This window comes from Eulemur rufifrons, chromosome 7, assembly GCF_041146395.1.
Source record: "Eulemur rufifrons isolate Redbay chromosome 7, OSU_ERuf_1, whole genome shotgun sequence".
NCBI classification, from domain to species: domain Eukaryota; kingdom Metazoa; phylum Chordata; class Mammalia; order Primates; family Lemuridae; genus Eulemur; species Eulemur rufifrons.
In genome coordinates, this window is record NC_090989.1 from 228,979,892 (window position 1) to 229,124,070 (window position 144,179).

Genomic DNA, 144,179 nt, shown 5'->3' on the forward strand with positions numbered 1-144,179 from the left:
CAGGTTCAAGTACTGATTCTACTACTCACTAGCTGGGTAACCTTGGGCATAGTACCTAACTTCTCAAGAATACTATGAAAATCAAATGATATAAGTTAAAGAAAAATGTGTAAACTGTAAAGCCTTGTACAAATGCTAGCTATTATTAATTCAAATTTCCTAGCCTTAATTCATTCTTTTATAAAAGACTGTCTTCATTTATATCATGTATTCTTTCAATGGAACAGGAAAACACTTTAAAAATAGTATTCAAACAAAGAAATAAAGCAACTCAGTTTATTACATGCAGATTCTTCTGCATTGTTGCTAACAGTTCACTGGTCCAAAATTACTAAAATACTTAAAAAACTATACATTATGTAAACAAAACATAAATAAGACAGCATAGTTCTTTGTACATATATTTAGTACAGGTTGTTAGGGATTTTAGGAATATGTACAATTTTACACCATGGACTGCATTTTCACAATGCATAAATATATATATATATATTTTTACACAAATAAAAATAAAATTTCACTAATGACACAGAATACCATATCATAGATATGCTGCAATAGTCCAAATTCAAGAAGAAACATGTCAATTTAAGTGTGCAAAAGGCTAGCTTACTCTACACTAGTCAAACTTGACTTTTTTCAATTTATGTTATACAGACAGGTAAATCCTGACCATGTACTTTAAACAAAGAACCTTTGAAAACATCCTAATACCAATTAGGAGTTAAATGGAACATATTTTTCCCTCCCCAAGAAAACAAAGCCTTGTTGCAAGCTAATGAGAAGATACATTAAAACACATACACACACACACACACACATACACACACAACTATGTATATTTTCAACAGTATAATAAACAGTTAAAATTTTTATGGGAGTCCAAACAATGCCCCATTATTCAAAAACTGGCTCTTTTAGTCTAAATTCAAGATGCAGCTGTGTCAGGCTTCTCTAAACCAGATGACTGAAAAGCAGGGAAGACAGAGGCAGGATTCCGACTGGCAGATACGACAATTTGCGAGAGAGATGAAGAGAGTGAAGACACCTTAGATGCTGGAGTATTTATGGTATTCAAAATGGCTCCTTCTGGGCTAACCAATAATTTTTTGACAGATGTGTCCAAATGAAATACTGAAGTGTTACTTGGCAGTGGAGTATTACTGGAGCAAATGGCAGAAACCAAAGAAGTTTTAGCCAAAAGAGTAGCTGGAGGAGACTTAATTACTGAAGTCAATGATACTGTTGGTGCAGGAGGTGGAACAGAAACTTTTGCAGTTGTGTTTACAATTTGTGGTGCTGTATGTACTGTGGGTAGAGAACTTGCATTCCCAAAAGAGTTTACAATTTTCGTAGAGCTTTTCATAGAATGTTTTATAGGTTGCCCACTTAAAGAATTATTTGATGCTAGTGTGATCTTCTGGGCAGGGTTATCTACTGCTGTAGGCTGAATGCCTTGGCTGTTGTTAAGAACTAAGGGAGGTCCATATTTCGGGTTAGTAGATATAAGGAGAACATGGCTGCCAGCTCCAAGACCTTGTGGTGGAACAATAAACCGGGTTCCATTGATCATGATCTGAGTACCAGGTGCCAAAGGTGTACTGGTGTTGATGACTATTTTTTGTTGAATACAAGGTTCACTGAACTGACTCCCTACTAGACTAGTTACATTTGATGGTGTTGTAGCAGTGTGAATGGCAGAGCCGCCTGGAGCAGAACTGTAACTAGGGGTTGATTTTACTAAAGCAGGGGGCATTTGCTGGTTTGGCAGAGAAGCTAAATTGGAAATATTAATTATTTTACCTGGACTTGGTGAAAGGGATGACAATTCAGTTTGAGGTTTATTTGCGTTTACATTTGTTGGCACTGTAGTTGAAATCCCTGGTGACTGAAACTGGAGAGAAGTCCGAGATTGTCTTTTAGAAAGAGAACATGTGGCTCCTGGTACTGTTGCTGAATGTTGAACTGTGTTGACTACTTTAGGGGATGTAGTCACAGGTGTAGGTAAGGCAACAGTAACAGGGATCTGCAGAGCTGATGTTAAACATTTAGGAGACACTGTTGGTTGTGTAGTTGAAATCAGAACAGATGATGCAAGATGTCCTGTTTTCACAGTTGATATAGCCACAGTGTTTCCGAGATTTGACGTGCAAAGTCTATTTGACAAAATAGGCATAATTCTTGAAGAGGTATCATTTCCACTGACTAAAACAGGAGGTCGTGTCCCAACTGAAGCAGAGGTTGAGGTCACTGAAAGGGAACCCAAAGATACGTTTGCTCCTGTTACCGAAAACATGTTTACTGCTCTTGTGGCAGAAACCACTGATTCATTAACAGGAGTAATATTTTGACTCACGAAATTTGAGCTTACTGGAATTGAATTACCACTTGTTGACAATGGCAAAATATAGCCCTTGCTACTCTTGTCTTCTTTTGGGATTACATTTTGCAATATGTTAATTGGTGGTATAGCTGGTACACTGCCTGAAGTATTTACAATTGCTTGACCTATGTTTAGCCCAATTTTCACATCTTTTATCTGAGACACAGTTGGTGATGAATTTATTTTTATTGGTGCTCCCACTGTAGATGGAATCAGTACTATTTGGGGTTGCTCTGGAGTCTTAACGTACGTTTTATTCAACGAGGGAGGAAGAGTTTGTTTTAATGATTCTGCAACAATAGGTGAGGCTGAAGTGCCACTGGGAACTGGAGCATTAATAAAAACTAGTTTCTGGGCAGAAACACCAGTAGATGTTGGTGCAGGTGTCACATTAACTGCAGTTCCATTGCCAGAAGAAAGCACAGATGGAGCTGATACCAGCATAAGTTTCTGAACTGGAGTCCCAGTGGTCACATCTCCATTTGTTGCTACTGTTGCTTCCGATCTTGTAACAGGGTAACTTTTTGTGATATAATCTACTTGTTGCTGTTTAGTTGGAGTATGAATAACATTTGCATTGTTTTGTCCAAAATTTCCCGTTGATATGCTAATTACACTTACTGAACTACTTGTTGTTGACGGTAGTAGAGTGCTAGAAGAAACAGAGGACTTCAAGGGAGAAGGAGGCATGTGTGAAGTTTTATCTATCACGTGGCCCAAATTGCCACTGCTAGCGGGGTGACCTAACGTAAGTTTGAGATTTTTCCCTATGGATGGATTAAAACTAGCTGGAATGGAAACAGAAGTCGGTGTTTGGCCAAAAGGTGGGAGATTTGATGTAGTAGTCGTTCCAGCTACTGGTGAAAATGCAGAGGATGATGAAGTTGTTGATTTTGGCATCAGAAATGCCTGAAGCTGAGGAGCAAAAGTGAAAACTGAACTTGAAGATAAAGTGTTGGGTGAATTTTGATCTGGATTGGTCTGTACTTTTACAACTCCAGTGTTCCCACCTCGTGTCCTAACAAGAATTGACTGTGAATCTCTTATACACACAGTTTTTAGTTCTTGCTTTGTTTCAGAAGAATCAGCAGGTTGTTGTGTAAAACAGTTGAGGGAACTACCAGGATTTGTAGATCCATTTAGTGTTGTTGCTGATAACAGAGGCTGACTTGTTAAGGAAACGGTAGATGAAGCATTGGGCAGGGGGAATGTGGCTGCTGAAACTGCATTCTTGATTTTTCCTGCTTCACTCTGGCTAGTCTTAACTGATGGTGTTAATAAATTACTAACAGAGGTTACAGATGACAAAGGCTGTGGTCTAGCACTACTCACATTTGATAAAGGTGTAATCGTCTTGTTGAAAGCTGTACTAGGTAGTTGAGTAGAAACAGTTCCTGTAGGGTTGACAAGAACTGATGCTAAAGAAGAGTTTACACTTGTTGTCTGTGGGAAAGATGAACAATGTTGTTCTGTACCTTTTTGCTGAAGTGGCGGTGTTTCTTTTGCAACTGCTTTTCCTTCTTTATGCTGAATCACAAAATTCTTAGGCAGAATGAGAACCTGTTGCATGATTTTTTCTCCTGTTTTAGGATCCACCACAGGTTGCATCTGAATCTTTACAGAGCTATTGTGAAGATCTATTGGCAACCACTGGCCACAGGGCATTTTGTATACCATCTGTAAAGGACCTTTTGTACTGGTGTGGCAGGTCAATGCTGGCTTTATGGAGTTTGCTTCTGGAGAAGATATAACTGGCTTTTCCACAGCAGGAGCACTTCTACCTGTGGAAGGGGGCAGTTGATTTGTTAAGGTCACTTTGTTCCCAATATTCTTTGCAAGCAAGGCCTGAATAGGTTTGGTCCCTTTTTGGAGAGTAGACACTGGTACTGAATCCAATGAGGCAAATGACTCTGGAAATGATGGCTCTGTATGCTTTGATTCATTCAAACAGTCAATTTGCATATCACTTTCTAAATTCTCAGCTGTTGTCTCATTTGTGCTTAACTTTGGTTTCTTCCTTGGGGAAAGCTCTTTTGTGCTATCATCCAGATAATTAGTTTGTTTGGACTGTCGTTTAAATGTTTTAAGCAGTGTTTTCGGTACATCTTTAGAAGACAATTCTTTTTTCATCAGCTTGCTTCTGGCCATAGGAAAATCTATTTCTGACAATTTCATATCATCTGAAAATCATAAAAACAAGCATTTTGACTATATAAAACAGCAACTGAATAGCAATAACACCAATCATAAAAAAGAAAGTCAATCTTTGAGCTGGCAATTTATTAAGAAATCTGCAGGATGATTCAAAGCCTCAGTACCACTGACGGAGATAAAGGTAAGATGACCTTTGACATGGCAATCTTGATATCATAACCATGACCAAGAATAACCTATTATTGAGAAAATTATTTTTGGTCAAATCCTACTAATTCTGCTGCCAATGTAAGTGCAAAACTTTTTTTCTTTTCTTTTCTTTGTTTTTTAAGGGATCAGGCTTCACTATGTTGCCCAGGCTGGACTTGAACTCCTGGGCTCAAGTGATCCTCCTGCCTCAGCTGGGACATGCACCACCATGGCTAGCTTAATTATTATCTTTTAAAGAGATATTCAAGCCAAAAATTAGGGCTCAGAAGTTAATTGGGGAAGGAATCTAGTCTAGTTCTCTTCCTCTAGATAGGGAAACCCTGACACCAAAGAGAGATAGTTCTCCAGTCTATTCTATTTTTAGAGACTCTAAAAAAAAATTTCCAGTTCTTTCTGATGTTTATCTTTACAGTAAAAAAAAATTATGTTCATACCTGGTCAAACTGGGTTAATAAGAAGTATTCTTACAATTCAGCGAAGATATGGAAAACAACATTTCTAAACCACAAACTTTCATACTAATCTCTTATATAATGAAAGTCATTAAACTAGATTTATAGACTATAATCTGTTGAGTTGAAATGAATTACAGGTCATCTAATCCAGACTCCTATCCTTATTAGAATGATGTGTTTATTCTGGTCTCATTAGGCCATCAAGCTTGGTCATTCTTCATAAAAATAATCTTCAGAATATTAGGGACTTCTCAAATTCTATTTAAAACAAACTTCAGAAATAGTAATAATAAAAAGAAGAGAATGAACCAATTCAAAGGGATTACAGATCAAAGATGCACAGCCTGTAATGAGCAATGACATGCCTACAGTTTGGAGTCAGGCATTGGGTCCAGAAACTCCTAGAAATATAATAATGACTCCCAAGAAACTTATAAGTATATAGACAGAACTTCTTTAAAACATACCAGATTTTCCCAATTAATATATTTCATTGACCAGATTATCTTTTGCCTTCATAGCAAACAAAAACTTCTCTTTGTGTATTTAGGGTTGATTTTAAAAAAGTTTAATGCCTACCTGAATCAAAGTGATCTTTCTCCAGGATATCTGGAGGTTCTGTTGAGTCTATAGACTTAATGATTTCTCCTTTAGGAGAGTCTTTTTCCAGATCTCCTTCACCTTCCTCAGTAGTCCATAGTTCTCTAGTAAATTTATCATGATCAGGTTGTCTTCTAAAGTCATCATAGTCTCTCTTTAGACGGCTCCTGAAATAACGAATAATACATACGTATTAAATTCTTGAAATCTAAACTAACTTTTAACATTTGAAACTACATATTGAAATATTTTCAATTAAGTCACTATAAATTGTGTTTTAATCTTACATGTATCTAAAATGCTTAGTTTAGTCTTGCCAATGATTCATTGCTCAAGAAGACAAAACCTAGGGTGTAGTCACAAATTTAAAAAAATCATACTGCAAATTTTAGAATAAAGTGTTTAGACATACCACCTGTTTGTCTTTCTAAAGGCTGCTCTTAGACCGATTAAATGAGAGAAAGGTAATTTTTTTTCTAGCTGCACTGACAGAAAGATTTAAGATAATATCAAATTCACTGATTATAATAATATTTAAAAGGTCATTTTGGCCAGGCGCGGTGGCTCACGCCTGTAATCCTAGCACTCTGGGAGGCCGAGGTGGGCGGATCGTTTGAGCTCAGGAGTTCGAGACCAGCCTGAGCAAGAGCGAGACCCCATCTCTACTAAAAATAGAAAGAAATTATATGGACAGCTAAAAATATATATAGAAAAAATTAGCCGGGCATGGTGGCGCATGCCTGTAGTCCCAGCTACTCGGGAGGCTGAGACAGGAGGATCGCTTGAGCTCAGGAGTTTGAGGTTGCTGTGAGCTAGGCTGACGCCACGGCACTCACTCTAGCCTGGGCAACAGGGTGAGACTCTGTCTCAAAAAAAAAAAAAAAAAAAAAAAATAAATAAAAGGTCATTTTAAAAAAGTTAATCAAGAAATTCTAAACAACAGTATCTATTATTGTGACTATTATACAGAAAGGAACAAACAAACAAACCCATTATTTAATCCTAGAAGTAATCATATCTAAACCTTTGGTCTTACTAGACATATTTTTTTTATTAACAAAGCCAAAAAGTAAACTGACCTTCACAGATATCTTTTATATAAAAACATAATAGCTGTATTTCTGAGAAACTACGGAGAGATAGAAACACGGTATTTTACAGATCCTTTATAATTTCTTGCTTTCAACTAAGTTCTCTACTTTACCCTCAAACTTTACCCTTAGTTTCTTTTTTTTTAAAAAAATACATCTGAATATATGCTCTCCAAATTAGTTTTGTTACAAATTGTTATTTGTGTGTATTGGATTTTATGTTCTACCTATGTCACTTACTAGTCGTAAGACTTTGGGAAAATTCCTTACCTTGCTAAGTATCAGTTTACTTACTTGTACAATGAGAATAATAATAGTACTTACTTCATAGTATGTATGGCACATAAATATTCTACAAATATTAGTTAATAAATACTTTTCATTTATTTATGTTTTAAATTATTGTTTAAGAGTTTTATGGAGCAGTGAGGGCTGTCAGATACTAGAATGGGTTACCAAATGATAATTATAAAATGAATTTCCCGTTCAATTTGTAAGATTGGAATGAACAAATATCTATATGGGGGTAGTATCAAGTTCTCCTCCCTTCTCACTCTCAGTCTTCTTAGCCTCAGCTAATGACTTTGCTTCTTATTTAATGAAAAACGAAAGCAATCAGAAGAGAACTTTCACATGCTTACACCTCGTCTGCAACTTACCTTAATTTGTACTCATATTCTCCTTCTCTCTACCTAAGATAATACCTCTACTTAAATGCATCCTCTCTTGCCTAATGAAGGACAACACTCTACCAAATGTCTCTTCCTTTGCCTAAATCCATTTTTTTTGTCTTTTAGATTATTTCCATCAGTATACAAAACATGTTATTTCTCCCATTAATAAAAACTAACAACAACAAATACCAAAACACTCTCTCTTAACCCCAGTTTATCCTTCCAGGTACTGCCCCATTGCTCTATTCCTCTTTACAGCAAAACTCCATGAAAGATGACTCTTTAATTCCTCTTTCTTAATTCTCTTGAACAGACTCCTAAGACTTTAACTCATGTTTCTACCAACACAGCTTGCCAAAGTCATTAATGATCTTCATGTTGCCAAATTAAATAATGAATTCTTCGTCATCATCTTCCTCAACCTATCATGAGCAGCCCTCCTTTTTGAAATGTTTTCTTTACCTGGTTTCTAAGCCATCATTTTTCCTTTCTCAGCCTCCTAGCTTACTAAACACTCTTTCAAAGTCCCTTCTACTAAGTCCAACACATTTTGACCACCTCCATGTGTTGGAAGATCCAGTGTTCAGTTCTCTTTTATTCTCTATGTTCACATACTAGGTGATTTCTACCAGTCTCATGGTTTTAAAATCAATCAATATGCTGACAACTCCCAAATTTGCACTTCCAGTCTGGTTGATTCCCTTGAACTCAGCCTCATATATTGAACTGCCTACTAATGACACCAGTTAGATGTCTAAAATACATATCAAACTTAATGTTGAAATCTAAACTCTCCAATTCTCCACTGCTTCCCAAATCAGCTACTCCTTCAGTTTCCCCTGTTCTCAGTTAATGGCAATTCCATGATTCCAGTTGTTTAGACCAAAAATACTGGGTATCACCTTTTTTACTCTTTACTTCCTCTCATATCCCATATTCAATCCTTAAATTCTGCCAATCCTACTTCAAGATATATCCAGAATTCAAGCACTCCTTGGCATCTGCACTGCTACTATCCTGGTTCAAGCCACTACCATTTTTCTCCTGTATCACTGCTATTGTGTAGTTTCCCTCCTTTTGTCTTTGTCCCATTACACTAATCTCAACATAGTAGCTACAGTGACTGCTTTAAAACATAAGTCAGATCATGTCCCTTCTCTGCTTAAAACCGTCCAAGGGCTTCTCATCTCACTCAGTGTAAAAACTTGTCATTAAAGACCTACAGGATCTGGCTACCTTCCCCATTACTTTTCTTACTCTTGTCTCTTACCATGTTCTTCACCCTCATTCTGCTCTGGTTACACTTGCCTCTTTGCATTTGAAACCTCTAAATGCCAAACATACTTCCAACCTTAGGGCTTTTGTATCTTTCATTCCCTCTGCTTTTCCCTCAGATATCCACATGGCTCTCTCCTTCATCTCCTTCAGGTCTCTGTTCAAACATCAACTCGTCAGGGAAACTTACCCTGACACCTTGGTGAGAATAACCTTCATCCTGTCCAAACCAGCTTTTTCTTATCCCTCTCACCCTGCATTATTTTTCTTCATAGCTTTTTTTGCCATCTGATACTTGAGTTTGTCTGTTTCTTCCACTAGAATGTATGTCACAGAGTAGGGGGTTTTGTTTAAACATTATTTTCTCAGGGCTTAGGAAGTGCCTTGCATACTTGTTGGCACTCAAAAATACTTGAATTACAAATGAACGGAAAACCACTAAATGGTTCCAGGACATCTTCCTCAAATCATAAATTAAGGACCATAAAATAAGTAAAATAGATTATAAAGCTTGAATTACCTGTTTCTTTGGAAAGCCTTCATTAACTTTGGTTCCCATGGCAGCAATTCATTTAAAAGACGTATCAATGTACTATGCAATTCTTTTACAGCTTGCCTCCGATGATACCATTTGCCCTAAAAACACAATTTTTAAAGTAAATCCCTTAGATTTAATCTAAATGTCAATGTCAAGCCTTATTTTCTGATTAAAAAACAAAATCAAGATGCCAATAACCCATCAAAAACATATTTCTTCTTCAGAAGCTTGCAGAAAGGGGGAAAATATCCTGTAATAAATCTTATTCAATATATTTAACAGTTTTAAATTCTACCAGAGAAATCTGAAACCCCTTTCATCCAACTGGGAGACAAAAATTCAAAAAAATTTTTTAATTACATCAATTATGTTTTAATAAACCATTTGCTAAATATGGATCATGATATAATCATTTATATAAATTCATTAAATAAGTAAATAATATGGGTCATTTCAGTAAAGTTTTTGTAATTTTCCCAAAAAGGGAGGAAAGGGGGAGAAAAGCTAGGTTTGTTATGCCTAAAAGCAATCTTCTTAACAAACCTCCTTAGGATATTTTATTTTTATTTTAAAATGTTTCTAGCACAGAAAAGCAACCAAAGCAGTCACTGTTTTCAACACTATAATGCTACACTAAGAGTTAATAATTACTGATGTTCCCTCAATTTGTTAAGTATTACCCTAGGTATTTAACACACACACCTACACACTTACCCACCCACCCATCCCCCTATGTATCTGTATCTAGAAAGAGCTCTAGCATTTATGAAAACCCTTCTGGGGTGTTTGCATTGTTATGTTCACTTTACAAAGGATGAAACTACAGCTCAGAGAGACTAAAGAGTTGGTTAAGGTCCTGTGACCTAAACCCGTATCTGCTTGATTGTGAAGTCCAAGACCTTACAACTACATCACTACCTCTTAAGAACTGCATCATGTAAATTCAATCTGACACAGGCTATAAACACCTCTACCAAACATATACCTTACCAGTATACATAAAATTATTTGAATAATATAGGAATAAATTTATAGCACTTAAGCCAATCCCTACTCTTTGACAATGTTAGTGTACACCTATCATTATCATCTACTGTTACATAACCATGTTGTATTTTTTGGTAATAGCTTTGAGATATAATTCATATACCATACAATACACGTGTTTTATTTCTAACAGAGACACACAACTACATATGTTATGGATCACATTTAACAGGCATAAAATTAGACTTTATCCTATAGCAACTGTTAAGTCAGACAATTTGCATATATGTACAACATTAAGGCAGAAAATTTACCACTGTCTAGAACAAAATTATAAACATGTGCATAAATTTTCCAAATATATATTATATATATATACACACCTTCAACATTTAAGTCATGGAAATTTTAGTCACATATAAATCTAAATGATTAATAGTACAGTTTTACCAAAAAAAAAAATTTGTGCCTTAAACAGAATGTGTATGCACATAAAAATAGACAGTTATATTTCTACCTCTGAGGTTTTTATATTTTAGAAGGGGAAAGTAGAAAGATGTGGTATTATATGTGTATGCACACATAATGAATATGGAACCTCAACCACTAATTTTTGTCTTTTTAGTGGCATGACAAATCATAGTATTAAGAAAAAAAATCCCAAGAAAAGTAATTTTTATTTCATACATAAGCCTCTTTCGTATTAAATGTGTTCTAAAAGTACACACAGGACCCAAGTTAACAATGAGTTAGACCTTAAAAGTTTATTTTTCTCAAAGAAATGTTATAAGATAGTATAAAGTTCTTATTCTAACCCATGAAAACAAAACTTTATTAAATGGATAACAATAAAACTGAACAAGAAATGACTTTCATCTAGGGAAAGTGAACTTAAATGGAGGAAGATGAAAAGGCAGATGACAGCTACCTTAAATTCTTTGCGGAATGAGGCGGGGTTGTTTCAATAAAAAAGAGAAAATAGGTAGATTTTTCCCTTTAATAAGGCATGGAAATAACATTCTTTTTCTACTTCCCAACTACTATTTGGCTCATAAATGAAATGGTAACAGTGGAAGTAAATTTTTCCTAAGCTAAAGAGAGAAGAAAGAAGGTATTAAGAATGAAGGTAGGGAGAAAATGCTTTGTGGTAGAATTAATTGGAAAAGTGTTCAAAGACTAGGGAGCTCCCAGCATGCTGAATTCCTCACTGGTGGTTACAAGGAGACTTTGACAGCTGCAAAGTTAACCTGGGCAGTATGGTTGTTGTCTGGATTAACATGTAGTGATGGGGTAGGGGATGCAGAAGGATTACTAGTAGTAGTATAGGACAGAAGACTTTAGTCTAGGTCTAGGTAGATGAGGCACAGGATGGGGAGACTGTGTAGCGAGATGCTGTTATTTTGAGACACTTGTTAGTTGTATTTGTGTCTCTGCTAAATTAAAATGTTAATTTTTGTAGATGAGAGTTTAAAAAGGATTATAGAGTTTTTATCTTTTTATTTTATTTTGATTACTAATTTTTCATTAGTCCAACATGGAGAAATATATTACTGAACTAGCAGACTATATACAAGGAAACAAACTTAAATATTAATCGGAGAATAAATTTCTAACTTTCACATAACTCTATTTTACCAACAAATCTGTTTTAAAATGTCTATGGCCTTTTAACTTTATGTATGTTTTGTGGGCTTTTTCCCTTTCCTTATATGATGTAATTTCAACTTGGGGTAGTGGTGGTATGGTATTTCATTTATAATTCAAAAATGCATATTTAATTATTCTGTATTTAGAAAAGACTAAAAAGTTTATTTTCATACACAAATTATAGGAAAGTAATGAGTGATAAAATGTTTTTGCCTAGAAGATATACATAAAGAATATAATGACCTCAACAAAGGGCACCCCTATGCCCTGCCATGGGGTATGTGAGTCTAGTTTTTATGTGGTTTAAAGGGGGCATAGGTTTAAAAAACTTGAGAATCGCTGCTCTAAGATTGGTATTTGTAAGGTGCTTTAGCCACAGAAAGTAAAAGGGAAACTGATAGTGCTTGTTTCATATATCATCTTCTTTGATCAAAACATGCTTACAACCTAAATGGAATTAAAATAATGACATTGTTCCTTTCTCCTTAGTGGTGGTCTCAGAGTTTAACAGTACACAATGGAACTAATGCAAAGAGAAGACAAGTTATAAATTTTTAAAAAGAAATTAGAGATGGTAACAATCTGCCTTATCTTGGGTCTAATATGAAATCTATTTAAAATCAAAACAAATTGTTTATTAAAGTTTAAATTAGATCATAACTAAAAGCTAATAACTTTTCTGCCTGGTCAACTTTATTTATATACACAGAGAAGGGAAATACCAAGAACAATTATCAAGTTTCTTCTAGGATGAAATTATTAAAAAAAATTGTCTAAAGTTACACAGGGACATACAGGTGGTCCTCGGCATCCGTGGGTTCTGTATTCAACCAATCATGGATTGAAAATATTTGGGGGAAAAAAATGGATGGTTGCATCTATACTGAATACATAGAGTTTTTTTTCCTTAACATTATTCACTAGACAATACAGTATAATAATTATTTATATCACATTTACATTGTATTAGGTATTATAAGTAACCTAGAGATGATTTAAGGTATACAGGAGGATGTGTGCAGGTTCTATGCAAATACTACACCATTTTATATAAGGCACTTGAACATCTGTGGATTTTGGTATTCATGGGGTGAGGGTGTAAGGGTCCTGGAACCAATCCCCTACAGATACTGAGAGACAACTGTACTTTTAAATAGAAGTAGACGTTAGAATTCTGTATCTCCCGAATGGTAAAATCTACTCTCCTTTCACTACACAGTGTTGTCTCTCTTGGTCCTCAAATAGATAATTCCTAAAGAAAGATTATATTGTGTAAGTACCTATATTTACATTTAGGTATCTCTGTAATGCAAGAATTAAAATCTAAAATTTACTTTGTTAATTTTAAAAGTTACGATAATTAAAATTATAGTGACCTAAAGTTTAAAAGTAAATCAAAACAAAAGTAAAACAGTGAATTCCTCTATCTTCAAACACAGAGAATCCAGATGTAATAAAAATCAGAAAGGCTCTTATAATCTTCATCCACAATGATTAATACAGAATCAAAGATGACAGCAGGTAGCTGCTTTCATAAAAGATCATCTGTGGAGCAGTTCTATAACTTTCTCTAATAAAAATATATTTAATAAGCTTTATGTATATAATTTTAGACCTCACTTTATAAACAGGTATGTGAATACGGGGATAAATTAACTGCTTCCAATGTTAGAATTCTCACTATTTTCACGGATAAAAAATATTTTCTAAGAGAATCCTAACGTATTTATGTGAACTTAATTCAAATATTTATGGAAGGTCACTTTAAAAAAGAGGAGAGTAACATTTTTCTTTTATGAATCTACTATAAAGTTTAACATAAAGTATAAAATTCAAGCATGCACCATGGAACCAAAGGCATATAGTATAGTCTAAATTTGAAGCTTACCTTTCATTGCTTTCTCATCCAATGTCCACTGCAGCTGCAGATTGCCAGCTCCCTTTCCATGAGATGCCCCAACTACCAAACAGCGGAGGTTTTATAACTCCATAGGGATTACTACAAAAAGGAGCTGGTCTATGGTCACAAGATAAGTCCTTTATTATATTATGCAGTTTTATAAGTTTTTGAGTGCAATACATTAATAACTTAAGGAATTATAAACAAAATGAAACTTTAGAAAAACTTACAAAACTACACAATATTGAAAAAAAAAAAGGCTGTGTCTCTGTGTGTGAAATGAGTAGGGGAGGGAAACTTACCTTACAACTAAAGAACAACTCCATTCTGCTGCAGTAATCTGGGGTGGGTATGACAGCACCAGCATAATGCTGGCTGGGGTGTTGCAAGGAGAGGGAGTTGGCAATCTACTGATGCTGGGGACATTGGACACCTAAAAGGAAAAAAAAGAGGAAAATAAATAAATTGTAGATTTAGTAAATGTCTCATCACCATGGATATATTTTGCACATTTTAATAAATTTAGATGCTCTGTATGTTAAAACTTGGGTAAAAGTCACTTGTTTACACAAGCCATTTGGTTACTTACATAGATTTTCCTGTAATGTTTTATCTAAACAAAACAAGTATCAGCAGTCATATGAAGAAAAATTAAAATCGTATAAAAATATACTAATGCTTTTTTAAATTGAGAAGGCACTGTGGAGATGACAAAACCATTTTTATTAAAAAGAATAGTACAAAAACATGATGTATGTAATCAAAGTATGATATTGCTTTTCTGTATGCTTTTATTTACAAATAGGTTGTTAGATCACAGAAACATGGATCACAAAACATTTTTTGTTACAGGCTTGATTCTTGTCACAGACATAAATTCTATGTTTGAAAAGGAATTCAATATTCATATATTATGCTTTTCAAATAAAATGCAAATACCTTTTAGAAAAGCCAAGTGGATCCCTACACAAAGATGTCTTATTGAAGAGTCTCATGTTCTACTGACTGAGCCAGGCAGGTGCTAAAGATGTCTCATTTAAAATCACTAGCAATATCCAAAGGTAGTTTTCATATAATCTAAACCCATATGTATAAAAACATAGCACAAATAAAATTAATTGCAATTAAGTATTTTAATAAACTAATTATTCGGCATTCTCCTTAGTCTAAATACTACTAAATGAAAAGGTAATACTATATTCAATAAGTATTCACTTTTCTTTCTTATTGCTTGCCTAGACAAACTACTACCATAGTCACATATTTCTGCATATTCACAGTTCTGGGAGTAAAACATTGCATTCATCTTGTTGGCATACAGTCCCTTAAAAAAGTGCTAGTTTGACAGTATAGTAAAATGTCTTGAAAAAAGTTAAAAAGTATTTTAATAACGCCAGGGGTTCTAACACGAACTATTAAATATCCTATGCTATTATTTTCTCTTAAGATACTTTCACTAATTTTCACTTGACTAATTTAATAGGAAAGGAAAGCATTTGTGCTTTATTTTAAAGGCATCCCACACTGAATACATTGAATATTATATACAACATTTACATCATATTTCTAAGTTAGCATTTAAATAGAAAACATGGAAGCAAACACTACAATAATGATGATAACACTTTAAGTTGCTGTGTCTTCTAACTTTGTAGAGAAGGAAAAACTGGGCAACAGATCACATTCCTAGTAAGGTAGTTCACTATCACTGGGGAAGAAAAATCTAATGATGTACATTTAACAGATGATATGCTACCATTTTCATTTACAAAGAAGAATGAATTCTGGATGGGAAATTAACCACTGGCTGAGCATCTGAATTTGATTGTTTTCAGTGAAATGGTGGTAGCAAACAAGTTGATAAAATTTTATCACATCTATACATGCTATCAGAAAGGTGGATTCTCAAGCAATTCACAGGACAATCTAAATGACTAAGTAACACTGTTTATTTGGCATCACAGGGGCATAAAAAGTTCCACCTAAGTGAAATTAAGGTTGGAAATACCTTGAAAGCAGGTCCTACTTATTTTTGCTTTTTCATACTCTATCACAATGCCTAACACAAAAAAGGCCCACAATAGGTATTCAACTATTAACACACTGACTGGCACACTAGAAAAAAATTTTTTTTCCTTGGGGCCCTGGTGTTTTATTATGAAAACAGGATAAAACTTTGAAAACAAAACAATCCTTTCTAATTTAATGAAAAATTTGTTATTTTTTGTTGTTTTCTGTGATGAGTTATATGCAACTTGAAAAACAGTCCTCATGGCTCCCAAGGTGAAGAGACACAAGTTATACATGCTTAACGAGGCCCCGGGCTCAAAACTAGCATGAGTTAAATACAACTCACATGGCAGTTAATATGTTAATATATAAGTAAATTTCTCAGATAACTGACGTTTCCTCCTCAGATGCAAAAGCTTTCCTATTCAGATTAAAAAAAATTGAGAAATGTTCTTAAAATATAAGTCTTTCAGATTTTCTGACAACACAATGAATATCAGTTTAACTCCTGAGACCTGGGTCATCATTATGAACAAGTTATTGTGTTATGTTTTTATACAGTGAGTATCAGGCACCTCTGAGGTTTCTAGGTCTATTACCTATATTCTTATATTAAACAGTTATTGATTATGATACTTTTAGACTCCTAAGATGTGCTTTTTTAAGTTTTCAATTGTCTTTTTAAAATTTATTAGTGTTTCATGCTGTCAATAAATGTGCCTTAACTGTCTCCTGTTCTAATTAACAGCAGCTGCTACTACTTGTTACATTAAAAGAAACTGGTCCCGATAAAGCCTTTTTCCATTTTAAAGTACTAGAGCATCCACATGTGGACTCTGTGCCCTCTAAACTTAGGCTCCTTTTTGCTTTCTGCTGGATTCTGAGTTACTTTTCCTTCAATATATAATGTATCATTTTCTTCCCTTCTTCTACAGAGTCTGGTAAAACGGTGGGGAAATTTTATTAATGTTCAGTCCTCTCAAGTTTTTAATGATATTATTTCCCAATTCACAAAAGGCATTGAACTAAGGTCTTTCCAAAGATTTTGATATCTTTTGTAATATAAAAATCCAGAATGATGTAAAGCTCATATTTTGGCCTTAACCCCTCCCCCCAATAGATTTAAATTCAATTTTCCAGAACAGTGGAAGATAGTAACTGTTAAACAGAAGATTATACAAATTTATTGGGACTTTGAAAAATATTTGACATTTAAATTGTTACTTATATTTGAATAATATGTGTGGTATTTCAAAAAGGTTTGAAGCAAATTATAAAAGCCACACTATGAAGCTCTGACTATGGAAAGATCTGCCACCTAATTCAAGTCTTCTTGAAGTATACTCCATGCTGGGAATATACAGCATTAACTCTCTGCCTGATGTAAAAACACCATATAATCTCTTTGCCTTTTCACTGGTGTTTTCATGAAAGTTTCCCTGATGGGATTCAAACTATGCCACAGTGCAGTAAATAGAAACAGTGAGCACTATTAACAAGGGCTGAAATCTGGTTCTTAGTGGAGCAGAGTAGGATATGAATGAGGACAATAATAATATATTCTCAGATAAATTCAGTGACTATAGTTGATTGAAGCTTTGTTTGCCTTACCAGTCATATATGTTCTGGTTGACATTTCCTGTCATCTAGCTTTCCTTTCTATGATTTTGAACATGTCAGTTAACATTTGATTCTTCATAAAATCCATGTTATTTGCCCTTCCACTCTACTCCCAAACAACATATAGACACGTAACTAAGGGATGTGAGCAAGGATCTAATGTGTCTGGTGACTTCTGAATAAACATAGCTTGAAAATAAAACATTAAATTTTTTATGAAAGGACAATAGCCCAATCAACCCTGATTAAAATTAAAAATTTATGCCTGGGGTTGAGGATAAAATCTTAAGCTCTTTAAGTGAATTCCTTGAATACAGGAACTTGGTTTTAATCTTTGGATCCCTACCAAGTCCCTAGTACTATACATAGCATTATAGAAGACATTTAGGAAAATTTACCTGATGAGTAAGACTAGTATTCATAACTAAGGTAAGTAAGAAAACTTATTTTATCTGTTTTGCAGCGTTTCCAATAAGTCATGTTAATTTTTAAAAGCTTTAAATATAACTAAAGATAAATTAATTTTCCTCCCACAGCTGAAACAGTTTTCAGTTTTGTTAACTATTAACTTGTTTACCAGTAGATCTAGAATTAAAAAGCACATTATACAGAATGATGTAATTGTTAAAGCCTTAACTAAAACTAATTTTAAGAATAATGTGAGATTACGGCAACCATATCTACAACCAAAGCCATTAAATAAAGTTAATTAGCGCTTAAGGACTCAGAATGTACTTAACGTTCCTTACACTGTAGTAAAGTAGATTTTGTACTATAAACATCTGACTATAAATAATATTGATTTAATGCCTCACTATAAGAAAATAGGATATGAAATGAAGAGGGAAAAATCCCATCATCCTTCATTGTAACAGAGTAAAATTTCTTTTTGGCAGGTGATAGAAAATAAGATTAATGCATCATAATTTCTTTGCCTTCTATCAGGCTTTTATTATAGGCAATTATGTTTTTGGTCCTTATAAATACATGTAATAAGTGAAGTTTTAGAAATGATTTGACAATATTTTTCCATTTATGTATCATTCCTTACTATGCTTCACTTTATATCACATTTTATTTCTAAAAATGAATAAAGAAGTACATATACAACCATGTTATTTGTAGTTTCTTCATTTCCCATACTAAAGAAGGTAAAAGATAAACGGTAAACATTCTTAGAAGAGGCCACAAATCATAATGGATTGAAGATAGCTAAAGACAAATCTGAAACTAATGTCAAGAATCCTTCTTCACTATCTCATGGAATCACGAAGGGTAAAGGTTAACAGTGACATTCACAAATTCCATCAAATAAAAGTCTGAATTAGAGGGATATGATGTAATAGAATACTCTCAATTATGGGATCTTGTATTACAATTTTTACCTAACTTTCAAAACACCAACTTGTTTTCTCCCCAAAAGTTGGCAGCAGTAGACAGAATGAAAGAATAGGACACTTAGCAAATATAGGCTTATATCAAGTTTTCACAACCTCAGCACAATTGACATTTGGGGCCAGATAATTTTTTGCTGTGGGGGAATGTCCTGTACATTGTAGGATCAGTACAATGTAGGATGTTCAGCAGTATTATTGGCCTCCATCCATTAAACGTCAGTACCATCTCTTCAATTGTGACAACAAAAAATGTCTGCAGACATTGTCAAAAGTCGCCTTCGGGAAGGGGAGCAAAATCAAGCCCTAATAACCACTGGCTTATACAGAACTCTGTGACCAAAAAATGGGGTTTTACTATCTCTGATCTAAGTTTTTGACTTCTCCAATGTTTGGTCTAGCTAATGTACATCCTTTGGTTAAGTAAGAAAAGCACTATTATTGTATTAGGAATTTAATTATTTTAAGAACTTAATAAAGATTAATTTTATCCACTACTTGAAATTCCTTTTTAACATGCTTCTATACATACTATAATCATTATACACATATTATTTTGTATGTTCTTAAAATTTACGATTTCACAAATATTTCCATGTTGTAACAATGATTTACCAGTATTTCATTTTACTAGCTATATACCAGTGTGTCAATATTATTTAGTCAGTCATCTCCCTACTTTGGACATATGGGCTATTTCCAAATTTCTACTATTTCTACTATTAGAGTAGTCTGACAAATATACCACTGTGTAAATTATTTTTAAGGGATGGGGGGAAGAAATGGGGAAAATAAAAGTTAAATTCCAAATAGCACCACAGGATAAAAGAGTATAAGCAGTTTTATAGTTTTTCTTACATACCGAACATAAAATTTAGAAATAATTGAAATCTGTCTTAAATACAGCTCAGTGCTGAAGTACTTATCTGCTAAAAGATGTATTATAAAATATATAGTCTTATATTTAAAATTTTAATTTATCAATATTAAGACTTTTATTTATCATTATAAGCTCCAGATGATATTTCTTTGCTTATATATACAGCATCTTTTTATTGCCGAATTTTCACTTTTCCTTTTACCCAATCTTTACACAGATCTTTCCTCATTGAAGACCGAAATATTTTTGAAAATCTAAACTATGATATAAAGCATAAGGAAATTAAACAGATATGAGGGAAAAAGGGATCCTATGAAAACCTTAAACATAATAAGTTTGGCAAAATCTTTCAATTTTTATTATTTAGGAAGCAACAATGTCTAGCAAATTTCAAATACAGTAAGATCAGATAAATTTATCAATATCTTAGCTCTATCTTTCTGGAAAATAAATTTCCTAGACTAAAAAAAGTATACTTTTCAAATAATTAAGCAAAATGCAAATTCTATCTTTTAATTAAAACCACAAAAATAAAAATAAAATGTTGTGATTTCTCCTTTAGATCACTAAAGAATCCTATGATCTAAATAATGATGAGAAAGACAAAATTAAAGGACTTTGTCATTCTATATATTTATTTCAACCAGAGGTCTCAATTTAAACAAATCTCAGGTAGATAATTAAGTATAGCACTGCAGGATCTAAAGGATGTTGAATCTTATTTGACTAGGCCCCTAAATGTAATGGGCCAACCAAACTCAGTTGAGAAATTAAAGCACTTTTCTCTCTTCTCATTATTAACCATAAATGAAATTAGTTGTCTTGTAAGAACTTAGATTTTAAAAGACTGTAAATCTAATACAATGGCAAAACTTCTAGGAGGTTAAAAAAGCTTTTTAATGTAAACATAAAACTGCTCTAAAAAATAAAGTTTATTAATTAAAAAAAAAACAAATAAAAAACTTTTTAAATGGAATATTGACCTAGGTGGGGAAATGGGATCATTCTTCCTTGTTGCTTTGGTAGGAAAAACTACCTGGAAAGGCCCTGCAGATAAGCCTCCTGAAACAACTAGGTGTTTATATGAATCCATGTTAAATCTTCTATCATTTGTCATTTTTATCTTTATTATAATAACATTTATGACAACCAAATGTTTATGTGGAATATATCTTCTTTGTTACTGGAGTCATTATTGTAGATATGAACAAGATAATGAATAATAGAATTGTCTTGACTCTAAATACTATTTTAGCTTTGACAGTGATAGCCCCTTATGAAGATCAATATTAAGATTTCATTTGTCTGAAAATAGTGAAGGAAGCAATAAGACAAGGAATCAGTCAAAATAGCTATCACTATCACCAAGTTCATATACTTCATTATTAAGAAAGTCCCTTGGGTCCTCACCATGAGCACAATTTTCGTAAGTATGGTTACCTGCTTTCTTAATCCACAGTATATCAGCTAGGGCAAGTATATGGAGACACACAAGAAATGACAGGTGACAGACAGCCTGGTAATGAAAAAGAGACAGAACAAAAGCAACAATACAAACAAAATCCTTCAAAATATGCAGCATAAAAGCCTTTTGATGAATGTTTAATTAGAGCTACTGATATCAACAGATTTTCAGAGTAACAATACAATTATTGATATTCATAATGATGACCCTTGAGTCATCCAGAAAGGGTTAAATTATGTTCAGTATAATACAAGGAGGCAGGCAAGTTTTCCATTAAATGATTAATGAAATCATTTTCATTAATGGTTCATCATTTCATTAATGGCTGGGCATGGTAGCTTACACCTGTAATCCCAGTACTTTGGGAGGCCAAGGGGGAAGGATCACTTGAGCCTAGGAGTTCAAGACCATAGCCTGGGCAACATAGAGAAACCCTGTCTCTTTAAAAAAAAAAAAATAAATAATAATAATAATAAATTAGCTGGTGTGGTGGCACCAGCCTACAGTCCCAGATACTTGGGAGGCTGCGGCAAGAGGATCGCTTGAGCCCAGGAGTTTGAGGTTGTAGTGAGCTATTATAGCACTACTGCACTCCAGCCCGGGAAACAGAGTGAGACCCTGTCTCAAAAAATAAACAAATAAATAAATAAATAAAATAAAATAGGAGTTTTAGTGTCAAAGGTTTAAGTTTCAGTTGTCTAGAAAATTCAATTAAGCGGAACACCTTATTCCCAAATGATGCCAAACAAATAAACTGGTATTAATTATTATAAATATTAACATAAACATTCAATAAAGTTAATTTCCATAACTTTTATAGATTTATCACGCTCAATATTAACTTTTATACAAAATAAGGAATGATACTGAGATGCAAACTTTCACTATCTATTTGTTTTATGCTATGTAGCCATTTCATTGAGATAATCTGTTCACATAAGCAATCTTTTAGACAGTTTAACTTAAGAGGATATGGCTCATATGTTGGTAATCTCAGTAAGATTATTCCTGCTAAGTATAATTCCAAGAATTTCTATTTCTTGAAGAGTGAAAAACATATTTTAAAACTATCAATAATATGCAAATATCAGGGGGCATGGATAAGTAAAAAATTTATAGAGACAAATCTAATCAATTAAACCCTTTGCGTGATCTAAAATTTTCTGATATGTATGTCCTTAAGGAATATAATGTCAAGTATTTGTAGTTTGTTTTTCTTTTACTCTTCTACTTGTTCCTGTGAAGGAAGGCAATATGCTTGTATCTCATAACACCAATGGAAGTGAGGTGGATGGCTTTAAAGAAAAATTCTAGGGTGCCTGCAAAAGTATTTTTCTCCTGTCATACATGCCAGAAGTAAGTACTTAAATCAACTATGCTTAAAACTATCCATTAGAAAACAAATAAAAACTCTAATTGATAATATGGGAACAAATTAAAGTAAGTTATATTTAACTGCAGCATAAAAAATCAGCAAATTTATTTAACAGAATTTTGTTTAGAATGAAATATAATGAACACCTCACTAAAAACAAACAGCTTCTGCAAAAAACTATAAATAAAATCCTGATTTTCAAAAGACTATTCTTTCCTACTAGAGAACAGAATCATTCCTTTCTGAGCATAAAACATCAAATAAACAAAAAAGACTTTTTGCTGCAGAGAACATACTATAATATTAATATAAGTGTTTATTTGAAGAATATATCACAGCAGTAAATTCTAATACTTGATCTACATCAAGAGACTGTCCATATATCTAAAATATACATATGAAAACATAAGAGTCTAATAAGGGTCTAAACCATTATTAATGGAATTATTTCTAAAATAAACAATTTTCTACATTCTCAGATTGTATAATGAACATAATGTTTTCTCGCTAATTGATGACTATCATTATGAACATTATTCTATTTCTTAAATTATAGCAATACTCTCAAGTGTATCACACAAAAGACTTCTGAAATGCTTAAGGCTGTTTCACCCTGGCGTTAACTAACCTCAGAAGGTTGTAATTTTATGGTATTTCAATCTCCTCCCTTCAGAGTAGCTACAAATATATCTTTCCTAACAGTATATAAAATGACTACTACAAATCTGCTGATATCAAACTTGTTGCATCACAAACCATATTATATACATATTTATATTAACAGGTTCTGGGCAAAGATCTAAAAATGGCTTCATGACATTCCTAAGGCATAAAACAAAGGTTTTTTTTTTAAATGACTCATTTTATACTGTGTCTAAAGCTTTCCTTCCCCATTTATTTATTGGTATGTAATTGTGTTTCAAATTTGTGCATAACCCAATTATAAATGCCAGTTAAGTGGTGTTATTGATTTAGTAAGTAGCAAAATTGAGTGTTTACCAAGTGTTGGGTGAATAATATAATGCTTTTATACTCTAGTCTCTCAAGAACAAAAAAATTAGAAAATGAAAGTAAAGATTAATAATGAATTTAGAATATATAGTGGAAGTTAAAAAAAACTTTCAGCTGATAAAGGTTCTTTAAAAAGTTATATTGTTAAACACATATACAAATTATCTGGGGCAGGATTAAGAAATTTTCATTGCTTTTATGTTACACTTAATTAAAATTTTATGTTACTAAGCCATAAACTTCCATTAAAAGCATATAATTATTAATTAAGAATATTTGTAAGGTAAGCATTATCCAAAAAACTACCAGTCAGAAAACAACCAGTCAGTATACTGGGAAGTATCTAAAACTATACCTGATATAAACCAGGCAAACAAAATTAATTTAATTGTCCCTGGCACCATTTTTGTCTATTAAAAATGAAAACTAGACCACACAGGAGAAATAAAAGAAACAATGTTTCTAACTTTCATTGCAAATTTTCATGTAATCCAGAACAAAATCAAAAAAAGGCTTTAGAAAAAAGCAGGAATAAATTTTAATGCTGACAATAATATATAGAACTTTTGGATCAACACCTACCGATTTTTTTCTACTGTTTTCCAGATCTTTGAGTTCATTCTCGATTTTTGTGATTAATTCCCTGAGTTCATCAAGATTAGTGCAAATAAGCTAAAATAAAACACAAAAACACAGCTTGATAACACATAATATAAAACACCCAAAATGTGGTAACAGAAGTTGTTTTAACACACACTGAATTCACAATTATTTTTCTCTGTAATAGTAAAAGGCAAGGAAAGTTCGCAGTTTATATTTTAAAAGATATTTACTTGTTATGATGTATGAACTTCAGGATTAGTATAAAAGAAGCTGAAATTTCAACATTCGTGGTTTCATCCCACATCCCCACCTCTCAGTTTGTTTTATAATCCAGGTACTTTCTTAACATTATTAACTTTCAGCCCAGAATGACAAAGATCTGGAAACTCACCCTAGATTTCACAGGTTATTGAATCACCTTTAACAAATGCTTCACAAGACAGCCTCCTATTAGGTGAAGAAATGCACCCCTGGAGAACTGTCGTTATACCTTTGTTTGGTTTGCTAACTACACAATTTAACAAATCTTAGTTATTACTGTTGGGACTGCTAGTAGCAAAGGATTACAAGTACATGTAATATATTAAAGACTTGGATGAAATTAAGTATACACTCTTAATATGAGCTTATTAGTCTTTAATAAGACCATCTCCACAAATGGCATCTATTTCCTTTCATAATTGTATGGTTCTTTTTATTTCACCTTGGTAATATTGGCAAATGGCCAAAATAATTGATTCTTAGTTATTAATAACTGAACTAGCTTGGTTTAATTACTAAATTTTTAAACAATAAAGTGTCAGCAACAATTAAAAAAATTAGTAACTACACATAAGTTCTTGTAAAATTATACTGAACTTCTCCAATTAATTCAATATACTTTTTTCCTAAAATAACTTAAACTATTTTAAAAAATCTAATGTGAAAAAGAAATAGATGATTTCTGAAACAAAACTGCAACCACATAGAGGAAAACTTCAGATTAATAAAAGTCTTGTTGCAATGTTTATACTATGATAATTTAAAAAAATACTGTACTTATAAATTATTAATTCGCCATTAACTTTCATCAGTCCCATGTTTGTCACATTCATTAATTGCTATGTAAGGGCATCATTTTCCTCAAAGGCACATTTTCTTTTATTAGAAAATCAAAACAACAAAAGCAAAAGTGGGTCATAAGATAATTCCTGGTGGCTACTGAGTGAGAAAAATAGAGAGGGAGCCCCTTAAATTTCCTTTATTAGGTTGAAACATATAAAATCACTGATACACTTTCGATCTACAAAAATGGCAATATGGTTCAACCTAGCAGACTAAGAAAAAATTATCACAGATACTGTTATAATTAGTGTTAACAATTATATATTAGAAATATCTATACAAAATTTTAAACTGATAGAACTGATAAAGTAGGGAAAGTATGTACTTTAGTAATCCAAATCAAATAATTTCAGAGCAGAAAACAGTGACATAACGAGAGAGCGCAGCTTGATGTAAGCAACTACACATTTCAATTTGACAAATCTACTTATGAAAGAAATGTTGATGGTCAAGCAGTGGACTGGCCAATCAGGTAAGTGCCTCTAGAGCTAGATAATTTCTTCAACTTCTATTATATTTATTAAACCTTTGAACAATGTTGACCCTACAGCAGATTTTTATTAAGTACTCAGTGAGAATTAAACTTCCCGTAGTATAATATGCTATTATGGTCATGTCAAATTTGCCCCAGAGGCTACAGAAGGATGGCTATACATCTTTTCACTGAACTTGATGTACCAGTTAACATCATAGCATAGATTTCTCATTTGCACATATGGCAAAGCTCAGAGGAATTTTTACTTGCATCTTAGCTGTCTCACTATACAAGGAAGAACGGTACGTTTTACATGCAGTTTGTAGGAAATTACAGGAACAATGAAGACATTACTCCTACAACTAAACATACCCTAAAAAACTTTTAAGATCTTTTAATTATCAATTAATCATGATATCAACAAATATTTATATTATATTTAAAGGAATGGATAATAGTTCTGAGGCCAAATCATGAGTGATTTCCTCTGAAAGAGCTATATAAAATAATACTTTCAAGTGGCTTACCTAGTAAGTTGTACTAAATCAGCACCTCTCGAACTTTAATGTGCGTAAGAATTGCATGGGGATCTTATTAAAACATTTCTGATTTAGTAGGTCTGAGGTGAGACCTTGGATTCTGCATTTCTAACAAGTTTCTAGGTATAATTTGCAGATAATACTTTTGAGTAGTAAGATACTAAAAGATTATGAATTACAAATCAACATGGCTACTGAAACAGTCTGGTACCATGAAGCTAATGAGTATGAAAATTCAAAAAGATCAATTTCCAAGTAGGAGATAGCATATTGAATTAAATGTACAATGATAAAGACAATTGTCTCTTTAAAATAAATATAATTCAAATATAAATTTTGTTGAATTTGAGGCTCAAAACATTTTTAGCAATATTTACTTTGAAGTTATATTTAAATGAGTTAATATCTACATAACAATTTATACTCTTTATACACTAATATATATTTTCTATATATCTCTAAACATATACCTAATATATATACACTCAGTAGACAGAGTCAAGTTAAGCTATTAGAAAATCTTGTACAGGAACATAATTGATTTGATTTATGCCAACTCTATGTCACATACAACTCTATTCCCTGTCTTTTACAAAGTAAGGCATATATGTGGCCTTTAAACTCAACTCAATTTCATACGGTTCTTTTAAAAATAGAATCAATCTACTAAATAAAGCTCACCTTAATAAAGAGAACAGATGCATTTTTTTTGAACAAAGCAAAACACCTTATTAAAACCTCCTTCTCATTATCTGGAACTTGAAAAACATATCTGAGGCACAGAGCCTCCAGGGGCGAAAAGGAAAGCTCCATAGTAGCTCAAATTACCGTCAGGTCACATTGCCAACACTCATGAGAGGAGATTTTCAGTCACACTGCAGAGGTTACAAGAAGAGTTTTATCCCCCAGAAAGAACCCAAGGCTGTCACATTCTCCCTCAATTTTACCTTTCACTTGATATAACCCATAGCAGAGCTACAAAATCATACATCATAGAGCTGAAAGGGAATAAAAACATGTAATTTGGTCCAAGCCTTACCCTAGGCTAAAAAGGCCTATCTCCAATTCATATCCGAGCTAATTAAAACTAACAGGCAAAGTGACCTAAGATGACACACTGGTAGAGGAAACCATAGAACCCAGGACTCCTCCTACCAAACCATATTCTTTAAACACAAAAAAAGAAACAAACAAAAATCTAACAATTGAACATGTATTATAGTTTTAAATAAAGCTTAATTTATATCTAGGCTTTTATTTTTATTAATTGGTAACATTAAAAGGCCCTCTCTTTGACTCAAACAGCAATGTATGTATGTTGTACGTTGAGGAGGACCTGTAGAGATCAAAAGAACTCCATGATCACATTTCAGAAAAATTACATGATTAATCATTTCTTACTTTATCACCACTTCAAACTAGAAATTATGTCCTTTGGGTAGGAAATTCAATAGGTCTGAAAGATATGTATTCTTTCCAAAAATGGACATAAAGTAGCATACAAAAATACAAACAATATGGTAGATCATATGAAAAAGCAAAGCAAAGGGAAAACAACGTAGAAAAGTAAAAATGAATAGGTCCAAACAAAAGCGATCACATTCACTCTCATTCTAATAAAAATATCCTATAATTTATTATAAAAATTATAAGCAAAACATTAAATGTATGGTTTAAATTCAAAATTTATATTGTATTTAAACTAAAATTATTAAAACATCTGCTAAAACTATGTAGATAGGAAAATTCCTTCTTATTTCCTATGATCACCATTGCAGCAATAAAGACTATTTCAAAACCTGCAAAGGTATCATTTGTGACATAAAACTAAAAAAGTCTGATAAACAAGTTAACAAAATATTTTTACTACCATATGATTAAAAACAGATGTTTCTCTCAATGCACTATATTTAAGAAATTGAATTTTAAGGGGGAAGTAAAAATTCCTGCTGTTAAAAGTGGGGGGGGAAAAAGCCAAACTTGAAAATATTTACTTTAAGAAGTAGCAATTCAAAATAATGATATCATTAAAAAGTCCTAATGTGGTGAAGGACTTTTAAAAAAAAAAAAAACCCTCAATTTTGGTCCCAATTTGTTATATTGAATGTAGTATTTTTTCTTTTTCCTTAGTTTCTCCATTGTATAGATGGAGAAATATAGTTTTTTCAGAGCTATGTTAAGGATTAGTGAGTTTATCCTTAGGTATGAAAACAATGTAATGTAAGTCTTAGTAGCTGGATTCTGAATTTCCTCTGCAAATCAGCCTTTAGAATAAATCAAACATATGGAACAGAAGTATACACTGCATGAAAGATTTTTTTTTTGGTTACCAATGAAAAGCAGAGTCATGGTAACTGAGTATGTTAAATTATTTTAAAAATTTGTTGAGACTGGACACTTAAGTTTTAAAAATACTTTCTATGACTTTCTATCATGATTAGGTACAGGACAGAATTCATAAAATATTAGATTTCTCTCTTAAATGTTAAATGAAAAGACTTTTGGGGAAAATTAATTTTATTAGGAAATCTGATATTCACTTTTCGTTCTAACAGTCTTTCTTTTATTACAAAACTCATAAAGACATAAACTAATTTAGTCATTTTAACAAAGTCATAACTGTTAAATTTGATATAAAATTTAAATCATCAATATTCTAAACACTCAAAAATATTCCCAATTTTTTTGTAATTACTACTAACTTAAAAAAAATCCAATAATTCCCCCTACATGCCAAACATATAATCCATCATAACACTAGACTGGGGATGAGCATAAGTTTTCACTCTGGTCAAATATAGTGAAGCAAATAATATTACTTGGTTTTTCACTTTTCAAATTCTTATAGGTTTAATCATATGCCACTTTCATAAGACCAAATCCAAGATTTCAAGGTCTTCAGGAGCTGGGAAAAGTGCTCAGGGTAAATAATAGATGCTCTTAAACCAATGTTTAATCAATTTTCCTACTCATAATGCAGTATTTTTCATCAGAAGCATCTGGCATGCTTATTTGAAAACATAAATAAGAATAGCTAAAACAGTAAGCCATATCATTTAATCCTCACAATCCTACAAGGTAGGTATTATTATTACCCCATTGTACAGATGAGGAATTGAAATCACAGAGAGGTAAGTAATTTACCCCAAGGTTATAGAGTTAGTAAGTGGTAGAGCTGGCATTCAAACCCAAGTAGCCTGGTTCCAGAATTCAAGTGTTTAACTACTATGCAGATTACTGGCACCCACCTAGACCCACTGAATCAAGGTCTTTGGAGGATGAAATCCAGGAATCTTTATTTTTAATAAAGGTATCAGATTATTTTTATACTATCTAAACTTTGAGAACCACTGACATAGTCTTATGAAAAAGTGGCACACATATGGTTAGTCCCTTTATAATATACAGTCGTCCCTCAGTATCCACAGGGGATTGGTTTCAGGAAACCCCTACCTGCGGATACTGAAATCCGCAGATGCTCAAGTCCCTGATATAAAGTGGTGCAGTATTTGCATATAACTTATGTACATCTTCCTCCTCTATACTTTAAATCATCTCTAGATTACTTGTAACATCCAATACAATATAAGTGCAATTAAATAGTTGTTATTTATTGTTTAGGGAATAATGACAAGAAAAAAGTCTGTACATATTCAGTACAGACACAATTTTAGGGAGAAATATTTTCAATCTGAGGTTGGAAATCCTTGGATGCAGAACCCAGAGATACAGAGGGCCGACTGTACACACACAAAAATAAATCCAGTCCACCATTTGAATGTCCATAGTGCATATTCTAAATAGGAGTCGGATGATAAGTTTCTCAATCTGAGGTATAGATATTAGGTGTGCACATAAACATGGATTCTTCCTGAAGCAAACAGGGAGGTAAGTTCAATTTCTAGTTTTAAAAAAGTCAGCAAAAACACTGTCAAACTAAGAAGTAACTGAGGTCAAAAGAGGATTTTAAAAAATTTATTTGGACTTAAGAAAACACAAAACACTTCACAACTTAATCCCTTAACACATTTCTCTCTATCAAAGCATGTTTTCTGTCAATTTAAAGACGACCAGCTCTTTGGCAAACAGGTCAGGTTTTCAAAAAGGATCTAATATCTATTAACCAACAGCTTCATTATTTTCAGCAATAAGATATTCTAGAATGAACAGTATGAAGAAAATCTTCTAGCTTAATATTTCTATAAAGTATTTTTATGTTTAATACTAGAAATGTGATATTTAAAATGACTTGGATAAAATGAATTATTTGCAGAATCTGAGCTGCAAAATATTGTGTTGCTAGACCTTTGGGGAGGGACATTCATTTTATTATATAATAATCAGTCTTACATGTGGAGAACTTTCAAATAAAGTAACAAATGACATAAAATTATTCTAATAATCAAAAATGTAAGTTTTACATTTATAAAAAAAATTTACTAGTGACTAATACTATCCCCTATTTTATTAATGTGCTTATTTGAAACAAATGACCTATTCCCCTCGGACATAGCTGCCAATTTTCTCTATGAGTAATAGCATGGTATTCATATTGTAAACTAGGCATAAGAACCACTATTCTCATGAGACTATTCCCACCTCTAGCCACTGTCTGTTTCTCTTCATCTCCCCCTTTCTCTTTTCCTTCTCTCTCCCCCTCCCCCTCAGGCACCTTAAGAACCAGGAAGAGGACTTTATTTTGAACAGCTCAATCTAGCAAAACATGTACTTTTGACCTTAAGTTTCTGGGAGTGGCAAGCAAATGGTCAATAACCGAAAGTATCACTTAAGACAGTGTTTTTCAAACTTTTTGCCCATGACCCATGGTCAAAAATACATTTTACAATGCATGTCCTATACATAGATACACAACTGAAACCAAAGTTTCATGAAACAATATATGTGACTATACAAATTCACGTTGCTGTATGTGGCACACTTATTATATGTGACATACTTATATGTGATACACTCTGATAATTTCTTTTCTATCTTAATTTTGTTAGCTTAAAAAAGAAATGCTGGTCATGCAACCCAATCCACTAACTTGATTTAATGTCTCACTAATGAATACCACCTGCAATTTAAAAAAAAACACTATCTATGCAGCCTATGCCACTTATTACATTTAAAAGTCCATCCACAAGGATGGGTATGGGGAAAATATTAACAATGGGCCAGATCTGTCCTAAGATCTGTATTCCCAGGACTAATGCTTTGAGGCACTGAGGGAAAAATGAGTGGGAGAAACAGCAAACGCTAGTGTGATATCAGTGGAAACATGATGATATAATATTAAAGCATTAAATAATATGTTACCAACAATGGTAACTAAGTAAATAGTAAAATCACATTTTTAAATTCAATATGCTGGAACCAAGGTTATCTACAAAAGGATTTTGCAGAAATGTTTGTAAATCGTCCTATGAATATCATTAAAATATTCTAAAATACTGAGACAAAACATGTCTATTTTCTTTCAGTCTTGATTTAAAAATATTAAATTTTTACCAGTTAGTAACTTCCACAAAAACACTCCTCAAAATAGGATTTTTATTGAAAATAGATGTGTCTGCATTTTTGGATATATGTAACTATTGAACTCACACCATATATTATCAATATTTTCATAGTGATTGCCCCTTTATTTTCAACTCGACTTGAGACTCACAAATTTATTTTAACATCACTTTTATCATTTGGTAATTAAATATGAGCTTATAAAACTTTTGAAAATGGATTGGACTAATGAAAAGAAATTTTTAAAGAAAATGTCATTTATTGAAGAAAACATAACTTTTATAAAATAGAAAATAAAAAGGCATTATTTAATTAGGTTGAGATCATCTGCTTATTCTTAGTATCAGCTACAAAAAAAACCTCTTCACTTAATCATATGACAATATTTAAAATTACTTTTCTCTTTTTGCAGAAATGTTTAAAGAGCATTTCAATTAACCTTTACTTAATATCCTGTCTGAAGCTCATATATAGCTAAAAGATTTATTTCTTAAGTTAATCTACCATTTCTACAGTGTTCAAATAAATAAAAATGGATTAGCTAGGTAACATTATCATGTTTAAATTATGATTTGTCCTTGGAAGAGTTTCATTTACACATTCGCTTTTATATACATAAAATATATATATACACACATATATAATATATACATATATTCCTATTAAGCTACTTCTATAAAACTTAGTATAGGTTAGCATATCAAAAAACCACAGAGGTTTTTGACTGTCAAGAGACAAAAATAGAGGTACAAAATAGTGAAATATTAGCAGATTAAATGTTGGCTATATCTGCATGTGCAGGGGAAAAAAGTCATTGTCAGAAACATTTCATTAAAAGTATGTATGCTACAGTTTCTTGTAATTCAGCCAATCTCTCTAGGAATGATATGAACACTGAAACAAAAAATTAAAATTAAAAATTTTGAGACAAAGTTGAAACATTTACCTGAAATTCTGGTACAGTAGGTGACTTTGTGACAGTTTTCCTCTTCTTTGTGATTGCTTTTTTAGATATGGATTTTTTTCCTTTCAAGATTAAAAGAGAAAAGCTTCATAAGGCTGTTTATAGCACTTCATTAACAAAAACCCAATCACACAGAGCCTTGAAAGTTAAATTATAACTAACAGATGGCTGCTAGTGAGTCAAATAAAAATGATGAATCAAAACAAGCCCCAGTAAAAGCAAACATTAAACTATAACTACCTGTAACAGACATATTAACAAATGTTGTTTTGTTTATATAAGAACCAAACTATTACGATCCCCAATGTGTTGTACAGTATCTGAATTTACTGCAGTAAGATTAGGCAAAAGAATCACGTTACTGCTGCTCAGTTGAAATTTACATTCACAACTTAACATGAGACTACAAGAAAAAAAAACCTTACCTTTAACAATGACTTCCGCAGTCAGGAACTTGCATAATAGCTATATCTGAAGATTATGGTCTCTAGCCAACCTAATGTGAAAATCCCCTTGGTAGCTTAGGAAACAAGATTTTTCTATTTCTTCAGCTCTGCACTCACCTAATGGGTTGCCCTTGGCAGTATTCAACATCCAAAGTTTTAAAAGAAGGTAAACATCTCCCTTTAAAGTGCACCTAGTTGTTTGTGGAATCCGAAATCACTGAGAAAAATAAATCTCATATTCTTAAAGAAATCCAATTCATAGTATACACTGAAGTATATCTACTTTCTCTATTTAACTTGACAAAAAATACATACATGCATAAAACTTCTATTTTTAGTAAGAAACAGGTTAATGTTTTTTTCCAATTTATACTTAGCAAAAGCAACTCATATATTGATTGTTAATTATTCAACAAATACTAGATACAGGACACTGTATAATTTATGGGGACAACAAGAAATTATAAAATGGACCCTGTCTTCAGGAGTTTACAATCTATGAAAGGGCATAAAAATTAATCAGAAATACTTCTATGTTAATTTTAATTTACAACCATTTGCAGGCCAAAATTAGCTTAAAAGTTACTATATTTTCTTTTTAAAGAAAATTGAGTAAGTACATGAAGTAACTTTGCTGTACAAAATCCTAATGCTACTTTCCAGTTTCCTATATAGATATGATCTTTCATGAAAGATGTAAATTTGATCACATTTTATTCAAGTCAATTGACACAATTCCAGTATATAATTGTGTTATTTTTTGTATTCCTTTTTAATCATATCACAGAACTATAATTTGGATAATTTCCAACTTCTGACTCAATAAAATGCATGTATACTATGAACTGCAAATTTTGAGCTGCTGAGGTTCACATGGGTTTTACTGTCTTGTTTTAATAAGTATCAACCTGCTGTCATTTGACATTTACTTTTAATTATATTAAAATAAAATAACCCAATATATATTTCTTTTCTCATCACTGTTATTTGCTTCTGTGCTTACACGGTACCTTATAACAGAACTAAACTCCTACAAAATAGGTAAGTGGGTGTGCTGCTTAAACAAGCAATATTCAGGGAGAAGTGATTTCTAAACTGAGTGCCATAGGTATTGCTCAAGAGGACTCCAGAATTTGAATACCACAATGCCTTCCCTCTATACACTACCTTTGCCATTTTTTTAAAGTTCACATGAAAAGATTTAATGTCCTGCTGACCTAAGCCTGGGAAAGCTTTATAAAAACAGTAATTTGAAGGAAATGAGATTCTTCCTCAACCCCTCCCCACCAGCACTGCTCTAATTAGCTTAAAAAAAAAAAAACATTTGATCTTGCATTCATTTATAAGCACAACAGAGGTCATCCTGATAGTACCATGAATCTAATATTTTTATAAGCTTGAACTCTGGAACTAAACTACCTGGGTTTAAATAACTGCTATAACCACCTAATAACTGCATGACTTTGAGCAAATTGCCTTATTTCTTTGCATCTGTAAAACAGGTATACTAATACCTACTTCATGACAATTAAATAAGTTATAATATGCAAAAAGCTTAGATTACTACTAGGCACATGGTAAGTGATCAATAAATGTTAGTTATTGTTATCTGCTTTAGCTAAGCTATAGTGAGAAGCGTCTGAACAGAAAATCTTTATATTTTAACCTTCTTCAAATTCTTTTTACTTACTCTAGAACTCTCAGTACTCTAAGCTACCGCTCAATCCACAAATCAATGAATATATTGTAACATTTACCATAGAGTACCGTATCTGTTTATGTTTGTCTTCCTTACTATATGTACATTATTGGTGTCATAAATCACATTATTCACTTTGTATTTATAGCATTTACTGCACGGTAAGTTCTGAGAAATGATCCATAAATATAAGAATCCTATTTTTTTTTATTTTTATTTATTTATTTTTTTTTTGAGACAGAGTCTCACTCTGTTGCCCAGGCTAGAGTGAGTGCCGTGGCGTCAGCCTAGCTCACAGCAACCTCAAACTCCTGAGCTCAAGGGATCCTCCTGTCTCAGCCTCCCGAGTAGCTGGGACTACAGGCATGCACCACCATGCCCGGCTAATTTTTTCTATATATATTTTTAGCTGTCCATATAATTTCTTTCTATTTTTAGTAGAGATGGGGTCTCGCTCTTGCTCAGGCTGGTCTCAAACTCCTGAGCTCAAACGATCCGCCCACCTCGGCCTCCCAGAGTGCTAGGATTACAGGCGTGAGCCACCACGCCCGGCCAGAATCCTATTTTTTAACAGAAATTTGGCCAGTCTGGGAGCGGAAAAGGGGAGGCAGGTACTTATTTACAATTCTGAGAGTCCATTTAAGTCTATTTTACAGTGAGGAAAACATTAATAATGACTTTAAATAATTTACACAATTTACCAAAGAGTTTTTCACAGTATGACTTAGTAGTGGTAGTAAGAAGATTAACATTTATTGAGAATCTACTATGTGTCATATACTTAGTAAAGTGATTGTATAAATGATCTCATTTAATTCTCAAAATAACCCTCCCAGATAAGTAATACCCTACTGTAATGTGGGCTAACAAAGACCAAAAAGATTAATTTAGTGTCACACATTAAGTAGGCACCACAGTCCGGGATTCTAACTCCAAAGTCCAAGGTCTTTGCATTATGTAATTCTACCTCACAAAAATCATAGTTACCATTTATTGATTCCTACCATGTGCCAGGCTCCATGATAGGTGCCATACACTTATTCTAATTAGTCTTCGTAACAACACAGCAAAGCAGGTATTACCTCATTTTTCACAGATAAAGAAATAGGGTATAAAAGGTAAAGAAACTGATGGAGGACCTGTAGCTAATATGCACTGGAGCACATATTTGAAACTAGATCTGTCTCACTTCAAAGCTGTGCTCTTTTTATGGTAAGATACTGTATTCTTTCAAATTTTCTGCAGGTATGTAACCTGCTCCTAATTGACTTCAGAGCATTCCTTTTGATTAGGGTTAGAAGATTTACTTATTCACTGTTATTTAATACCTTCAGTCTGTATCCTCAAAAAAAAAAAAATGAGTAAAAATTTCCCTGTGTTCTTCACTAAACAAAATCAATGCTTACTTCTTATTAAATATTATTTTTTAAATGGAGCATGAGATACTACTGAACCTACACAGCTGTCGTTTGGTCATGTTTTTGTTTCAGGACAAGATACACAGAGGTCAAGTTACATACTGCCCCCCTGTGGGCTTCCATTCCCCTATCACTTAACCTGATCATATCCTGGGCCTTTTATTTCCACTGCCCTGAGTCACTTGGTTGTATAAAATAGAATATAATTCTGAAACTTAAAATTATGCTGAAGTCCGAAGTTAGTTTAAAACATACACAAAATCTCAACATTATTCTTGAGCCTAAAACAAAGACATCAAAAAATCAGCTTGTGTCTAGAAAATGCATGAGGAAATGTTAATAATGAACCTTGATAAACCTTAGTAATTAATGTTACAAAAGTACACCCTAATGAAGCTTTCTAAAACACTATGCTTAGAACTTAAGAAAAGGATGCTCACCCTGAGAGGTAAAATTATAACTAAAGATATATTTTATATTGTAACTGTAGTCTTCTAGAATCTGTCTATATACCTTTTACTAAAGTGAAGGATCATCCTCATTCCAACTCCCTTTTCCTCAGTTTCTTATTTCTCATCCTCACTTCTCCCCTTCATCCAGTTTCCCTGTCTTTGCTTCTTGGCCCGTTGGGCTACTCAGTCTTCCACTTAAACGCTCTCCTAGATTTAGCCTTCCCATGTTTTACAATTATCCCAACACATTCACTACTCCCTCAGGGCTTTCATTTTAATTGGATACTAAGACATTAATCACTATTAAAAGTAAAAAAAAAAAACCAAGGGCATTTGTATTATTAAATACAAGGAAGTACGAATGTAAAGTTATAGCACTGGAGTCTATATTTAACTTTTATTTAAAATGTGTATGTCTTGAGGTAACATTAATAGTTTCTGGAATGTTCCCCCCCCAGTTTTCTGCTCTTTTATTTTTTATTTACATATATTCATGGGGGAACAAGTACAATTTCATTACATTGATATTATACCACATTGTGGTGAATGAAGTCAGGGCCTTCAGCGCAGATTTCACCGGAGCAACACACAACATACCCACCAAGCAACCTCCCATCATCCTCAACCCCTCCCAGTCTCCACTGTACATTGTCCCACACTCTGCTTTCAGTCTACGCATTATTTAGCTCCTACTTGCGAGAACATGTGGTATTTGTCTTTCTGCCTGAGTTGTTTAACTTAAGATGGCCTCCAGTTCCATCCATGTTGCTACAAATGACATTTCATTCTTTTTTTTAATAACTGAATAGTATTCCATGTATGTGTGTGTGTATACATATAACACATTTGCTTTATCCAATCCTCCATTAACGGACACTTAGGTTGACTGTATATCTCTGCTATTGTGAATAGTGCTGTGATAAACATATTAGTGCAGGTATATTTTTTATATATTGATTTCTTTTCCTTGGGTAGATATCTAGAAGTGGAATTGCTGGATCATATGGTAGTTCTATTTTTAGTTCTTTAAGAAATCACCACTGTTTTCCATAGAGACTGTGCTAATTTACATTCCCATCAATAGTGTACAGGAGTTCCAAGTATGCTCCCTTAAGTAACCTGACCTTAACAAAAACAGCTGATTTTCCCTCTATTACCCTTGTCTATGAGCAAATTTCTCATCATACTGGTAATTCTTTAACCCTATCGCATACTTCAGTAACTCCTGAACACCTATTTCTTTTTTCCCTTTAACTTAGAATTTGAATCAGTTGCCAAATTCTACTTATTGCAACATCTCTCTCAAAATGAAATTTCCTTTTACGAATGTGATAGAAAAGTCACATAATCAGTTCTTAACTGGATTTAGAATTTCTTCTTAAAGTTATCTTCTACCCCTTCATCTAATCCCTGCCAGCTTCTTTTCATAGCTCTTTAATGGTATTCTAATTATCTTGCAAGATCCTTTCTCCTAATCTTGCCACCCACTAGCTGTGTAACCTCGGACAAGTAAATAAACCTCTCTGTACCTCAATTTTTAAATTTACAAAATCTACATAATTGGGAATAATACTAGTATCTATTTTTTGGAGTCTTTATGAAGGTAAAATGAAATAATATGTATAAAGTCTTAGAACCATGCTTGGCATATAATAAGCATTATATGAGTACTAATATTTTTAGGGAAAAGGTAGAACGGATTAAAAAAATAAAAGGACATGGCGTACAGTCACTCATTTCACCCTCTTACGTTTTGGAATCTCCAGCTGGTACTCTTAAAAACTTTCTCCATAAAGATACACAAAGTTAGGTTCTATAGTGCTATCAACACAGAACTACATAAGCTTTTCACAAATATGGACCTGAAAACAATCAAACATTGTAGATTATATTACTCTCTCAGTCATTTCCTATAAAGCACCTCATTGCTTTTTACATATCTGATATATCTTATTTCAAGCTCATTTCACTGCATTGGACTCCTGATTCAATTATTTAAAATAGCACCACACGCCTAGAAAGATATTACCCAAAAATGGCATAATCCCATCAAACAGCTTCTAAAGCCTCAATTTTCCATGAAAGTTTTTCTTTAGTTGTGCTGATTTTTTTCAATGACACCTCACTTAATTATACCTCCATGCTTCTGCTCATTTTTCACCTATCCAGTTCCCACAATTCTTCAAAGTTCTTCATTCTCTGTGAAACCTTCCCAGACTACCACAGCACACACTGATTTTCCCTCTGCCTGACCTTTCATTCTGATGTTTTTACCTATACTTAACTATTATTAAGTTGAGGTTATTGATCATTTTTTAACCTCAGTTTCTTCACATATAAGAGAATAAGACCATCTGTCTTATCTACTTTAATCAGTTTAGAGGCATTACTAAAAAATGATTTGGTTGAGAATAATGACTATTTGAGGGGGAAAATCCACCAAACCAAACTGGTTGAAAATGAGTAACTTAAAACACCATAAGCTTTTTGTAACTGTTAATGCATCTTTATTCATTTTTGTGTTTTTTCAGGTTTTATAAAAAGTCTCCTAATTTTTAAAATTTCTAATTCATTTCAGCCAACTCTACTTGCTCTATATAACTCATAACAATCTACTGCTGAAATAATCCAAAATGTCCAATAAGGAGGCTGGTTAAATAAACTACAAAATACTACAGAATCCTATGTAGCCATTTAAAATGATGCTGCAGAGACATATTTATCACACAATGATGTTCACAGTATACTGATATGTGGGAAAAACACAGATTGTAAAATGATATGTATAGTATAATCCTATTCAAAAATATATATGCCTTGAAAAAGATATAAAAGACACATATTAAGGGTTAATCTTAGTTACACATGGGTGAACCATATTATACATGTTCACTTATTTATTCAATAGATTCCCACACAATCCATCAGTCACTGTGCTAAGTGCTAGGAATACAAAACTAGAAAGAATCCTTCTGTCCTCAAGAACATTACAAAATAGAGGTGAGACAATCAAATAAATGTAGCTATAATAAGCATTATGAAGGAGAAGTGCCTGGTGCTACAAGCATGAACAATAGAGAAAATTTTAACTAGAAAGAGAGATAATGGGAGGCTTCCTTAAGGAAGTGATAAAAGAATAGTTTATAAAGAAAATATATTGCTTTTATAATAAGAAAAACAATGAAAGAAAGCCAAAGGATCTGACCTTTTTTTTTACTTTGTTTTTCTTCTTTTAAAAAGTTATTTTTAATCTCTGTTCAGTTCATCTTGCTTGCTCTACTTAAATGACAAAGTTTTCAGGAATTTTTAAATTTTGGAAAAACGTCACTAAGGAAAAATTTCTAATCACCAGGTCATATTTTTCTTATTCTATGCATTAAATAAAACATATAAGGTAGAGCATGAGGTAATGGACATTATAGTGTTTTCAATATTTTCTATTTATTCTATGTTTCCTACAGTAAGGAAAAGGCCTAAATGACTAATAATGAATTCAGAATCTAAAAAGGACAAAGAAAACCCACAATTCTGAAAAATAAAAATGCTTAGAAGTTACAAAACTGCTTCATAGTGCACTAAAATTATCAAATCACTTTCAACCAATTTGTCTTTGTGCTTTCTACTAAAAATCACCTTGCAACACAGAAAGAAGGCTTACTAAATTTGGAGACACTACCAAAAATTAAATCTTGTGGCAATCAAATAAAATGGACCAGATTAACCACATGTAGAATTTAGTTCACCCTAAGTGAAGGTTCATAAATCAGTCATGGGTGACATAGCTTAACCCAAAGTGTACTATACAGAATACATGAGCTATTGGTAACTATTACTTGACAAAAATCTCTGTGTTAAAATAAACTTGAAAAAATACTAGGTTAAACAAAATTCACAAGTCCAAGAGGTTCTGAAAACTAAAATCTTAAAAATCATTTATATGGTAACAAAATCTGACCTGAATCATTATGAGGTTTTTATGGTCTTCATTTTATTTAGTCTGATTATTCATACATTTTCAATGGAAATTACGTTTGATTATGGGGGTGTCCCAAGCCCCACTGGGGATATAACTTAATAAACATTATATATACCATAATATCCTCCTAAAATCTGAAGATTTCCAAATTTCAAAAGAAATCTGATACAAGTTTTGCAAAACGCTTTGTGAACCTATACTAATGCACAATGTGAATCTATAAGAGGAACATTTCCCAAACCTATGACCATGGAACTCACTTTTAAAAGAGAAAGGAAATACTGGATTAGGGTATACCCCAGATTGACTACAAAAGGCCACAATGTCTCGCACCTAATAAAAGAGAACAGGACAAAGCTTCAGAAAGACAAGTGGACTAAAAATGATGTAAAACAAATGTTTAGTTGTTATTTTAACATTTTATGTAACATCATTATATTAGTAGAGAAATTCAGTACCTGATGAGAAAAGGGAATTGACCTATGTTTACCCTGTACTAGTAAGGGAGAAACTGTATCTGTCAAACATTTTTGTCACTAAAGACTCTACTTTCTAGAATTTGCTCTCAGAATAAAACGAGAAAATGTATTATTTTCTTCTACTTCATGTGTGTAAGCATTCTCTCCCCAACTACACAGGCTTAGAGAGGGTACACAAGTACTTGCTTAATCTGTCTTCTGAGTGTTTTCATTCATTTGTCTAAAATTGGACATGAAACTCTCACAAATTTTCTCTGTCATTGCCAAACATCCTGAACTTTGATTTAAAAAATGTAACTATACTTTATTTGCTTATAATATACATTCCTTTTAATCTATTTCGTAGCACTGTTTTTAATGGAGTGGGGAACCTACAGCTTTGGAGCCCCATGTGGCCTTCTGGATCCTTAATTGGGGCCTTTTGACTGAATCCAAATTTTACAGAACAAATCCTTTTAATAAGCTAATCAGTGTCTATTTTATTTTACAGACCACCATAAGTCACAAGTACCTTTGAACATATGAATAGTAGTGTCATAAATACTTAATAAAGGTTTTAGGCTACAATGGTATTAATAAAATATTACATACTTTAGAATTAGAAAATATTTCTAATTTTAAAATATTATTTAATATTTTAGACTAACATTTCAAAGTGAACTTAACAAATTCATAAAACTAAATTTACAGAAACTCAATGGATTTAAAAGACTTATTTCTAAAAGTTACTTTTTAAAAAATTGTAGCATTTCATCATCTGGTCACTGTGGACCACTTTGAAACTTTCAATCTGACAAATTAAGCCTGTTTTTGGTAGTAAATTTTATACTACTTCTTTATCAATGATGCATTATATACATGTTTTAAAACATATTTAATTGTATTTAATGATTTAAATAACTAAAATATAATACCAACTATATTGAACAAAACATTCACTCCTTCATTTGCGAACTCATTATCAAAGTATTGCCAAATCTTGTACCTTTGTTACTGAGGGTAGGAGTAAAAAACTGAAATCCAAACATAATGATGATGAACCACAATTCATTTTAGTAAACAATCCTAACTTTTTTCCCAATCAAGCAACTTTTTATTAAGGGTAATAAAGCTGATCATCTGCTTTTGTCTCACATACTCTCTTGATAAATGAGACATAAAGTGATTAAAAGACAGACAACAAGAAAAGCAAAAATACCTGACTACTTCAGAAACAGAGCAACCAACCAATGAAGACTTTATAGGATTTGTTGTTGTTTAAATAAGCTGGTGACAAATATATAAGGCGTGTAAGTTTGGTGAAAGACAAACATAAATCCTTTTACAGAAATATGCTTCATGTCTCATTAGGTGATGTAATTTTCTTCTTGTATTTCACATTTTTTCTCTATATCAATATATACTGAAAACAGAGTGCTGAAAAATATACCATGTGGGGAAAAATAGACTCAGAAAGATAATCTGATTAGCCTTAGTTTAAGAAGCTGGCTGCCATGAACTTTAGTCCTAGAAATAATATCTCCTGATATTAGTACTATTTCCACTACACTGTCTTGCCCTTAACCTGGAAAAAAACACTTCCGATAAGTGATGGGAAACATTACTTATGGAGAAATTGGTCCAGAGAAATATAAAAACATAATGACCAAATATGTTCAACTGAGAATTCAATTCAAACATACTCACCAGCAATTTTTTTGTTAGCATATAAAACTTCTTCTGCTCTGGGTTTTTTAAATGATGGGATATAAAATAAAACTTGGCCCTTAAACACATACACATGCATATGTGCATTTCATTCTGTCAGAGTCGGCATGAGGCACAACTGAAAGAATAATTTGAATTATGATTAATTGTAATTCTCACCCATTTTTATTGGCTTACCAGATTTGTGCTTCTTGTGTTTTGCTTTCTTTTTGATGATCAATAACTTATTCTGGATCTCAGGTTTGTAAGACTTGAATGCAAGAGAATGAAGACCTTCACGCTTTCTCTGTAAATTTTCATTTAAAACATCTTTCAATTTCTTTTTTTTCTTTTTCTTCTTTTTTGCCCTCATTTTAGTTAGTTTGAGTTTCTTGTGGCTCTGTAATGACTGTTCTAATAGAATATCCCTTATAACTCTGTGGCAGTTAATCTCTGGATGATCACTGTGACTTCCATTTACATGTATTTGGCAAGATTTTAGAGTATTTTCTCTTAATGGATTGGGCTCAGTCTTTATTCTGGAAGCTTCACCATATTTTTCCTTATTTTCTATAAACCTTATTTCACCCGGACTGAGAGGTTCTCCAAAGCCAGTAACTTCCCCTGGACTCCCCGGTTTCTCTAAATTTTCTTTACAACAATCAGTTTTTTTAATTTCACAGGGCCTGCGAATTCTAATTTCACAGTTGGATTTTACTTCCATTTCAACAGACATGTCATGATTATCTAAGTTCATTTTAGCAGGGCAGCAAACTAGATCAAAATTAATTTCCTGTTCTTTCTTGAAGGCAGAGGGCAGGCCTTCTCTACTACACCTATGTTCTCCATTACTTGTACTAACATAGTCACACTTCAATTTCTCCAGTTTAATCCGAGGTACTCTTTGTATTTTAATTGGTGGAATTGGAAATTCTGGGGCCTGAAAGGGTCTCTGTTTATAAATCCGTACATCTGCACCACAAAACTGTGGAAAATGTACATAAGCATTCTCCAAATAATCGTAACCAAGGATAACTTCTCTGCATTCATGGATAGGCTGTCCAAGTACAGCATCTTGAACTTCTTTCTGTGTTTCATACACAAAGTCACAAAGACCCTTAAGTAACCATACTTTTTGGTAGAAAGGTAGTTCGTGAAAAGGTTTTTCTTCCAATGGATTAACGTCTCCAAGAACTTTAAAAAACTGAGGACACAACCCAAGTTTTTCAGCACAGTTATCAGGATTTTCAGTCTGCCCTACAGCAGTATACCACTGCTGCACTTTCTGTCTCAGTGCTGCTTCCCAGGTCCTATAAGGCAAAGTAGGTCTTCGATGTAAGGTAGGTCTGCGATGAGGAGGACTTAACAGAGAAGTCATTATTTTAGATAGAAAAGCATTACACTGAGGCATCAGAAGACAACGTTCCAATTCATAAAAGACTATTTCTGGTAAATTTAGAATTTGTTGGGCTAAACAAAGGAAATGCCCAATAGCTGGAATTTCCCACATGGTCTCCATACAAGTTGGAGCTGCTTGAGCTAGAAGTTTTCTTTCCCATTCTTCTATTTCCTTTTGACTAGCTTCTTCTGCTTCTTTTCTTTCCTGCTCCCGAAGCCTAAAGAAAATGTAACAAATTATACCATTATTATGTAAAGTAGAGAGTATCATGAAACATTAAATTTTAAGTAAGTATGTTATATTTGTCTTCAGTCAACAAGGCAACTGTTTCAGTTTTCAATATCAATACAAAGTGTCCCATAAAAATTCCATTTTTTTCAGATGAAGAAATACACATATCACTTCACCCTGAGTTTTACTGATGGAAGATTATCACTGACATCATTGCCCTCAAGGTAAACTTCTTCAAGTTATAATGCCTATAAACTTTGCTTATTAAACAAAAGCACAGTGGATTAGATTATAATAATTTCTAGAAGTAATATGACTTCATGTAAGAGCTGTAAAGATGTTTAAATCTTTTGATCTATAATTCCATTCCTAGAAATTTACACTAAGAAAATAATTCAATAGAAGCAAAAAGTTATGTACTTGTCAATATTAACTAGAGTTTTATCATACAGGAAAAACAAAACTATAAAGAAATTATATTACAATTGGGAGTAAACTGGCTACATTATGTAGCCTTAAAAATTAAAATTCTATATATCATATGTAAATTAAAAATGTTAGAATATGACAGTATTTATAACAAATAATAGCAATGATGAAAATATGCATGTAGTGAATAAGGAGATGACAGTATTGTAAAAATAACTATGTTAATGGGAGTATGAGTGCTTTTTTCCCCCCTTAAGAGTTTCTTTATTGGCACTACTATAAAACCTCTTAATCAAAAAAAATTAAATTAAAAGATAGGCATAGGCCAGGCGTGGTGGTTCACGCCTGTAATCCTAGCATTCTGGGAGGCCGAGGTGGGCGGATTGTTTGAGCTCAGGAGTTCGAGACCAGCCTGAGCAAGAGCGAGACCCCGTCTCTACTAAAAATAGAAAGAAATTATCTGGACAGCTAAATATATATATATAAAAATTAGCCGGGCATGGTGGTGCATGCCTGTAGTCCCAGCTACTTGGGAGGCTGAGGCAGAAGGATTGCTTGAGCCCAGGAGTTTGAGGTTGCTGTGAGCTAGGGTGATGCCACAGCACTCTACCCCAGGCAACAGAGTGAGATTCTGTCTCAAAAAAAAAAAAAAAAAAGAGAGAGAGATAGGCATAAATCTTTGTGAACTTAGATGAGGCAATAGTTTCTTAAATATGATACCTAAAACATAAGCAACAAAATAAAAAATAAACTGGGACTGATCAAAACTGAAAACTTTCGTGCTTTTAAAAGGCATGATCAAGAAAGTTCAAAGACAACGCACAGAATGGGAGAAAATTTTTGCAAGTCAAATAGCAAATAAGAGACTTGTATATAGAATATACAAGGAGTACTTACAACTCAATAATAAAAGAACAAATAACCCAATTTAAAAATGGACAAAGAAACTTGAATAGATATTTCTCTAAAGATATACAAATAAATAACAAGCACATTAAAAGATGCTCAAACTCATTATCCATTAGAGAAATGTAAATCAAAACCACAATGAGATGCCACTTTACATCCACTAGGATGGCTATTATAAAAGGCATAGTAACAAGTATTGGTGAAAATGTGGAGAAACTGGTAACCTCATAAACTGTAAATGGTACAGCTGCTTTGAAAAATAGTCTGTTTAACCTTAGAGGGTTAAACAAAGAGTTACTTTGTAATCCAGCAATTCTACTCCTAGGTATACACCCAAGAGAATGAAAATATTTGTCCATACAAAAACTTGTACATGAATGTTCATAGTAGCATTATTCATAACAGCCAGCAAGTGGAAAAAAAAATCAGTGTCTGACATTGGCTATTTTTCTGTACAATCATATTGTAATCTGTTAAAACAAATACAGTTATATTGTAATCTGTTAAGACAAATACATAGCAAGAACACTACTTTGGCAAATGTTACAATTTTCTCTTTTATAGAACAAGCCTACTTTTATATTTATTTTTAGCTGAAAGGTAATATTATGACTACCTTGCTATTATAGCTATAACAAGTTATCTGATTTAGCAGTCCTAGTTCATAAAATAAGATTAATGAAGAAGTTATTGATTTAGTATTTATAAATATTCATCATATTTGAATACCCAGACAATATTAAATATTCTTACTACAATTCAACTTTCTTCAAATGTGCTTACAGTTTTGTAGAGTTTTGCCTCCTGAATGGTGGTGATAGTGGGTTGGTAGAATTTGGCTTCCCATATACAGAGCTGAGACTCCACAAGCACATATACTCGACAGGCGGGTGTATTAGAAACAATAGTCCCTTCCTTCCATCCTCAACTTAGGGATTGCAAGGAAAATTTTTTATGTTCACAATGGAAACAGTAGTGGCAAGAAAAAAATCTTTCCTAAGCATTTATAACTGTAAGCTGACTTATATGAATTTATCGCCCAAAGTCGCATTTCTTGTGTGCTCAGGAAAACTTTACACTAAAAAATGAGTTTAATGTCGTCTCAAACCAATACAGTTGTCAAGTATATGAACAGAAAAAAAATCAGATCTCTGAGGGAATGCATCTGATACCTAGACCTTAAGGAACTCCCACTAATAAACAGAGTGAAGAGATGAGTGCACAAAGATTAAAAACAAAAACATAAAAAGTATCAAGGCATTATGGACAGGAAAAAAGAAAAGAATCTGATCCCAAAAGACAATAGATGTAAGAATCATAGAACACAAGAATACAATGTTCAGAGAAAAATTGAAAACATAAGTAAAGAGAAAGAGATTTAAAAAAATGACAAAGCAGTTTTGAAAACAAACTAAAAACAACTTCTAGAAATGAAAAATAATAAAATTAAAAGAAAAAAAACCAGATTTACAGCTAGCTCCTCAACAACAATAATGGAAGCCAGCACACAATGGAATATCTTTAATATACTCAGAAAATAACTGTCAATGTAAATTTCCATTCAGAGCAAAAATATCTTTCAAAAAAGTAGACAAAAATAAAGATATTTTCAGACAAACAAAAACTCAATATTTGTGATTAAAAGACCCTACCTAAAGGAAATTCTACAGGATGTACTTCCAGTGGAAGGACAGTGATCCCTGACTAAAGGTTAGAAAAGAGCAAAAAAGTGGTACTATATAGGTTAATCTATATAGACATGGTACAGAAAAATGGTAAAAATAATTCTGTAGAATTTAAAAAGATAGAATTAAAATAATTAACAATAGCAAATAAGCTAGACAAAATATGATTAAATTTGAAAGTGTTTCAAGGTCCTTGTATTAATTAGAAGGAGGGTAAAAATATTGATTAATTAATGTGAAATTTTCTAGGGTAGCTACTAAAATAACAGACTTTATAAAATATTTAAATTAGTAGAGATGGAACATGGAAAGAAAAAATAATAAAAGAAGGCAAAAAGAGGAGAAAAATGGGATAAATAGGAAATATAAGATAAGGTGGTAAATATTTTAAATAATGAAGATATAATAATCAAAAATAGTGAGATACAGCTACAGCAGTATACTGAGGGAAATTTATACATTAAGAAATCCTATTTAGAAAAGTTGAAAATCAAATATATGTGTTCATTTCAAAAACACTGGGAAAAGGACAACACATTGAAATCCTACAACAAACAAAAAAGAAAGAAAGAAAGACAGAAAGAAAAGCAAGCAAGCAGAAATCAATCAAATAGAAAACAAGTGTATAATAGAAAAATCATCAAATTCCAAAGTTGGTTATTTGAAAACATAAATACAACTGATACACCCCTGGCATGAAGGATCAAGACATACACATACACACATACAACACACATGTCCTATACCAGCTATTTATATTTGTAGGGATATCCTATAGATCTATAGACATGAACAATATAATGACATTATAAACAACTTTATGCCAATAGACAATTGAAAAGAAATGGGCAATTTTTTTGAATAACACAAATTAATGAAACTCACACAAAAAGAATAAAAATCTCAATAATCCTCTATCTATTTTAAAAACCACATAATTAAAAATCTTCCTCACATAGAAAAACTGAGGTCCTGAAGCCTTCACTGAAAGAATTCACCTAAAAAAATAAAATTGTTAGAAAGAAAATATAAAACAGGTATGTTAAAGAAGCAAAAAAGGGAATTAAATAAGAAATTATCAGAATGGTCTACGCAGATTTAAAAAAAACAAAAAGAATTTCTAAAAATAAAAAATACAATCACAAAAATTAAAAACTCACTGGATAGGTTAAATAGCTATCATAGGAAAAGAAAGAAGAGCTGAAGAAGTTTCAGACTTTAGTGCAAAAAGACAAAGATATGGAACATATTATAAGAAAGGTACACAAAGACCAACGAAGGACAGATTAAAATCTAACATACAACAAATTGGAGTTCCAGAAAATAAGAGTAGAGAAGAGAGAGGTGGGAGGAGGGTAGTGATAATGGCAATATTTGAAGATATAATGGCTGAGAATTTTCCAGAACTGACGGATACAAAACCTCAATTCAGGAAGCCTAAGAAAATAAGGAAAGAAAGAAAGTCATATTTGGACATATGATAATAAAACAATAAAACACCAAAGACAAAAAGAAAATCTTACAAGTAGACAGAAAAAAAGGACAGACTACATATATAGGAATGATAGACTGAGAGAATATTTATCAATAGCAACAAAATAAACCCGAAACAATAGAATAAAATCTTCAAAGCGCTGAGTTAATATAATTATCAAACTAGAATTGCATAACCAGCTAAACTATCATTCATCAATGAGAGTAAATTAAAGCCATTTTCAAGGAGACTAAAATAAAAACTTCTCAAGTGTCTTCTGCTTCCACCCAAGATGGAGTACCAAGGATTCAGATTTATCCTTTCACTTGAACCACCTAAAAAAATTCTGATAAAATACATGAAACAATGGTTTTCACGAGCCTAAACATCAAGCAAATGACACTAATCCCTGAGAGAAGAGAGACAGAAGTCAGCCCAACATTGTTCCAGTTTACTGCCTTGAGAATTTCCAGGCCATGAATGTACACAGAGGGCACCCAGGCAAAGGCAAAGCCCAGCATACTCCTTTAACTGAGAAGCAGCCAAGAGTCCACAGTGACCGAGGCAGCTGGAATCTGTAGGACAAAGTACCAAAGAGAGAGATGCATAAAGAGAGAACACCAGAGATGTGCAGAGAGTCCCCTTCAAGTATTCAGAGTACTGATTAGTATACACATATAAGATGACAATCCATGGCTAGGTGGGGGAAAAACAGAAATGATTAGAAAAACACAGTGCTTGTTTCCACCACCCAAACTAGAAAACTAGATTCATAATTCATGGGATATTAGGTAGAATATTCAGGAAAGTCTTGCCTTGGTAGTAGAAAACAGTTAGACCTAGACTAAGTATTGGATCCAAGTAACAAATCATAAAAGATCCCAAATGATAAAACTGTTTCCAACTAACTTAAATGCATTCCAGAAAAAAGGTCAAGAAGATTTATAGGGATACAAAAATATCCAGCACCCACCAAGGTAAAATTTACAATGTTTGGCATCTAAGCTAAGACTACTGGGCATACAACAAAGCAGAAAAATGACCCACGATGGGAAAAATCAATCCAAAACTGATCCAGAAATGACACAGATGTCAGAATTAGCAAACACAGCCATTAAAGTAGTTATTGAAACTGCATTTCATATGGTCAAAAAGTTAAGTAGAGACATGGAAGATATAAAAAAAAGTCCCCAACTAAACTTTCAGAGATGAAAATTACAATGTTTGACATAAAAATACACTGAATAGGATTAATGGCAGATTAGACATAGAGGAAAAAAAGATTAGTGAACTTGAAGATGGCAACAGAAACTATTTCAAATTGAAATATATAGAGAAAATACTTGCATAGTATATACTTGCGGGGGAAAAAAGATCAGAAAAATGTTCTAAGATGCAAGAACTACAAACAAATGAATTTTCAATTATATGGGTAAATACAAATAAACATTATATTACAAAAATCAGTAATAATGTCTAGTTTAGGGGTAGAAAATGACACAGCTAAATATTAATGAACAATAATATGTAAGATGGATGAGGCAGAAGAGATCAAAATTAAGAACAGAAATAGAACATATAACCTCCATATCAGTGGAAATAGTCATAAATGAATTCCACAGATGGATGTCAATAGATAATGCTAACCTGAAAAATCAAGAAATAGCAATGTAAACATTAATTTATAAATGAGGACATAACAGAAAAAATAGCTAAAACTTAAAGGTAGATGACTCTGAGTCATGAGCTTCAAGTTGAGTTGGAATAAGACTTTTCTCCCAGATAGTCTATAAAATAAACAAATTCTTAAAGCAGTTTTTCAAAAGCTCAAGAGTATTAGGTGTTTTAAAGATCCTGTTTATGTTAAACTTACAGATCCTGTGTCTCTTAGCATGAAATTGAGTTTCTCTACACTTTACTGAGAAGTAAGTGTAGAATATTTTTCTTCAATATTCTGCTGTTAACAATAGAAAAGGTTTTCAAGTTATTTTCCATAACATTTAATTCAGAATTTGTTTAAAAGTTTGTTATAGGATATTATATCTGTTAGAATACAAACCATCAAAAAGAGAGTTTATTTATTACTATCCCTTAGTACACAAAGTTGATTTTGGTCAACCTTGTTATAATCAAACCTGACTATGAGCTCACTGTAAAATCACATACTGGTTAGAAAATATCTCAGACTGTAAGTCTAGAAATTCTCTTTTGTTGCTTGTACATACAAATAAAATACAATGGTGTTTACGGTAGATTTTTATTTTCAACATTAAAATGTGACACCTTGTTTTTTTCCAAAGGGAATAAGATCACAGTATTAGGAAGCACCAAATACTAGAACAGATATAAAGAGCACCAACTACGGAAAAGGATACCAAAAAAGAATCTTGGGATCCTAAAGGCAATGAATAAATGACTAATACTAATGAAACACTTTATGTTCTCACAGAGAAGAGTGTTACATGTTTCTACAAAGGTGAAAGAGTAACAACTAGTGCTTTGGGAAGAAAATGAAAGGGGAAGTTGGAGCAGATGAAAAAGCTTTTTATGGACTTGTTTTTGCCTAAAGCAGTGAAAAGCAACCTTTGGACAATATAAATTGGCGATACGGTAATTTCAGACCTATTTATCTTATAGATGGGGACACTAAGGACATATATAGAAGGATGAGATAACTTCTACAGGCTTTCACGGTAGGTCAGTGTAAGAGCCAGAAGTAAACAGTTTGCCCAGTAGGACAGAGTTAGCACCAACTGGCTTACTTTTGGAAGAGGAAGAAAATTAAGCAATGGTATAATACACATATTCTGTTAGCTCAGGTATCTGGAAAGAAGTTGAAGTATGATGGTGCCATCTGCACACACTGTCTGAAGGCAATTTAAGGGCTGCTATTCACGCACACTGCTGTTCCTCATAAACTGTATCTTTCAGGGGAGGATAATGGAATCTAGGGTCAGACTATGGATATTAAAGAGATGTGAGGAAGAAAAGGAAAGTACATGGCTGGTATAGGCTATAGTAGCCTTTAGAAATAGGACTATAGAATCTCTTTCCTGATCCTCTGTAGTGTGGTAAATAAGGAATGGAAGCTTGCCAAAGAGCTCTAGATTAATGCATAAAATCTGCCAATTTCGAAAAACTTTAACACTTAATATATAAATAATTAAAAATACAATATTAAAAATGCTGAGGCAAACCACATTTTGTTGACATGGACAGATAAAAACACCAGCTTTCAAAGTTATTCTCAACTTAAAAATTTGTTCAAAAGTATAGTACTAAAATCAGATTAAGTAGTGCATGTTTCTAAAATATTAGTTCAAAAAAATTAAGCCTTCAGTGTTGGAGAAATACCAAAAGACTGCCTAACAATAGTTTAAAAAAATCACATTTGCTAATTTAAAAAAAGGTAGAGGGGGAATAAACAATACTGAATAAACAAAAAATGTGGTCCAAGTTTTTTTTTTTTTTTCTGCATCAGCTCTCATTTTTGATGTTGCTCTTTACTGGCTTGGAAAGTGTTTACCTGTTACTGTGTGAAATACTAATAGAAGCTGTGCCTAAGGTTATTTTGGTCATGTGTAATTTGGCAGAAACATTGCTAATGAGTTAACAGCCTTACCAAAGAAAATTGGTTTCCAACTATCCTATCTTTACTAGTTTTATAAACTTTTATTGAATGCTTGCCATGTTTGAGGATACAAACAGATGAGAAAACATGGACACGACTTTCAAAGACTTTACAATCTAATAAAAAACATATAAGAGCTTTAATCCAAAATAATTCATTCATTGAGGAAACAATACAATGTATGCAAACAAGTGGCATGAAAAAGGAAAGTAACACAATTTATTTACATGTTCTAAAATGAATAATGCATAATTCTGTACTTCAGGAAAATCAACAATTCATATCAAATGTATTAGTCAAACTTCTTACTTATCTGTGAACAACAGAATCTCCTTTGGCTAGTTAAAACAGAAAAGGAATTTATTTAAAAATTAGTAGGGAGCTTACAGAAGCTCTGTTAAGGGTTCGAGAGCCAAACATAGAAGACATGAGGACAGAAAACAACCACACTTAGGAGCTTCTCCAGAAAAAATCAGACTACCAGCATTACTTGGCACCTCTGATACTAAGAACCTGGAACAACCAGAAGCTTGTACCACCACCTTTGCCAAAAGATAAACTCTCTTGCCCAAGATGGCCACCTGATGTTGCTCCCATACAATTTCAAGCAAGAAGTGTATGCCTGTTCATATGCCTTTACCTTACCTGTGAGTGGGTATGAGAATATAAATTTTCTGGTATCTATCTTGGGAAGTCAAGACTTGTTACATGAGAAATTACCAAAATGTAGAAAAGCTATTTGAAAAGGCAAGGTGGCCACAAATGACAAATATCTATTTCATTAAGTCACTGCTACTTTGTATTATAGAGAATCTGAAAATAAATCACTAAAGTCACAGTTTTTATTTTACAAAAGTACAGAAAACATTTATTGTTTTAACTCCAGTGATTTCCAAAGCAATAAAATACCAGTGAGTTTATATAAGTATGTAAAATAAAAAATATTAAAAAAATACACATTATTTCTGGTAATCCAAACAGTTTTACACAAAGGAATAGTGAAAAGATTTGGGATTTTTAATATAACTGAAGTAGACTTAAGTTACCAAAACTGCTACCTAATAATGTCATATTCTAGATTAACAAAAATTTACTTGAGGAGAGCCAACTTCTATTTTTAGTCAATTTTACTTTTTTAAAAAGTATCTAAAATATACTATTTTCCTGCTTAATAAAAAAGGTATACAAAACATAACTGAATCTTTCCTTAATGGCTCCAAGTTACCATTATAAACAGAATGTAGTGGCTGTGATTAGCTTAAAGACTATTTCAGCAACTATCAATTAACCAGCTCTTTCACTGAATTTTCCTAGACTTTCACTTGTAATGTTTGCTACCTCCAATATCAACAGGGCCTCTCTACAGCAGTACCCCCAAGACTGTCTGCTGTCCTATCAGCATTATCCTGAAGATGGCCAGACTACCAAACCTTACCATTCCTCTCTGTTCAGCAGGCCATTACCTGCCATCTCCTTTATGTTGGTTTCTAATGCTGTCCAAACAAATAAAGGTAGCAATAGAGGAATGTCAGGGTTTTGAATTCTGGCAAGCTGATTTAAACAACCATTATTTTTATGGCATATACTGTATAAAAAAGGAAACTGCCTATTGTATAAAAATTAAAATATAGAGTGGGGAGCTCCCTTCCTCTAACTGGAATAGATCACAAATTAGAGACTAAGCTGTCAAAGATTTTAAAAAATAATTTGCTTTTGGATTTGTGTTTGCCCAGATGATCAGCTATGAATTATCAGATATCCATCAGATAATTAAAGTGCTAACATATTAAAATCTGTGCTAGAACTTCTCAGCTTGCTGCTATCTTGATCCCAAATTTCTGACATAAAAGGTATTTTAACCTACTTAACACGATGGAGACTTTTCCCCCCACTACTTATGCAAAAGGTTTTAATTAAAAAAAAATAAAAGCCTATGCCTAGGACTAAAGTATAACTACAATAATCATATGATCTTTTGCACCCTCACCTGTCTTCCAACATGACCTTTCCAATGATTTCAAAGTACCTTCCAGATCTAAATTTATAATATTTATACTCTCAGCTAGTATCCAACTTTTGACAGGATATTGAATTGATAGAATTGACAAACTGACAGAAATTCAGGTATCATGACAGAAGATAGGATAATTGCATATAGGATAGGAGGCTTTATTTGGCATTCTCATGTATCATAATGTATACTGTTACCTAAATGTCACATTTTCCTTCTGAGAACACTAAAAAAAATATTGAGATAGGTTCAGAAGACTTAAAATCTGCCTGTCCCACTAGCTATGTAGCACTTTATAAATTTTAATGTTTATTATGTCTTCAATCATAAAAGTATGTTTATTTTAGAAAATTTAGAAAACACAGGTTAAAAGAAAAGTTTCACCATTTTTGACACATGTGTTTTTATGTGAACTCTAAATTTAGATGCATATAAACTCTATAATACTCTCTTGGCTTTGAAGAGAGGGAAAGAAGGCTACGGCAAAAATCAAGGAGAAAATGATAGAAAGGCAAGGTCACAGAGGTAGAGAGAGGCCAAAAGGTGAAAAAATGGTCTTATAAATTATATTAAACCATTAAAGTTTTTGTGAATTCTTGCTTTGTTTTGGGTAGGTAGTTGTTAATGGGAGAGGTGAGTGGCATGATCAGATTTGCATTTGGAAAAGTCCACTCTAGCTTTAATGTGAAAAATAGACTGGAATAAGGTAAGTATGGACACTGTTAAGCCAATTAAGAGAAGATTACATTAGGCTGAGTGAGAGATGAAGAAACTGGTTGGAGGCAGAGAAGAGAGAGAAAAGTGGGCAGATTTAAGAGAGATTTAGGAAATAAAATTGTTAGGACTTGGGGATGGATTCAATATGTATGTGAGGGAGAGGAAGGTATCAAGGATGAATTCCAGGTTTTTAATTTGTACAATCCAATGGACAGTAGTGCCATTCACCAAGCTAGGGAGCACTACAGTAAGACTGAGTTTGAGAAAGATTATGCATTCATAGTTAATTTTAGATGTGATCAATTTGAGGGAGATATATGTATCAAATATCTTTTGTTTGCTTCCAGATCCACTCTCCATCCTTTACTAAAAGGTTTATCTCTATCAACGGACAATCTCATCCTCTGGCTTCTCTTGGGTTCAGTCAATGGAGAGCCCTGGCAGGTGAGCAGAGAGATACAGGAAAATGAGGTGAAGTATTTATTCCTTTGGCTCTCTTTCTGTGAGGTTGCCTTGGGCAGTGTCCTTCAACAGAAGGTGTCCTCTCAGAATAGTTTCATCTCTGTAACTGTCTCCTGGGCACCAGAAACTACTCCCTCTGCTTGCCCTAGTCTCTTAAGGTTCTGCTAGATTCCAACCCCTTTGAAATAAACCCTCCTTGAAATATCCTAATTTGAATGTGCCACATTTCCTGACAGATGAGAGACACTGATACTGACACTGATAGAGTCCATATCCAGAGAAGATATTAAGTAGGCAATTAGATCTGAAATGTAAAGATTTGGACAAAAGACATATGTATCTTCTGCATATAGGTGATAAAAGGGCATGGATAAGATCACTTATAAATAAAGTATAACATGAGGTTGGGTGCAGTGGTTCACACCTGTAATCCTAGCATTTTGGGAGGCCAAGGCAGGAGGATCATTTGAAGCCAAGAGTTCAAGACCAGCCTGAGCAACATAGCAATACCCCATATCTCTACAAAAAACAGAAAAAATTAGCTGGGCATAGTGGTACATGCCTGTAGTCCCAGCTACTTGGGAACCTGAGGCAGGAAGATTGCTTGAACCCAAGAGTTTGAGGTTGCAGTGAGCTATGATGATACCACTGCACTCTAGCCTGGGCAAAAGAGTAAAAAAAAAACATAACATGAGAAAATGAGAGGCTCTAGGACAAAAACTTAAGATGTAGCAACATCTAGGCATTTAAGAATGAGATGAAGTTAAAATATTAGATAACTTTGACACTTAAGACTGCAAAAGAGTGACTGCAATTAAAAAGTTCAAAAATTCATGTGTTGCCAGAAAGGAGATTAGATACATTAAGTTTACTCTTTAAGTTAAGGATACACAATAAAATATTTTGTTGCTATAATTTATTGAACACTTTATATAGAACACATGTGATAGTAATTACTTTATCAATACAACCTCACAACTACTCTAAGAGGATTACATTACTGTGGCAACATGCCATAAGACATTAAAGTACTTGACAATATGGTTAAAATCAAAATGAATACACACACATATAAACACACACACATTATCTATCTCTATCTCCATCCTCAAAGGAGGAAGAGTAACATATAAGAATGTTTACTGCAGCATTCTATAATAACAAAACACTAGAAATAATCCAAAATGTCCATATCTGGTAATTGGATACACTGTAATATAGTCACATGATACTACATAATAACTCTTGCAATAAACTAGAATGAAATAGCACTTGAAATAAACTAGAATGAAATAGTTTGACATAGATAAAACTTAGATGCAAGAAGTCTTTCATCAGATACACCCTCTTGTCCTTGGAGTTCTCAGTCTTCATGACTGGAAGAAATAAATTTCTTTTCTTTATAAATTACCCAGTTTCAGGCATTACATTGCAAGCAACATTAAACGGGCTAAGATACCCAGCTTTCTGACTGAAGGCACTTTTTAGACTATGAGCACAAAAACGGGGAACAAAGAGTCTAATGGAATTAAGTTCAGAGAATGAGGACTGGCATTCAGGGAGGATGAAGCACCTAGAAGTTGTGAGACAACTCCAAAAAGAAGGAAGCTGTGCAAAAAAAGAGCTTCAGAAATCTACACAAGGGTCCCCTTAAGATATTGCTGAGTACAATAGTCTCTTGATATCCACAGGGGATTGGTTCCAGGACATCCCCCCCCACATGGCTACCAAAATTCTCACATGTGCATATAAAATGGCATATTTTTTGCATATAACCTACCTACATCCTCCCATATACTTTAAATAATTTCTAGATTACTTACAATACCTAATACAGTGTAAATGCTACATAGTGATATTATATTTTTAAATTTGTATTATTTTTATTGTTGTATTTGTTTAAAAATTTTTTCAAAATATTTTTGATTCGAGGTTGGTTGAATCAGTCAGTGGATGTGGAACTTGCAAATACCACGAGCTGATTGTCTTAGCCTGTGACTTCACAGAGTAAAACTCCACAAAGTTGAGTTTGACTAAGAAATTGTAAGCTAACAACTCAGAGAGTCACACAAAATGGGAAGATAACTGAGTGCTGACCAGCTGAAGTGGAAAGTCCTCATTCCTCACTTTGGGGCATTTAGTGGAGACCCTAGGCTAGAGGGATCATGCTATAGTAGGGCTGAACTGGAGTGAAAGCTATTCTATACCTACCCTAGAACAGCCTAAAATCTGGATTTGAAAGGATCATTAAACTATTCCACAAGAAACTTAACTGTTGCCAGCATAAAGCCCAATCCTCTTTGAAGGAAGTAAATAAAAATCCAGATACTGAGGCAAGGTATTAATAACATTCACAATGTCTAATTTTCAACAAAAATTACTGGACATGCCAAGAAACACAAAAATATAACTTATAACCAGGAGAAAAACCAGTCAATACAAAGACCTAAAAATGACAAAGATGATGGAGGGAGTTAGCATATAAGGATATGAAAACATAAACATAATAATGAAAGAAATGAAGACATGTATATGTATATATAATGCAAAAAAATATAAAACTAAATATAACTTCTAGAGACGAAAAAATACATGACATAAAAAGTTCACTGGATTAGACACTGCAGAAGAAAAGATGAGCAATCTTGAAGACTTGGCACAGAGAAGACGACTGAAAGTCTATGGATAAGAGAAGCAAAATGAACCTAAGGCAAGATAAACACACACAGACACACAGACACACAATCCCACACTGAATGCACAGTACAACCAAATTGTTAAAAACCAGTAATAAAGAGAAAATCTTAAAAGCAATGAGAGAATTAAGATACATTACATATAGAGGAACAAAGATAAGGAGATCAGTAGATTACTCTTCAAAAACTATCAATAGTAAAACATGTCATGCTTTAAGTGCTGATAGAAAAAATCTTGTATAATCTATGTAATTCCATCCTTCAAAATGTAAGGCCAAATAAAAACTTTTTTGGACCAAAAAAAAAAAAAACCACCCTCAGAATTCATTGTTAGCAGATCTACATTGTAAGAAATTTTAAAAGAAGTTCTTTAAGTAGTACAAAAATGATACCAGATGATATCATGGATTAAATATAAAATATAAATGTATGCTTTTTCTCTTCATTCTTAAATTGCTTTGAAAGATAACTATTTATAACACATACAATAACAGTATATTGGGGGTTTATACACATGTAGAAGGAAAATATATGACAACAGCACAAAGGATGGGGAGTGGTAAACAGAAGCATACTGTGAAGCAGTATAGCATTATTTGAAATTGACAGTGATAAAGCACATCCCATAAACCCTCAAGAAACTGCTTTAAAAAAATCAAACAATGACATATAGCTAATAAGCCATTAGCCAAGAGTGGAGATAAAATAGAATACTAAAAAAATGTAAGAAATATTACCAGGGATAAAAAGGACACCCCATACTAAGAGAGAAGTCAATCCATCAAAAAACCCCCAAAAGTCATAACTATCTATACATCCAATAGCAGAGTCTTAAATTACATGAAGCAAAATCTAACAGAACTCAGAGAAGAAACAGAAAAAGTTCACTAAAAATTGTATTTCTACATACATTAGCAATAAATAATTGTACGTGAAATTTAAAAATGATTCACAATTGCAGCAAGGACACTATGTAGGGGAAAATATAACTAAATATGTGAAAAATGTATACACTGAAAACTACAAAATACAGCTGAGAAAAATCAAAGAAAACAATTATCCAGAAATTGATTCAAAATTTCCTCAGGCTTTTTTATTTTCTGTAGAAATTTCCAATATGATTTTAAAATTACACAGAAATGTGAAGATCCTAGTATACCAAATTTGAAAAAAACAAAACACAAAGTTGGAAGACTTATATTACCTAATTTCAAAGCTTACCATAAACCTATAGTAATCAAATCAATATAGCATTAGCATAAACACAGACCTATAGATAAATGGAACAGAATAGAGTTCAGAAAGTCTCACAAATATATGTTGAACTGACTTTAAATAAAGATGCAAAGGTAATTCAGTGGTGAAAGAATAGCTTTTTTCAACAAATGATATGGGAACAACCAGCTATCCAGATGGAAAAACAAAACTTTTTCCTTACCTCACAGTACAAAAATTAACTTCAAATGAATAATAGACATAACCACAAAAACTAAAACTTAGAAATTTCTGAAAGAAAGAGAAAATTTTCATAGTCTTGGGTAAGCTAAGCCTTCTTAGGTTACAAAAAGCACAAAACATTAAAAAAAAATCAACGAATTGAACTTCAAAGGTAAAAACTTCTCTTCCTCCAAAAGCACTGAAAATAAAAAGGCAAGCCATGGATTGGGAGAAAATAATTGCTAAGCATATGTATCTGACAAAGTACTTGTTTCCAGACTATATAAAGAATTCTTACAATTCAGTTGTAAAATGCATGGCAATGATTAAAAAAAAGTCATAACAATGTAACAGAAGAAAAATACAGGGAAACTTGATCATATCTATGTTCAATTTCCTTAAAAACTATTAGGTTGTGGGTACACAGGGCTTTATTATAATTTTATTTATTCTTTGCTCTATGCTTAAAATATTTTATAATTAAAAAAGAAAAAGTTAACAATGTACTCACAAACACTCCTTAATTCCATTAAATTATCATAGTTACTAGGACATTTCATGGAGCATTTTCTTACCATGGCTTATTTTGCTCTGTTATTTGATGTCAGGGGACACAAATACATGTGAAATTGGAGAAAGGAAAAAGATTGAGTCATATTTCTAGTTTCCTACTAGCCATTCCTATTTGGAAGCTTAACTGTTTCCATGATCACTTTAAACAACTTATTCAAAATGAGTTCACTGCTTTTTCCCCACTCTGGACTCACATTTTTAAGTTTTTTTTTTTTTTTTTTTTTTTTTGCTGGTTTTATGATTTTACAAGTCACAAGGACGGTATATTGCCTAGGAACACAAGCTCTAGAACCAGACTACCTGAGTTCCAATCTTGAACTCACCACTTAAAGATTGCCTGACCTTGGGCAAGTTACTTAATCTTTCTATGCCTCAGGATAAATGCTGAATACACGTAAGATGCTTAGAGCTAAACCTGGCATATAGTCCAGCGCAATAAACGCTAACCATTCTTTTTTATCTTCTTCTTCTTGTTACTACTACTATTACAACTACTTTTTTTTTTCTTTTTTGAGACAGACTCTTGCTCTGTCACCCTGGCTAGAGTGCATTGGTGTCATCATAGCTCACAGCAACCTCAAATACCTGGGCTCAAGTGATCGATCCTCCTTGCCTCAGCCTCCCAAGTAGCTGGGACTATAGGCACCTGCCACCACACCCGACTAAGTTTTCCAGTTTTTGTAGAGATGGGGTCTCGCTCTTGCTCAGGCTGGTCTCAAACTCCTGAGCTCAAGCAATCCTCCTGCCTCGGCCTCTCAGAGTGCTAGGATTACAAGCATGAGCCATCGGGCCTGGCCTACTTTTTTGACTTATCTTTGTCTCTTCCGTTGTTCTCCCTATATCAAGGAAGGCACTAAGTCCTATTAATTGTTCCTAGAACAATCTGATCTCTCCCTATTTCTGCTGACCAGCACAGAGCTCCAGACTACTACAGCCTTCTTCCTACAAGCCTTCCTTTTCTTCAATTCTCCTCATTCCAATCTATTGTGCACTCTTGTCAGGTTAATCTTTATGCCTTTCCATAAGCCCTCTTTTCCTATAGTAGGAGTTCTGTGAAGCTCTGCACAAGGAAAAAAAATATTTCACAGCGGTTTCCCAAATCAATCACTGTTTTAAAAAGTATGATGGTAGAAAGTCTCAAGGTTGAGTTTTAATCCTACAAACATCAAGCATGTTACATTTATTACTATAAGAGGAGCAACAAATCATAAATTGCTTTTGACTAGCATTAGCAAGTCCCTATTACATAAGCAATCACTCCTAACAGAGTTTGAGATTTGATTTACTACTATAAAAATCACCAGTCCTCAGCCCGGGCAACAGAGAGAGACCCTGTCTCTACAAAAAAAAATTTTAAAAACATTAGCCAGGCATGGTGGTATGCACCTGTAGTCCCAGCTACACAGAGGGAGGATCGCTTGAGCCCAGGAGTGCGAGACTGCAGTGAGCTGTGATTGTGCCACTGCACTCCAGCCTGGGTGACAGAGGAAGACCCTATCTCAAAAATAAAAATAAAAATAAAAATAAATCATCAGTCTTTTTTCTGCCAGTATAGAAACTTGACTTTCACTTACTTCTCTGGGCCCTAGTTCCCTTTTATTATAAATAAAATGTTATATAAATGCCATCACTCTATGTTCTGAGACTCTGGAAGGTACCTCTAATTCAGCACAGTGCTTTGTCCTGATGAGCCTATAGTAAGCACAGTTATCCAGAAAATTAATACCAATGAAAGAAATGGCAGAGGTGAATTTATGTTATTTTTGAACTACATAAACTCTGAGTTTCTCCTAATTTTAAAGGTCTGTGATTATATTCTAAAACTGCAAACCTATATAAAATTCCTCTAATTTAAAATTTATAGTTCACTTGAGAATACTTCTAGAAATCATTCTGAAATCTTTTGTAAAAATTATTCTGTATAGTTTCAAGATAATTGGTTTTAAAATTTAACACTATATTGTTAAACAAATTGCATTGTGATATTTCATTATGAATTAATACTTTGGTGACAATGCATTTTGAAACACTATTAAAATGGGCCCAGAAATTTGACATGGGCACATAAAAGTTATGCAGCTGAAATCGTAAAATTTAATTTTTTTTTTAACATTTACCTTTTTTCTTCTTTTGCTCTCATCTGTTCTTCCTGTCTCAAAACTTGAACCATTATAGATTCAAAAACTCCACTTGTCAAGCCTGCCAAACTTCGTGGTGTTGACCGACGCCTTGTTGAAGTACATGCAGTTCCCTTTTCATCCTCCAATCCATAATAGCCTCTAGATGTAACTGCTATCGTTGTCTTTTCTCTCAAGTGCCTTGGAGAAGAATAAGTCAATTCACAAGGTCAAATCTTCTGGATAAGCAATAAACCCCCTTAATAAGCATTTTAAGAAGAACTACTTTTGCTAACTATATAAAAAGTGTTTAGTTAAACCTACTTAGCTGTGTTCCAGATTTTTAGCCTCCCTATACATTTTCTCATATTCCTTAATTATGTCATAAAATCAGTGTGAGTGATAATCCCTTCCCTACATTAAAAAAAAATAAGATTGAAGCATTAAAATTAAGGACTAAAGCACTATCACTTTAACAGAAAAAAAATTTATTGTTTGCGATATGTTTCATACTGGGAAAATGTGCAATAAAAAACAATTTGGGAAAGAAAATATACAATGATACATAAACACTTTGCAAAAATTATAAACAAATGACGCATTGCAACATATATTTTTAATTGTAAGCTGAAATTTGGAAACCTCTGACTAAACTCTAAAAGAATCTAGGAATCTAGATTTCATCTTCAACTTCACCACAAATGTCTCCTTACTCTATGATGTTTTTATTAATGTACTGAGATACTAATCTGATGCTTAAAAATGATGAAAAATAGTTTCTTAGCAGTTTGCTTAATTATCCATAAGTCCCCTTAATAAATTTGAAATAATTGATTAAAACCATGTATACTGTGAAAAGAAACATTACATTAATTTTATTCAAGTTTTTATTCTTAATTTGCATCTAAATGAGGGTTAACTGTAAAAATTTCAGGGAATACATATGTTTTTCTACCTTTATAAAATATGCCAGAGCCTCTGAAGGTTTTGTATATGTTGTTGTTTCTACAATGGCAAAATCAAGTCAATACTCAAAGTAAGCATTCAATATACTGGATAAAAATTTACAGAAAAGTTGACCCTATAGTTATATTTCATTGTTTTCTATAGGCTTTCTTTCATATAAAATACACTAAAAGTTCACTAAAATATAAACTTTTAATGGCACAAAATATAGTCAAAGTCCTATCCTTTTTGAACTATGTCCACAGTGGCTTATTACTCTAAATTACAATAACTTTATAAGGCTTACCCTCAAGGCCATCTAGGACCTTTGAATAGTATGACTGCAAGGTTCTACTGAACAGCAGCACCATTATGTGTACCATTATGTGTTTTCTCTGTTCCAAGGAAATGACACTATAACTAATTCAGCTTTAAGTAAGGCATGAATGTTAAACTGGTTTTCCAGTAATACTAAAAATTTTGGGCTAATCTAGCATACCATTTCAGGCTATGATCCTTCAGGGTACAACAGCATACATCTGTATGATGACTAACTGGGCTAGAGGTAAGCAATTGTGGGCCCAAGATAAATAGATGACTGATGACAACAGATGCTCAGTGAGTGTACTTGGGTTTTTTTGAAATAAGGTCTTGCTCTGTTGCCCCATCTGGAGTGCAGTGGCATCATCATAGCTCACCGCAACCTCAAACTCCTGGGCTCAAGCAATCTTCCTGCCTCAGCCTCTCAAGTAGGTGGGATTACAGGCACATGCCACCATACCTAGCTAAAAGTATAGTGTTTTTATTAGGTGAACTAACTAGCTCTGTAATTTTAATTATTTCATCAATACTAATGAAAGAGAACATCAATGGACAGTATTACACTGAAAAATGATTACATCTCAAGGGTCACAGGGTATTTAGAGCACTGGGAATAATGACCCAATAAGTATGTAGTGCACATAAGGAGAGTTGAGGGAAGCAGTAAGTCACATGGCTAAATTTTTAAGTAAACAAGTCAGAAACTATTTTACTCTTTAACATGAGTTTTATAAGTAGACAGGATAAAGTTATAAACTAATTTTTAAACAGTATTTTCTGAGATTAAAGACCAAAGTAATATCCTTTAGTATCTATTAGAAATAAAACTTTGTAAGCTTTGATAATTATCACTCATTATTAAAATAAATGAAAGCCCAACAAACTATCCTGTTTCTCTCTTATCAACATGTAAAGATTCAAAAGACTTATATTACTCAGTGTTGAAAAGGACATAAGGAAATAAAATTTCTCATACAACATTAGTGGGTGTGTAAATTGGCACAGTCTCTCTGGAAGTCAATTTGGTAATAATCATTAAGGTTTAACATGAACATCATGCTTTAGGGAATTTACCCTACAGACACACCTCTTACAACTATGAGCAATAACACACATACAGAGTATTACTTGTTATTTAAAAAAAAAAACACACTGGAAAACATAAATGTCCTTCAATACAGGACAGATTAAATAATGTACACTACAACAGGAATAGCATCCACACATTCAAAGGAATCAGGAATACCTGTATGTACGTACTGTAAAAGATGTCCATATCATATTGCTGAATGTAAAAAACAAGTTTCTAAACAAAATATTTTTTAACCCAAAAAGAATTATATAGAAGTATATGTATGTACACACACATGTGGCATCCAGTAGTGTGTCTATGTACACGCATAAGTTCAAACTCTCATCTCAAGTATTGTAATCACTTCGTGATAGGTCTCCTGGCCTCTCTACTCTGATCTCCCTATAGTCTATTCCTATAGCAACCCAGGTAATACTTTTAAAAAGCAAATCAGATCATGTCTTTTCGAAAGTCTTCTAGTTATACTTAGAATACAATCTAAAGTTCTTATGACCTTTAAGACTCACTATGACATGGCCCTCACCTACTTCTTCAGACCTCATTTTCTGCCACTCTGATCTTAGGTGTTTGTATGCCAGACACAAAAGTCTCTTTTTTATTCTCAGTCACACAAACACATCTGCTTCCCAGCATCTGTGCACTTGATCTCTCTTCTGTAAGCCACTCATCCCCCAGATATTCATATGGCTAGGTACTATCACTTTATTCAGGTCTCTGTTCAAATGCAACCATATCTGAGAGGACTTTCCTGACCACGAAATCTAATTAAAAAATATCCTATCACTCTATTCTCTTAAACTAATTTCTTTTTCTTCATGTCACTTATTACTACATTGTATTATATAATTATCTACTTATTTGATAATTATCCATCTCTGCATCAGAATGAAAGCTCCAGGAGAATAGGGTCTTTGTTTTGTTAATGACTGTATCATCAGATACTCAAACTGTATAGTATACATCTATATATCTACATGCGCATAGAAAGTATTTGGAAGGATACTATTCAAGCTGTTTATTTTTCATTTTAAATCTACGCACATAATTAAAGTTTAAAAATTCCAGTCATCCATTTTGTTCATAGTAAAAGAATCCTGCTTAAACATCTGTTACTAACTACTTGGGTTCCATTCATGAGCAAATAAGATAAAAAATAAATCTCATCTCCAAATAGGAATTGTCAAATAATTAATGATAAAACAATATATTAAAATGACTCTCCCTTTCTAATATTCAAGTTTTTTTCTGTCTATACGGAAAATTATTTCATGAAATCAATCCAACAATAGTTTGAAAAATAATAATATATTGTCAACCATAAGCAAAAGTTAAGCAATAACTATGGTTGACTTAGTGGGTTTTACAGTTATACTTTCTTTCCTTTTTTTTTTTAAACAAAGCATGGAAAGTCTTCCTAGTATTAACATATTCCAAATTTCAGAATTCAGAGGCTCAATTCTGTTTAAAATTATTAAAATAAGTATTTATAAGGAAGCATATTGATATTAAGCTTTATTCACAGTTAATATATGAACTGACATTGCCTCCCCCTTCCCTCAAACATGTTTGGAAAGGTTTCCATTATTGTGTGATTTGTTTATCAAAAACAATGTAAATGTGTTACTTATAAAATTGTATCTGCATAATTAAAACTTGGAAACAGAATTACCAGGCCGGGCGCGGTGGCTCACGCCTGTAATCCTAGCACTCTGGGAGGCCGAGGTGGGCGGATCGTTTGAACTCAGGAGTTCGAGACCAGCCTGAGCAAGAGCGAGACCCCATCTCTACTAAAAATAGAAAGAAATTATATAGACAGCTAAAAATATATATAGAAAAAATTAGCCGGGCATGGTGGCACATGCCTGTAGTCCCAGCTACTCGGGAGGCTGAGACAGGAGGATCGCTTGAGCTCAGGAGTTTGAGGTTGCTGTGAGCTAGGCTGACGCCACGGCACTCACTCTAGCCTGGGCAACAGAGTGAGACTCTGTCTCAAAAAAAAAAAAAAAAAAAAAAAAAAAAAAAAAGAAACAGAATTACCTAATCTGCTTAAAAATATCCTAAATGAAGAATTTCAATCACTTTGTTAATCCATTCATTTAAAAAATGCAACTATGGCCTTCAAGGTCCTGGCAAGAAAGAGATAATATGTCAAAAGAGGTGATATTTAATGAAGGAACTATTTACAAATGGTGTAGGCAAGGTTAAGAGAAAGTAGAGATGGTGAAGCACTCCTGGGCTAGCCATAGCAGGGAGGTATTACCACTCTAGGTCCAACAGGGAAAGGGGAGGGAATAGTTACTGGAACCAAAGAGCTGTAACTGTAGAAGAGCGCCATACAACGATGGAGCATAGTTACTGACAACCAGCAATACAGCAAAGAGGAAGCTGTTAGAATAAATAACTCCTATCTCTCTGTCCTCCTGTAAGTGCTTCCCATTGGCTGAACCCAATCAGAAGACAGAGTACACGAAAGACCAGTTGATGCAGTCCTTAGAAATCAACCTTCCCCTTACAAATCAACTGGGGCACAGAACAGTGCACAGAGTAGAGAATGCATTTGGAGGGGCAAATGAAGAGTAACAGCACAATGCAACCTCAGTATTAGTTTCTAAGAACAACTAATTGAAATTACAAAAAATAGAAATTTTACTGGTAGATTTCAACAAAAAAATTTTGCATATTTGATCGACAGGCATCATGATGTAGTCTGCTCATCCTGCACTGCACTTCTTCCATCTAGATTTATGTATCTTTATGAACTCTGAGCTACAGCAGCCAAGTATCAAATAAACCTAACTTAAAACAAGCCTTTCAAATAGCGCTACAGCCAAGTATTAAACCAAGATTTTCAAAACTAAGAAGTATCACAATGCCCTCACCAAAAAGAACTTTTTGTACCATGAATAAAATAATGTTTAAAAAATATTTTTAAATGTGTATTCTTTCAAGTATCAAGTTTATGTTTTATAATATTTAAAACATAATAGTATATAAGTATCTATACATGATTTATAAATAAATATGCATAATTGAAGGTACATATTCAAAATTTTTTCTGCTTGGGAAGTCAGATCATAAAAGTTTGGAGACCACTGCTCTCATCTACACCTATAAGCTACCTGATACCCAAAAAAGTTTTCAGAAAAAAAGGTCTTCATATCCACAAAAAACATTTGTGACAGACTATTAACTTTATTTCCCACTTGATCTTTACCTTCTGTTCTCCTAGTTGTTACTCTTATTCCCCCTGAATTTTTTGTCCTAATCCAGACTTCCAGTCCCTTGTTTGACTCTTTCATTTGCTCTAACATAATTCAGCCTCTATCAGTTATTCACATAGAGAACTAGTTGGGCCCCATAATACATGACTAACCTCTTACCTTATCACCTTTGACCAATTATCTTTCTGTCTCAGGCATGTAGGCTCTCTCTCATATCTCAGCCAAAAGCTCCTTCACTCCTATACCTCCACTCCTGAGTACTATAGGAAAAAATACCACCTTGTCATCTATAAACTCAAGTGGGATCTACTGTGCCTAAGATGACTTCTTTGAAGGTGGTCAACTCCCTCTTTCTCCGTAATAGCAATTTCATTATCCAAAAGCTTTGCTCCACTACCTACCATCAATTAGCAGCTGACTTTGCCCACCACTTATTTCAGAGAAAAACGGTAGTTTTTAATTAAGAACTCCATCAACTTCTTGTTTATCAAAAACCAAAATTTCAAATACGTGAATCCAGGCCCGTCCTCACTTTACGTTTCAGTGAAAACTGTGCCTCTAAGCCTCTAATGAAAAATGAATCACTACACAGGTCTTCAGAATTTGTATTTCATTAATTACCTTCTGCATAAACATATTCAAGTTTATATTAAAAACAAACCATCCCCAAGTGACATCTAAACTGCTAAACACACTTCATTTTTCATTCACATCTCAATCATCCTTTCCTTCCTTCCTTCCTCCATTTATTCAGAGACAGGGTCTTGCTCTATTGCCCAGCTAGAATGCAGTGGCATAATCATAGCTCACTGTAACTTCAAACTCCTGGATTCAGGCGATCCTCCTGCCTCAGCCTACCCCGCCTCAACCTCTCGAGTAGCTGGGAATTTTTTTATTTTTTGTGGAGACGGGGATCTTGCTATTGCCCATGCTGGTCTCAAACTCCTGGCCTCAGGCAATCTTCCCACCTTAACCTCCCAAAATGCTGGAATTCCTTAGGGACTATGTCTATTGAAGAAGAAAAAATAAACAAGGTGCTAGGATTACAGGTGAGAGCCATCCCGCCCAGCCCCAATCTACTATAATGTGGCATCTGCCTGCAGCTACTCTACTGAAATCACTCTTCTTCCCAAATGATCTACCAGTTATAAAACACAAAGGATATTTGTTGAGCCTAAGAATACTGAATTATAGAAATGCCCCCTGTATTTCTGGAGACAAGATTTGATTTCAGAAGTCAAATAAGGCTTTGCCTTAAGGAAAAGATAAATGTGTTAGTTCAAAAGCTGCCTCGTCTCAGGAGGGCGTCTTGCTGGTCAGTAGAAGCTGCATCTCAAGGAGACAGCTGTAAACTGGGCCTTTGGTTCTCACCTGTTTTGAAAGACAAGGCAGGCCTCCCTTAGGACCAAAGGTTGCTGGTGCTGCTGACAGGTGGACCCCCGGAGATGAGAGCTAATCAGATAGATATGCTAATGCCCAAGCCGGGCCCAGATGGAACCATGCGGTTCAAGTAATTAACACAAAGCACAGCCCATGTTGACTTCTGGGATCATCTCTGTCTCCAAGAACACAATCACTGGAGCCAAGATGTCTCTGTTTGTTGCTAAAGTAATAGCCTTATCATAAAACTTAGAAGTTTGCCCCAAAAAGATTTTATAACCCATTGTTCCCCTAGTTAGAGTTAGTTAAAGGATCTGTAATAGACTTTTAGGAGACTTTGACCCTAAAGCAAACTGCCTGTTAGTATCAAAATCCCGTTGCCCTTGGCAACCGGAGCCTGTATGTACCCTATATAATACCTGTGTGGAGTTTCAGTCGGGGAAATATTTGATGCGGGTAAAATATTTCCATCCGGATACCCTCCTTTATCTATTTTCATAAACTTTTACTTTATAAACTATATCTTTGGCTCTGTGTATTATTATTGCCATTACGTATACTTTTATTTCTGTTTCCTACTATATTTTTCATCCTTTGCGATGACCCCTGCCTGAGAGACCTGATCAGAAGAAAAAACCTCTTTGCAGGGAGCGTAGCTAACTCCCTGCAAACTGGCGTAGTCAACTTAGAGATCTGATCAGAACAAAGAGAAAAGGACCTCTTTGCGGGGAGCGTAGCAAACTCCCCGCAGATATTTTTCAGTTCTTATTTTACTCAACATCTACATAGCATCTATTTATTCTTCTGTCAAGAACTTGAATTGGACTTTACAGAAAGAACAGCTTTAGATAGGTAGGAAAGAATGGAGACGGAATACTAAATAAAGACAAAAATATCAATTCATATTATTCAAATTCATTAATTCAAAATATTTACTGAGCAACAGGGATTCAGCAATGAATATACTGACAATTTGTGTATATGGAATGACAAGTATGAACATTAAAGATGACTGATATAATTCAGGTTGAAACAACGGTGACACCACTGACAAAAATGTGAAAGCTGAAATGAAAAATAGGTAAATTGGGAAGGAGATTTGGGTTAGAAATACACTTAGTTTTTAATATTTTGAGGTAACAGTTGCACAATCAACTGGAAAAGTTCTATAGACAGAAACATGAAACCAAAACAAAAGGGAGGGGTCAAGATACTAATTTGGGAGTCTTAGTGACAAGTAAAGCCATGAAAAATACATGATACCTCCAGAGGAATAAATATTGGGAGATAAGCTCTTAAGATATAACTTTAGGGAAAGTTACAAGGAAAAACTCAGCAAAAGAGGAAGACTCACAAGATGAGTTAAGAAATAAAGTAAGTTAAGAAATGGCACAATATAGGTCAAAGGAAAAAAGTTTTAGGTACTAAGTGATCAAAACTATTTAATTTTCCAGACAGACTGAGAAAGGACCAAGTAAAAGCCAAGTATTAAGGAAGAAGGCTTTCATTAGTAAAATTCAAGAGGGCAACTTCAATAAGGAATCAACTGCAAAGAACCCTGTAAGTTAAAAAACCTTTCAAAGCCTTTGTTCTTTTCTGAAATGGCACCAAATAAATGACATAATGCCCAAAAGAACAATGAAAGACTATCATAAATAATTTTTAAAAAATCAAACATTTGGTTTAGAATAAATGCTTTTTGTTTTTCAAATTTAGAGAAGTCACAAAGGCAAATGTGAAGTTTTTATTTACATAGAAATAGTATTTGAAAGGTACCTTATCAACTTTGACAAGTTTGACAAGCATTTTTAATAAGTTAAGGCTGCTCTGATGAACATATTACTACTGCTACAGTTATTCCTTACCACACAGAACAACTCAGGAGATCTCAGTGCAAGTAGAACAGAAGCTCCCTAGGTCACTGACTCTCATAGTGTCCAGATATGTTCATGTTCCCTAGAAGATGCTAAAGATGTGATGAGTCTGCAAAGTAGGCCGGTAAATACCTTGGCTTCCTATCCCTGGCCAGCTCCACATTTGTCAACCATTGATGAGACTGTAAAGCAGCATATTATAAATTCAGGACACTTTCAGATTCAGACAATGACACAAAGAGGAAAGAGGGAAAAGCTAGGGTGAGTCTTGTCCCTGCCTACCTGAAATAACAGGTCTTAACAAAGAGACATAGGGACCTGGCAAGAGCTAAAGATATAATTGAAGTTAGGAAGATGTGGCAAGTGGATACTATATTGTCCTTAGAAAATCAGTAACACTATCAACTTCTCTTTTCATCTTTCATTTCATGAATGAGAAGAATATCATTCTTATTCCCCACAAGCTAGTAATTTCTATTGTTTTCTCACATAATTTCTTATGCCAAGTGACCAAAAACATGGGTGATGGAAACGTTGATTCTACTACACTATTAAAAAGCCATATATCTTATAAAGAAATAAAACATGAAAAAGTCCTGGAGAAAACTGTTTTGACAGAGGACTCATTCTACCAGATAACAATAGTAAAAAGTATTTTGAGGTCATAGTAATAAGGAAGTTTAATATAAGAAGAGGAATAGTTAGAATAGCGGCACAATAGAGAAACTTCAAAAATAGATCCAAATACATCAGGAATGTATTATGGAGATGGTATTTCAAAACAAAGGAGAAAAGTGATGTTGCGACAACTGGCTGGATATTTGAGGAAAAAAGTACAGCTGGATTTCCATCTCACTTCCTCACTAAAACAAATTCCAGATAGATCCATTCATTTGTTTGATCGTCCCTTTATTCCTTCATTCAATATTTATTAAGAAAGCAGAGGTAGTGAAGTAGGTGTTGATATCAACACTTATAGGCAAGGTTCCTGTTTTCACTGAGCTTACATGATATAAAGATATACAAAAAGTAAACAAATGCATACATAATACATAAGTTCTAACTATAAGTTACATACTGTAAGTTCTGCAAAGGACAGAGTGCTCTAGATCTGCGGTCCCCAACCCCTGGGCCGCAGACCAGCACTGGTCTGTGGCCCGTTAGGAACCGGGTCACACAGCAGGAGCTGAGTGGCAGGGAAGCCAGTGAAGCTTCACCTGTATTTACAGCTGCTCCCCATCGCTGGCATCACTGCATAACCTCTGTCTCCTGTCAGATGAGTGGTGGCCTTCGATTCTCATAAGAGCATGAACCGTACTGTAAACTGCACATTCAAGGGATGTAGGTTGAATGCTCCTTATGAGAACCTAATGCCTGATGATCTCAGGTGGAGCTGAGGCGGTGATGCTAGCACTGGGGAGCAGCTGCAAATACAGATTATCATTAGCAAACAGGTTTGACTACACAATAAATATAATGAGTTTGAATCATCCCGAAACCATCCCCCCCAAGACCTAGTCCGTGGAAAAATTGTCTTCCATGAAACCGGTCCCTGCTGTCAAAAAGGTTGGGGACCTATGCTCTAGATAAAAGAAACAGCAAGTAATGAAGCCCTGAGGTAAGAAATGGTTTGGCAAGTATGCAGGAAATACAGAAAGGCAAACTTCTTACTATAACCTAAGTGTCAATGAGCACTTAACTTTAAGCAGAGTACAGACTCATTTAATGTACATTTTTACAATTTCACTCTGGCTAATGGGTAGAAAATGGACTTTAGGAGGAAAAAGCAGAAGCGGGAAAAAGCACAAGTCAGGAAATTACAGCAGTATTCCAGGCAAGAGATGATAATGGCTTGTACTGAAGTTGTGACAGTAGAAAGAAAAAGACAAGATTTAAAATACACTTTGGAGGTAGACAGGTCAGAACTGGTTGATATGCTTAATATGGGAAATAAGCGAAAAGGGAGAGCAAAAGGAAGAATCAATCAAAAATGGTAGTTTTTTGGTCAGAGCAACTTGGTAGATGGTAGAATGTACTAAGACTAAGCTTAGTAAAAAAGCAAAACAAAAAAACCAAAAGTTCAGTTCTGAACATGTTAAAGTTTGTTAAGACACCCAAATGGATATAAGAAACTATTAACAGTAGTGGTCTTTTGACAGTAGGAGACCTGGAGACTAGTGAGAGAAGGAGATTTAATATGTGTCACCAGATGCACAGATTATTTTTTAAATTAATAAACTATTAAGAATACAAACACTGGCCTGGCATGGTAGCACATGCCTATAATCCCAGCACTTTGGGAAACTGAGGTGGGAGGCTCACTTGAGGCCAGGAGTTTGAGACCAATCTGGGCAAATAGCAAACCTCATCCCTACAAAAAATTTTTTAAAAAGTTAGCTGGGCATGGTGGCCCACACCTGTAGTCCTAGCTACTTGGGAGGCTAAGGCAGGAGAATTGCTTGAGCCCAGGAGTTTAAGGTTACAGTGAGCTATGATTGTGACACTAAACTCTAGCCTGGGCAGAGTGAGACATGGTCTCTTAAAAAAAAAAAAAAAAAACAATACAAACACTAATCACCGGACTGAGTCCATGTATATCGCAGTTACATTTCAACTATATCCTTTAGATTTCCAAAAGTTATATTTTACACACATAATGATTTATATATACATATTTTTCCTCATCAGTCAACTTGAATAAATTAAATGTCATTTATATGGAAAGGGTTTTTTTTGTTTGTTTGTTTGTTTGTTTTTAGAGACAGGGTCTTGCTATGTTGCCCAAGCTGGTCTTCAACTCCAGCCTCAAGTGATCTTCCCACCTCAGCCTTCCAAAGTGCTGGGATTACAGGTGTGAGCCACCAAGCCCAGCCTCAAAATGATGTTTAATAATCTATATTGCAAATAATGTCAATCCTACCACCACAAGTGTCTAAATGCCCCCTAGTCCTTGAAATCTTTTAAGATCCTTTTCTCTCCAGTCTGTTTCTCAGCAAAAAGACTCTTTTCTCTCAATCCTTATAGCTTTTTGTTCATAAGCAGCACTAGCACAGTGATTTAAGTGCCCGGGCTATGGAGCAAACTGCCTGGATTCAAATCCAAGTTCTGCCATAAATTAGTTTGGGCAAATTAATCTTTCTGTGCCTCAGTTTCTTCATTTGTAAAACAAGTTACATAAATTACTAATTATCTCAAGAGCTATTATGAAGATTAAATAATTTAATATGAGTAAAGCCTTTCAGATTGGTATAGAGTGGTGCTTAATAAATGTTAACTATTACTAAAATTATGATAAATAAAAAGTAATTTCAAAATTTCTGCTGGAGCCAGGCACGGTGGTTCACGCCTGCGATCCTAGCACTCCGGGAGGCCGAGGCGGGAGGATTGCTTGAGGTCAGGAGTTCAAGACCAGCCTGAGCAAGAGCGAGACACCGTCTCTACTAAAAAATAGAAAGAAATTATCTGAACAACTAAAAATACATAGAAAAAATGAGCCGGGCATGGTGGTGTATGCCTGTAGTCCCAGCTACTCGGGAGGCTGAGGCAGAAGGATTGCTTAAGCCCAGGAGTTTGAGGTTGCTGTGAGCTAGGCTGACGCCATGGCACTCTAGCCAGGGCAAAAGAGAGAGACTCTGTCTCAAAAACAAACAAACAAAATTTCTGCTGGGCTTCTGTGTATTAATGACAACCAAGACAAGTTCTGTTTCTACTCTTTGCTCTATATTGGTAAATTAATCATCAGCACTATTGAAATGTACAGTTGTATGACATAGTAGAGTAATGAAAATATTAGAAAGCTAGCTAATTTGTGTGACCTTACACATTAAATATTTTTAAGGTATAGTCTTACTATAAAACTCACAAACTCTGATGGCCTCAACCTACTTCTTAATGAGTAAGACAAATTTTAAATGAAAGTGGTTCTCTCATTTTTTTTTTTTTTTTGTTGGTAGCCAAATAAAACAAAATAATCCACATGGAGAAAGTCAATTTTTTAGAAGAAAAAACTACAAGGTCAAAAAAACACAACAGTACAGGGTCTTACTGCTGTCCTTCTACATGGTCCTACTATTGTTATCCTGTTAGTGTTTAACAGAAAATGCTGAAACAAAAATCACATGTAATAACATTCATATAAGTGAAATAAAATCAATAGGTTATAAATAGGATATAAAAATATATATAGCAAATCCAAATTTTGTATTTAATATTTTTCTCTGTAAATAAATAATACATATGTGTATGTATCAGATAAAGAAGGCTAAAAAGTAGTTACCTCTGATGGGATGTGTAATTTTTTATTTTAATTTTTTGACAATTTTCTATTTTTTCCAAATTTTCGAAAAGCATGTTTAACAAATGGAAAGAAATGAATAAATGTTAACTATTAGTAGAAAAAGGATTTAAATTGCGAATAAAAAAGTTAAAGAGATTTCAGTTATCCTATAATTTAGGTACTCTTTCCATGAAATTGTTTTTTAATAAGTCTTAAATATAACTAATAGCCTTTAACTTAACCAAATTCCTTCTTTTGCAATTAATAAGTAGAGGAATTCACTAATGTTCTAGCAATTGCACCATAATCAGGGATTTAGATAAACTGAAGAATATAAATGGTTCTCCTACTTGTTTGGTACTCTATGGAACACCATGAAATAGTATCATATTTAATTATTTCTAAATACCTTCTACTAGCAGTGTTACATAAGACTATGTTCTTCTAAGTATTAAATTGTGTTATAGATATATATTTGTGTCTATAAAAACTAAGCTGTCAAATTAAGCATATTGATATTGTCAATACGTGTTCACAATTTATTAATTATATTTGCCATAGCTCATTTTTTTTTTTGATTATTGGCAAAGTTGCTAAAAATAACTTGGTAGAATACATTGATAAAATTCTGTATTTAACATAATTTTTTCCTCAGAATTAGGAGAAGACTGAAATTATTCCATTAAAGAAACAAAACAAAGTCCAACCTAAATTATTTAGAGATGTAAATGTAGCATATTATCTAAATTTGGCAAAAGAAAGTAGTCTTTCTCTTCTCTCTAGCATTACTCTAGGATTTCTGTAATATACAAAAAATTTTTCCAGATACATTTATATATATATAAAAATTTTCACCAAATCTAAAAGAAACAAAATCAAATACAATTTTTTAAACTTGTAAATCAAAAGAATAGAAATTGAAAATTAAGGGATAAGGAAAAAAATCAAATTGAGTCTAGTTTTCTCTTTCTCTAATTCATTTCATATGTGTCCCTTATAATTCCCTAGCTTAAAAGTCTTTAGTATAGTAATTCCCTAATATGGAATATCAGGCTCTTTTCAGTAGCACAGCATATTAGGCCTTCTGTGATCTGGCTACATAATCTGGCCCTCCCAGTCACACCTGTCACTACTTTTCTATATATAATTACAGTCAAGTCATTCCCTAGCTATACACAGTGGCTTTTATGCCTTTGCACTTTTCAATATGCTATTCTTTTGCCTGGAATACGCTCTACACCAACTTAGTTTATCTACTCCTGTCTTTCCATATTCATGTTTGAATCTCCCTTATAGTGCCTATCAAATAATAATCATTGTGAACATGTATTGACTAAAATGAACTTGTATCTATCTTACCACATTAACCACATACTACCTTCTATTATGCTTTTGAATACTGTATTCACCTTTTAAGGGAGGGTATGGTGTCCGTGTTCAACTCAATAAATATCTATTGAGCTCTTTTGTACTTGAAGAGCCAGCTTCTACAGATACAGAAATGCCCAAGAAAATCCTAAAATTGAGTGAGGCAAACAGACATGTAGACAGCTAAGAACAATACCATGGTATTCAAAAACTTCAATACAAATATAAATCCAAATGGTACCATAAGAGCAGAGGAATATACCTCACCAATGCCGAAAGAAGAGGGAGGAAGAGATGAGCACAGAAGTTTTCCCAAAGAGTTAACAACTCTGCTAAATCATAAAGAAGACGCAGGAATTTTGACTTAATATGGTAACACAATTTCATATGATCTTTATTATATGCTCATTATTTCATTAATTCAAGAATTACAACATAACTATTATGTATACCCAAGCCCCTAAAGATGCAATGGCGAATAAGGCATATCCTCTGTCCTCACAGAGATCATAATTCAGAGATAACAATTCAGATGGGGAGACAGATTCTTCCCTAACACAATGTTTTGTTTCTAAGTGCTATATACCTGCAGTCCCCATCCGCCAGGGCCACAGACTGGTACCAGTTCGTGGCCTACTAGGACCCTGGCCACACAGCAGGAGGTGAGCGGTGGGTAAGCCAGTGAAGCTTCAGAAGCTTTACCTGTATTTATAGCTGCTCCCTATCCCTCGCTTGCAACGCCACATAAGCTTTGCCTCCTGTCACATTAGTGGCAGCATTAGATTCTCACAGGAGCGTGAACCCTACTGTAAACTGCGCATGCGAGCGATCTAGGTTAGGCGCTCCTTACGAGAATACGAGAATCTAATGCCTGATGATCTGAGGTGGAGCTGAGGTGGTGATGCTAGTGCTGGGGAGCAGTTTCAAATACAGATAATCATTAGCAGAGAGGTATGACTGCACAAGAAATGTAATACATTTGAATCATCCCCAAACCATCCCCTTCACCCCCTAGTCCATGGAAAAATTGTCTTCCATGAAACCGGTCCCTGGTGCAAAAAAGGTTGGGGACCACTACTATACACAGATGTAAAACCTAGAATCATGGAGGCCCCACCCACAAGGTCCAACCTTAAAAAAAAAAAAAAAAGGAGGAGGGAGGGGGGAGGAGGAAGAGGAAGAAGAATAATCATGAAGTATAGGGGAAAAAAGCAATTCATTCTGTATCAGGCTTCACAGAGGACGTAACATCTGAGCTGGGCCTCAAATGATTAGAACTCCCCTAGACATAGAAAAAGGAAAGAGGCTTCTAAGGAGAGAAGAGTGTACTCCAGATTTGTGAAATTGTGTTGTATTTGATGAAGTTAATGGCCAATGAGTGCAATTCTAGAGAAAACCAATACCTTATTCAATACACAAGTGTCACTGGCAATACAAGAATTAAACTCACTTTACTCACAAAGGTATGATGGCTCCAGTACAGTATGTCATATATTAACTCTTTCAGAGTTCTAGACTACCAAGAGGGCTATTTCTTAAGACCTTCATCCTCTAACTTAATGCAGAGAAAAACTATTCCTTAAAGATCAGACTTAAGCTAAGTCTAAATACCCAACAGTATAAATATGGGCATAACATAAGAATATTTATCTCCAAGTACTATTCAGATTCTCTGTTGTTATTTTTGTTAAAGGCCTAATTTTTTCATTTAGTTAATTGGAATTTTCTCCACTTTAAACAACACCTTATTGGAAACTTAATTCTACAGTCTCAACTTCTACCTTTTTTGGATCTGTAATCCTCTGATGACCTGATAAAGTTTTTCACCCTCTCCCTAGAAAAACTAAAACGTTCACTGCATGTGGGTGTGCACACATGCACACACATACATTTTTTCATACTATATTTGGAGAAGGGGGCAGTTATAGAACCCTGATTAAAAACTTCGAACCTTACAAAGGCTTGGAACTCATCCTGAGCTATAAAAGAGAAACATAAAATTTAAAAATCAACCAAAAGGCCATGAGGTCAATTAATATACTTTACCTGATAGAATGCAAAGCATTGCTATGAGAGCTAACCTTGCATCTCTTTCATTGCTCCCCAAAATCAAATGAGAAACAGAGTAGCATTATTATCCAAGGCAGATATATAAGATCACATAAACAAGTTTAAATGGATACAAGTGGTTGGGAATAGGGCCCAGTCTTTTTTAAAAAAAAACTTTTGATGCTATTTAACATATTGGCCCTATGCAATAGTGTTTACTCATAGAATGCATGCTTTTGTATGACTCTAAATTAAAACCAATTTTGTCAGATTATAGCAAAAGTAACTTGCCATGGAAATTACATTCATATTATGAACTCCACTGGAGAATGAAACTATAAAAAAATTACTTGCCATATCAAGTTCAATAGATGAATTTTAACTGTACAGAAAATAAACAAAACCCTTCTTATATAAAGTTACCATTCAACAAATTTCACAAAATTATGTCATGCTAAATTGAATAACTCATAAGTGATTTAAAATGTAAAATCAGAACCTGATGAACACAACATTACCTGAGGTAGTCTTGCCCCTTCCCACAAAGTGATCCTGAATTTAATGAATCTTCTAGACCCAACTACCAATTTATAGGAAATACAGAGGATGAAGGAACAGTACACCATCAGCAAAATCCAAGACTGTAGGAAATGCCAGACAAACAAATTCTTCAACACGATTTTACTGCAAGGGGGTGGAGTGTGGAGGGGAGGAAGGAAGGGTGTGGAGGGAAGAGTGGGGAAAAGAGGGAAAGAGGGAGAGGGAGATCTACAAATTAAAAGACATACAAATCAATCACAATGTACAGACTTATTGGATTATGAATCAAACTACATAAAAAATTTAAAAATTCTAATTTTTGAAACAGAAATACGAACACTGACTGGATATTTGTTATTAAGAAAAAAAATTTTTTGGTGTGATATGGTAAAACGATGCTAATAAGGGCTGATTAAGTATAAAAATAGTGCTAAAAACATACTGCGGTGAAAGAGAAACTCTAAATTCTGAACTGAAATCAAACATGAAACAGAGGTAGTACATCTTGAAGCATCAGTCCTCAAACTTTGCTGTGCATAAAAATCATTCAGGGAGCTTATTAAAAATGTAGATTCCTAATACTCACTTGGAGATTCTGAGATATATTTGAATACGCTACTCTGGAGCCAAGGAATCTGTTTTTTAACACCATTCTGATGCTGGAGGATCTAGAAAACATCCTTTGAGAAACATGCCCCCAAAGCCTTTGAAAATGTCCTTTAGAACTTACAGCCATCTATCATTTAATTTTAAGTCAACATTCATAGAAATCAAAAGGCAGCAAACAAAGCAGAAAAGTCCCTGCCTTCATAGATTTTATATTCTAGTGAGAAAAATATATATAATTAAGCAATCTATTTTAAGTTTCAATAAATGCTATGAAGAAAAATAAAGGAGGTTAAAGGGGATAGATAAATGACCAGGGAGAGGGATATTACTTTTGAATGGGTGATCTGGAAAAGCTTGCAGATAAGGCAGCATCAGAGAAGAAAGTGAAGGAGCCAGGAAAAGAGTGTATCTGTGGTAAGAGAGTCAAATTTAAACATGCTTTCCATCAAGTACAAGCACAAGTATTCAAGACAAATATAAAACATGACTTCAATTTTGTTTATTGATTATTCCCTAATATTTTACCTTCCAATTTTAGTAATTCATGTGTTAAATGTTTGGCTTTTGGGCCAACACAGTAACAGTCTATATTTGTAACTGCTTCTGTGGGAAAATATTTCTATGCATTAGGTTATTAAATATGGAATGTCCGATTTCCTTAAGTAGTAAGTTTCACAGTTGATATCTCTGACATTTCACTTTGACACTCTTTTTTTTAAATTGTGAAGGTACATCCTCATTCTTTCAAATGCACATTTTGGCTTGTGATTATCTTTCAAAGTTTATTTTTGGAGCAACTTTTGTGAAACCATGGATAAATAAAAAATTCATGTTATTTTTGAATGAGTTCTGTCATGGAACTGATGCAGCGCAGACAGCTCAAAATATCAACAAAGTGTTTGGGAAGGACGTGGCTAATGAACACACAGTACATCAATGGTTTGAGAAGTTCCATTTTGGTGATTTTAATCTTCAAAATCAGTCATGTGGGTAACCTGAGACCAAGGTGGATAATGAACTGAAAGGTGTAGTGGAAGTGAATCCATCTCAAACTATGTGTGAATTAGCAGCAAAGTTTGATGGTACTGTTCAAACAATACTGGGCCGTTTGAAACAAATGGGCAAGGTAAAGAAGCTGGATAGATGGGTACCGAATGAATTAAACAAGTGTCCGAAGAGAAACCACCTTCGAAGTTTGCCTTTCTTTGCCGTCACACATAAAGACGAACCATTTCTACACCATATTCTGACATGTGATGAAAAATGGATTCTTTTTGAAAATTGCAAGCGTTCAGCACAATGGTTGGATGAAGATGAAGTGCCAAAACACAGTCCAAAGCCGAATATTCATTTAAAAAAAAAAAACTAACGGTGTCTGTTTGGTGGTTCAACACTGGTATTATCCATCACAGCTTCATGAAACCTGGTCAATCAATTACAGTGAATATCTACTACAACCAGTTGGATGAAATGATGAGGATGCTTGCAATTAAGCAGCAGAGATTGGTCAATAGAAACAGGCCTCTTGCAAGACCACGTGTCACAAAAAACAACACTGCTCAAACTACAGAAGCTGGACTTGGAAACTCTCTGTCATCCACTGTATTCACCAGAGCTTGCACCAACTGAAACTACCACTTCTTCCAGACTTTGGACCACTTCTTGCAAGGAAAAATACTCAATTCTCAACAAGCTGTGGAAAATGCCTTTCACGATTTCATTGCCACTCACTCTCTAGGCTTCTTTGCTGCTGGCATAAGCTAGCAATGGTTAAGTTGGCAAAACTGTATTGATAGCTTAGGCACAGACTTTGATTAATTGTACTGCTTCTTGTTTGAGATATAATAAACTAAACTTTTGATTCAAAATTGGACATTTCATATTTAATGACCTAATAATAAGTTTTCCAGATGGTCTGTTTCTCTCCTTCCATGCAAAATGAAGTGGACTTAGTTCTTATTTTTAAAACAAACATGAGAAAACTCCCTGAATTCACTAGGAGTTGTATATTTAGCAGCATTTTGGTATCCTTTAGCATATTTGTTAGGCAATCTACCACTGAAATTGAAAAGCAGTTCTAAAAACATAAAACATGAAATGCCACTGGGAGAATAATTCCAATATGCTATCTGAGTGCACATTCTCTGGTAGAGATTCTTTCTGATAATTGACTTCAGAAAGCTGAGAATGTACACCATTACCATAAAAGTCAATGTATTATACTAGCCTAGTAGATTATAATTTTTTTTTAAAAAAATTGCTAACCTTTAAAGCTTCTGCAAACTAAAACTCTAGCTATTGTAATTGGGATGTTATCATTTGAAAGAAAATTTGTCTAGCGAATGAGATGTATCTGAGGGAGGGAGCTATCTTTTCGAAAGAGAAGATCCCCCAAATACTTCATGTGCTAAGTAGCAATTCAAATACTTTCTGCATTATATCTTGGCAATGTTTTTTCACTGATTTTAACACAGAAGGCTTAAATTCTCACAGAAAAGCATCATTAGTAATGTACTTAAACAGTATAACAAGAAGTTTATAGTCAAGCAGTTTTACCTTAACCTGGCTTATCTCAATCTGTATTCTCATTTTATCTTTTAGTGGAATAACTACATAGAAATGAACAGAGGTGAATTCTAAGACATACTAACATTTAAAAATATATAAAAGACACTATTGAAAGTTGTTTTTGTCTGAAGGTACCTTCAGATGGCTGTAATCAAAAGCTTTAAATACTAAAGTTTGGAACGTGTTCTCAGCATTAACTATTCCAAGTCCTTAAAACTGCACCTAGGAGATCGGTGGATTTTATACCTTGAATAGTATTATAAAAAATAACAGTAAATACATGGTTATTGAAGAAAAAAAATTAAAAACTAAAAAGAGTGAAAGGGAAAATTAAAAATCACCCAGAGTTACTACTGTATTGTAGCCTTAATGATACATTACTTTAACCCAATTTTTTACCTACAAAGTTTATTCAAAATTGTATATATTAATTTCCTTTCAATAAAATGTATTTTTTACTATAAAAGTAATAAGCATATTATAGAAAATCTAGGATATACAGAAAAGTTAAAAGAAGAAAATGAAAAATGCCTAGGGTTACTTAGCAATAACCACTATTAACATTTTATTGGTTTTCCTTAGATCTTTTTTCAAAGTGCATGTACTTAATATCCTGACTTTAAAGCATGATTAATTCTGGAACATTCACAGGTCCCAGGGGGAAGATGATATAACAAAGGGTTTGGTGATAGATAATATTACCACTGGGGTTTATTAGTCTTTCCCAATTAAAAAAAAAAAAGAACTTCAAGTAATTTAAAATGAATTTTAAAGATTCATATTATTATTTAAGCTCCTGGGAAATGAAAATGGCTGTTATTTGTTTCAGGCAACACTAATCTTATGGAGAAATAGCTTAAAGATGATTTGAAAGCTAAAATATAACTACGAAAGGGACTGAATCTTCTCTCCAAAACATGGTTTTTCCTCCCTGCTGCAGTTTTCTTCTGAGACATTAAAAATAAATACAAGGGTACAAATACAATGAGAAACAGACTATAAGGCAAAATACATTAGGATCTATTAGGGCATTTTTATTATATTAAATCTAAATCATTCTCAAATTAGTATTTTCAAATGGAACAAAAATCTCTTTAAATAATTAAAGTCTAAGTTTAGTATATTTCAAATAATATTTTTTACTTATTCCAGAATAAACTCTTCCGTTTCATTAACTGCCTTTGTTCAATTAAGCCTTTCAGATCAATGTACATTACATACATTTTAATCATAATCGTTCTAATCTTTTTTTCTTTGCAGTTTGAAGATAGTCAATCTTTACACAAAGTTCTGCCTTTGGCCCCCTTGTATTTTTACTAGATAGACTCTGTCCTGGACAATCTCATTTACTCCCATTTCTTTAACCATCATCCTTTGGCAGGTTAACCCCTCATTAATCATTGCTATCTCTCATCACTATGCTGAGCTCCATATGCACCTTTCTAATAATTCTCAGCTGGATATCCTCAAATGAATGCCTCCTCTCCTGTTCTCTCAGCATCACCATCAACTGGGCTCAAATACTCCAATTCATTTTGGACATGATCCTCTCCTTCACATGCCACATTTAATAGCTTGACATTTACCACTTGTACCTGCTGAATTTACCCTTTTTGTTCCCTCATTCATCTTTCTATTCCTACTGCTTATGTTCTCTTGATGAAATTAACTCAACAACCTTTTAGTTTCCTTTATTCTCTTTCATTTCTGCCTTCAAACTCAAAATACTACTAGTAAAAGCATCATATTACACTTTTAGTCAAAATCTGTTATGGTATACACTGCCTAGATAGATTCTAGTCTCCTAGCAAGCATTCAAGGTCCTACATAAATGGCCCCCATCTGTCTTTCTAGACTTATCTGCCACTACAGGTCCTCATCATTCTGCTCTCTAACCACTGGGTATAAACTGTTCTCCCAGAATACCCCATATTCCCCTGCCTCTACAACTTTAATTATGTGTTTCTGTTTACCTATCACCTTGAAGTAAGGGACAAAGTCACGTTTATCATTGTATCTATCTACAGAGCTTTACATATTACCTAGCACCAGAATAGTTCAAATAACTGTTCAATGAGCTCCTCGTCTTCACCTATCAATATTCTACCCACTCTTTAAAACCTGGCTTAAAAACTATAACCTCTTGAATAAAATCTAGTAAGATATTTTTAATCCCAGCTGCCCTCCCCTAGTAGTTATACTTACTCTGCATTCTCCAAACACCCCATAATATAGCTCATCACAGTAGTTCTCAAAGTATGCTCCGTTAGGATACAGTCATTTCATAAGCTGAACCAAGATTTAGCACCTAAAATCCAAAAGTGATTATGTTTTCCCAATTTGTAGGGGAAAAACAAATAATGTAATAGAATTTCTTTAATTAAGGGCTCCCTCCCATAATTTTTTTAAACCTTTTAGACCATCTAGCAAAAAAATCATATGATACAACTAATTATATCGTATTTCAGGGTGTTGTGCAAATAGGACTATTTGTGGGTGTTCTGACAATGGAACAAGTTTGAGAATCATGGTTTAAACATATTTTACCTTTACCATACATGTATATGTGTTTCTTTCTATCATCTTTTAAAGCTATTGGGAGCAGAAACTGTGCCACAAGTGCTAGAACAAAGCAAGGGCTCAATAAATATCTTGTCGATTGAACTCCTTCATACTTTCATCACTTGCAACTAAACTCTTTCTGAACCTTCTCTAAACAACACTATTTTTTTTTAAAAAAAAATAGCTACTACAATAAGCAGAACTATATGGAATATCAAACTCTAACATTCTATAGTTCTGAACAAGAGGCAAATCCAGGTTCTATTACCAAAGGTGCCCAATTTTCAAAAATTTATATAAATAGAGAATTACAGAATCCAATGGGAAGTGGGAGCAGTTAAATTACTGGAGAAATAGCATCTTGTTAAAATTTCCAATTAATTTCTGAGTTTTGATTTTGAGTATAAGTGATTCAATAAAAATTCAAATTTAACGTAAGGATTAAAATCAGTCTACAAAATTCATTTTTAATTTGATTACTACTTGTACTTGGCAACCTCTATTTTTAAATTTCTGAGGCTTCATGAGGATACTCCTGTACTCTCATCTCCCTCAAAAATATTTTGCCAACTCAAAAGCAACTACAAAACTAAATAACCTTTAGCTATATTTTAAGAAAGTCTTTTTATCCCATACATGTAACATTTTTTAGAACAGTAACAATGTCACGCCTGTAATCCTAGCACCCTGGGAGGCCGAGGCAGGTAGATTGTTTGAACTCAGGAGTTCGAGAGGAGCCTGAGCAAGAGCGAGACCCAGTTTCTACAGAAAAAATAGAAAGAAATTATCTGGACAACTAAAAATATATAGAAAAAATTAGCTGGACATGGTGGTGCATGCCTGTAGTCCCAGCTACTTGGTAGGCTGAGGCAGTAGGATTGCTTGAGCCCGGGAGTTTGAGGTTGCTGTGAGCTAGGCTGACGCCATGGCACTCTAGCCTGGGCAACAGAGTGAGACTCTGTCTCAAAAAAAAAAAGAACAGTAACAATGTAGAAATAAAGAATAATTTTTAACAAAGATATATCATAGTCAAGCTTAGTTTCACCAAAACATTATCTTAAGTGGTCAAAATAAAAAATTTAAATACAGCCTATTAAGGTCACTGGAGATGCAGCTTTTTAAAACTAGGAAGAGCTCTCTTTTCCTAGTTTTAAAGCTTTAAGGAATATTCCTAAAGCTTTTGAAAATACCATCATTTTAAAATCAGTTTTGGAAGAGGGAAAATTCTTGTAATATTTGACATTTTCTAAAGTTCTATTTATAGCATCCTAGAGGTAAGCATTTTCTATTCCTTTTCACTTAGATGATTTTGTTTCTATGGCTAATTGCTATTTTCTCACAGTTGTCTCAAATGGACAAATGAGATCCCTTCTAAAATATAACTTTCTTGGGAATAGATACATTGTCTAATAGAAAAAATAGTATCCATGGGCATCAGTGGTCAAAAACTGTATTTTTAACATTAAAATTTTTAAAAAGATGTGTTAGAACCTTCAAAATATAGTGTCATTTTTGAAAAAGACAATACACATGCTTGTACCTCAATTTGGAATTCATTTGGGAAATCAACCAGGCTTTGGAAACTGAAAGAGCACACCTAAATTTTAGTTCCAGTTCTTTGGAAAAATATATATATTATAAATATTTAGAAATTATTTACAGATTATAGTACGAACATCATAAAAAGCAAATCAAAACCAGAAATTAAAAAAGGAAAATAATAATAGAATATACGTAAGTTCTAATACTTTCTTCTCTCACCCCAATGGATCATCCTGCATACTTCCCAGGATGCAGAGAAGCATACAAAAACACACTGTTTCATGCCTTGCACTGTGCAGTTCTGGAATGTCCCCATCATGTCATCCTAGAAATTCCAGTAGTAATATTCAACATCTTCAAGAATCAGTACAAGTATCTCTGTGACAGTTTTAAACTAGTTTCTTTCCCCTTCTTCCCTCCTCTCACTTGCCATCCTGACACCCACCCCTTCCCCTTCAAATTTAGGTCACCTTCCTCTAAATTTCTCTTGTACCTTGTTCATACATCCATTACAGAATCATCATCCTTTTAAGTGTTGTTTCCCTACTCAACTGTAAACCACTTAAGGGCAGGGAACTTGTCTTTTGATCTCAGGAACATGAATGCCTAGTTCTAGCAGATACTTAAATGCTTGCAAAATTAATTAATCTAGCCTAACACCCTCATTTGCACAGATGAAGAAACTGAGATTCAAGTTATATGACATGTCCAAGGTACCAATGCTACTGGGCAAGTCTCTAATATAATGTGGATGCTCTTTACCTAATGTACTTCGTATACTGCTTACTTGAAGGCTCTGTAGTATATTGGGCATCTGTAAAATCTTCTTACAATTTGAACATTAAGAGTTAAATTAGTGTTTTAGAAATATATTCCAAAAAACAACAAAAAATTTAAATAATATCTAAGTGATTCACTAGTTTTCTTACTAAAATACCACGTATCACTTTAAGATATTTACAAATAAGGTATCTGAGTTATCTATTTGCTGAAAATTGTATAGAATATTGTTCTGGAACAAATATATCCTAATTGCATTCCAAACAGTTGTAACCTATGCTTTTATCAGAGTCGTGCCCACTCAAAGCACCTATTTAGTAATGACCCAGATTTTAGGATAGTATAGAAAAAGAAATGATTTCCTAGTATCCACAAGTGTGGTCAAGCAAACATATTTAAAAAGTGTTTGCATATATAAGTACATCAAATACAAAAAAGTGAGGAACTTAAATCTTTATCTATTTGAGACCATCATATTATTTTTTTGCTACTAAAATGCAAAAATTTTATCCCTTGCCCTAAGAATGTCAGAAATACATTATTTATATACTACACAATGTTGTAAGTTTAATTTCTAAGTATGGATGCTATTAGATCACAGGGAAATACAGTGTTCTGAGCATTAGCCACTGTGAATGATTCTAAGCATTTACAAATTTACCTGTATGTAAAAGAGAAACAGTCTTCCTGCTCTTTTGTAGTACTAAGAAATATTTATTATATGCACAGAGCTTTTGAAAACACCTGTAATTCATTTAAACCCATATGTTATCTCTTAGCACTTTCATGCAGCCATTCTCTTGCCTCATCACAAATCCCTGCTTCCACATCTGTAATACCAGATGAACTAAATGAACGCTAAGGTTCCTTTCAGATCTAAAATCTTGTGTTATCAATTTGGAGTATATTATACTACTTAAATACAATGACATGTGAATGGATTTTTTTTTAATGTGAGTCATAGCAAAAACGTACTGTGGAGACAAGAGTAACAAATATACTATAGAAGTATAAAATCACTAAATAAAGTATTAAAAATAATTTAAAACCAAATGTGTTTATAATAATTGTTCTACTACCAAATAATTCTACTTTATGAAAGGATTCAAGAAGAGGTTCCTTAGTTTAATGAGAGCTCCCCTAAGGGGTCAAGGGCTCTGTTAACTGCTTTTAGTGGCAAAAAAAAAAAATCACTGATGGTCTTGAAAACAGCATATGGGAAGCAGTGATGAATACATTATTTTTAAATTACAATTATAAATCAAGGACCAAAAAATTAGCACGATTTTTAGGAGCTATTCTGTAAAAGCACATGTATAATGCCCAGTTTCAGATATGAAATGTATACTCATTTAATTCAACTACTGCTACTACTCATAAAGCCTAACACTTATACTAGGCTAACTATGCAACCAGCACTGTTGACTTCGCATTTACTAACTCATTTAATTCTCGCAGCAACTCTGTGAGGTAGGTACTATTATCCCCATTTTACAGATGAGGAAACTGAGGCCAAAAAGATTAAGTGACTTGGTCAAGTTCACTCAGCTAGTCAAAAGACTATCCCACTTCAACTACCAATTCCAACAACATTCAATTATTTTTCTATTCCTAGAAACTTTACATTTGAGAAATTAATTTGGCTATCAACCATACACCGATTATAAAACAATACATTTATTTTAGTATCCTCTTGTGTGACATCACTTCCTCTTATTAAAGAAAAATAATTGGATATACAGGTGGCATATACCAAGAGTACAGTGCCATTTGAATTGCCTATGATTTCTGTTAGAATAAACACAAATGTCTAAACTTCTTAAAATTTTGTGTTGATGCATTCCTTGTTATTGCAAAAATCCAGTGTCCTCAGATAAAACAGAGAGAAAAATATCAGAAGAACGCCAGAGCAATTACAAGCCATTTAGTAACATTCCATAAATCTCCGACGGTCGAAAAGGGTAGAAAAAGACAAAATTATTTTTTAATAGTTTGAAACAACCGCCTTTTTACGTGCATCGAAGTTATTTTCTAGATATAGTCCATCCTATAAACTTTTAAAAATGTCATGCTAAAACTCTCTCAAAGTTTTAACATGTAATTGCGGGTCCAATTCTCATCCCACAAAAACTTTTCCGCTGCCTACACGTGTAATTTCTACGGAAACGATCGCACTTTCCATCTACAAACTTTACCCGTTCTTAGGCGCTCTGGAGTGGGCTTCCTGCTCAGCTCCTCCTCACCTGGGTGTAAGCGGCGTTCAGCCCACACCCACCACACCCCTCCCGGCCCCCGCCCAGCGCTGCTCCTCCTCCCGGGGCTCTCCAGCACCGACTCAGCACCTATCAGCGCCGCCCCCGGCCCCTGGCCCAACCCATCTTCGGACACGTGTGAGGGTGTGTTTGTGTCAGTCTGTCAGTCCCACCGGGGACGGAGCTCGCTTACCGAGAGAGAAGCGCCAACTTCTGCTCCAGCATCATCTCCAGCTTCTGGCCCTGTTTGGAGATCCAGTGGTCCACTCCGTGCAGGCGGTAGCACGTCTCCAGCATCAACCTGAAGTCCGCCACGAACTCGGTGATGCCCCCGTACTGGCCGCTGGCGAACTTCTCCTCCATCTTCAGCAGACACATGCCCTGCCCCGGCTGCTGCGAGAAGGCGCGACTGCCCCGGCCCCCGCTGCGCGGCCCCTCGGCCACCTCCTCCTCCCCGGTGGCAACGCCCCCCAAGGGCTGCAGAAAGGGGGCGGTGAGGCCCCGGTGCTTCTCCTGCAGAAACTCGCCCAGGATGCGGTAGCCCTGCTGCAGCTCGTAGGTCAGCTCCTGCTCCTTGCAGCCGCCGCCTCCGACCACCATCGCCTCCACCTCCTCCTCCTGGTCGTCTGCGTCCTCCAGCGAGGAGGCACTCCTCCCGCGGGCCGTCCCTGAGGCCGGGACCGCCGCTGCCACCTCCTCCTCGTCGTCGTCCTCTTCGGCCGCCGGTGGCGGCCGCTCCTCCTCTCCAGCCGGCTCCATCTCTCCCAGCGTCTCCGGCACGCTCATGCCTCCGACAGGCCTAGGCTAGACGGTGTGGAGCTACCGCTTGAGGTGCCGGAGGACTAGTGAGAGCGGGCCGCTGCTCACGGCTCGGCCGAGCTGCGCAGCCCCTGCCGCATCGGGCCTGGTTCTCCTCAGCCGCCGGCTCGGCTTGGTGCGCGCGGGGGTCTCGAGCTCGCCGCCGGCGGGGCGGGGTTACATGGCGCGCGGGGAGGGGGGAGAGAAGAGGAGAGCCTAGGTGCCCTCCTCTCCCCTCCCCCCGCGGCGGCGCGCGCGCGGCCCTGGCCTGCCTCACCCCTCAGCGCCCCGCCCGCCTGCTCGTCACCGGCCAGGCCCGACCGGGCCGCAGCGGCCTCGGCGCCCCACCCCCTCCCGGGCCAGCGGGAGGCTGGGAGGGGGCGAGGAGGAAAGCGGGGGGGGGTCTCCTCTCGCCTCCCCAGTGGGGGCCGCAGTGGCGGCTCCGGCTCCTCCTCTCCCTCACACCCACTCCCGCCCCTCTCTACCTGCGGGGGACCCGGGCAGGAGGAGGCGGCGCACGGACGGGGCCCGGCGACAACTGTCAGTTAGAAGCCCCGCTGGGCGGGGGCGGAGGGGAAAAGGGGAGGGGCAGGAGAGAAGGGGAGGGCACTCAGCCCCCCCAGCTGGGGAGAGCCGTGGAGAGAGGCAAAGAAAGAGGCACCGTCGCCATCCCCGGTGCGCATGCGTAGCAGGGCAATCCCCGCCCCCCTCGTTCCTCCCCGCTACGCGAAAGCTAGGGCTTCAGCTCAGCTACAGGCCCGGAGGCCAGGTAGGTAGCGCAGACCAATGATGTAATCAGCTCGTGGACGAATGTAAGGGGCGGAGTGGAGGGGGAAGCAAGGCGCCTGCGTAGCTTTACTCGCCACCTCCTGGGAAGGCGACAGGAGAGTAACATCCCCTTAGGACCTCTCCTCCCTCGTTACTGCGGGTCTTTTATATAAAACCAGAATTTTAAAAAGTTTAGAGAGGAAATTCAAGGACTCGACCATATGTTCACATGCAAAAGCAAAGGAGGTGATTAATAGAACTAGTTTCTAAAAGTCCTGTCCCCAGCTTAACGTCAATTCGTATTTGGTAAACTAATCCCATGTTTTCCATTAAAATTTTTTAAAAATTTTCACCTTTTCGACCCTTGAGATCTGCTAAGAATAAGGAAAGGGAATGACACCTTATTTAAAAAAAATTCCTGGGACTGAAAGCAGTCTCCAAATATTTCAAGTCTGAGCTTACAAAGTTAAACAGTCGTTTGCATGGCCTTACAATCTCACTACACATTTTTAAATTCCTGTTTAAATAATGACTGAAAAGTAGACTCGTCATTCACTTAATTTACATGTTGCTTAAAATAAGTTGGGGGAAGGAATTAATGGTTCCATAAAGCAGATATCACTATTCTCTCATGTTCTATTTGAAAGATGCACATACTTTTCCTACATACATAGAACTCTGTTGCTTGAAATTTATATATCAGTCTTAGGTAAAACAGTAAGTGGGAACACTTTTGAGTTTTTAGGGTATTGAAACTCCCTTCCTCCACACTTCCTCCCATTATCTAGTATTCAAGGTCTCCCCTCATCTCATCAGACATACATTAAGCATTTACAGGATTCTCTCTCTTTTCCCTCAGAGCCCACATATGTACCCCAGCTCACAAGGCAGAGACCAGTGCTACTTCAGCAACTGGCAACTAAAAAAGGTGTCTGACTGGACATCCTTCATTTCCTTTGGCAAAGCCCAAGCGTCTGGAGCCCACCCTATCCAAGCAAATATCCCCTTGCCCTCCTCTTTTTTAGCCACCAACCCTGTTTCATGACTCTCAGACAATATAGCTTCCATGTATTGAACCCTGTGCTGCTGAGCACTTTGTATTAATTATCTCCTTTAATTCTCACAACAATCCTATAAGCTAGGTATTATCATTTTTTCAGATGGGGAAACAGACACTTAGGTTAAGAAAGTCATTTGCTGAAATTGATATTAATATCTAGGTCTGTCATACTTCAAAAACTCCATGTGCCTAATTCCAAATCATCTGGAAGAATTTCCAGTTCCTCATGCACAAGAGTATAAGGAATTGCTAGAACTATTGATCAAGGGCTTCTTAATGAAGGTATATAAAAGAGAAAGGTGCAGGTGAGTAGAAGGAACCTCAACTCTAGGTCATGAAGAGGCCAAGAATGGCCTAGCTATGAAAGTAGGATCAAGACCTTAATCTTAAAAACTGTATTATACAATAAATATCTTGCTTGTAGGTAAATTAGAAAATATAGATAGAGAAGAAAAATTGCCATTTAATTCCACCACCCAGAGAAAACCTCTATTAATACTAAGGTGGGATTTTTCTATTCATTCATCTATACTTTTTTATTTATCTTAAATTGTGACTATACTATACATAATGTCCTTAATTTTCTTTTCTTCCCCATTAATAATGAATAATTGTATGGAATGCATATTTAAAATTTCAACTTTATACCCCTGTCCACAATGGACCAAATGCCTTGCCCATCTGAACTGGCAGGGGGAAAATTCTAATGTAAGAGGAATTCCAATATAAAAAAGAACACAACAGAGGTATAAACAACAGCAGTAACAGCTACAATTTATTGAGCACTTACTAGGTCTTAAATATTTTCTAAATACTTTACATACACAATACTCACAATAGCCCCAGGAAATCACAATAGATGTATTTGTAAATTTTAAGTTTTGAATCAATGATTTGCTGAGTAGAAAGTTTTTTTCTACCCTACAAAAAGCTCGACATTAAAGACAAACATTCTAATTAATATAATTAACCCTAAATTTATAGAACTGTTTTCTTACATTGCATATCTACTGCTAAATTACTAGTCTTGAAGCTGTTGTCTTTTTCATGTTTAAAGATAAAATTATATTTGCTTCCCTTTCACTTTTACAGTAGAATACTCTTCAGTGCTACTGTAGAATCTATTAGGAAATTCTTTAAAATAGAAATCTATTTAAGTCCTATTCTGTCAGAGCTTCTCTTCTTGTTGAGCTGCTTTGTAGGGGGGGAGAAATGGCATACATACACAAGCAATACACTGCTGAAACACATAACACCAAACTGACTCCCACAAATATTGACTGCTTATTATTTGTCAAACACTGTGTTACAGTATGTTACATGCTACCAATGTTAGACATACCAGGACTCCCTTTTCAGTAACCATGATTCTTGGAGTCCTAGATAACTTAAAAAAAGAGAGACCAGTCTGGCTAAAGAGATTTAAAAGTTCTCATAACTCTCAGCAGGACACGTTAGGAACCAGAATATGGATATGCCCCACCTAGTTCTCAGGAGTACATTATGAACATTTCACATACATTATAGAGAAAACTCCCACATCCACTGCAGTATCTCAAAACTCTCTCCCACTTCCAGCATCCTCCCATTACTACCATGAATACTAGGAGTATTATCAAGGAGGGATAAGCCTGCCATTATATCCTTCATCACAGTTCCAAAGATGTTCATCCCGGAAATTCTATCTTATCTTCCTGACTCAGCATCCTGTGATAGTCAGCATGACATCTTGACACCAAGTATACTGCTTGCCCAACATCAATAATAGTTCAAACAAATAGCAACACTTTATATACTTCACATCAACTAGGGGAAAGGTGACAAACATTCTAAGACAACTGGAAGCACAGGTTATCACCAAGATCTGTGTTTAGAAGATAAAACATGCAAGGTAAACAGAAGGCTGTAACACTGACTAAACCTGGAGAAACAGGGCAAAGAAATATAAACTGTTTAGGAGGGAGAAAACAGTTCTCTCATTTGTAATGGAATCCACTCATAACACTTATTTGTAGTTACTTTTATGGTAGATATTCAAGTGATACTAATAGGCTTCAAGCAAAATTTAGCAACTCCTGTAAGGCTTCCTGCTGTTCATCGTCAAGTTGGGATATGCATTCCAACCATAATTCTTCAGAAGTCTGTACCTGACGTACAACATTAGCTAGGCGTTTGGCACAAGGATCTTCATAATTAATAGTCTCATTAATTTTTCCTTCTGCAATTATACTGATTATTTTGGGAAGATTGGAATTATTTGGACCAATTACTACTGGGTGGTTACTTTCAATTAAGTCACAGAGAAAACTCAAAGTCTGAATAGCTTCCTCTTTATCTTCATGCAGCGGAAGCCATGATAGCCAGTGTGGAAGAACTTCATCTACATTTACACAGTTAGGCTTAAACTTCAAAATCTTCCCTATTGCTGAGATACAGTTCTCTGTAGCAATGACATTTTTTTTGGTTTTGGAATTTGCACACTTAATAACTTTTACCAGCAATGGAACAGCTTCTGAACATAAAGAACGATAATCATCTCCACCAAACTGTGCCATAACACCCAGGCCATAAGCAGCAGCTTGCCTGACTTCAGGGTTGTTATCTCGCATATTAAGTAGCATTGGCCACCGAAAATATTCTACATATTTAAATGAGGTTGGACTGCAGTGCTCTATGATGTCATCAAATATGCACAATCCCCACTGTCTATCTGGCCATGGCCTACTTGAACAAATTAGATTTACAATTAATGGAAGTAGCTGTTCAAACCATGGTAAAATTTTTTCCTTGTAAGTACTAAATAATGAGTGCAAAATATCTGATACTTTGGTCAGAATATAAACATCACATTCATCCTCATCTTGCAGAGACATCTCAACCTGTTGATCGTAGTTTTCTTCCTGTCTTTTAACCTGTCGCAATTCTTGGTTTTTAAAGTGCCCTTCAAGTTTTGCTTTCAGTATGCCTCCCAGTTCTTCCAAGTGTTCATCATTAAGGCAACCATCTCCCATTACTTCAATGGACTTTGCAAAAGAATTCATTATTTCTGAGAGTACATCTGTATCCGGTTCAGTACCAATAGCCTTGATTAAGGGATCACATATGAATTGCCACATCTGTGTAAGATACTCTGGGCCGTTAATTTTTGCACATTCCAAGAGAAAAGGCATGGACTCTGCTGCTGCCACTCGAACACTGTCATGGAAATAAAATTTCAGTAAAGGAACCATCAGCTTCACAACTTGTTCTGTATATTCCACAAATCCTTCCTTTAACTCCTTAGCGTAGTAAACTAACATCTGGCAGGCAGTTGCTTTTGCTTCAAGTCCTGAAGTTTTAATTCCAAAACTTTGCTGGTCTCCAAGATTTACAAATTGCCAGCCATCATCATCACTCATATTCTCCACATCTTGTGTGTCTAAGAGAGCAACATCAGGTTTAGCTGAAGCAGTCTTAATAAGAGGTTCAATAACCAGTGGAAGGTACTGTTGAAAATCTTTTCCAAGAATTTTACACATTCTAGCCCATGCTGAAACCATGTAAGAAGTCTGAGGGTCATCATCTTCCATGTTATTTAAGTCTGATTGTGTCTTCAACAATAGCTGCATCACATTTGATGCATCTTGCATAAATTTTTCCTTCCCAACAGCAAGACCAACGTGGCTAATGCACTCAATAGTTTTTCCTCTCAGAAGCTTGAGTTCCTTCTGAACAGCAAGCTCAACAATGTGCTTCAGTGAGGGCATAAATATATCATAATATGGAACAAATTTTTCTTCTATTGTATCTGCAACTGATGCAATGGTTGTCACAAGTTGTTCCAAGGCCAACTTAGTTCCGTTCCGAATCAACTCTTGAAGTTTAATCACCAAGATGGAATGCAGACTTTTCACCATACTATCCAAATATAGAACTAGCAATGACTTGGGGCAGTCTTCAATAAAAATAATAAGAGCAGAAGCTGCATGTGATTGCACACGCTGATTACCTTGATTTTCCATGGTACGTAACAAAGCTGCAATCACTGTTTCATGGAATTTCTTTTGGAAATTAGGTGCAAAATCTGTAGCCATCTGTCCAAGTGTAGTACAGGCTGCAGCCCTTACCCTTGGATGAGGATCCTGAAGAAAAAGCAAAACGGAGTTAACTGTTTCATCTAGAATTGATTCCATTTGCTGATGGCATCCTTCTCCAATGGCAGATAAGGCCATTAATCCAGCATGTCTGTATTTCCAGTCAGGGCTCTGAAGCATCTGCATGATATGCTCTTTGGTCATTGGTAAAACAACTTTTCCACCAAGCCCACAAGCCAGTCTGTCTAGTGCACTCTCGGCAGCAACTGCATTGCTGTCAAAATCATCTTCTTCCATTTCATCAGCATTTACCCAGTCCTCATCATCTTGTAGATCAACCATCATTGCTAATATATGAGGAACTGCCTGTGCAATAATATTTGTATGTTTTTTCAACATTGGAGTTGCAGTTTCAGACAAGGTCACTATTACTTCGAGAGCCAGCTGTCGTTGCAGATTACTAAGCCTAGAGTCTCCACATAACTTCAGACTCAACTGCAGAGTATCTTCTAAATAAGGACCTAAGTACTTAGGTACAGTATCTGCAATCTCAACAAGGGATTCTAGCACTGAATCATCATCCTGGTAGCATGAGTCATTCACAGCCTGTAAGATTCCAGGAAGCAAGTCTGCAAAGTCTTTGAAAAGACCAATATTATTCTCATTAGCAAGTACAAATGCAGCTGCAGCTCTAGCGGATAAAGTCCTGATTGCTGGATGTTCTTGATCTTGAATACATTGGTCCAACAACCGTTTGATGATATCCAAATCGTGCCGCTCTCGGTTCCCAAAAATCCCAGGAAAGTGCCAGAAAACGTGTAGTGCAACTTCCCATAGAACCACATTTTTAGAGTGGATTGAATCAATAAGAAACTTCAGACCTTCTGGCCAGTGGTTAGTGCCATCCTCATCTATCAAATTCCTGGCCAGCACCGCAAAAATATCACAAAGTTTTTTCCTCATGCTAGCATGTGTTTCTAACTTAACAGCCAGTATCAGTTCAATCTTGACATCCCTCTGAACATCAGAAGGCAGATTTGGATAGACCTCCTCAAACCCAGAGGACAAAAGCCGTCGTAGCAGTGCGGCAGCCATTTGTCTCACCTCATAACCTGCTCTTCTATTTCTGACGGCATCTAAGAGGAATGTAGTCTTACACAGACCTGGGATATTTTCATAGATTTCCTCTGCTTGCCTCCGCACCATACAGCTTGGATTGATTAGGTTCTTCAGAAGCTGGTAAAACTCTTGCTTTTCCGACACAGTCGCCGGCACCCCTGCAGACGCGGTCGCCGCCATCGCGTTCTGTCAAAGCTGCCGCGACAGAGAGGGAGGGAGGGAGTCTGCGGCTCGAAGCAGTGACGTAAGCAAGGCGCCGGCGGGGATGGGCGGGGGTGCTTCTCCGTTTGCTGCCTGGGCGCTCTTGTGCTCCTGAAGCGGGGAGTCGGTTCTGGAGAGAGGTGGGAGCGGGGTGGAGGCCAGGAGCGTCCCCTATTTGTTTTCCAATCACATGAACAGCCACCTGCGGAAGGAAAAAAAAAAAGATTTGTTTGTATTAGAATGAGATAATGAGTGCCTTCATTATTTCTAAACCATACTGGGGGTATCCTGATAATTGTAAAACAGTAAGTACATCTTGAAAATGTGGCTAAGTGAAAGAAGGCGATCACAAAAGAACACATATTGTATGATTACTTTATGTATGAAAGTTGTCAAATAGGTGAATCCATACCAACAGAAATTAGTGGTTGCCAGAGGCTGGCGGGTAGGGAAAACAGAGAATTACTACTATCAGATGGGGGGTTTCCTTCTGAGGGATGACAATGTTCTAAAATTGATTGTGGTAATGGTTATGTTGCTGCACAACCAGGTTCATTGCATGCTGCCCAAGAGGAAGCCAATACACTGAGACAGCAGGTGTTACAGCAGGGAATGGGTTTAATTCTGCAGCTCGCTAAGCCAGGAGATTGGAGGAATTCCTCAAATCTTCCTGAAAATTTGGGAGACAAGGTTTTTAAAGACAGTTTGGCAGGCAAAGGATTAGGCAATCGGGGCAAAATCTTGTGTTGACTTTGTTACTGGGTTGGGGTTACAATTCCAGTTGAGTCAGTTTCTTGGTATGGGCTGCCGGTCCGCGTGGGTCATCCAATCCACTGGAACTGCAGACCTGGAAGACATCTATCTCAGAAACTACCTTTAGGTTTTGAAAAGGTGATGTTATCTATGGAAAAAGTTAAGAATCTTTATGACCACCAGCTATGTGACTCCAGAATAGCAATTACAGAGAAGCAAACAGGGGGACGGTGGCTGATTACTATAATTACTTTTAGCTAGGCTTGTGCCCCTGAAAAGTTTTAGGCCCTTACCACAGTTCTTGCCTTGCACCCCTTTATTAATTCGTAAAGGGCAGTTTCAGTTGCACAATTCTGTGATTGTACTAAAAACCATTGAGTTGTACAATATAAGTTGGTAAATCTTATGATATATAAATAATGCCACAATAAAACTGTTTATAAAATAATAAGTAAAATAAAAGAATAAAAATAATGATCATTGTTCCACTACCACATCTAATGAAGAACAATGGTGCTCAAACTCTGGTGTGTATCAGAATCGCCAAACCTGTGGATTATAATAAAGAATAGGAAAGACTATTGGATAAAATATGGTGAAAAGTAACCTGGACTAATAATCAGAAGACTTGAATTCTAGTCTTAGCTCTAAATTAATTTTGTATCCTAGGTCAAGTCACTCAAGATTTTCCTTGCATTTTACCTAAACTGTAACATGAAGGGGTTTCAGTTTTTAGAATCTTAACTACCCTTTAGTAGGAAGCCGCCGAGTTTATTCCAAGAAGCAAATGTCCCTGAGGCTAAATATTGTTTCTTTAAATCAGACAGCTGTGTCAATCAAAAACAACTAACATTTCTTTTACAATGATTAGGTTTTACTTCTGTATTAGCACTTTGCCACATTCTCATTTTGATCCTTATACAGGTTTGTGAAGTTGGTAGGATAGGTATAATACTAATACTAATTTACTTAGGAGTTGCCTAAGATGACACATTTGAGTCTCAATTCCACCTCTTCTGAAAGTGACACTGATGCTCTTTTCACCATACTACTTCCCCATATCTACCTCTTGGTTTGCCAACATAATCAGAGGCCTTCACTTATTGCAGTCTGACTTAAACTTTTCCAAACAAGCCTAATTTTAACCTTCTAAAATGCTGATGCATACTAGACAAGTAGAAAATCATAACTTTAACATTAGCCAGATGATAGACAAAGTACACGAATAGATAGACAAACATTAGCCAGATGATAGACAAAGTAGTATGAATCGCTATTCTCTAAACAGCATTTCTTATTCTGTGGACGGAAAAACCAACTGCATCAGAATCACTTGGGATACTTACTCTAAAATATAGATGTTAGGGCCGAAGCTCCAAACTACTGAACCAGAATTTCTGGTGGCTACAACCCAAGAATGTACAATTTTAACAAGCACATTGGATTTTTATATAAATACCAAAATTTGAGAACCACTGATGAGATCACTTCTGGTTCTGATTCCAAGACCTTGACTACACTTCCGTAGTCACTAGTTTTCTTACTGTCCCTTTAAAAATTGTCACTGCAGGCAGGCGCACTTCCTGAAGCTAAAGGTCAGAATAAAGAGGGAGGGCCTCAGAGCCGCGCAGGCGCAGTTGTACGCTGGTCTGCCAAGATGTCGTTCCGAAAAGCGTACTCCGTGGCGCCTGGCCACTGTGTCCACGACCCTCGACCTAGCCGAACATGGCATATCTGCGGAAACCCGGCAGGCGCAAGGCGAGCGGTTGGCCATAACAGCCCGGCTTAAACGGGAGTACCTGCTTCAGTAGAACGACCCCAGCCGCCGAGGGCTCATCGAAGATCCTGCCTTGATTCGTTGGACGTATGCAAGATCAGCAAATGTCTATCCCAATTTCAGACCCACTCCCAAGGCCTCACTCTTAGGAGCTCTATGTGGAATTGGGCCCCTCTTTTTCTGGTATTATGTTTTCAAAACTGGCAGGTGTAGGAAATAAAACTTACCCAGGAAGGAAAATTGGATCGAACATTTAACATTTCATATTAAATCTGGCAATGATAGCTGTATGTATTCTTAAATAAATCTTCTATTAATCATTAAAAAAATTCTCATTGCAGGGCCTTTGCATTTGTTGTTTCAGGAAATGTTAATAAGCACATGTAAGAAAAAGGTTTCTCTCGTCTTAGAGTAGATTCATAGTGGAAAAAAAAAAAGAGAGAAGAAAAGGTTTCTCTTAGCATTGCACCATTACCATACTAAAGAATTATTAAGAACCTCAAGGAGATACCACCACAGACCCACCACAATGTTTTAAATTTAAAAGTCTGACAATGCCAAGGGTTGCTGAGGATGTGGAACAACAACAGGGAACTTGGTTATATTTTTGTTGGGAGTATAGTTAAATTGGTACGACCACTTTGAAAAAAATGTTTGAAAAATGCTAGGTTAAGATTATGCAATTGTTCATTTATTCTCTCAGCAAACATTCATTGAGGGTATACTCAAGCAAAGTGCTGGGGGTAAAGATGAAATACATGAAGGTGCTCATGAGAGGTAGTATTACTATCACAGTATTAACAAATGTCACATAGTGTGGTGATCACTGTGGTAATGGTAAATCTGCCACAGAACCACATGGGATTGTGAAGGCAACTAATCTACTCTGGGTGTGGAGGAGATCAGGTAAAGCTTCCCAGAGGCGGTGATATCAGAGGTGACTTTTGAAGTCATTAACCTTTTGAAGAAAAAGAAGGTGGTTCTAAGTAGAAGTAATAGCTTGTTCCAATGTAAAGAGGCCTTTGAGCACTCTGTGATGAGAGTTGTGCTAGTGTTTCAGTATTGCTGGAGCATTGGGTATGGGGCTTGAGGGGGCCTGGGGATGACACAGGAGGCAGGAAGGAGAAAAATAGAAAGTTAAATAGAGAGACTAGATCATGAAGGGTATCACATTCCATATTAAGAAATTTGAATTTTCTTCTAAGGGTAACAAGGAGCTATTTAAGGATTTTAATCAAGGGGTGTGAAATGATCTATTTTTAGAAAGGTTACTTTGATAGGATAAAAACTGAAGTGTGAAGACTGGAGGCATTTAGGAGGCCAATAACCTAGTCCAGTTTAGCTGAAAATCTAAACCATAGCAATGGTAGAAGGAAAGAAAAGAGGGCATGGGTTGGAGAGGTTTTAAGAAGTAGTAGTAGTAGCACTTGAGGCAAAGAGAAGCCTAGAAAACATCCTCATGTTCTGGCCTGGGTATCTGATTGGAGGTGCTGCTATTTACCTATTTACTACCTTTATATAAATAAAGAACTGTTAATGCAGATAAAAAGACTGCTAACTCTTCTGGAGGGAAAAGAGGGTTCCCCAGAAAGGTGGGTGCCAGGATCCATATTTTGTTCTCTAGTTGCTCCCACATGCTATGATAGTCATCATCAACAGTAGGAGCTAAACTGGATACATTTTAGGAAAATTATTTATGTTCTTTTGCTTTAGAAAAACATAAACTGAATTAAAGTCTTAAGATGCTTCATTTTTATATTGCATAGTTCTTTTCTATTAATATTTATGCTTGCATTATTATTTTCTTTTTTTTTTTTTTTTGCTCTCTAAGGAGCATGCATAATACCCAAGATTCAAGACTGGACTTGCAGATTTGGTTAGAATTGAACAAGTTTATTAAATTTTGTAATTAAAATTGGCTTTGTTTGCACTGGTGAGAGGCCATCTCAGGAATGTTTCCACAAGGTGGCTCAATACCAAACAATCCAGGTGTTTATTAGCAGTTTACCAAGTGAGGAAAGTTCAAGATAAGTTGCAAATTTCTTCCAAGATATAGGAGATTTAGAGTCCAATGAGAGGGACAGAATTAAATTGGACATACCTGACATTTTAAAAAGGATAATCTGGAACAAAAAAAAAAAATTCAGAAAACAGAAATACCATGAAGGCTCCCATTGGCCTAAGATGGGACAATCTGAATATCAAAAAGAATAATGCTTGCAATGGATTAAAAAACATCAAATATGTAAAACAAAAAGTGATAAATTTCTAATATCAAAAAAGTCATTAACTGATGATCTTTGGAGATTGCTAGGTCACCAACTCTGAAAATTGATAAAGAGAAATAATGAGGATTTTTGCTGCCTTTCCTGTACAAAATGTATTTGAGCATAGCCAAATATTTCACAAGAGAATGTTCTTTATAGAATTCCAGCTAATAAATTCATAAAGAATGCTAAATCAGAAAATTGCTGTGTTGTAACCCCTAATGAAATAATAAGTATAGGTAACAGTCACCAATGGATGTTAAACTATCATTAATAGATGAAACATTGAGAAATTAAGGGGTGGGGAACCTGTGGCCTTAAAGCGAAATGTGGCCTTAAGTGCAGCCTTTTGACTGAATCCAAATTTTGCAGAACAATCCTTTCATTTAAAGGGTTGCAGCAGAGAAAGATGAAGCTTTTCTTGCCTCCTTTGGTACTTGAAAAAGAAGAACCTTGAAATCAGAAGGCCACAGGCAATGGCCTTTTTTTCCTGGCAGCAGCAGTTTCCTGACTCTTGCAGGACTCCAAAAAAACCAACCACATGCCATGTCTGCAGAGGTACCAGCAGTAACCTGAGGGCACCCCTTCCTCAGTAGTTTCACTCATAGTTCTCAGGAGCCCTGCCACTGAGCTCAGAAGCACCAGTTCCATCTTGTTTCCTTAGCTTTAGGGATGGGAACGGTCCTGCAGTTATCATCTTAATTTAATTATATTTTACATCAGTGCTATTTACTCTTTTAGGTCTCTCACACCTGTGTAACCAATCCACTAAATTAAATCTCTTGGGCTGGGCACGGTAGCTCACATCTGTAATCCTAGCACTCTGGGAGGCTGAGGCGGGAGGATTGCTCAAGGTCAGGAGTTTGAGACCAGCCTGAGCAAAAGCGAGGCCCTGTCTTTACTAAAAAAATAGAAAGAAATTATCTGGACAACTAAAAATATATAGAAAAAATTAGCCGGGCATGGTGGCACATGCCTGTAGTCCAAGCTACATGGGAGGCTGAGGCAGAAGGATTGCTTAAGCTCAGGAGTTTGAGATTGCTGGGAGCTAGGCTGATGCCACGGCACTCTAGCTCGGGGAACAGAGCGAGACTCTGTCTCAAAAAAAAAAAAAAAAAAAAAAACTCTCTTGAAGTACATAGTGTGGTTTCTGTTTTTCTGACTGGATCTTGACTTATATACCATTAAGTGATGCAATAGGAAATACACAGCACCACCTATGAAATATTTTTATTTTAATCAGATTTATTGAGGTATAATTTATGTGCAATACAATTCACTGATTTCAAGTGAATAATTAACTAGATGAATTTTAATAGCCAAGTAATCATGTAAATCTTTTTTTTTTTTTTTTTTTTTTCTGGAGACGGGGTCTTGCTTTGTTGCCCAGACATGAGGGCAGTGGCATGATCATAGCTCTCTGCAACCTCACACTCCTAGGCTCAAGTGATCCTTCTGCCTCAGTCTGAGTAGCTGGGACAACAAGTGCACACCATCCAGCTAATTTTTCTATTTATTTTAGGGACAGGGTTTTCGCTATGTTGCTCAGACTGGTCTTGAACTCCTGGCCTCAGGTGATGCTCCTACCTTGGCCTCTCAAAGTGCTAGGATTATAGGCATAAGCCACCATGCCTGGCCTAGACTGTTTTTATTACCTCAAAAAGTTCCCTTGGGTCTCTCTGTAGACAATCTCCTTTCCCACCCTGGTTTCAGGCAACTACTAATCTGATTTCTATTGCTATAGCCTTGTCTTTTCTAGAATTCCATATAAATAGAATCATTCAGCATGTGGCTTTCTGTATCTGGCTTCCTTCACTCAGCACAATGCTCTGACATTTATCCACATTAGTGTATGTTTGTTCCTTTATATTCATGTACCATGAAGATACTGGTATTTCACCATATAAACATATTAAAATTTGTTTATATATTCATCAGTTGATAGACATTTGGGTTGTTTCCAGTTTTAGGCTATTATGAATAAAGCTCCTATGAATATGTGAATATAAGTTTTTCTGTGAAAATATGTTTTCATTTATCTTGATAAATACTCACGAGTAGAATGGCTTGGTCATATATTAAGTGTAGATTTATAAGAAACTGCCAAGTGCTTCTCAAATTGGTTGTACCATTTTTCATTTATAACAGCAATTTATAGGAGTGCCAGTTGCTCCACATCCTTGACAACACTTAGTATTGTCAGTATTTTAGAGTTTAGTAATTCTAGTGATTATGTTGTAATATCTGATTATGGTTTTAGTTTGCATTTCTCAAAGGACTAATGGTGTTGAGCACTTTTTCAAGTGCTTATTTGTCATTTGTATAAATTCTTTGGTGAGGTGTTTATTCAAATCTTTGGCCCATTTTGAAAAACCTAGTTTTTTGTCCTCTTAGTATTACATTTTAAGAGTTCTTTACATATACTGGAAATAAGTTCTTTTTCATATATGTTTTCAAATATTTTTTTCTTAACTGTGTCTTTTGAAGATAAAAGATTTTAATTTTGAAGAAGTTCAAGTTATAATTTTTTTTTAATTTTAAGGTTTGTGCTTTTATGGCCTATTTACAAAATCTTTACCCAACTCAACGCCACAAAGATTTTCTCCAATTTTTCTTCTATAAGTTTTATAGTTTTACATTTTACTTTTAGAGCCATGATCTATTTCAAGTTGATTTTTGTATAGGTATGAGGTATGAATTAAGATTCATTTCTTTTTTCATATGCATTTATGGTTACTCCACTTTTCTCTTACTGAATTACTTTGATACCTTTGTTGACTATCAATTGACCATATGTGTGTGTGTGTGTGTGTGTGTGTGTGTATAGAGTCCTATTTATGAAACTTCTGTTCCATTAATCTATGTGTCCATTCTTACTTCATTACCACACTGTCTTGATTTCTGTAACTTTACAGTAAATCTTGATCCCAAGTAATTATAGTTTCCATCATTTTACTTCTTTTTGGAAATGACCTAGTTTCTCATCCAAAAAGAGAAAGAGGATTATTATGGAATAAAAGAGACATAAGAGACATAAAATCTGCACACTCTAAACCCGCTTTGGAAAATGTGACTTTGGAAAAATGTCTAGTAAAAAGATCCATTGCTCACTGATTCATTTATTCTAATAATGTCTTTTTTTGTTATGATCTCATTTACTTTAAGGGTTCTAATTTTGGCTTTAAAGTAAATGTAATGTGATGTTCTAATTGCTAATATTTTCAGTTTTTATATGAAGTTTTTTTCTCTCTACACCTTCCACTTCATTCACTTATTCAGCCAGTATTCATTGCATACCTACCTGGTACCATGCTGGGGCATGGGGGATACAATGCTGAATAAGACAGACAGATGCCTACCTTCGTAAAGTTTACAGTCTGGTCTGGAACTCCTCAGGTCAAGCCAGGAAGAACAGCCATGTTGAACCTGTGGTTTTGTGTATTTCCCAGCATATTACCTCTTACCTGTAGATGTATAAGAAACACAGTAGTAAAACACTATTATCTTCTTTAAGGATTGGATGGCAATAATTCAGAATATCCAAAGTTGAATATAAATATAATAAATTGGAGAGAACAGAAAACTCACTACCAGAATACTCAACTGGATTCTTCTCCATCTAGTTGGGAATATTTATATAGTACTTGAAAGTATTAATTGATTTAATTCTCATAACAAAGGAGGATAGGGAAACGTTTTTAGAAATTTTTTAAAATATAGATTAAATAACTGACTGAGAAGAAAATTATAATAGTGATAGAAGATATCAACCATCCAGACATTTGATGTTCATTTTGTTTTCCTAAAATGAGAATGTTTGGCTCCTATTCCCAGAGCTGAGAGAGCCCAGTAGAAGCAATGCCCAGGGACAGGGATGGTAGAGAATAAGGTCGGATTGGGCTCCACTCCAAACAATCAATTATAAATTATATTAGCTATAAATTTAATTAAAAAAGACACAGGAAAAAAAATTCTCACAGACATACTAAACTGTATTATAAAGATAAAACACTCAGAAAAGTATCTTCTTTATAACAATAATATTAGCGCTGCAAAAGTGAAAATATATTTGATTAGAAACTAATGTTTTGGACATTATAAAAAGGACATGTCCAATTGGGTAGTACACTGGAAGGAGCTTCTTGGAAGACAATGAAACATTTTTATTTGCATTTTCAGCAAGTGTAAGAAATAACCTTTACTTTCTGGGTAAGGTAAGAAAATTACGTCTCCAGGAAGAAGTACTAAAAATGGGATAATAAAAAATAAATTATTTAGCCACCAAATTAGAACTCTTGTGAGTACGAAACTGCCATTAGTGTGCTGATCTGTTTTGCAGTCATTGTATCATTGTATGTTTGATTTATTATTGTGTAGATACTTTTAAAAGATTTATGAAGATCTTATACATTAGAATTGTAATGAGTGTAACAAGTTAAATTTACCGTAGAGTGACCACCCATCCTGATTTCCCTAGGACCAGGGTTCCTTGAAATGGAGGACTTTTAGCCCTGGAACATTCCCAGGCAAAGGGAGACAGTTGATTATTCTAAATTTCAATCAATTTTTAAGTGTTGGAAAAAACATAGCTTCTAAAAAGACATTAACAATAATGGTTAAATTAGATTTAAGTTAAACATTTTTGACAAGAATCCTTTATAAGTAAGTCTATGTACTTTATGTGCATTATATCAAGATGTACATAATGTTTGGTTGTCCTACGATTACTGTTGCTAAGCTTTAAGCGGTGACTGCCTGGTCTGCTCCATTTTGTTTTATCTCCTTATTTTTCTCCTAAACCAGTAATTTATCTTTGGGGTGGTACTTCAACAAACTGCAGATTGTCCTTGCCTGAATCAGTTATTTCATTAAGATGTGGGAAAAAAGGTGATTATTTTTCTAATTCCATAATTCTTCCTATATTTATAAGCTGGCATTCTTCTGTAAACAGGAATTCTCTCTCTTATTATCTAAGGCTACTTGGCCACAGTGAAGGGTTGCTTAATTCTTTCTCTATAATTACCAATTTTCAGAGTAAGGAGTTGGTGTAATAGCCACCTCCAATGCTACAAATATGGTTTTGTTAAATTTTGTTTGGCTTTCTCTTTTTTTGTGTTGTCAAGAGTTTTGAAGGATCTGAGATTTTACCCTACTTCAGTGTGAACAAGCTAGCCTTCCATAGTTTCATGGATGGTGGTAAAAGATGAGACTCCTGCAACAGAGATTTAGAAATTTAGTTTATTACAGCAATAACAGTAGTCAGAGTATCAGCATTTTTGTTCACCAGTTCCCAACCCACTGTTCCCACAGGATGATGCAAAGAGAATGACAGCTGCATGCACTGTGGCTTGTGTTACAGGAGAGAAACGCTGAACTTAAGAGTACAGGAATCTTAGGGCAGTAAGCCTGACTGCTTTTGCTCCAAAGGGAGACATTATCGTTTTATTCTGGTAACCATGCCTGCCCTTTGCTCCAGAGGGAGACATCATCTCTATTTTCCAAGGTCGGTCACTACTCAAACATCCTTAAAAGGATAGTCCAGAATTTCTTTGCTCAGAAGACATGTGAGAGACCATGAATATCATTATATGCTCCTTGTTCTCCATCACTCCTGTACCTCTAGACATACATAGATGGCATCATTCAGTCTCCCTTTCTCTCAGGCTTCTGGTTGGAGTGGCCAAAGAGAGGCATCAGCAAGAGACTGGGAAGAGGGGCTAGGGTATTTATTTCCCATGTCTCCACCCTATTCTCTCCTGCCTTGCTGCAGTTCTGGTACTGACTGCATTCTACAGTTACATTTCTTATAAGGCGGCCCCTCTTTCATGCTACAAACTCTGTCTGGGCTCATTCTCTCCCATATTCCCTTTAGGCCTAAAGGTAGTAAAAGTGTATAATTGTTGCTAGATCTCGTGCCATATTATGTCCTCTTAAGTTTTCTTGAATCTCTGTAAATAATCCCTTTAGTATACTCTCTTCAGTAACACTTTCTAAATATGCTTTCTGTTTCTTGCCAGGTTCCTGACAAGAACTGATAAATTTAATAATTTTCAAACTAGAAAAACAGAAATTTATAAAGCCAAGGGTTATAAAGGTAGTTTAACAAAACCAGATTTTAGAATATAGAAATGTTGTCACAGTATGGTAATTTATGTTAATATGTTTGCTAATCAGGTTTGTTATCTATAATCTAAGGTTGGTATTATATAAAGGTAATAATGTAATTTATTACCTTATCGGGAAAACCAGTAAGAATCATATGAGTATAGCAATAGATGTCAAAAAGCATTTAATAAAATTTAAAATATAAAGTCAATGAAAATTAAGTATAAAGGGTGTTTTTATAAATGAAGAATCTTAGAATGAATTTCAAAATTCATTTTAAAGGGTTTCTTTAAAAATGAATTTTTAAGACGCTTATATTGAAAATCAAACCATTGTAGGTAATAGAGAAACTTTAGAACATTACAGTTCAAAATGTGGTCCCCTGACCACCTGAAACAAGATCACCTAGAACATTTGTTAAAATGCAAATTCCAGTCTTCCACCCTGAGCTACTGAACAAATTTTGTGAATCTAAATTTTCAACAAGCACCCTAGGTGATTCTTAGAACCCCTGCAATATAGCCATTCTTTAATAATACTTTCAAGTTTTTAAAATTAAAGTAACACCAAACATGTTAAAACTCAAAAAGTACAGCAGGGAGTGTGATGAAAAGCAATGGTTCCTGGTTCTGTATCTTCTCCACCTCATGTCCTGCTCCTCAGAGATTTTGCCGATGCAAGATACAATGAAAAGAAATGAGAGCATCTGGATCAGTTAATACTTTTTTTTAATTCTGTGCAATAAACCCTTCATGTTTTCCTGTCATGGAAGGAGCACTATCTGTACATGCACTCACTACATTTACCAAATTCAGTCCAACTCCACGACATTTATCTTGAAAGTTGTTGAAGATATCTATTCCCCATGTTCTGTTCTCAAGAGTGTCCAAAGTGAGTAACTCTTTGTAACAAAGAAAATCTTCTGTTAAGACCTGCATGAAGTATAAAACCTGTGCTGAGTCAGTAGTATCAGTTGATTCATCCAAAGTGATTGAATAATATATATTTTCCTTTTGAAGTATTGCATGAAGTTGTTCTGTTAAGTTGAAGGCTAATTCATGCTGCTGATCAGTTATGGTTCTTCTTGAAAGAGGCAATTATTTGTACTTTGAAATATTATTGGGGTCTAAGCATCCTACAACTTCAACAATGCATTATTTCACAATTTCTACATCACTGATGGCTTCTCTTTTTCCCCAGAGTATAGAAACTACTCTATAAGTTGCTTCAGTGGCATTGTTTCCAGGCCTTATTGCTGCTTGAAAGAATTGTCTTTGCTTTTATCTTTTAATTTCTGCAATACAACCTTCTGTGCCTCTCCTTCTAATTTAAAATGTTTGTGGTTCTTATGAGTATTTTAATGCTGATGATCATTGAATTTCTTCAATGTTGATATTGCAGTATCACAAAGCAAGCAAATCATCTTATCTTTAGCAGTAACAAGATAACATTGCAATTCCCAATCCTCATTAAAACACCTTCTTTAAGATGTTTTAAGTTTTCCTCCTTAACCATTCTCTTGGTCTTCTTTGACATGATGGGCTGTTAAGCAGACAGAATTAAAAAATACTGTTGAGCTGTGCAACTATCCACAAATTCCACTTCAAACAGAAGTACAGCACACCATTGTCAAAAGCTGATAACAGACTGACATACTTCACCCCCATAAACTCTTGCCAACCAGTCTAGTGCAGTGGCATTGCCAGTCAGGTGGGGGAAGTTAGAACTAAATCATGAGCATAGTAGCCATCAATTTAGCCCTTATGGCTCACTAATATTATAATTATGCTGGTCAATCTGGGAGGATTATTTCATTGAAACTCATTTTATTCTTTGGTATTTTAGATATGTTCATTTTTAAAATAAAATAAAAATATAAAAGACAAACAGGCCGGGCGCGGTGGCTCACGCCTGTAATCCTAGCACTCTGGGAGGCCAAGGTGGGCAGATCATTTGAGCTCAGGAGTTCGAGACCAGCCTGAGCAAGAGTGAGACCCCATCTCTACTAAAAATAGAAAGAAATTATACGGACAGCTAAAAATATATATAGAAAAAATTAGCCGGGCATGGTGGTGCATGCCTGTAGTCCCAACTACTCGGGAGGCTGAGACAGGAGGATCCCTTGAGCCCAGGAGTTTGAGGTTGCTGTGAGCTAGGCTGATGCCACGGCACTCACTCTAGCCTGGGCAACAAAGTGAGACTCTGTCTCAAAAAAAAAAAAAAAAAGACAAACAAAAATGTATTAATAAAAATAAAAGTGTTTGTTCTGTAAAATTTGGATTCAGTCACAAGGCTGCATTTAAGGATATAAAAGGTCATATGTGGCCCTAAGGCTGCAGGTTCCCGACCCCTGGACTAACCAATATGGGGCACAGAGACTTTTAAAAATTTATCTTTCTCCTGATTAAAAATTAATACATGCATTTTTGGAGTAGAAACTAATTTAATTTGATTAAATGCAAATGTAATCTTTCTGATATGTCCTTATTTGTGGTCTAAGGTTTATTCCTGTATAGTGGCACAATGCCTAACATAATAGGCATGTCTTAGTTCATTTTCCATTGTGGTATCAGAATATCTGAGACTGGGTAATTTACAAAGAAAACAGATTTATTTTGGCTCATAGTTCTGGACCCTGGGAAGTCTAAGATCAAGTGGCCACATCTGGCAAGGGCCTTGTGCTTCTCAATAACACAGCCACAAAATAAGGGATCACTTGGCAAGAGACGAAGCAAGCGAGAGCTGAGGAAGCCAAACTCGTTTTCACAGTAACCCACTCTTGCGATAACTAATCCCCTCCTACAAGAACTCACTCCTGTGAGAATAGCATTAATCTCTTCATGAGGGTGAAGGCTCCTTGACTCTGACACCTCATAAGGGTCCCACCACCTCTAAACACCATTACATTAGGGACCAAATTTCAACATGAGTTTTGGATAGGACAAACTCCAACCTAAACACAGCAAGGTGCTAAAAAAAACCAAGGTTAGTTCCCTTCCTCTAATCACACATCAATACATGTAAGCACAGACACACACACACACACACATATATATATACATACATTTGTCTAAAAAATATGAGGAAAAATTCTTAGGAAGTACAATGATTCCATTGTGAGTTTGTACCTGTGTAACATAAGCATTTGGCTCTGAATCTCTAAGAAACTGACCAGGGCTCTGATTCCCAAAAGAGCTGGTCTGGGGTCTGACATACATTCATTATTCTGTAATGAATCCCTGTAAGGAATGTTGCTCCATTTAGAGCACAGCTTCTCAAACTTTAATGTGCATACTAATCACTTAAATTGATACTCATCTACCATCTCTGCTTTCTGTTTCTCTTTAGCACTTCTAACATACTACATATATAACTTATTCATCCTGTTTCTTGTTTGTCTCCCCATTAGAATGTAGGCTTCATGAAGGTAGAGATTTTTGTCTGTTTGTATCTCTGGTGCCTGGGTCATTTTAAGTACTCAATACATATTTGTGGAATGAGTGAATAAATATTAAATTCATCAAATTAAATTGTATTTTAAAGTATATCGGCCACTTAATAGATAGCAAGCATTGTGAGAGGTGCTTTGTGGGATAACAAGATAAAATAACACTGGACATTTCTGAAGTGTGAAAACATGCTCAGACTAGATGCTCCACCTATGTGACCTCTTCTGGCTCTCAATGAATTTAAACTAGTTTATTTATATTGGTCTTGCTTTTACATCATGAAAGCAGCTTACCTGGAATCTTTGTACTCTCATATCTGAAATAAGGCCAGCTGAGGAGTGTAGGGGAAAATTCAAGCTTCCAATTCAGCCTTTCTTATTAAAAATAAATCCAATCCTTCTTTCAAAAAAAAAAAAAAATAACACTGGGCAAAAAAAACCACCGGACCCCTTCTTTTAGGAGTTGACAGGTTAGTGGGGGAGACAGACATGTAAAAATAAACGTATTAATAATAAAGATAGAATAATCAAAAGTATGATAGAAAAGCCAGGTTGTGAGGGTACATGCCTGTTGTCCTAGCTACTTGGGAGGCTGAGGTGGGAAGATAGCATGAGCCCAGGAGTTCAAGGCCAGCCTGGGCAACATCGTGAGAACCTGTCTCTAAAAACTAAAAATAAAAAAAGTATGGTAGAGATGCAAGCCAAATACTAGAAGAGTCCAAGGAATCAAGTCTTTATTCTGACTTGGGGGCAGCAACGGGAGAGTAAATGAAGAAGGTAGCACTTGAAACATGGTAGATTTTTACCTATGGGGAGGAGGAAGAAATTTTAGGTTACAGTAACAATTGGATCAGAGGCATGGGGGCAGAAAAATATTATTAATGTTTTATTCAAGGGATAATAATCTCTCTAGAGCAACCGACTTGTGGGGGAGAGTTGTGTGAATGATAAATGAGAAAATGTAAACTGGGGCCTCATAGTATACAAACATGAAAATCATAGTCTTCCATGTTATGGTCCTTGGTTGTAGCCAAATATGAAAAAATATGCTTGCTCAGGCCATGCATGAATTATGCATGCATGTTTGAAAACTCCCCAGGTAGTCCTGATGAGGAGCTAAGAACCATTAACTTAAAAGATGATCTGGGAGGCAGTGAGAGGAGTGAGATGACTGGGACCGGAGACAAGGGATGCAGGTAGAAGACTTGGAAAAACTAGGGGCGGGTTTGTGAGAAAAGAAGAGAAATGCAGTTCAAAATAGGAGAGATTAGCAGAACTCTTACCTGCTAAATGTTGAGGGTGACTCAGGATCCATAGGCTAGAGGCTGACTTCAGCAATCTTCCCTCTTGCCTTCCTGGTTCCGTGCATTTCTCCTTCCTTTCTTGGAAACATGTAATACAGATTCTAACTGGTCTTGGTAGATACTGTAACATAGCAATTAAGGGGCATGATACAGAGTAAAAGGACTTACCCTGCTGCCTGACCTTGGCTAACTCCTCAGACTCTCTAAGTCTCAATCTCCTCATCTGGAAAAATGAAAAAAAAGGCATACATCTATTAAGAGGACTGAACATGAAAATACTCAAAGCACTTGTTTGAGTACCTGGCTGTGATAGCCAAGCTTGGTTAAGCTATGCTACAGTAAGAAACAATCACCACGCAGCTGTGGTTTAAGATGAGCTGTATTTCTCAACCAGCCTACGCGTCCGCGGCGGGCCAGCAGCGGGACTCCGCTCACCGGAGTTACTCGGGGACCCAGGCTGACAGAATAGCTACCCTCTGGGATAGTGCTGACCCCTATGTCAAACAGACAGCGAACTCTGGAGGCTCTGGCACTGACCACTGCATGCTTGGCGCAGAAGAGGTGCGGGTGGCTCCTGCTGGCAGCTCACTGGCCAGGGCCAATCATACGGCCCCACCCACCGCGAGGGAGCCGGGAAATGTAATCCTACCATGTGCTCAGTAGATGGCAGAGCCTGGAATATTTGGTAAGCCTCTCGTATTGCTAGTTAGTTATAGAACCTAAAATCTGCAATGTTAATCATCTTCCTTCCCGCAACCCCGCCTCTGCCTTGAGTCCCCATTCCAGGGGGCTGCTATCCAACCGCTCCGCTCACCTGATGGCAACAGAGTCCTCGCAGCGCCCTCTAGTGGCGCCTGGAGCTACTTCATAGCCCTCAGCGGGAGCTCAATTCTGAGAAGTCAGGAGCCGAATTTACAGGGCAGGCCTGAATAAACACGTTAATTGCCTCCCTTTGTAGGCCTGGTAAAAGCGTGCAGGGTGCCCTTATGCCCCGAGGCTACTCTTTCAGGCGTACACTGTGGAATCTATCTATCTTTTCTTCTTGGCAACAGTATCCAAATTTTAAGTATTTAAAGGACATAGATAGATAACAAAACTCTGCATTTTTTCCACTGTGTAGACTGTTTTTATTATGTAAAAGTCCCCCTCTGTCTCCAATAACCTCTCCTTTCTTACAAAGCATGTAGATATTCACAGAGATGAAGCCAAAACCATTGTGCAATTCCTGAAGGTTCATCTGCAAACTCAACTAGAATAACGACCCTAATTACAAGATAACGGAGATGAGTCGCTTCTGTGATTTCCTGTTCCCAGTCTCATTGTGGCTTCCTAACTGGAGTTCATGGACACCTGGCTACAACAATATTTCCACAAAATTGGTTTCCTTTGTAATTCCATTTTTTGTATATTGTATGTTTAAAAACATCAATCAAGAGAAGTGGTCCAAAACTTCACTAGAGTTACTTGGCATGTTAACGCTGTAAAATGGAAATTGTATGCGCCAGTGTGAGGAAACATTTTAAATCCTGCCACAGGGCGGTGCTATTGCTTTAAAAGTGAGAAAAAGTAAGTCCAGCTGGTTGAACAAGAATACAAGTTACTACAGAGAAGCTTGGGAAATAAAGTGGTGATGTGGCCACGGAAAGTTTACAATAGTCTTAAGTGACAATTAGAAATGCCTATAGCTGATCAAATGCAAATCCATTAACTAAGATATCGTGGTCTAGTATATGAAATGGGATCGGTAATGGTTTTACTCTTTAAGGTCGTATATAACACAAAAATGTAGAGTTTTGAGGACCCAAACAATTCCCTAAACATTTATTCAACACAAGATTGTGGATTTTCTTCAACACACAGGTGGCTCACTGTGGTATCACTTCTCTTGCTCATGTTGTCAGAGTTTTATTTTTCCCATTAGCTCCATTCTGGTGTTTTGTATGTAGACATCATACTTCAAATGCACTGAATTCCTGTCAGGTGCAATCGTGATGAGATGTTCATGGCACGTTCAAAAGTAGAAGCCACAACTCTTGAATAGGAAATGATAATCATATGATGGAAATTGCACAAAGATCCCAAGGAATGAACATAAAACAGAGCTGGTTATACTAGCAAAAGCAACATACAGATGAAACAATTTTCTTCAAAAGAATCTGAGGGAGAAGGTGGTAGTAGGGAAGTGCGTGGTGGTCTAGATGAAATAAGATGACTATGTGATAATTGTTAAAGTGGGGTGATGGGTAAATGGGAGTTCCTTATACAATTTCTATATCTTTGTATACATTTGAAATTTTTCATTAAAAAAAGAAAATTAACATGGTACATCAAATCACATCATGTCAAAGGGCTGAATTTTTGGTGATCAGAGTCAGGTCTGATAATATTTTCTATTATCTTTGTAAATTCTTATGGCTTTAAAAAAAGAAGACTTAATTAGTTTGTTAACTGATTTATTAACTAATTACCTATGATCTACTTGAAGATATTTGTTTTGAGAAATCTATTTTATGTCCACTGACAAAAGAGAAATTTCCCAGGTTGTTATAAATGTATGTCTATGGAATTTAATGTTTTTGAAAAGGTTAAATAAAAATGCTTTATTTCCCCATGAATGCCTCCATTTCTGTCCTAAACACAAGAGAAAATAATATCTTTAAATTCATCTTTCTTAGCATTCAGAAAACCTCCCCTCATTTTCTACTTTTTGCAGGCTAAGGAAAACATTTCTAATTTTAGTTTTACAAGCACAAATAGGAATTACTCTCTGTCAATACAAGAGTAGTACTCTATCTTCTTGAATAAACAATTTATTAATGGTAATGCAATGCATTTTTGTTTAAACCAAAAGATACCTATAACCCAATTAGTAATGCAGTCATTTAAGTTAACTTATTGGTAAGCTGATTATTTTTTCTCTCACACCCTATCATTAAGGTTCAGCCATGAGGCTGGAGGCCAGAAGAAGGAGAATATGACTTAGAGGAAGTGGAAACCCTGAATGTTGCCTTTTATGGCCCTAGGGGATTGTTGGGGAGAAGGGAGACAGATTGAGGAGAGGGTAAAATTCAAGTGGCCTGGTCTCCCTGCTCTGAGCTTTGGCCAGAATGAGGATATCTACAGTGGAGAGCTTTGCCTCATTCCATAAATGGGGCTTCGGGCTTCAGAAGGAGCTTCTATACCAACCTGGGAGCAGCCACAGCAAAGATCTCTGTGGCACAGCCTGATTGCACAGAGTATGGGTCTGAATTAAGTTTTCGTGAGTTGCCCTTGATTTCTAGATGGCAAAGATGGAAAGTTCTTGCATGTCTCTGAAATAGCATGAGGAAGGTGGGCCTGCCATGGGGTCTGCTGTGGTCAAAATGGCACAGCTTAGGTGGGCATCTCAGTTCTCGGCTGGGTAGGGGAAAGGTAGGCTCTTAGAAGAATCTTCAGCATCGGTTGAACAAGCAGCGGTCTAGAAGCCATCACAATGATTTGAGGACTTTATCTCACCTCAGCTGTCACAGAACATCCAGCTATTGCCCCTGCTGTATGACCCCAGATGACCAAAAAAGAGAAGATTCAGAGCAAGGTGGGGGAAATTTGAGAGATTAGACTAATAAGAGATTTAGCATTTATCTACATGGGCTATTTAAATTATTCCAGTAGATTAAATTTATTGGAGTGGCCTAACATTTAGTGATTTTCCCCCTCCTACTACCTGACAAGTGGGGGCATACAAAGGGAACGAGATTAACTATATCCCAAAAAAGAAATTATTGTTCACGTTCTCTACACATCTGAGTAAAATGTGAATACTTTTGAATCCATATTTATATAACTATAAATAAATACATTTTCTTTGCAGAAGCTAAAGATCTTTAAAAAATCAGAACTGTGTGTAATTAAAAAAATTCATGAAAATCTCCTTTAGTGGTCTATTTGCAGTTATGATTAATACTGCCTCTACTTCACAAAAGAAATTAAGATAGTTAACAATAAAAATAATAATAGCTAATATTTTTACTGAATGATTCCTCTTTCTGCCAGGTACTGTTTTAAATGTTCTAAAGTAATCATTGAATCTACAAGGTAGGTGCTTTGGATTATATCCATTGGACAGATGAGGGAAATGAGGTTCAGAAGGATGGAGCAACTGGCCCATTTTCCTATGTAGGAACTAGAAGAGCTGGGCTACAAACCTACTTAGTCAGCTTTCAGAGTCTGTGTTTTAAACCACTATACTATCAAAATAAAAACCTAAATACCTCAGGGAAAGAGGTGACAATTATATCCAAAGAAGGCTAGCATAGAGTTCATGACCAAACATTAAGTTTAGCTAACTGAACACCCAGATCTCTTAAAACTTATCTTTGTTTATCAGGTGATCAAGAACTGAACTCAAAGAGGAATTTATGACAAGTAACATTGGATGTTCTGCTCAATAATGTTTACAAAAATTTTGTCAAAGAGCCCAAGATAACAAAAGTCTCTTCTAAATAAGAAAGGTAGCTTGGATTTTTTGCAATGTTTCAGGCATTATGCCAGATCCTTCACTGGAATTATTTTCTCCAATGCTCACAATGAATGCTCTGAAGGTAAAACTTTATAACCCTTATTTTACAGACAAGGAAACATGGGCTCAGGCAAAGGTTCTTGAGGCCCCATAGTAAAGTGTAGGACTGTGATTCAATCTTGTGTGTTTGACCATCACATGATACTGTCTCCTGCAACTATAGAACCCCAAGATTTTCATCACATGGTCATTGCCAGGACGAAGGTGCTACCAATATCTACTGGTACAGCCCCGCAGGTTACAAATGGTTGGCATCCATTCTGACTGGTCAGTGCCTGCGCTTTTACTTGATATAGCTTTTTAATATCATCTCTGTCAACTTCTGGGTGAAAAGATTAGGGAATTAAAATATGTTCTCAATCAGTGAGAGCATTTCCTGCTTTGAAGCCACTTTTGCACAAATAACATAAAAAGATATAAATTCTAAAAGTTTAAACTCATTATTTCAAACAATTTAAAATGGTCAAACTGGCAGCTGGGTGATTTTATGCAAGAAAAGTAATTGTTGATGAATCAGCAATTTGGTTAGAGTCTTTTTTTTTTTTTTAAATCAATGATTTTGCCTATGACAGAGGATCAGAAGAGAACAAATTATAATCAGTAGGACTGCTGTAGGTCACATATTGTTTCTGAAGTGTGTTGGTGGTGAGTTGAAGTGTGGACACGATGATGAGACCAAAGCAAATAGTAAGCAAGTGTAGAAAACAGGAATTTGACTCAGGCAAAAATATGTAGGCACGGAGGGGAGTGTCCTTATAAGCATGAGTTCAAAGAGGAGGTCAATGTGGGTCCAAGGACGACCTGACCATCACAGAGCCAAGAAAACTAAAACAATAGCAGATGTATTAAATGCCTGAAGTTTTAACAGGAAAGTGAGTTTTCCCATTGGGCCCCTCAACTCATGGGACAATCTTTAAGAAACAGTGCAAATGTGCTCTTTGTTTCTTGTTTCCCTTCCTCCATCATGTTGTTCAGAATTTTGGATACTGAATGTGGCCCATTCCTGGACCACGAGGTCAAATCTATACAGAGAAGAAGAAGAAGACAGAAAGAAACTTGTCTCTGCACTAAACCATGATGTATCATACTACCTTTGGATCTCTGATATGGACTTTGACTTGGGGGGAATGAGTTTCTGTGCTATTTAAACCATTATTGTGTTGGTTGTTGATAACCTGCAGCTGAACCTAATCCTAATTAATACATATCACTTATCATAAATGCAGTTTCCCAGGAAGCAAACTGAAATGGACATTGGCATGAGGAAGTATATTAGGGGATGTCCTTAGAACCCATAATTGTGGAAGGGAAGGAGGCAGAATTTGGCAGGGGGTGAAGATGAGCTGCGGTGTAATCACAGCAAACTCCCTAACTGACCACACAAAGAGTTCTGATGCTGGCATGGCCATTGAGCATTGTCCGGAGTAGGCGAAAGTCAGCCCAGCCCTTATGTCCTCATGTTGACCAGTCATTCTGTGGGGGCTGCCTCCAGGGAAGGGAGTGTGACCTTGGTCGAGGAGATCTCTATAGTCAAGGCACTTTCAAAGAAGAGATATGACAGCTGAGGTCTGTCAGGCAGCAGCACATATGGTAGGTTGGGAAATAAATTCTCCATTCCTGGAAGTTCAGGATGACACAGCACAAGCACCCACTCTCCCACTCAAGTCTTTATTTTAAGATGATGTAATTTTAATTGAGTTATTGATGGTTTAAGAGTGGTACTCTATCAGTTATAATACTTTCAGCTGCAAGTAACAGAATAATTAAAGGAAAGTGGTGAGCTTGCAGGAAAGGATCTTAAAGTCATCCATGTTTGGGTGTAAATGACAAATAGCCACAGAATATTGAGACTTTTTGGAAATAAGTTTATTATGAGACCAAAGCCTTTAGCCAAAGACATAAGTCTCAAACTATGAAGCAATCATTTTACAGGAACAGAAGAAATAACTTAATAAAAACTGTCATCTTCTCAAAGACCAGACTGCAATTGTGAGCCCTTGCCACATCCACGAACCCTGGGGAATGGCCAGCTGTCTTGACAAGGAGACAGAGAGTCAGGAGGGTTAGTGAGAGCAAGAGGAATCTTGCGCTATCTCCTCTTCCAGATCTGTAACACCCTGCGTTGCAGCCCGGTGATTTATCTATATCTGCTAGTTCCTGATGTGGAGCACTGGTTACTATTTTTTTCCTTCAGCTTGATATTCTTTCTTCTTGTAGTGGATATTCCTCATCAGTGGCCACACAACATCAAATATTCTCTCTCATTTTAGTAATTGTCTACATTATGCATACCAACTTTTCAATGTAGGAACTGGAAAACTTACATGGTCAGATTCCTTTAAAGCTAGGGTGCAAATATGTTACCTCTGTTCTACTAATCATATGCATCCACATGAGACTCAGGTTTCTTCCAAAGGCAGGGTGAGGAGTTGTCAAGATAGCCACAGACAACAGGACTGATCTGGCACAGGCAGAGACAGGACTTCTGGCACTCTATTCCAAGCATCATAGGTGCTAAATGGCAATGGCAGTGACATACCCAGAAAAAGCCCCTATGACCCACGCAAAGTGTGTCTGGGTATTGTCTTTGGCTATGTGGCCACAGAGTCTGGCCTCTGATCCTCCAAGAGAGTCTGTGAGCTACCAGTTATCCTTTAACAAATCCCCCCAGCCCCACCTTATTTTTTTTTTTTTTTTTTTTGCTTAAGCTAGCCAGAGAGGATGCTATTGTTGACAGCTAACAATATACCCCTGAAAGGCAAATGTAGTGAGCAAAGGCACATGTCAGCCAAATCCCACCTTATAATTATTAATATACTCTGGAATTTTCACTTGTTAATATCCTGACTTCTACTTTAAATCTCTAGCCTTAAATTTGCAACACGTGTCTTACATTCCCTTTCTCATTTCCATAGGGAAATAAAGAGTATTAACTGAATGTCATAATTTAATGGCCCACATCATGATGAAAGTGATATTTTAGGGCATTAACAGAATCTGTCTCAGCTTCACAACAAAGCTTTGTAATAGTATGAGATAGCTTTGTTCTCTTTTCCTTTTTGTTTCTGATCAATTTTGTTTTTAAGGCAGATGAAATTGCTCAGAGAACCATCAAAGACAAGGTGTATTACAACATCAACGTTTCAGCCATGGTCCTATCATATAAAATCTTGACCACTAGAAACATCATTTATGGTCAAAACCAGATATCAAGGACTTGACCACCCCTCCCCTACATGAGTATTTCCCTGAACTCTTTCCAAACTTCACAATAGCGGCTATCACTTCTAGCCTGACACCCAGCCTGCAGGGAGACTCATAACTCTCAGCTCTTTCATGATTTAACTTAGATTGATTGCAAGATTGGGCAATGTGTGGGGATTGACCTACTGGGAATATTTTCTGAAGTTTTCTCTTTTCAGAACTGCTTTAGAAGTGATAATGTGAACACTCTCCAATGTGATATATGCTTTTGCTGCTGTGATTATACAAGCACAAAGAATTGTAGCACTTAGATACACCCAGGACCTATATTCTTACTCTTTGCGAATGCTATGTGGTAGCGTAGTCATGGAGAAAAATATCAGGAAATCAAAATTTTGAAGTGATTTGAGAGGGCCAGGTTAATATATTTTTAGCTTTACTTCTGATAATCTTGGATCAGAAGTTCTATATTTTCATGATTTTTAGGTAATAATTCTTTAAAAGAGTTTCAATGGAGAATTCTAATACCGGAATCCACATTTATTAACTGTAGTATACTGAACTAACGGTCTCAATTCTTCATCTTTCCCTGTATCCATGCCCTTTGCTACCTAACTTTGCAGTTTCTTCCTCTAAAGTAGGATTTGTCAACCTCAGCACTATTGACACTGGGGGCTGAGTAATCCTTTGCTGTGAGGAGCTGTCCTGTGCATTGTAGGATGTTTAGGCGCATCCCTGGCTTCTACCTAGTAGATATCAGTATCATTTCTCACCATCCACAGTCGTTGACAATCAAAAATGCCTCCAGACATTGCCAATGTCTTCCACTGGGGGGCAGAATCTCTGCTAGTTGAGAACTACTGCTTTGAAGGTGGACGGTTCTCCCAGAGACTTTGGGCTCAACCAGTATGACTTTCTTAGGTCAAAGAGGGGCTTGAAATATGTTTGCATAGTGAAGTTTACTCTCTTGTGCCTCTTACATCACTATGAGAAGAATGCTTCCAGGGTAGCTGCTCCCTCCTGGGCACTATAGTGAAACACCAGGAGCATAGTCACCCCAGCTAATCCAAAGAAGTGTGAAATAGAGCTGTCCCAGCTACCGCAGCCTGAAGTAGAGTTGTTCCATCTAACCTCAGACGTGTGAGAAATAGATACATGTTGTATGTCACCGAAGTTTTGTGTTGATTCATTATGCAGCAAAAGCTGACCTATACAGACCCCTTAGCCAAAGTGTATCTACCTCTTGATTATATTAAATTGGATTTTCTAGTTGCTTAGTATGTCCTGGGGCAGTCACAGAGTCTCCCTGACTCCTTGTTTCCTTTCCCTGATTGTAGCTGACCATCTGTCAAGGATAATTCTGCTTCATATCAAACTAATCCATCTAGCTGTCTTCTGAAAGCTACCTGTGACCACCCGACCACCTGCTTAATGTGAATTTAGGTGATAGAACTGGATTGTTTGACTTTTTATTATAGTATTAAATTTTACAGTGATTCTTTATGCATTCTGGATACAAATCTTTTGTCATATATATACATTGTGAATATTTTCTCTCAATCTTTTAAATTTTGCTTCTTTTTAAATTTTCTTAAGACAATCTCCTGATGAGCAAAAAAATTAATTTTGGTGACTCTATCATTTTTTTCTTTTATAGTTAGTGCTGTTCGAGACCAGCCTGAGCAAGAGTGAGACCCCGTCTCTACTAAAAATAGAAAGAAATTATATGGACAACTAAAATATATATACAAAAAATTAGCCGGGCATGGTGGCGCATGCCTGTAGTCCCAGCTACTCAGGAGGCTGAGGCAGTAGGATCGCTTAAGCCCAGGAGTTTGAGGTTGCTGTGAGCTAGACTGACGCCACGGCACTCACTCTAGCCCGGGCAACAGAGTGAGACTCTGTCTCAAAAAAAAAAAAAAAAAAAAGTTAGTGCTGTTTTTGTTCTAAGAAATCTGCTTAGATTGCAAAGATATTCTCCTATGTTTTCTTCTTTATAGTTTTAGCTTTAGTGTTTAGCTTTTATAGATCAGCTTCATAGTTTTAGCTTTTATATTAGGGCTATGATCTGCCTTGAATTAATTTCTGTAAATGGTGTGAGTTGTGGGTCAAGATTAATTTTAATTCGTGTAGATACCCAGTTTTAGCAAATTTTAATGTAATGTTTTATGTCATTGAAAAAAGCAGTATATAAAATATATACTTAAGGATCAGAACCACTTTTAAAGGCATAGAAATAAGGATGGAATTATATGCAATCAGATGAATACACCTTGTCATTCGTAAGCTTTGGGATTTTTTTTCTTCTTTCTACTTTTCTATATTTTCCAAATTTTCTACAATACACTTGTATGTATGCATGTATTTATTTATGAGACAGAGTCTCATTCTGTTGCCTGGGCTAGAGTGCTGTGGCATCTGACTAGCTCACAGCAACCTCAAACTCCTGGGCTCAAGCGATCTTCCTGCCTCAGCCTCCCGAGGAGCTGGGCCTACAGGTGCACACCATGATGCCAGGCTAATTTTTTCTATTTTTAGTAGAGACGGGGTCTTGCTCTTGCTTAGGCTGATCTCGAACTCCTGACCTCAAGCGATCCTCTCGTCTTGGCCTCCCGGAGTGCTAGTATTACAGGCATGAGCCAGCTCGCCCGGCCCACTTGCATTATTTTCATCATTTGGAAAAAAGCTCTATTTTAGAAAGGTTTTCTACTTCCCTGGAGTTAGCCAAAAGTCAAAGTACTAGGCTTTTTACTGTACAGCAACTAGTCAGATTGCTGGGTCCTCAAGACTCAACTGCAGATGCTCTGCAAATTTCAAGACCCTCTAAGGCAATCCCCCACAGACTGGGGTTAGGATTAAAATAGTCCTCAGGCCTCTGTCCTGCCTGCAATGTTCCTGAGAAGTGTTTTCTAGGTTCAATCACAGATCAAACATTCGAAATCTGAGGTAGCAAATAAAAAGGAGGAAATTCATTTCACAACAGATATTTTAACTGAAATTTGAATGCATGCCAGGAAACAATATTGTAATTTGATACTACAGCCTTATTTGTGCTGAATTCCTAAAGCTTTGGGGGCTTGAAATACATTATGAAAAATCTTTGTTTTCATAGATACTTAGACTGCCAAAGTGTATACCTTCTGTGTTTAGTTTGAACTATGGAAATAGGAAATATTTTATAGAATTCTGTAACTAAGACTGTCTCTCTGTATCTTCTCCATAGCACTCTGTAATCCTTGACCTTTTCACGGCGGACTAGCTGTTCCTGCCACTCTGCCTGTACATTATTCTTCTCTCAACCAGAACTTATTTACTCCTAAATAGCTAACCCTTATCTTAATGTTCTATCTCTACTCTCTACTCACTCCACCCAGACCTTCGCCCCTTCCTCTATTACTAGACTGCGTGGTTCATTATTTCTAGTAGATTTGCTCTATTACCATGATGTCTTGTCCCCCTACAGTTTCCTCTGTGATAGTGTTAGCTTCTGGAAAACCTCACGCTACAAGGCCATGTAATATTGCCACCTGTCATACTACAGCCAGAAAATAAACGGAATTGGAAGTGAGATGGGGAGAAGAATTAGTGAATAAAAATCAACATTGCTGCAATCCTACAGAGAATCTGACTAACCAGAATAGCTTCATTCCAGAAAGCATCAAATTTCAGAAGGCTCTAATCTGAACAATGAGAACAAAGAAACAGCTTTAAAAACACAAGGCAGTAAAATAGCATATTATATAAAGGCAGGTCACATAGGGAAAAATTGTGAAAGACTTTGCAATGTCTGAGTATTTTCAATGGAAAATTAAGTCTCGTTTAGCACGTATTTTCCTGGTTATCTGATTCTATGACATTTGTGCCTTTTGTTGTCTTTGAACTATTTTATAACTATAAATTTTAACACTGATAGCAATGCAAATGATTCTTGTTCATGGTGTTCAAATGAATTGTTTACTGGAAGGATGATTCATTTCCCTATCCCCATCCTCTGTGGAATAAGCCTGTTATTCATATGTGATTCATTTGGCAATTGGTTTCAGTATTCCTTATTTTCTATATGTGTATGTTTGTATGGCTCTTTGAATTATCCTTAAAACCAGTTGTAACAACTTACTATGGTTCCTTGGTTAAGAGTTATGTAAAATTTTTGACAGATGTTTATTGTATTTTTGTCCAAGAATCATGATTCTGCCTTTAAAAAATATCCTTTGACAGTCACTTAAGGACAAGAGTTGAAAAATAAATTCAGAAATATTTGAATTTTCCTACAATAGGGTCTTTCTTCTGAAATGGACCTAGCTGAAATGACAGCAAAATGCAGGTCCCAGTTTGAATCTGGGAACTTCATTCCCACTTGAATTGGTGGCCGGAACCCTGGGTTAATGGAGAAATACCAGGTCCTCAAGAACCTAGACTTTGAGGAACCATGTGGGACACCTGGCCTCCCCACAGAGGCATTCAGGAGGTCCACCACCTGGTGGCATTCCCCAAAACTTAGGCCTTTTGCCCTCATAGGAGGAGCAGCCACAGTAATTTCTAAACCCTGCCATTTTGCAGGTGAGATTCTGCCTCTTGGGTTTGACTAGCTGCTGCTCAGTTCCAGTACAAAGTGGTGCAGCCTCCAGAGAACTGGAAGAAAACACGGGACTGAGTTGAGTTAGTGTAGAAATTCACTCACCTTTCTGAGTTCTAACCCTGGATAATAGCACTATTCTCTTCCTTTGTTCGTGTTCTTATGTTTCAGAGTTCAGACGTTCCTAAAGGAAATTTCAGAATGAGGCAGACTGAAATAAGGAAATCTACTCTTTCCAGTCTACCATGCTGGTTTCATCTAATTGACTTCTTGGTCAATTTTCATTTCTCTCTACTCCCCTCCTCCATGTTCTCCTCACTTTCTTTCAGCTGACAGACTCATCAGGAACAAGCCCTTTACATACATTTTCCTACGTCCATTCTTTCACCTTTCTTCTCCTTACTCTTGGTCAGGCTGAACAATTCCATTAAGCCACAAAAAACCTCAACAATCACCCTGGGAACTGCCCAAAAAGGGGGGCATTCACCTCACTGAAATTCGAAGACTGAGACCTAAACTACTCTATTCTATCCATTCTCCACTCCTATTGCTTTCTGCTTTCTGATTCTTCTGGCTAATGACTTGACTGCCATGTTGACTTGCACTTTGGGCTGATGCTGGATATTGTCTATTTCCAGTTTATTTAGTTTTCCTTTGCAATTTGTATTTCCTGACTTGCCTGTATTTCCTTCAAACTGACTTGAATAAACACCCTCCTGATTTATCTTAGTCCTAAAATCCCTCCCTTTATAGTCCTGCATCCAATAGTAAAGCTCCCTACCAGCTTACCAGGGCTTCATCAGAAAGTGGTCATTTCTTTTCCACCTCAGAAGAGCCATCTAATCCAGTGTGCTTTGTATGGTACGTACCTGATAATGTGAATGACAATGATGTTGATACCTCTCTAGGACAAAATATGGCTGCTAGGAGTTTCCAAATAAAAGGGTAGTGTCTCAGATTTTCCATTGTTTGCCTTACTTTCCACAGATACATTCTTTTTTTTAAAAAAATTTTTTTAAGAGACCTAGAACCAGATTCCAGGCCATATTCTGTTTCAAGAATTTTATCTCTAATGGTTCTTCTCTTGAAACCATAACCTCCCTTCTTTTTTTTTCTGAAACAGAGTCTCACTCTGTCGCCTGGGCTAGAGTGCCATGGCGTCAGCCTAGCTCACAGCAACCTCAAACTCCTGGGCCAAGTGATCCTCTTGCCTCAGCCTCCCAAGTAGCTGGGACTACAAGCGTGCTCCACCACACCTGGCTAATTTTTTGTTTCTATTTTTAGTTGCCCAGCTAATTTTTTTCTATTTTTAGTAGAGACAGGGTCTCGCTCTTGCTCAGGCTGGTCTTGAACTCCTGACTTCAAGCAATCCTCCCACCTCGGCCTCCCAGAGTACTAGGATTACAGGCGTGAGCCACCATGTCTGGCCCATAACCTCCCTTCTGCCATATACACTCACCAATCAGGACAATGGTTTCCCAGCAGTCCTGTTATAATAAAATTCATTCTCAATCTACCCTTTTCCCATAAATTCTGCATTTCCTCTCAATTTCACCCACACCATATGGCTCCTCAACTTACAACGCCGAGCCATGTATTATTTCTTGATTTTTTTTTTTCAGAAATATTAATCATCTTTAAGACTCTCCCTTCCAGGCTCTCCACCATACACACAGTTGCCCAGACCTGAAACCTTTGTTGTCATCTTCAAATCTTCCATCTCTGCCACCTTCACTTCTCCCATTGTCCCTCAACCTAATCAGTCCCAATTCACCCACTCCTTTCTGCTAAGACTAACACCATTTGAGTTCAGATACTCATTACTGCTTCCTGGTGTTAACGTAGTGTCTTCATATCTGGCTTTCCACTCCCTCAAGTGAAGATAGCTTCTTAAATGTTACCTCTGGCCCTTCTTTGCTTTTAGTAATCCCTATTGCCTTCAGAGATTTTTCAAAGGCTGTGCCAAGGAACACTTACCTCAAGGGTGTTAACAATTCTTATTTGCAAAAACAATTTATAGGATCAAATAACTTTGGGGAATATTGAATTAAACAAAGATGATAAGGTTTCTTCATCGAGACTTCCACAGCCTGTTACATGATATTTACTATGAATTGCTAGGAGGGGAATTAATGCTCCAAGCTGTCATTCAAATATTATCTCGCTGTGTATTTTGAAAAGGGAAATATAAATTCTATTCAAGTTTCAGCCTCAGTGAGGACCATCAGAAAAGAGCAGTTTGAAAGCTTAGTTTTTGGAATTTAAGATACAAGTAGTATGATATTCAATAGCAAAATCTTTCTATTCTGGAATTTCATTAGAACAGGAAATAAGAAAATGAGCTCTGCAGACAGGATTCCTTAGCAGCCCATGGGAAATTCAGAAGGGGCCCTGGACTAAAACAGCTTCAAATGTCTGAGCCTCCAGGCTCTGAGAGAGAGCAGAAGATGAATTTTGAATGTACTTATGGCATTCCGATTGTCAAATTCAATGGGCTACTTTTCAGTCCTTGTCTTACTTGATGTCCCTATGGCACTTGGCACAAGTCTCCCTGTTTTGGGACTCTCTCCTCTCTGTTAACTTTGTGACCTCATCCTTCTAGTTTTCCTTCCTCTTTAGTGACAGCTCTTTCTCAACTCCCTTTCTGTACTCCTCCTATTCTTCTTTGTTACACAATAATGTCCCTAAGGAGTCTCTCTGGCCTGGCTCCTCTTTTCACTCTGTCCTCTCCCTTCAGCTGTACTCCATGTGTGGCCAATGCGGCTGCCGCCCAAATAGCTCTGCAGAGGCCCCACGTCCACTATGATCACATTGTGTACAAAACTAAACTCACTGTTCACCAACACCCATGTTCTCAAGATTCCAAACCAGAAGGATCCCTTGTCTCCTCCACTTTAGTAAATGATACCACCAAGCCCCTAACTGACAAAAGACTTTAAACTCCTTCTTCTGTCTTAGCCCCTTGTAAGTAGTACATGGGGGAAGATGTGAGGAAGTAAGACTGTTCTTTGAAAGTTAAAATACAAATTAACCAATAGAAAAACTTAACAAATGGTTAATGAGAACCTATTGTGATTAGGTACTCTATTAGATACTGAGGATATGGTGGTAAACAAGACAAACGTAGTTCTTACATTTATGGAGCTGCCAGTCTCACAGGAAAGACAGATGTTAAATGGATATGCTCAGAACATACAAAGGAGATGGCTGGAAATATGTAAGCAGTGGTACCTAACCTGGTGTAGGGATCAGAGAAGGCTTCACTCAAGACTTAGTATTTGATTGGAATTCTGAAAGCAAAAGCTGGGGGAAACAATATTCTCAGCAGAGGGATCAATATTGTGAAGGTTTAGAAACAAGAGAGGAAGTGGCATATTTTAGGGACCAAAACGTGTCCAATATTGGGGTGAGTAAAGAATGAGAAAGACATTGGTGAGAGATGATGGCTGGTGAGGAAGGCAGGAGGAAGATTGCTTAGAGCCTTACTAACAATGCTAAGTTGATTATTTATTTATGTATTTCTAAATGTATTTGATTTTTACTTATCATGTTTATTGACTATATTAGTCAGGGTTCTCCAGAGAAACAGAACCTGATAGCAGATATATGCAGTCATGTGTCACTTAGCCACAGGGATACATTCTGAGAAATGTGTCATTAGACGATTTTGTCACGTGAACATCAGAGAGTGGACTTACACAAACCTAGATGGTATAGCCTACTACACACCTGGCCTATATGGTATAGCCTATTGCTCCTAGGCTACACAGCTATACAGCATATTACCGTACTGAATGCTGTAGGCAATATAACACAATGGTAAGTATTTGTGTATTTAAACATAGGAAAAGTACAGTAAAAATATAATATACAAGAAAAAAACTACTACACCTGTATAGGGCACTTATCATGAATGGAACTTACAGGACTGGAAGTTACTCTGGGTGAGTGGTGAGTGAATGTGAAGGCCTAGGACATTACTGTGCAGTACTCTAGACTTTATAAACACTGTACATTTAGTCTACGCTAAATTTGTTAAAAAATATTTTTCTTCCTTCAATAGTAAATTAACCTTAGCTTACTGTAACTTTTTTACTTTACAGACTTTTCAATTTTTTTAACTTTTTGTCTCTTTTATGATAACACTTAGCTTAAAACACAAACACACTGTTCAGCTGCATAAAATATTTTATTTCTTTATATCCTTATTCTATAAGCTTTTTTTCAATTTTTTCTTATTGATTAGTAGTGTAAGCTTTTTATTTGCCTTTTGTATAGAGTCTTTTTAAAATTATTTATTTTTTTGAGACAGGCTCTTTCTCTGTTACCCAGGCTGGTGCACAGTGGTGTGATTATTGCTTACAATAGCCTTGAACTCCTGGGCTCAACCTCCCAAGTAGCTAGGGCTACAGGCATGCACCACCACACCAGGCTAATTTTTCTATTTTTTTGTAGAAATAGGTTTTTGCTATGTTGCCTGAACTCCTGGCTTCAAGTGATCCTGCTGCCCGGGCCTCCTAAAGTGCTGGGATTCCAGGCATGAGTTACTGTGCCTGGCCTGTAAAGAGTCTTTTAAAAGAGGCAATACAAATACTGAAATTTTTAAAAAAGCTTCTGCACATCAGTAGGCATCCCTAGGTTTGCCTAATTCAGGAGCCCTCATTCTTAAGGCACTTCTTAAAGTGCTGTGTTGTTCATTTGGAACATTCCACTGCAATTTTAAATCATCTTTAATAAGAGCTTGCCATTTTTGTAAGTGTAAAGGCCTAATACTTACATAGTTGACCCTTGAACAACATGAGTTTGAACTGTGTGGGTCGTCCTCTTATATGCAAACTTTTTTCAACCAAAAGCAGGTCAAATATACACTATTCTTGAAATACAAAACCCATGTCTACAGAGGGCCAACTTTTTGTATATGTGGGTCCCACAGGGCCCACTGCAGGGCTTAAGTATGTGCAGATTTTGTTATACATCTGGGTCCTGGAAGTCCTAGGGTTGACTGCACATGTAATGGTAGGGGCCAGCATAGCTGAAAATTGGAGTACTCAGTTTTCTGGAAGTTAAGGATCCCATTTTTATATTAAATCTTGCCTTTGGCTTCCAGATCCCCTTGATCGACTTAGTCAATGATTTTTCCCTACCTAAGCATACAAAACAAAGAAAGGTGATAGAATCCAAAAATCCCTGTGAGGAATTCCTCCTTTCAAAAGCTGGAGTTTGCTCCTCAGTAATCCATTTACTGCCAGTTTCTCTTTGACCCAGGCAGACAGAGGCCTCTAACTGGATAGTTCATTCTAGTTAATTCGTGGATCCAATCCGATCCTGGACCCAGTCCAGCTTCTGTCATGACTTCCTTTTTTTGAGACAGAGTCTCACTCTGTCATCCAGGCTTGAGTGCAGTGGCTCAACCTAGTTCACTGCAACCTCCCAGAGCTCAAGCGATCCTCCCGCTTCAGCCTCCCAGAGTGCTGGCATTACAGGTGTGAGCCACCGCGCCCAGCCTGTCATGACTTCTGAACCCAGTTCGAGTCAAAAATTTCCTCAAACCAACTTGGAGAGCTAGCTCATAACACAAATCGTGGAGTTTCAGAATCTAAGAGAGAACTTGCCCGTACAGTTGTGTGCATCTACCACTAACATGGTCATGCAATGCTCCTAGGGGTTGCCGGAAGCTCTCCTTTGAATCCTACTTCAGACACCATCTGTTAAAAGAAAAACTTTATGCAAGATAAATTGAACAGTTTAATTGAGCAAAGAACAATCCACAAATCAAGCAGCTCCCAGAACCGTAATAGGTTGTGAGCTACTCCAATTTTTTTTATTTTTAAATATATATATATTTTTTTACTTTTTAAACTTTCCTATTAAAAACTAAGACACAAACACATACATTAGCCTAGGCCTACACAGGGTGAGTATCATCAATACCACTGTCTTCCACCTCCACATCTTGTCCCACTGGGAGGTCTTCAGGAGCAATAATGTGCATGGAGCTGTCATCTCCTATAATAACAATGCCTTCTTCTGGAATATCTCCTGAAAGACCTGAGGCTGTTTTTCAGTTATGAATAACCTTTTTTATAAGTAGAAGGAGTATACTCTAAAATAATAATAGTATAGTACAGTAAATACATAAACCAGTAACATAGTCATTTATGATCATTATCAAGTATTATGTACTGTACATAATTATATGTGCTGTACATACAACTGGCAGTACAGTAGGTTTGTTTATACCAGCAGCATCACAAACATGTGAGTAATGTGTTGCAATTACAGTATAATGACAGCTATGATGCCACTAGGTGATAGGAACTTTTCAGCTCCACTAGCACCTCCTGCCCAACACCCTCTGGCCCAATCAAATTGACACATAAAATTAACCGTCACATGGAGGAATAATTCACATGCAACAAACGAAGCCCATTTAAAGTGTACCATTCTATGAGTTTTGACAGTTCAGTACACCTTTAAATCACTGCCTAAATCAACTCCCAAAAGTTTTTTCCTGCCTCCTTGCAGTCCATCCCTCCATTTGCCCCTGGCCCAGGCAAATACTGATCTGCTTTCTGTCAATATAGATTATTTTTACTTTTTAGAATTTTATATAAATGGAATCATATGGTAACTACTCTCTTGTGTCTGGCTCCTTTCACTCAATATAATGATTTTGAGATTCATCCAAGTTGCATGGTATAGTAGTTTGTTCTGTTATTGCTGAGTAGTATTTTATTGTATGGATATACCATATTTTTTCATCCATTCACTTGTTGATAACATTTATATTGTTTTCAGTTCTGGGCTATTGTGGATAAAACCACTTTAAATATTTCTGTACAAATTTTTGTGTGAATATATGTTAACATTTCTCTCAGATAAATACCTAGAAATGGAATAGCCGAGTCACGTGGTAGGTATACCTTCAACTTTTTAATACATTGCCACAGTTTTTCACAGTAATTGTCTCTTTGCATTTGATGACCTGTATATGAGAATTGCGATTTTCCATATTTTCACCAGCACCTGATATTTTCATACTTCTTAATTTTGGCCATTCTAATGGATGTGTAGTCTTATTGGGGCTTAATTTTTATAATTAATAATTTTGAACCTCTTTTAATCTATTTATTGGTACAGGGCCATTTTTATATCTTCTTTTGTTAAATGTTAAAATATTTTGCCAATTTTTTAAACATTGTTTTCTTATTGTTGAGTTATAAGAGTTTTTTACATATTTTAGATATAAGTACTTTGTCAGATATATAGGTATTATACATATACTCCCATTCTGTGGGTTGCCTTTTCTTCTTCTTTTTTTTTTAGTTCAATAAGATTTTATTTAAAAATTTGCAAAGCTGAAGGAAGGATATGATCTTTTGTTAAAAGAAAGCAATTTTCACAGTATATATTTAGCCGTTTTAGCTTTGTATCGAATAGTAACAGAAAAGGAAGTTTCTGTTCAAGATCCTCACTCCAGCATACTCAGCCAGGTGCCTGGCACCACGTAGCAAGATGATACATTCCCTGGTCTGAAGCTCACAGCAAACCCTCTCACCCAAGCAGAACACCAGTTCTCCAGGCAAACACACGAGGTCTTATTTTCACTGCTCTACACAGGGCCCTGAGAATCCTTAATTTTAAAGTTGGGAAAAATGTGAAAGGATTCCTTAACTCATTGCCTGTAACAACTCCAACTTCCTGTTTAACTCTTAACAATTGCAAGTATAAAAACTTGAAATTTATAAGATGTTCCATTTTATGGAACAACTCTAATGTTAAAAAATTGGGTCAAGTAACATGCTTTTATGTTTTAAAATGCTACTTAATAAAACTTACTTATTGAGACAAGATATGCAGCACATTCTTGTGCTTAGTATTATAAACTCCTATTGACGATTGCTACTTGATGGTCAAAAAAATTTAAAAAAGAGGAGAAGCCACACATATTGGTATATAACAACACCTGCAGGGAATGTCATGTTTTAAATTTTTTTACCTGAAATTAAACCTGGAAAAAAAAAAGTCTATAAACTCAACACCCATGTGATTTTAAATGATGAGGTAGATTTTTTCCTATGCAGTAAAGTGAAGATAACAAAAAAATTCATACAACTTTCAAATCCTCTTTAAAAAAAAAAAAAAGTTCAGGTTATAGTCACTTTCACAAATTAGACATTTATAAACCAAGAGGTGGAGAGATCATACTCAGACAAGTTCTGTATTTGATGTTTTACTCGGAGATTCAATAATCAGTCTTGGATCAATCAACTCTCTCCAGAAAACAGTGATCCTCCTCTCCCGCGTCACAGCATACTCCACTACCTCGGTTCCATTTTCGTTGTGATAAACCAAATCAAATTTCCCAGGTTCTTTCGCGGCAGTTAAGAATGAAAAAATTTCTATGTTTACTTGCTGGGTCTCTGGATTGTGGCTTAATATTTTTCCTTCCTTATAGTCAGAGACATCAGGAGAGTAATCAGATGTTAGTTCCAGAAGCTTAAATGCAATCTTTTCTCCAACTTGAGGGGCAGCTGCCAGCAGAGGTAACAGAGTATAGTCCTTCTTGTGTGTCTCTACTGGATTCTGGATAATAGTAGATGAGTTTGTCAGTGTTTCATTTAACTGCTGCTGCTTCTGGTATTCAGTGTTTCTATCTAAAAGACTAGAAACAGCCTGCCCTCATCCTCACCCTCTCCCACGCATGCCCCGACCCCTAGCTCCCTTCCAAGAGAGAAGGTCCTCTCCTCTACCCCATCCTCTTCCTAAATTAGCGGGGAGAGACACGTTGAGAGGAGGACCAGGAGCCTGTCTGCCACCGTTTGAGTCAGAATGCTTCCACCCAGCAGCACTTGAAGACTGTGATGATGACCCTGGACCCGGACAACCTCTTCCTGCAAAGAGGCCTATGGTCTTTAAGAAACTCGCAGCATGCTCTGGAGTGGTCTTTGATATCATGCATTGGTCATTTGACTCTGAACTAGAGTCTGAACTAGAAGATGATGAAGTCTTGTCCTTGCTGGGGGTACGGTTAAAGCCAGCTTTTGTAGCCGGTTTGTTTGCAGCTAGGTTTTTTTATAGAGGGTCCTTCCTTTGATAACTCAGCTGATACTTTCCTTGAGGAATTTCTGACCTCCAAAGTGGCATTGCTGAGACCATCACTGGTGGATTCATGAGAAGACTCAGACTCTGAGGAGGAACTGGGACTATCTTTTGAACAAACGCCTACACCACCTTTCTTTCTGACATTAGCAAGGCTGTTTCTAGCAGAACCTTTTGGAGGACTACAGCTCTGGATGGTCTGCTCTTTTACTGCCTGTGCTTTTGGAGACTTGGAATTCTTTGTCTTTTTTTTATATTCACATTTCTCCTTTTTCTTTGGTGATTTTCTTTTGGTTTCTTTGTCACCATCATCCGCTACACCACGTTGCTTTGTTTTTATCTCTCGTTTTTTTTCCTCACGATCTGATCTGTGATAGCTTTTGGCTCCAGATCCAAGGCCTTCCAATTATTGCTATTGTTCTCTTTCCTCTTCCAATGCTTCTTTGAATATTTGTAACCTAGTTCAATTTCTTCATCCTCCTCTAACTTAAATGCCCGCTTCTTTGCTTTTCTAGCTGACAAATGAGTACTGTCACCATTACTAACTACTATAGAATTCTCAGCAACTCCTCTCTCTTCTAATTTAACTCTGACGCAATCGTTGTCTCTCACCAGGCGCGCGCTCTCAGCGGGGGGCAAGAACCCCCCTTCCAGGTAGGGGCCTAGGATGGCCCCAGAGCTGAAGCCGAAGCGCTGGCGGATAAGACTAATGAGATCCGTGACAACTGGACATGTGTTCAAGTCGACCAGAAGCCAGAAGGCCGTGCAGTGCGGGGTGGCTGGCGGAGAGTAATCAAATTGAAGCCATAGCCTAACCGTCTTGGAGGTTGCCATCTTGCTCCGTGCTCAACGGAAGCCGGTTGCCTTTTTTTAATGGTAATTTTTGGTGAAGTCCATGTATCATTTTTTTTCTTTTATGGTTTATGCTTTTTATGTCCTATCTAAGAAATTTTGACCTACCCCAAAGATTTCAAAGACTTTCCCCTATCTTTTTTCTAGGAGTTTTATAGCTACTTGTATTTTAGGGCTCATAGGGATAATTTGTCACCTCATTTTGTTGTAAATGCTGCCTAAGAGTTTTTGGCTTACTATCTAGTTGCTCTGTTTTTATGTGGAGATTCAGAGAGATTAAAAAATTATGCCACCACTATTGCTATATTTCCAAAATGCCCCCTATAAAACTGTTATTTTTCCTATGGTAATAAATGTCTTTGTTTTCATTTGCTTGGTGTATTATACCTTTATTAGTTAGTCCCAAATTTTCACAGAGCTGCATATCTATTGTCAGCATGAGAAAACATATTGGATAGTTGGCTCCATTTTACTTTTGCAATTGGTCCTTTATCTTCCTGACCCAATCTGTACCTGTTTCTCTCCAGGCTTTCTGCATAACTCTCATTCTGGGACTTCCCTTCACTGTCAATCTGGAAAATCTCTTCTTTTCTTCTGTAATAGATTCCATGATTCCTGGATCTCAGGTCTTCTACTTTTGGGGGTTATTTTTGTGAGGAGACTGATGGTTGCCTGTAAACCTTGTATTTATTCTTCCCTGTTTCTAAGAAGAATCACAATTTATTTGCATGTGGCAGTGTCCCCAACCAAAATCTGTATTTTCCAGCCCCCCTTGTATACGGCCATGTGACACAGTTCTGGTTGATGTAATATAAGCAGAAGTTTCTGGATGAGGCTTCCAAAAAAAGCTCTTAAGAAGGTGGGAGTGGCAGTTTCAGTAGGCATGTATATCGTGCCTTTTGCCCTTCCCTTTCTTCTTTCAAGGAAAGAAGATGTGAGTCTTCCCATTGAGAGAGAACAAACAAGTCACTTGGACTAAATAATTTAGGTCCCTACAATTTGAGATGAATTAAAAAATAAAATAAAATAAAACTTGAATAATGAAAAAAAAGATTTCTCATTGTAAATTGATAAATTGGCTTTCTGGTTCATACCTTAGGCTCTATGAACCTATTTAATTAGAGTTTACCATTGAGAGATAAACTCAATCTTGGCATATTTTAAAACTAGTTTTCTTAGATTGCAAGATTGAGGAAAAGACTGTGAGAAATTCTTCACTCTCTGTGAGGATTCTTAGGAGTTAGCACCACCGACCTCACCTGGCAAAGATCTGAACACACCAAACTTTTCTTTTGAACTTCAACAGATTATGTATTTGTACTAATACGTGAATGCTCCACTGAAGAAGAAATGGAATCTGAGAGGCAACCCACGAGGAGGCATAAAAACTTCCTACTTCACAAGGCTACCTCATACTGGCTAATGGCTTATTCAACCAATCATATTCTCTCTTGGGGAATCTGAACATGAGACATATAGAGACGTACACAGATGGCACGAAAAAATGTAAAAATAAAAGTCATGAGGCAGTGAAGTCACGAGGAAGTGGAAATCATGAGTAAATTGAAACAATATCAGAATACATGAGTTGTGTCATATCCTGATGAAAATCCATTTCTTTGTGAAATCTGCTACCTATGTAGTTTCCTATTATTTATTTTCGCATCATCTTTATAATCTCTCAATATGTCACTTAAAGTAATCTGAGTGTACTTTTGTGCCTTACATCTTTAAAGAGTAATGAGCACAAGTATTTCCGAAATCTGTTTCCTCATTTCTGTGCCCACTGCCCTGTTCAGATGAAGCCTTTATTCTTACTCACATAGATGACTAGAATAGTAATTCATAGTTTCCCAGCTTTCACTCTTCCACCATGCAAACTTTCTAAGACACAGATCTTATTACGTCATTCTTTGTGTTCATGACCAGTGCATACGTGAGCACTGGCATGTCATACAACAGTGCATTGTGGGGTTGGCTCTAGAAGGGTTCCACTCTGTCTCTGTGCATATGCCTGGGATATTGAGAGTTGGAAGAGCCTTATCATATCCTTTGAGGAGAGAACTGAGGACCAGAAAGGCCAGAGGTCATTTCATTCACTCTGTTGGCTTCCATCACCAAGTATATGCTGGTGACTCCTGCTTCAATGTCTCCCCCCTCTCCTGACCCTAGACGCATATAGCCAACCCCGCATCTCCACTGGGAGGACTTACCTGAATCTCAACATGTCTAAAGCAAAGCTTTTCTGCTTTCCCTTTGTGTGAGAGTGATTTCATTTCTCTCTTTAGAGACTGGCATCACTGTTTGTTCAAGCCCAAAGCTAAGAGTCCTCTTCTCCTTCTCCTTCTTCCCTCATTCTTTGTAGGTAAGAAATGACCAAGTTCTTTTAATATTCCTTGTTTACTTTTTTGAATCTAAGCTGTTCTCTCTATTCCACTGAATTACTTTAATCTGATCCATCTTTCTCATGTAGGTAACTTGCAGGTATTCCCCACCTATTCTAGGATCCTCCTCAATGCATTCTCTACTCTTCATCCATCCTGGGTGACTATTTAAATAAATTATGATACACCCATAAAATGTAATATCAAGTAGCCTTTAGAAAGAATGTGACAGATTTGTATGTGCCAAGTAGAAAGCTTTCTAGGATAATATTTTATTCAATAAAAAATGAATAGTATATTGGTATCATCTTTTTAGGCATATTTATAAAATATATGAAATGTGTTTGCTATAGTTTGGTTTGTTTGACCTTTCCTATTTCATGTTGAAGGTAGGGCCTAATGGGAGGTATTTGGGTTATAAAGGCAGATCCCTCATGAATGCTTGGTGACATCCTCTCAGTAATGAGTGAGTTCTTGCTCTATTAGTTCCCACCAGCCAAGGTTGTTAAAAAGAGTCTGGAACCTCCCTCTTCTCTCTGTTGCTTCCCTTGCCATGTGATCTCTGCACCTGCCAGCTCCCCTTCCCATTCTGCCATGAGTGGAAGCAGCCTGAAGCCTTCACCAGAAGTGTTGCTGGTGTCATGCTTCTTGTACATTCTGCAGAACTGTGAAACAAATAAACCTCTTTTCTTTTTCAATTACCTAGCCTCAGGTATTCCTTTATAGCAACACAATGGACTAAAACAGTTGTTATATGCACATGTAGATTATTTTTATTTTTCTTAGAGGGAGAAGTATTCAGACCCTAGAGAGGTTGAGGCAGAGGGTATGGAGACTTTCTTTTTTAACTTTCAATTATGGAAAATTTTAAATATACACATAAGTAGGGAGAATAGATAATTCCTTTCTTCCCTATCTCCCAGCTTCAGTAATGATCAACTTGTGGTTAATCTTGTTTTGTCTGTACCCCCACACATTCTACTTCTACCTCCACTGTATTATCTTAAAGTAAATTTTGGATACTGTGTAATTTAATTGGTAAATACTTCAGTGTGTATCTCTAAGTCAGTGCTGTCCAACAGAAATCTCTGCAATGATGAAAATGTTCTATACATATACTGTCCAATACAGTAGGCACTAGTCACATGTGGCTAATTGAGCACTTAAAATATGGCTGATCTGACTGAGGAACTAAAATTTTTAGGTTTCTCAAATTTTAATTGACTGTAATCTAAATTTAAATAGCCACATGTGCCTGGTAGCTGCCCTATTGGACAGCACAGCTCTTGGATATAAGGACTCTTTTTATAAAAAACATAACTGAAATATACCACATATAAAAATTCATATTACCTTAATATCATTAAATTTTCAATTCCAGTGCTCAGATTTTTTGAGATACATCATAAATGTTTTTTATAGTTAATTTGTTTGAAGCTAAAGCCACACACTTTCATAGTCTGTTGATATGTCTCATAAGTTTTTTCAATCTAACAGTTTGATGAGGATGCATCAATTTTCATTTTATACCAATCTATGTAGTTTGAATTTTAAGCCATTTTAAACTGTGGATATATAATTTTTAACCATTAGTATTAATATATCATCAGAGATTGTCTGGGTAGTGGGACTATATACCACTACTTGTTGGTATTACAGAATGCTTGTCTTTTTGTTTTTAAGTACAAATCTCTTTTTTTATTGCCATAATCAAAACTTTATTAACAAACTGACATCAAAATAGGAGATCACTGTTGTATACCTTACAAAATCAAATGTAATTATCTTGGTACATTAACTAGAATTTCTCTGTGAGATAATGCAAATTCAGGAAGTTGTGTAGACCATTAGTGTCACTTTCTTCTAAATGAACACCCTTCTGTGAGTCTGGCCTTTTCTCCTGTAGTCTGGCACAACACTGTTGAAAAACCTACACAAAGATCCACTGTCTGAGCATGGCTGAAAACTATGGTAATCTTGTAGCAACCTGGACATTTAACATCCATAAAATAAGAGTTTGGACTTTGAACTAGCCATTTCTTTTCTTTTTTGTTTTTATTTCAGAATATTACGGGGGTATAAATGTTTTGGTTACCTAAATTGCTTTTGTACCATTTGAGTCAGTTATAAGTGTGTCCATTATCCAGATAGTGTGCATTGTACCCGTTAGGTGTGAATTTACCCTTCCCCTTTTCTCCCCTCCCACCTGCTGGATTTCTTATGAAGGTTATTTCCATATGCACACATAAGTGTTGATCAATTAATTCCAATTTAATGGTGAGTATATGTGGTGTTTGTTTTTTCATTCTTGTGATACTTCTCTTAAAGAATGGTCTACAGTTCCATCCAGGTTAATACAAGAGGTATTAGTTCACCATTTTTTATGGCAGAGTAGTACTCCATGGTATACATATACCACATTTTATTAATCCACTCGTATTGATGGGCACTTGGGTTGTTTCCACATCTTTGCAATTATGAATTGTGCTGCTTTATAAACATTCGAGTGCAGGTGCCTTTTCTATAGAATGTCTTTTTTTCTTTGGGAAAATACCCAGTAGTGGGATTGCTGGATCAAATGGTAGTTCTATTTTTAGTTCTTTGAGGTATCTCCATATTACTTTCCATATAGGTTGTACTAGTTTGCAGTCCCACCAGCAGTGTAGCAGTGTTCCCATCTCTCCACATCCATGCCAACATTTGCTGTTTTGGGACTTTTTGATAAAAGCTATCCTCACTGGAGTTAAGTGATATCTCATTGTGGTTTTGAGTTGAATTTCCCTGATGAGTAGAGATGTTGAGCATTTAATCACGTTTGTTGGCCATTAGTCTATCTTCTTTTGAAAAGTTTCTGTTCATGTCTTTTGCCAGTTTTTAATGGGATAGTTTGATTTTTTCTTGCTAATTTGCTTGAACTTAAGCTATTTCTTTTTATGTTTTTTTCTTTTCCTCTTCCAAGGATGATATAGTAAATCTCTAGCCAAGGCATCTTGATCCTTTCACAAGCCCAGGTCATCCAGACCTCTCAGACGACACTCCTGGAAAGCAGCACATGATCTGGCACTCAGCATCAACTTCCCCAAATCTTGTTACATGATTTCTCTGTCCTAAGGGGCTCCCTCTCCTTTCTCTTTCCCAAAGGGCTCCTCCTTAAGCTTCTGAAACTTAATTTCCAAATTCTTTACTTTGTTTTCCCATCCTTAGAGCTTATAGCTGTTTTCTTCAATACCCCTTTCCATCATATCTTTAGTGTTCCCTGTTTGCCTTGTCAGTTCTCCAATGCCTGTTAATGATTCTTTATATTAAACAGGTGACAAGATGTCATGTATGTTATCATCAGCAAACTTTCAGACCATCTGTCCATTTATCTACTATCCATCTTTCTCTCTATTTATCTTTCTATTGATCTAGCCAATGCATTTTTATCAGAAAGTTTCCATGTTTTGTGGAGACCACTTGCCAGTCTGACCTGATGTAAATAATTCTCTTTATAATGTGGTTTGAAATACACCTCTGGCTCCAGTGTATCTCTCCCATTGCCTACTGCCTACTAAAATTTCTACCTTAGGAGAGTCGTCATTTTGGGATGACTTTTGCAACTCTGGGATCCTCTTAAAATCCAGATATTCTTCACAGTGTAGAGTATGGTGTTGTTTATATCATACCATAGATTAGTGGATCATATTGTTCACTCATCTGTCAGATCTGTGACAAAAAGGAGCACAGAGCATTGCAAGTTTTCGTACCTTGACTATGAGCCCTTGTTCCTCTATATCCTCAGGACCTTCTGGGGACTTGTGCACATGATACCCTCATGAGTATGTGTCAACTGCATGGGGCAGGTGAGGTGGGGATGAGTGAAGCAGAAGACTGGGAGTGGGACACGAGGCAATTTTTGAGTGTGGCAGCCTCACAGCCAGGAGGCGGCCAAGAACAATTGTCACCTGAACAGGGGGAAGAAGCAGAGAAATTACAGGAAAGAATGTTGAGGGTATACTTTGCTTATTTCAAAAGTCTTATCTCAGGCTGGTCCTCTGAGGCAGAAATTATGCTAAAGAGAAATCAAATTAGCAACAAACAATCTTTTCTGGGAATGAGAAATGATTTCTTGCGTCATGGTATTGGCCCTTCTTTTCCTCTATGCGTCTTTACATGTCAGTGTGAAAATCAGTCATAAGATCATGTTTACTGAGAAGCCTCGACACCGCCAAACTCAAGCTCTTTGGAATAAGCTACAGATTAAGAAATTGTGTCTCTTTCTTTATTAGGCAAGACCAGCTCTCCTCAAGCAGCTGTAGGGTGGGGAACTGATGAAGATTTACTCATTTAGGCCCTGTCACTTCCATCTCTACCTCATTCTTGTTTACAAGGTTTTCAGCACTGACACTTTTTATCAGCCTTTCCCTTTTCTCCTTCTCTCCAAAATTTGCCAGAGAAATGTTTATCTATTAATATATCAATATCAGTATCCAAATCTATATTTCTTTGTTTTTCCCCAGCAGAGCTGTCTTCACAGAGGTCTTCTCTGTATGCTAAGCAGCATTATAGAAATATAGTCCGCTATACCCCTTTTTAATAAAAGGATTTGTTCTGTAAAATTTAGATTCAGTCACAGGCTGCACTTAAGGACCTAGAAAGACACAGGTGGGCTTAAGGCCACAGGTTCTCCACCCCTGAGTGGGGGGTCTCTGCTTCTCCACTGCAGTGTTTCAGGCTCTTTTGAAGAAAGAAACTGCTTCTGGATCAGATGTCTTCAGGGCTGAGTACCTTGTTAATATACATCCATACCTTACATTGTTCTTGGTCTCATCATAAGGATTGCTGGTTAGAGTTCCATTGTCAGGGGATCCTGGTGAGGTTAGAGTCCTGAATTGAGTCTGGGTTAGAGTCCCAAAGAATAAGGACAATACTAAAAAGGCGTAACTGCTGAAGCAGTTTGGTTTGGCTCTGGTTTCTGTTTGTCTGTGTGCTTGTGTCCTTGGTTTGTGTAACAAAATTTGGTTCAGCAGAGGTTATACACCCTGATGGTCATAGCAACAGCCTAATTAGAGAATTATTTAAATGAGAATTATTTAAATTATCCTTGGACTCCAAAGATAAGAGACATTGCTCTTGCCAGCCCTTTTAAGGTGTTGCTAGGAGCCCATCAGAGGAGTTAAGGTTTTGTTGCCTATGATGTGAAGCAGTCTTGTAGGAAATACCACCAGAAAACATACTGCATTCCCAGGTTAGAGAGAACTTCAACAGGTCATCCAGGAGGTGCATATAAGGGGCTGGGTCACTGCAGCATCTGGAGCACCCCAACACTGCCCAGTGTTTGGGACCCTCTGAGACATGTAAGCGGCAATATCTGACCCACTGGTGATTCTCTGGGAAAGGATCCTCATAAACGCCACGCCACAGACCCAAAACACCTCCCTAGCTCAGGTCTTGCTCCAGCCATCTCAGAGAAGCCTCCATGCAAAATGGGGAACTTTAATAGTATTACCTAACTGTAATATTCTCTGGAATTGGGCAATGTTTAGGTATGGGCTGATGACAAAGAAGAAAATGATTTTTGGGAGGAACACTGTACGGCCTCAATATTTGTTGAGATCAGAGGAAAAATGGCCCCCAAATGAGTCTGTAAACTATAAAACTATTTGTAGT

General features: G+C 35.8%; 3 protein-coding genes and 1 pseudogene across 6 annotated transcripts; all 4 read right to left on the bottom strand.

The window, feature by feature from the left end:
• Positions 1 to 262: 262 nt before the first annotated feature.
• BRD10 (bromodomain containing 10) lies at positions 263 to 91,666 on the bottom strand. Of its 2 annotated transcripts, XM_069476465.1 has the most exons (8): positions 90,375 to 91,666; positions 62,802 to 63,002; positions 43,229 to 44,646; positions 32,857 to 32,936; positions 24,252 to 24,341; positions 9,363 to 9,478; positions 5,782 to 5,969; positions 263 to 4,563 (listed from the first exon to the last, which is right to left on the bottom strand). In XM_069476465.1, exons 1-8 carry the CDS (start codon positions 90,965 to 90,967, stop codon positions 929 to 931), a joined length of 6,321 nt encoding a protein of 2,106 aa, XP_069332566.1. In that variant the 5' UTR covers positions 90,968 to 91,666; the 3' UTR covers positions 263 to 928. The 2 variants fall into 2 exon arrangements, with proteins under 2 accessions (XP_069332566.1, XP_069332567.1); XM_069476466.1 differs by lacking the exon at positions 62,802 to 63,002 and having other exon boundaries at positions 558 to 4,563; positions 90,375 to 91,495.
• Positions 91,667 to 93,558: 1,892 nt separating this feature from the next.
• RANBP6 (RAN binding protein 6) lies at positions 93,559 to 98,356 on the bottom strand. 3 transcript variants are annotated; one of them, XM_069474196.1, is made up of 2 exons: positions 97,985 to 98,356; positions 93,559 to 96,928 (listed from the first exon to the last, which is right to left on the bottom strand). In XM_069474196.1, exons 1-2 carry the CDS (start codon positions 98,177 to 98,179, stop codon positions 94,862 to 94,864), a joined length of 2,262 nt encoding a protein of 753 aa, XP_069330297.1. In that variant the 5' UTR covers positions 98,180 to 98,356; the 3' UTR covers positions 93,559 to 94,861. The 3 variants fall into 3 exon arrangements, with proteins under 3 accessions (XP_069330297.1, XP_069330296.1, XP_069330298.1); XM_069474197.1 differs by having other exon boundaries at positions 96,792 to 96,928; positions 98,044 to 98,356; XM_069474195.1 differs by having other exon boundaries at positions 93,559 to 98,356.
• A 36,019-nt stretch (positions 98,357 to 134,375) lies between these two features.
• Positions 134,376 to 136,128, bottom strand: LOC138387262 (coilin pseudogene; annotated as a pseudogene).
• Positions 136,129 to 140,383: 4,255 nt separating this feature from the next.
• On the bottom strand, positions 140,384 to 140,566 carry LOC138387263 (small ribosomal subunit protein eS27-like). Its single transcript, XM_069474198.1, has one exon. The coding sequence runs from the start codon at positions 140,534 to 140,536 to the stop codon at positions 140,384 to 140,386; it is 153 nt and encodes a 50-aa protein (XP_069330299.1). The 5' UTR covers positions 140,537 to 140,566.
• Positions 140,567 to 144,179: the final 3,613 nt, after the last annotated feature.

Excerpts from the sequence above, each read along its gene's own strand:
- BRD10 (XM_069476465.1), bottom strand. The coding sequence starts at position 90,967 with ATGAGCGTGCCGGAGACGCTGGGAGAGATGGAGCCGGCTGGAGAGGAG. Across the intron at positions 9,479-24,251 it reads AAAACAGTAGAAAAAAATCG|GGCAAATGGTATCATCGGAG; the intron begins GTAGGTGTTGAT and ends TTGTGTTTTTAG. Across the intron at positions 5,970-9,362 it reads AAGGCTTTCCAAAGAAACAG|GAGCCGTCTAAAGAGAGACT; the intron begins GTAATTCAAGCT and ends TCGTTATTTCAG.
- LOC138387263 (XM_069474198.1), bottom strand. The coding sequence starts at position 140,536 with ATGGATGTTAAATGTCCAGGTTGCTACAAGATTACCATAGTTTTCAGC.
- RANBP6 (XM_069474195.1), bottom strand. The coding sequence starts at position 98,179 with ATGGCGGCGACCGCGTCTGCAGGGGTGCCGGCGACTGTGTCGGAAAAG.